The sequence below is a fragment of the Rhinoderma darwinii genome, chromosome 4 (genome assembly GCF_050947455.1).
Source record: "Rhinoderma darwinii isolate aRhiDar2 chromosome 4, aRhiDar2.hap1, whole genome shotgun sequence".
NCBI lineage: Eukaryota > Metazoa > Chordata > Amphibia > Anura > Rhinodermatidae > Rhinoderma > Rhinoderma darwinii.
The window spans coordinates 319,195,892-319,340,070 of NC_134690.1; the positions used below are offsets into that span (position 1 = coordinate 319,195,892).

At 43.4% G+C, this 144,179-nt stretch overlaps 1 protein-coding gene across 1 annotated transcript; it reads left to right on the plus strand.

Annotated features, from left to right (window-relative positions):
• Positions 1–20,532: 20,532 nt before the first annotated feature.
• On the plus strand, positions 20,533–91,830 carry FBXO30 (F-box protein 30). Its single transcript, XM_075862761.1, has 3 exons — positions 20,533–20,770; positions 79,942–81,925; positions 89,148–91,830. The coding sequence occupies exons 2-3, from the start codon at positions 79,955–79,957 to the stop codon at positions 89,349–89,351; spliced, it is 2,175 nt and encodes a 724-aa protein (XP_075718876.1). The 5' UTR covers positions 20,533–20,770; positions 79,942–79,954; the 3' UTR covers positions 89,352–91,830.
• The last annotated feature ends 52,349 nt before the right edge of the window (positions 91,831–144,179 follow it).

Here is a 144,179-nt window from a genome sequence, read left to right on the forward strand (position 1 = left end):
CACCTCGTGCACGCTCTTAAAGGGGCAGCGCGTGCACCGGACCTCATGGATGAACTTTGGCCCATGAGTACCCTGGACTATAAGAGGGGTCCAGCCCCCTAGTCCTGAGCGTTGTTGTGTTTTCCTTAGTCTGTCTATGCAAATGGTCCCCTAGTGTTTCCTGTTCCCAGTGTTTCCTGTTCCTGTACCTGTATTCCGATCTAGTGCCGTGCTTGCTATAGTCGTGCTGTGCTGGATACCATGCTTGTCTGCTTCCCCACGCCTGACGTCCACCTGCTGCCTAGTTCCTGCCAAGCTACTGTCCGTGCTGCCACAGGTACCCTATATCCTATAGACTCAGACCTGCGCCCTGTTGGCCAGCTGTCTTACCGCCAAGGCGGTACGGCCCAGTGGGTCCACAGATCCTTTGTGACAAATGGCCTTATCATGCATTTCCTCCAGGCGGGAGAGATGTATGTCCAGGTCAGACTTTGTAGACAGAGCCCGCACCATTTCCCATAGGTCTGTCAAGGTCCGTTTCATAGAGGGTGGAGGACCCGAAGAAAAGACCGACAGGCGGTCCCCCTCAACCGGAGAGGGGGTGGGTGGCCCCTTCAGAATGGCAGGCGTCCCCTGGCTAAGCTGCAACAAGTCCTCTTGGGGAGACAGCTGTGGAGGGGCAGGAGAAAATGGCGCCGCCTGTACCGCCCGACGTTGCAGAGCCATGCGGTCAGCATCCTGCCGGGTCTCACCTGGGACAGGAGAAGAGGATAATAAGACGATAGGGTCGGCGGAGCCATCCCAGGCACGGCATCAAGGCCCAGACATACCTCAGGTGTCGCCATGTCGGGAGCATGCACAGGGGAGCAGCTGCTGGTACTTACCGTCCGAGTGGAGCAGGGAGTCGGCAGGAGCCCACGTGCTGGCGGAGTCTGACTGTGGCCTAGAGAAGAAATGGAGGAGCGCCGCGGAGTTGCCCCGTCCTGTCGGGAACGAAGAAATCTGCCGATTGAAGAGGTGCAGGGAGTAGCCGAAAGATTCTTACGATTCCTCCCCTTCATCATAATTCCCAGAAGCCAGGTAAGTGAGCCCTGAGAGCAATTTTCTGTAAGCCGAGTCCAGAGCCTCAAGAAGATGCGTCCTCACACCGCCATGTCAAAGCCACGCCCCAGTTTTGTTTTTTTTAACCTTTTTTTCACTAATAAAACCTTATTTAACTTTTTTACACATTTTATTACTCCCCCTAGGGGACTTGAACCAGTGATCGTTAGATCGCTGGTACAATACACTGCAATACTAATCCAATACTTCTCTCCCTGAACCATGACGTGCCGATACGTCATGGTGTGTCAAGGGGTTAACCTGTTTGCGCTCCATGACGTACTATTCCGTCATAGTAACTACATCGTTCGTGCTCCATGACGGAATAGTACGTCACGGGAGGAACGGCCATTTCGGCCGTCCTCCCGACACATACAGGAGCTTTAACAGCTGCTGTCTCGTACAGAAGTTGCAGCAGCTCCTACGATCGCGGTGTCCCCGCTGATTAACCCCTTAGAAGCCACGTTCAATAGCGATTGCAGCTTCTTAGGGGTTAAACCACCGCTACATGATAGCGGCCGGCGATGGTTGCTATGGCAACCGGAGCCCTAATAATGGCATCCGGCTATGCCATCTACGGAAGCCTAGTGGGTCCTGACTATGCTTGCTGTCAGCGAGTAGCTGACAGCTCTAATACACTGCACTACGCATGTAGTGCAGTGTATTAGAATAGCGATCAGGGCCTCCTGCCTTCAAGTTCCCTAGTGGGACAAAGTAAAAAAGTGTAAAAAAGTTAAAAAAAGTTGTGTAAAAAAAACCAAACTTTTAAAAGTAATAAAAGTAAAAATCCCCCTTTTTCCCTTATCAGTCCTTTATTATTAATAAAAATAAATAAATAAACTATACATAATTGGTATTGCCGCGTCTTTAACGGCCTGAACTACAAAAGTATTTTTTTATCTATCCCGCGCAGTGAACGCCATAAAAGAAAATAATAATAAACCATACCAGAATCACAATTTTTTGGTCACTTCACCTCCCAAAAAATGGAATAAAAAGAGATCAACAAGTCCTAACACGGCTTTCTTGATGGAAAAATAAAAAAGTTATGGCTCCTAGAACACAAAAGCAACACAAAAAGTAAATTATTTTTTTATAAAAAGTATTTTATTGTGCAAACGCCATAAGACATAAAAAAAAACAATAAACATATGGTGTCGCTGTAATCATATCGTCCCGACAGAATAAAGTGAATATGTCATTTATAGCGCACGGTGAACGCTGTAAAAAAAATTTAATAAAAAACAATAGTAGAATTGCTGGTTTTTACTCACCACGCCTCTTAAAAATAGAATAAAAACTGATCAAAAAGTCGCATGCACCCCATGAAAACTACAATGAATTCCTCAAGGGCTCTAGTTTCCAAAATGGGTTAACTTTTAAGGGGTTTCCCATGTACTGGTACCTCCGAATCTCTGCAAATGCGACATGGCGGTCAGAAACCAATCCAGCAAAATCTACATGTCAAATAGCGCTTCTGCCTTCCTGAGCCCTGCCGTTTGTCCAACCAGCAGTTTATGACCACAAATGGGGTATTGCCGTAATCGGGAGAAATTGCTTTACAAATGTTGGGGTGTTTTTTCTCCTTTATTCCTTGTCAAAATTCGTACCTTTTATCGGAATAATTTGATTTTCAATTGCAAGCCTAATTCCACAAAATGCAGCAAAGAAATCAGTGGGTTCTAAATGCCCACTATACCCGATGATAAGTTCCTTGAGGGCTGTAGTTTGCCAAATAGGGTCACTTTTGGGGAGTTTCTACTGTTTTGGCACTACAAACCTCTTCAAACCGGACATCGTTCCTAATAAAAAAGGAGGCCTCAAAATCCACTAAATATTGAGTTGCGTTTCTCTGGTAAAACCTTCTGTTTTACAGAAAAAAATGGAATAAAAAGGATTTTCTGACAAAAAAAATTACTTTTGTAAATTTCACCTCTACTTTGCTTTAAATTCCTGTGAAACACCTAAGAGGTTAATAAACTTTCTAAATGCTGTTTTGAATAATTTGAGGGGTCTAGTTTCTAAAATGTGGTGTTTCTAATATATAGGCCCCTCAAAACCACTTCAGAACTGAACTGGTACCTAAAAAAAAGCAGCTTTTGAAATTTTATTCAAAATATGAGAAATTGCTGCTTATGCAGTGGCGTAACTACCACCGTAGCAGCCGTAGCATCTGCTACGGGGCCCGCAGCATGAGGGGGCCCGTGTCGCCCGCCGGCACGGGCCCCCACCATGGCCGCAGGCTCCGCTAGCAGCCGCTATTGCTGCTACAGCGCGACGCCACTGAACACTACGGCAGAGCAGGGAGGTATCTCCCCGCTCTGCCATTAAACAAAAGACATGTATCCCCTATCCACAGGACAGGGGATACATGTGTGATCGATGACAGCGATAAGGAGAACGGGGGACTGAAAGTCCCCTGAAGTTCTCCACCTCGGACTTCCGGGGTCTGTGTCGGCAGCTCCGTAGAAATGAATGGAGCGCCGGTCGCGCTTGTGTGCATGCGTGACCAGCGCTCCTTTCATTTTTATTGAGCTGCCGACACAGACGCCGGAGTCAGAGGTTAGTCATGGAGAACTTCAGGGGACTTTCAGTCCCCCGTTCTCCCTATCAATGCCAGCGATCACACATGTATCCCCTATCCTGTGGATAGTGGATGCATGTTATTTGTAGGACACCCTATAGGTCGCATTTTTTTTGGGGGGGGGGGCTGTATGGCGTTCCCTACAGGGGGGCGCTGTATGGCGTTCCCTGCAGGGGGGCGCTGTATGGCGTTCCCTGCAGGGGGGGGCCGTATGGCGTTCCCTGCAGGGGGGGCTGTATGGCGTTCCCTGCAGGGGGGCGCTGTATGGCATTCCCTGCAGGGGGGGGCGCTGTATGGCATTCCCTGCGGGGGGCGCTGTATGGCGTTCCCTGCGGGGGGGGGGCGCTGTATGGCGTTCCCTGCGGGGGGGGGCGCTGTATGGCGTTCCCTGCGGGGGGGGCGCTGTATGGCATTCCCTGCAGGGGGAGGCGCTGTATGGCGTTCCCTGCAGGGGGTGCGCTGTATGGCGTTCCCTGCAGGGGGGCGCTGTATGGCGTTCCCTGCAGGGGGGGCGCTGTATGGCGTTCCCTGCAGGGGGGGCGCTGTATGGCGTTCCCTACAGGGGGGCCCTGTATGGCATTCCCTACAGGGGGGCGCTGTATGGCGTTCCCTACAGGGGGGGGCTGTATGTCGTTCTCTACAGTGGGTGCTGTATGGCGTTAGCGCCATACAGCCCCCTCTGTAGATAACGCCACACAGTCCCCCTTGTAGATAACGCCACACAGTCCCCCTCTGTAGATAACGCCATACAGTCCCCCTCTGTAGATAACGCCATACAGTCCCCCTCTGTAGATAATGCCATACAGTCCCCCCTGTAGATAACGCCATACAGTCCCCCCTGTAGATAACGCCATACAGTCCCCCTCTGTAGATAACGCCATACAGTCCCCCTCTGTAGATAACGCCATACAGTCCCCCTCTGTAGATAACACCATACAGTCCCCCTCTGTAGATAACGGCATACAGTCCCCCCTGTAGATAACGCAATACAGCCCTCCCTGTAGATAACGCCATACAGTCTACATGGGGGGGCTGTATGGTGTTATCTATAGGGGGGGCTGTATGGCGTTATCTACAGGGGGGGCTGTAAAAAAGGCACTATCTACAAGGGGGGGGGGTTGTGTCACACCCAGGGGAGGGGGGGCCCCAGTCAAAAGTTTGCTATGGGGCCCAGTCTTTCCTAGTTACGCCCCTGTGCTTATGCACTAAGCCTTGTAACGTCCTAGAAAAAAAAAGAATGTTCAAAAAATGATGCCAACATAAAGAAGACATATGGGAAATTAGAACTAGTCACTATTTTGGGTGGTATAAACCCTCTGTGTTACAAGCAGATGCATTTAAATTCAGAAAAATTAATTTTTTTTTTAAATTTTCTCTGTATTTTGCTATTTTTCAAAAATAAACACTGAATACATCGACCAAATTTAACATAAAGCCCAATGTGTCACCAGAAAACAATCTCAGAATTTCTTGGATAGGTTCAAGCATTCCGAAGTTATTACCACATAAAGTGAAATATGTCATATTTGAAAAATGTGCTCTGAGCCTTAAGGCCCAAACTAGGCTGCGTCCTTAAAGGGTTAAAGGGATTGTACAGGATAAGAAAAAACCATAGCTACTTTATTTTAAAAACAGCACCACACCTGTCCTTGCTTCATGTGTTGAATTTTCACCATAAAACGTGAACTATCTTTCTGATTTCGCTACTTCCTCAAACATTCTAAAAATTGCGCAAACCTAAATCTTTGCCTAGTTTGAAAAAAATCTCTAGTCATGCCGCTGAGGTCACACATATGTCAGTGGAATACAGATAGAACATTCTGGTTCAAAACAATCAGAAGAATTTTATTTTAATAAAGTATAGAGAAAAAGGAACCAAAAAACTCAAAGCTGCCAAGTATTTACAAAGTTACTTAACTTTCTAAGATTTAAAGAGAACCTTTCACCTGCCCATACATGTGCAGCTGAGTGCAGCATGTAATGGGTAGGGCTGCACAATCCCTGGGGCACTTTACATTTTTCTCCTACCCTCCTGCGTTACTTAGATATCATTGCCGTTATATTTGGCGCCCAATATTTAAATAACCCCCTGAACAGTCAATGGGTTGTGTAATGGCAAGGGGGCGTGTAACATCGCTGTGACACAGTCCAATCAGCTACGGACAGTGCCACAGCAAGAGCTGGAAAGAGGAGAGCGTGTGCGTGCATACGCGCACACGCTCTTACTCACTCTTCAGCTCTCGGCAGACAAGGACAAGACTGTGTGATCTCTGGCGAGAGATCGCACAGTCTTGTCCTTGTCAGCCCAGAGCTGAAGAATGAGTGAGAGCGCATGCACGCACAGCTCTGAGATGCGCGCACACACTCTCCTCTCACCAGCTCTTGCTGTGGCACTGTCCCACATGTGGGATATTTCTAAAAACTGCAGAATCTGGGCAATAAATATTGAGTTGCATGTCTCTGGTAAACCCTTCTGTGTTACAGAAAAAAATGTATTACAAATATAGTCCAAAAAAATGACATTTGTAAATTTCACCTCTACTTTGCTTTAATTCCTGTGGAACGCCTATAGGGTTAATAAACTTTCTGAATGCTGTTTTGAATACTTTGAGGGGTGCAGTTTTTAAAATGGGGTGATTTATGGGATCTATCTAGTACATAAGGCCCTTAAATCCACTTCAGAACTGAACTGGTCCTTGACAAAATAACCTTTTGAAATTTTCTTGAAAATGTAAGAAATTGCTGCTAAAGTTCTAAGCCATGTAACATCCTAGAAAAATAAAATAATGTTCAAAAAACAATGCAAATATAAAGTAGACATATGGAGGATGTTAATTAGCAACAATTTTGGGTGGTATTACTATCTGTTTTACAATGTAGATTACATTTAAAATTAGAAAAATTATAATTTTTGCAAATTTTCTTTACATTTTGCCGTTTTTCACAAATAAGCTATGAGTTTATTGACCAAATTCTTCCACTAACATAAAGTACATGTCACGAGAAAACAATCTCTGAATCGCTTGAATAGGTAAAAGCATTCCAGAGTTATTACCACATAAAATGACACGTCAGATTTGAGAAAATGGGGCTGGTCATTGAGGACCCTTGGTCCTGAAAGGGTTAAAGGCTATGTACACCTTTGAGGGCATTTTTTTTTTTTTTAAATCAATAGATTTTTATTGACATTTTTTTACAACTTTTTCCAACAGTACAAAACTAAATCTCGGTCCTAGGAACACGGACCCATATGAGAAGCAGTAGACAAACGTGATAGCAACAGAAAATACACAAAAACCATACATAAACATAAAACCACATCTCTGTGCCATGTACATCAAAAAATTAAAATTACAATTACAAAGAAATTACAATGCCAAAGAAAGAAGCATTAGACATAATATTTTGATTTTACCCATAGCTCCCAAGAACATAGATTCCTTTTATGAACAGAGGGAGTTTGCAATAAAAGGGTTTCATGGTGACAGGTAACATTCACCCTACCTATCACTTCTGACAAGGAAGGAAAGATGGGAGACTTCCATGATTTGGCAATAGCCATTCTGGTGGCAATGACGATGTGCTGCACTAGGACTCGAAAGTTAGTAAGAACCTCATCCAGCCCAATATCAAGGACGGCCAACTCTGGGCTATACGGAAAGGATATACCTGTAAGGTCTAAGAGTAGGCGAAAAACCTCTTTCCACAAAACTCCAACCGTGGAACATGACCACCACATATGTAGAGTGGAGCCTAGAGAACCACAGTCCCGCCAGCAGCTATTAGAACTGCCAGTAAAAAAAACTTGCAAATCTGGACGGAGTCAGATACCATCTAAGGTGAATTTTACAGGTGTGTTTTATATGATTAACGCATTTAGAATGTCGAATAATCCAACTCGAGGCCTTCAACCATTGTTCAGTAGAAACTCCCAACTCTCGTTCCCATCTCAGCATATGAGCAGATTTTCCCAAGGTCTTCCTATTCAAGAGAAGATCATAACTACAGGAAAGACCCTTACTTTGTCCCTGCCATTTAAAGAAGAATTTATGAAAGGAGGAAAGATTAGTAGGTTTAACAGGGACAGATAACGATTGAAGCATATGTCGAATCTGGAGATACTGATAAAATATGCTACGAGACAAGCCATACTCCTGCACCAACTGCTCAAAAGACCGCATGTGCCCTCCTTCATACAGGTCAGAAAGGACTGTTATGCCCAAAGTCTCCCAGGTCAACAAGACTACATGTGGCACATAGGACTGAAAAGCCTGTAATGGTATGTGTTCATGTGCTAAGTGTACCCAACTATGTTCGCAGGCATAAAGCTTCCAACTCTTCAAAGAATCAGAAGTGGTTTTCAATGACACTGTAGGCAGCCCCGTCCCCACATAAGTCGCAGCCATCGGAATTTGTAAAGAAGAGCGAGGAAACATATCATTTTCTAACTGGGACCATAATGACGTAGAAGATGAGTTCCATAACGAACCCAGTTGATCCATGATGGCAGCTATGTTATAGGCAATCACATCTGGGACTCCCAAACCCCCCCTCCCTGACCTTGGGAAACAATACGTTTTTAGCTACTCTCGCACTTTTATTGTTCCAATTAAAATTGAAAATTATTTTTGAATTTGTGACGAAATAGAAGTAGGTATCAACAACGGAATAGTCCTGCAAAAGTAAAAGTATTTGGGAAGCAATAACATTTTAACTAGATTGATTCTAGCAATCCAGGACAAGTGAAAAGCATTCAATCTTTCGCATTCTGATCTCATATCCGCAAGAAGATCTGAGTAATTTTCCTGTAAAATGAGAGACATCGAAGAATACAGTTTTATCCCTAAGTACGCCAACCCTGACTCAGCCCAGGCCATATGAAATGTAAACAAAATGTGTTTCAGCTGAGGATCTAAATGCAGTGGTAACATCATGGATTTAGAAACATGTAACTTATAATAAGATACTTTCGAAAGCCTAGAAATTATACGAAGTAACTCTGTCAACGAAGAAAGGGGAGAAGTGCAGGTCAAAATATATTTTATGTTCTTTTCTACCTACCCGGATACCTGAAATGTTATCAGAACTACGGAAATGGTTCCATACACAAAGTAAATATTAATGGGGATAAAGGACAACCCTGTTGTAATGCCGGGGTAGGGAGACAGACAGGTGAGCCCTAATCTACCCGCCATTCAGTCCCTGCCTACTTGCAACGGCCCGTCCTAAGCGATGGCGTACAGCTGGGCGACGGTCCCTACGCTCACTATGTGCACGAAAGACAAACAGACAAGGGTACACAGAAGCTAGGGGAACGGGGCAGTTGCCCACGGCAATACCGTGATCAACAAGAGTAGTGAACGAGCCGAGTCAAACCAGGAGTGTACGAGGTACCAAACGCAGAGCAGGAGAGTAGTGAACGAGCCGAGTCAAACCAGGAGTGTACGAGGTACCAAACACAGAGCAGGAGAGTAATCAGTAAGCCAGGGTCTATATGGAGCAGAGGACAAAAGTACAAGCAGCAGCAGCAGAGCCAGGAAACAGACAAAATCACAGGCACTGGAGGAGCAGGAAGTGAAGGTATAAATAGACAGAGGGCGGGAGCTAGCTCCGTCTCGCCAGGCTGTGATAGGCTCTCCCACTCCTCAGCCTCCCAGCCTGATTGATAGAAGGAGGGGTCACTTGACCAGACTTAGGAGCAGGTGCAGACTGACTAACCAAGGGCGTCGACACAGAAGCTGTGTATGGCAGATCCTTTACACCTGTCTAGTCCCATTAGTAATTGTAATAGATCGAGATTGAAGTCCAGAAGAAAGAACCCTAGCCGACGGAGAGGAATACAGTGAGAGTATCTTTATAAAGGAATGGAAGACAAATTTATCCAAAGTACCCTCCAAATATTGCCAATTAACTCTGTCAAATGCCTTTTCGGCATCCAGGGAAATGAAAAGGGGGGCAGTCTTAGAATCTCCGGCTATCTGGATGAGATCTAAAATTCTGCGCGTACCGTCACTCGCTTGGCGCCCTTTAACGAACCCTACTTGGTCCAGCGCTATTAGGGAAGGCAAGCAGTCATTCAACCTATTCGCCAATAGTTTAGCATAAAATTTTATATCACAATTTAATAGGGATATCGTGCGAAAATTGGCTGGGGAATATGGGGTTTTACCCGGTTTAGGAAGCGTAACTATGGTGGCCTGTAACATTTCCGGAGGGGGGGGCAAGATTAGACTCAATACTCATAAATGTAGACTGCATATATGGAAACAGCAAGTCTGCGAAAGTTCTGTAATACTCATTCAGTAGACCATCCGGTCCAGGGGATTTATTTTGTTTAGATCTAAGAATTACCAATTTGATTTCCTCAACTTAAAAAGGGGCATTTAATTGACTAAGTTGTAAATCATATAAAACTGGAAGATGCATTTGCTCCAAAAAAGAATTTACCGTAGATTTAGACACTTCAGGAAGCTGTTTATCCTCTAAGATTATATAGGGAGCTATAATATGTTGCAAATATATCAGTGATCTCCTGAGGGTCATACACCCTTGCGCCCTCTGCAGGGCGCAACCAGGACATTTTAGACTTTGCCATATGTTGTTTTACTCTTTTCGCCAAGATTTTACTTGGTCTATCCCCTTGGACGTAAAAGTTCCATTTTAGTTTTTTCAAAGTCTTCTCATATAAGAAGAGCTGATGGTTACGCAATTTATCCCTAAAGTTCCGTAATTCTTTTCTCAGGGAAGATGAAGGATTAAGTTTTAATTGAGACTCCAAGGACTGAATATTACCAATAAGAAAATCAAACTCATTGTTTCTATCCCGTTTTGCTCTAGCAGCGGCTTGAATATACAAAACCTCTAACAAAAGCTTTGTGCGTACAGCAGAGGCGTTCAGGAGAAGAGGCCGTAGGACCATTAAGCTCAAAAAATTCCTTCAAAGCCTGTGCGATAGAGACTTGGAGTGCTGGGGAGTTTAAAAGGAAAGTATTCAATCTCCAAGAGGAATTACGAGGGGCAATGTATTAATCAGATAGCTTAAAGAGGCTCTGTCACCAGATTTTGCAACCCCTATCTGCTATTGCAGCAGATAGGCGCTGCAATGTAGATTACAGTAACGTTTTTATTTTTAAAAAACGAGCATTTTTGGCCAAGTTATAACCATTTTTGTATTTATGCAAATGAGGCTCGCAAAAGTCCAAGTGGGTGTGTTTAAAGTAAAAGTCCAACTGGGCGTGTATTATGTGCGTACATCGGGGCGTTTTTACTACTTTTACTAGCTGGGCGTTCTGACGAGAAGTATCATCCACTTCTCTTCAGAACGCCCAGCTTCTGGCAGTGCAGATCTGTGACGTCACTCACAGGTCCTGCATCGTGTCGGCCACATCGGCACCAGAGGCTACAGTTGATTCTGCAGCAGCATCAGTGTTTGCAAGGTAAGTAGCTACATCGACTTACCTGCAAACGCCGATGCTGCTGCAGAATGAACTGTAGCCTCTGGTGCCGATGTGGCCGACACAATGCAGGACCTGTGAGTCACGACACAGCGTGATCTCTCGAGAACATGGCTGTGTCTGCACTGCCAGAAGCTGGGCGTTCTGAAGAGAAGTGGATGATACTTCTCGTCAGAATGCCCAGCTAGTAAAAGTAGTAAAAACGCCCCGATGTACGCACATAATACACGCCCACTTGGACTTTTACTTTAAACACACCCACTTGGACTTTTGCAAGCCTCATTTGCATAAATACAAAAATGGTCATAACTTGGCCAAAAATGCTCGTTTTTAAAAATAAAAACGTTACTGTAATCTACATTGCAGCGCCGATCTGCTGCAATAGCAGATAGGGGTTGCAAAATCTGGTGACAGAGCCTCTTTAAAGAGGCTCTGTCACCAGATTCTCAAATCCCTATCTCCTATTGCATGTGATCGGCGCTGCAATGTAGATAACAGTAACGTTTTTTTTTGTTTTTTTTTAAACGTTCATTTTTGGCCAAGTTATGAGCTATTTTATATACATGCAAATGAGCTTTGAAATGGACAATTGGGCGTGTATTGTGATTGAGATTTCCAGCAAGGGAAACAAAATCTCGTTTACCTCCGTAATCTCGCGAGATAACGCGTGGCTTGCTGGAATCTAACAGAAAAGATTCAGAAGTGTCAGGATTCTGAATACACATGACGTCCAGGCTGGATGGTCATGTGTATTCATTATCAGGACACTTGATTAACGTTAATCTCTGTGTATGATAATCTCTGTGTATGTGTTAATCTCTGTGTAATCGCTGCAGATCGCTAATGTGTAAATGAATGTAGAGGAGTGTATGACGCTGACTGGTCACTGATTGGTCAGCGTCATACACGTAAACACGCCCAGTTAAAAACACTATACACGCCCAGTTGGACATAAAGAAAAAAAAACGCCCAATTGTCCATTTCAAAGCTCATTTGCATATATATAAAATAGCTCATAACTTGGCCAAAAATGAAAGTTTTTTTTAAAAAAAAACAACGTTACTGTTATCTACATTGCAGCGCCGATCACATGCAATAGGAGATAGGGATTTGAGAATCTGGTGACAGAGCCTCTTTAAGTGTAATTGGTGCATGATCTAACCAGGTTATCAAACCTATTGTAGAGGACACCGAATTTAATAACACCTCCCTATCCACCAAAAAGAAGTCAATCCTAGAATACATCTTATGCAGGGAAGAAAAAAAACCATGTAATCCTTTTCAGATGCATGTTGATATCGCCAAACGTCATGCAACTCTTCTTCCAATACCCAGGAAGTCAAGTCAGGAGACAATCTGTTACACCCGACAGAGCGGTCCATATCCTTATTCACCACTACATTAAAGTCTCCACACATTATTAAACCCCCTTTCTGAACAGATTTAGCTTTCGACAGAACTTTTTTATTGAAGGGAAATTGTCTAACACTAGGGGCATATAGAGAAACCAAAGTGTATGTGAGGTTATCAATTTAAAGAGGCTCTGTCACCAGATTTTCAAACCCCTATCGCCTATTGCAGCAGATCGGCGCTGCAATGTAGATTACAGTAAAGTTTTTTTTTTTTCAAAAACAAGCATTTTTGGCCAAGTTATGAGCATTTTTATATTTATGCAAATGAGCCTTTCTTAACAACTGGGCGTGTTTAAAGTTAAGTCCAAGTGGGCGTGTATTGTGTGTGTACATCTGGGTGTGTTTACTTGTTTTACTAGCTGGGCGTTGTGAATAGAAGTGTATGATGCTGACGAATCAGCATCATCCACTTCTCTTCGTTAACACCCAGCTTCTGGCAGTGCACAGACACACAGCGTGTTCTCGAGAGATCACGCTGTGACGTCACTTCCTGCCCCAGGTCCTGCATCGTGTCGGACGAGCGAGGACACATCGGCACCAGGCGACAGAGGCTACAGTTGATTCTGCAGCAGCATCTGCGTTTGCAGGTATGTCGATGTAGCCTCTGTCGCCTGGTGCCGATGTGTCCTCGCTCGTCCGACACGATGCAGGACCTGGGGCAGGAAGTGACGTCACAGCGTGATCTCTCGAGAACACGCGCCAGAAGCTGGGTGTTAACGAAGAGAAGTGGATGATGCTGATTCGTCAGCATCATACACTTCTATTCACAACGCCCAGCTAGTAAAACAAGTAAAAACGCCCAGATGTACACACACAATACACGCCCACTTGGACTTAACTTTAAACACGCCCAGTTGTACTTAAGAAAGGCTCATTTGCATAAATATAAAAATGGTCATAACTTGGCTAAAAATGCTCGTTTTTGAAAAAAAAAAACTTTACTGTAATCTACATTGCAGCGCCGATTTGCTGCAACACGAGATAGGGGTTTGAAAATCTGGTGACAGAGCCTCTGTAACAGACTAAAATTACATATCTTCCCTGTGGATCAGAAAAAAAGGAAATACATTTAAAAGCAATCGTCTCCTTCACAGCGATAATTACGCCCGCCTTTTTTTCATTTTTAGAGACACAGTAAACATGAGGAAACGTCTTATGTTTAAATAGATGACAATCTTTGGAAGATAAATGCGACTCCTGAACACATAATATATCACAATTAGATTTGAAAGCTTCTTTCCAAAGCAGAGATCTCTTGAAAGGAGAGATCAAGCCATGGGCATTGACAGAAAGTAGTTTGAGACCCATTATGTCATACGAAAAAAATAATTAGGATTGTGGCACAGCAAAATAGAACCAACACTATACAAGAACAACAGAAAAAAAAATCCAATATTGATATGCAATTCCGCATATTTACCAGTCAGGAACCTCCCTCTTTCAGGGAAAGGAATGTAGAGACAAAAGTTCAGCCAGTCAGATAGCTTAAAGCTATAGGAACTGAAGAAAGGAGGAGTAGCGTCCAGGTGAGAACTGAGAAAGCCTTGATGGACAATTCGTACAGCAGAAGCTCCAGCATTAGTCTCCCTTTGGGCCTACTCCTCGTGTCCGACCACAACGGCGAAAACCAACTCCGTCTGGTAGGATTGCTATGATGAGGACTCGGAGGAGGGGATGCTAGGAGACCCCAAGAGTGGAGAAGATCTTTTGCGGAGTCTGGCGAGAGGCAAACATGTTGACTGCCATTCTTTGTGATTATGAGCTTTACTGGAAAGCCCCACTTGTATAAAATGCCGTTATCCCGTAGAATTTTTGTCAGCACTGCAAATTCTTTACGTCTTAGCATGGTCGCCACAGACAGATCCGGATACAAAGCAATGTCCTTAAAGCGGTCTGTTAAAACGGGGGAAGCTTTCAATCCTCTGAGAAATTCATCCTTCACATGAACGAAATGGATGCGCGCAATCGTATTTCTAGGCAGATGTGCAGCAATGTGTTTCGGCTTAGGAATTCGGTGAATCCTATCAATGGTGAGGTCCAGAGCAGATTTTTGCGGCAGGACAATAGTCATCAGGTCCGTAAGATATTGAGATAAGAGATCTGGTGTGACCGACTCAGGTATACCTCTGATTCGGACATTATTTCGTCTGGATATATCTCGTTACCTCCTCCTCCAACATGGCATTCGCATCTATGAGCGAGTTGTGTGACTTTACGAATTCCTCCAACTTATGTTCCATGTGATCGGTCCTTGAGGCAATAGCTTGTATATCTAACCGTAAATGCCAGATGACTTGACGCATATCCGATTGAATCGAATCTCTCAACGAATTTAAAAGTCTCTTAATCATGATTTCAGAAACAGGTTGAGATTCCAGATCATCCTGCATGTCATTTTCCACATATGCAGCCCTAGAAGATGGAGAGGGCGAGGATGGAGGAAGGGAAATATGGCGGTTCACCACCGATTGCGGAGATGAAGCATTAGTAAAAAACTCAGTAAGCTTAGCCGGCTTGGACTTAGTATTTCTTTTAGATGTACCCCCCATTTTAGCAAGGGGGAATACACTGCTTGACTATATGGCAGAAAGTTAGTATGGTCTTCACCGAGAAAGACTAGGAAAATCCAAACACTGGTCAGACAGCTGCACCTTTCCACTCCCAGTGCCACTAGCGAGGATTAGTTCAGAAGCAGGGCCTGTAATGGTCTTTGCCTCTGATATGCTGCTCTATGAAACGCTGCACCACGCCGAGCAGAGAATCCAGATCTCAAGATGGCTGCCGGAGGAGGGAGAGCTGTAATGGCGCCAGAAGTCCTGAGTAGATTGCCTCACCTGGGGCACCGCACAAAAAGCTGCCGGCAGGCACCCACATAAGGCACCAGGATCGCACCTCACACTCCCGAGTCCAGGGAGCTGCGCCAGGCCGCTGCAGACTACCCAGATGAACAGAGAAGCCGGGAAGCAGGAAGATAGCCGGCACCAACGCCGTCCGCCACGAGGTAAGTGCTGCGCACCTCAAATGTCCTGGAGCAGGCACCAACCGGAGCTCAGAACACCTGGAGCAGTCAGGAGATCCGATCCACTATGCGACTTCCTCCTTGCACATCCAGGCCACGCCCCCCGGGCATTTTCTTTTTTAATAAATAGATGAGAGATTGAGATGAGATAACCTCAGACGCTCAACACGAGTGCATGGAACGGAGGAGATGATGCTCAATAGCAGGGGCGTAGCTAAAGGTTCATGGGCCCGGGTGCAAGAATTCAGCTTGGGCCCCCCCTACCCCTCCCCAACACCACCATCATCAGACCCCTGCGTGCGCCTATGCCCAGACGCCTTGCCCAACAGCCCCCATAGTATAATGCTCCCACACAGTATAATGCTACTATAGCTGCCCCCACACAGTATAATGCTCCCCCCATAGCTGCCCCCACACAGTATAATGCTCCCCCATAGCTGCCCCCACATGGTATAATGCTCCCCCATAGCTGCCCCCACACGGTATAATGCTATCCCATAGCTGCTCCCACACAGTATAATGCTCCCTCATAGCTGTCCCCACACAGAATAATGCTCCCCCATAGCTGCCTCCACACAGTATAATGCAGTATAGTGCTGTGAGTGACTCGGTGCAGCCAGGCATCGCTCACGGGCATAGCACAGTGAATTCTGGAGAAAGCTCCTTGCTCCAGCATTGAATTAAATTGGATCTGTGTCCTGACAACACAGATACAGTTGGAACAGGAACCTCGTTTAGTGGCTCGCGACCCTCCGAGGTCTTCACACGACGCCCCCAGGGAGTCGCGACCCACAGTTCGTAACATATTGTATTGTGCTGTGCTCTCTCCACCACAAACACAGAAAGCACGATACAATACATTCCATTACATACACTGCACACTACAGGCCCCTTCACCAGGTCTCGTTGTTTTCTGAGGAGTCGGATGATCGGCTCCAACTTTCAGTTCATCCAGGCTCTCTTCCTCCGTCCGCACCACGCTGCGTTCTCTTCCTGAATGCCTGGAACGCCCCTCACGTGATGTCGCATGGTACACTTGGGCCCTTCCTAGTGCCGGCGTCACCGCAAGTAAAAGTTAAATAAATCTGTTCTACAGTTAGCGCCGGTTGGCAACGGAGGCCCGTGGGCCCCAAGACTTAGGAGACCGGTCGCAAACTGCGACCGCTGCCACCCCTATAGCTACGCCAGTGCTGAATAGCTTCATTGCTCTGCCATGAACTTTTGCCACTGCAAGCACTCTCAAACTGGGAGCCACAACCAGTAATATGCCACACGCTTAAACAATATTTACAGGCTTAGTCTCCCCTGATGACTCTGTTGCCTGGAGGAAACACATCGGGAGAATCTTTCCAAACTTGAGGATGTGAACAGGATTCCATATTTATTTATCCAACTCGATTGAGAGAGACCACAACAGGAAAGGGTAGGGGGGTTTTATACAACAAACCCCATAGCTACTACAAGTCCTTTTTCATATGTGTGGGAAATATATTAGGATCGATACTTTGGAATACCAGCTTTCAAATCACGTTCCATCAATGTTTTATATATCTTGCATAATTTGTGGCTTTTTTCTTCATACATTATGAGGGTTACACTCAAACTATTTATGTTTATTCAACCCTTTTTTCAATATTGAGGATGTAATTATTATATGTCCCCTTTTTTTTTCATGCATGTAGTTATTTGTTATATCCATTTTATATTATACTTTAGTAAAAGTTATATTTTATTATAAACTCCAGTTCTTTTCCAGTGATTTTTTTCCTGACTTTCTGTGGAGCATATATTGCTATATATCAATCCCCACTGTGAGGGATCATTTTTTACACCTATTTCTTTAATAAATAGATTAGTCAGTGTGTTTAGTGTAACTTTATAAACAGTCTTTATTTAAAAAAATCGTTTTACTTTTGGAGTTACGGCTGTTCTGTATTCTCTATACAGGACAGCTGTATCGCTCGTTTTACACTGAATCCATCAGTCCTGCAGACCTGACAGGTTCAGTATCGGCGTGTCCTCCGTGTCTGTGACACGCAGGATCCACAACGATCACATCTAAGTTCTGAATAGATGAACACCTTTCAAAATTAGGTCAGTTGGAATCACTGAAATAGCATATTTGTGATTAAAAAGTGAATTTTTTATTTGACGCCATCATTTCTTATAAACGTAATATTCCTTCAATATATACAAATAAAATTATAACTTTGCTGAGTTTGCCTATTATTATAACTATGTCCTGCCATATAAAGCTGTTATATAAATTCTTCTAAACTGGTGACATGGGCAAAGTTCTTTATGTTTGGTGGTTACTCAATTTAGGAGCTGTTCCTTATCAATACAGTATGGGCTTTCTTTTTGTCTTGTTCAGGTTTTTGCACACCCTGTTAAACCCGAAAATACCTCTGGTAAAACTGACCATATCTTAGGGATTACTGATCCTTTACTGTCCATATAGATGGTGTTGAACACTGTCCTTTTATACACTACCGTTCAAAAGTTTAGGGTCACTTAGAAATTTCCTTATTTTTGAAAGAAAAGTATCGTTTTTTTCAATGAAGATAACAATAAATTAATCAGAAATACACTCTATACATTGTTAATGTGCTAAATGACTATTCTAGCTGCAAACGTCTGGTTTTTAATGCAATATCTACATAGGTGTATAGAGGCCCTTTTCCAGAAACCATCACTCCAGTGTTCTAATGGTACATTGTTTTTGCTAACTGTGTTAGAAGGCTAATGGATGATTAGAAAACACTTGAAAACTCTTGTGCAATTATGTTAGCACCGCTGTAAACAGTTTTGCTGTTTAGAGGAGCTATAAAACTGACCTTCCTTTGAGCTAGTTGAGAATCTGGAGCATTACATTTGTGGGTTCGATTAAACTCTCAAAATGGCTAGAAAAAGAGAGCTTTCATGTGAAACTCGACAGTCTATTCTTGTTCTTAGAAATGAAGGCTATTACATGCGAGAAATTGCCAAGAAACTGAAGATTTCCTACAACAGTGTGTACTACTCCCTTCAGAGGACAGCACACACAGGCTCTAACCAGAGTAGAAAGAGAAGTGGGAGGCCCCGCTGTACAACTGAGCAACAAGACAAGTACATTAGAGTCTCTAGTTTGAGAAATAGACACCTCACGGGTCCTCAACTGGCAGCTTCATTAAATAGTACCCGCAAAACGCCAGTGTCAATGTCTACAGTGAAGAGGCGACTCCGGGATGCTGGCCTTCAGGGCAGAGTGGCAAAGAAGAAGCCATATCTGAGACTGTCTAATAAAAGGAAAAGATTAATATGGGCAAAAGCACACAGACATTGGACAGAGGAAGATTGGAAAAAAGTGTTATGGACAGACGAATCTAAGTATGAGGTGTTTGGATCACACAGAACATTTGTGTGATGCAGAACAACTGAAAAGATGCTGGAAGAGTGCCTGACGCCCTCTGTCAAGCATGGTGGAGGTAATGTGATGGTCTGGGGTTGCTTTGGTGCTGGTAAAGTGGGAGATTTGTACAAGGTAAAAGGGATTTTGAATAAGGAAGGCTATCACTCCGTTTTGCAACGCCATGCCATACCCTGTGGACAGCGCTTGATTGGAGCCAATTTCATCCTACAACAGGACAATGACCCAAAGCACACCTCCAAATTATGCAAGAACTATTTAGGGAAGAAGCCGGCAGCTGGTATTCTATCTGTAATGGAGTGGCCAGAGCAGACACCAGATCTCAACCCCATAGAGCTGTTGTGGGAGCAGCTTGACCGTATGGTACGCAAGAAGTGCCCATCAAGCCAATCCAACTTGTGGGAGGGCCTTCTGGAAGCATGGGGTGAAATTTCTCCCGATTACCTCAGCAAATTAACAGCTAGAATGCCAAAGGTCTGCAATGCTGTAATTGCTGCAAATGGAGCATTCTTTGACGAAAGCAAAGTTTGAAGGAAAAAATTATTATTTCAAATAAAAATCATTATTTCTAACCTTGTCAATGTCTTGACTATATTTTCTAGTCATTTTGCAACTCATTTGATAAATATAAGTGTGAGTTTTCATGGAAAACACAAAATTGTCTGGGTGACCGCAAACTTTTGAACGGTAGTGTATATTCTGTAGGTGATTGGTTATTTTGCGGACATTACAATTCCTATCTGGCCGGGCAGGGACCTGTAATGGTGTGCCAACGTACTTGGCAAGTTCGTCTCTGATATAGAGATTGATGGGGCGAAATTTTGTATGACCAGTCCCTGTGAAAAAAGAAGTGACATTATAAAGCCCTGTGCTTTCATCCTGTGAACATGCTCAAGTTCTAAACTTGTATCTTCAGGTCTCATATATATTGCCCTGCAGTCCAATACAGTTTTCATTTTAATTCTTCCTGCTTTAAAGGGGCTTCCCCACAGGGGACGTTTATGACATATCCACAGGATATGTCATAAGTGTCAGATAGATGCGGGTCCTACCTCTAGTGAATAGCAGTTACAGAAGCAGCGTAGCATGCGAGCTACGCTGTTTCCGTAGCTACCATGCAGTTCTATGAGGCTTAAGAAAACAGCGTAGCTCAGGGAGTTACGGAAACAGCGTAGCTCAGGGAGTTACGGAAACAGCGTAGCTCAGGGAGTTACGCTGTTTCCATAATTCATGGTCAGAAATCACACGCTTCAGCCACACCACAGAGCAGTAGAATGGGTTTAAGGGGGCCCATTCTAGAGATAGGGTGTGGGTCCCAGCAGTGGGACCCGCATCTATCTGACATTTATGACATATCCTGTGGCTATGTCATAAATGTCTCTTATGGGAAAACCCATTTAAGTCTAAAACAGGCTCAGTCCATAAGAAGTTGTATAAAATATGGATGATGACGTTACATATTATTTCCTACCAACAAAATGGCTTCCAGTGCTTGTACAGCGACAGAAGTGTCAGGCTGGTGACGTCACCACCTTCTTCCTTGTTTTGGAACTACTGGGCGGGGAGTGGGAGGAGATTCGGTGACGCAGGTGATGACGAAATAGCGACGGGAAGGACGGCGGAGAAACAGAGCTGGGAGACAAGCGAGTGCCGGGGTTCAGCAGATGCGGCCGGGGAGCAGTGACCGGACAAGTCAGGTTTAAAAGGAAGTGGAGAGGCGGCGGCTTCTGGCACGGAGGAGGCCACGTCCAGATAAAGAGGAGGCCGCAGCGCTGTGCCCGGCTCTTGCATCCTGCACTCAGGCGGGACGAGGTGAGACCTCTAGGCCCCTTGTACTTCAGTATCCTGGCGTAGTGTTTTTACCACGGGGTACTGATTATTACGGGCTGTGTGTGTGTTATTATATAACCGAATGTGGTATAATGGGTCGTGAGTGACGTCATTGAAACAACTTATCTGAAGCGCAGTGACAAACTCTGTCCTCAGGTCTCCAGGTTACCCTGAAGTCCCCATTGCTTATTATTATTTACTGCTGACTAATGTATAATCCTGACCGTCACTTTTTAGGAATAAACAGTCTGGTTTATTATGAGTTAAGTTTTGTTCCTGGGCATACCCATTCCCATCACTTTTAATACTCCCCAATCCTGCATGTTCCAATATTGGAGTGGATGCCTTTAATTCACACACGTTTCTAGTCATATGAAACTGTCCAATTGTCGTTAAAAGTTTTCAGCTCTAAAGTGCAGCGTCACCCCCTGTTAACCTGTGCTTGTCCTGTGTAACCATTCCCTAATATACCCCCTGTTAACCTGTGCTTGTCCTGTGTAACCATTCCCTAATATACCCCCTGTTAACCTGTGCTTGTCCTGTGTAACCATTCCCTAATATACCCCCTGTTAACCTGTGCTTGTCCTGTGTAACCATTCCCTAATATACCCCCTGTTAACCTGTGCTTGTCCTGTGTAACCATTCCCTAATATACCCCCTGTTAACCTGTGCTTGTCCTGTGTAACCATTCCCTAATATACCCCCTGTTAACCTGTGCTTGTCCTGTGTAACCATTCCCTAATATACCCCCTGTTAACCTGTGCTTGTCCTGTGTAACCATTCCCTAATATACCCCCTGTTAACCTGTGCTTGTCCTGTGTAACCATTCCCTAATATACCCCCTGTTAACCTGTGCTTGTCCTGTGTAACCATTCCCTAATATACCCCCTGTTAACCTGTGCTTGTCCTGTGTAACCATTCCCTAATATACCCCCTGTTAACCTGTGCTTGTCCTTTGTAACCATTCCCTAATATACCACCGTTATCTAGATCACTTAAAGGAGGTGCAGCGTCGAGGAAGCCTAAAGTCTCCATATACGATAGCGAGCGCTTTATGTACCGTATATAAGTTGTAAGGATGATCAGACCACTCTTGACGTAATAGAAGTATATGAGGGAATCGCTATATGTGCTTGTCTATCACATAGAAGCTGTTCCAATTGTAAACCCTGATCCCTGCTGCACATGACAGGGGCCCAGAACAGATTCTGACGGCATTTGGGGTCCTGACCTGCATTTTTGCATTGTCACGCTGAGAGCACTTTACCTTAGTTTAGAATCCACTTGTATGGGGGTTTAGAAGTTGGAAATTCCCTTTGATCTGGGGTCTCTCTTATATGATTTGTGTAGCGTCTCAGTCCCTAGTCATGAGGTTTTTATGCAACTGTTCAGAGGAAAGCCATGGGGTAACAGAAGTTGCAGAACAGTTGTCATGTGACAAGTCTGTGTGTAGCCGGAGCCTAAAGCTGGCCGTACACATAACATAGCTATTTGCTGGACAGCTGTCTCCCCCATGATCATGGATTCTCACATCAGACGGGCTGGGGTGCGGGTGCGGGGACGGAGAAGTATCGGACATGTTGACATTCATGGCTTATCTTTACATTGGAGAATATTTCCGTAATACGGCACCCAACAGAGCATCATATGGTGGTATCCTTAAGGAATAAGCCTAATTCCGTGTTCCTCCGCATGCTGATCTAGACGTGACAAGTTCTGACATAACGTTTGGTAAAATTTGGTACGTTATGGATAGAAACATAATTTTAAGGCCTGATTTACACGAGCGTGTGCGTTTTGCACACGCAAAAAACACGGAGTTTTGCGTGCGCAAAAGGCACATAGCAGCTCCGTGTGTCATCAGTGTATGATGTGTGATTTTCGCGCAGCAGCCATCATTATGACACTCCATTTGGATGTTTGTAAACAGAAAAGCACGTGGTGCTTTTCTATTTACGTTCAGAGTTTGACAGCTGTTGCGCGAATCACGCAGTTCGCATGGAAGTGCTTCCGTGTGGCATGCGTGGTTTTCACGCACCCATTGACTTCAATAGGTGCTTGATGCGCGAACAGCGCACAAATATAGGACATGTCGTGAGTTGTTTTTTTTCAGTGGACTCACGCTGAGCAAAACTCACGTACTGTCTGCACTGCCCCATACACTAATATAGGTGTGTACGACACGCGTGAAAAGCACGCGCGTTGCACGCACGTATATCACGCTCGTGTAAACGAGGCCTTAGGATAACTAAACATTCAAAAAAAAAGTCTGACGTGTCATGGTGATATGTCAGAAGTTTTGATCACTGAATCGAAACTGCAGAAGTGCTCGTTTCTGATCGCCTTTTCTTGGAAAGCCAAGCAATTGATGTACGGGCTCAGAGACTTACTATATCAGTGCTTGGACTCCCACCAATCAAAACTTCTGACATGTCACTATCACATGTCAGAAGTTTTTTGACAGTTTAGTTACCCTTTAGCCCCTTAAGGACGCAGCCTAGTTTGGGCCTTAAAGGGAATGTGTTGCCAGAAAAACATGTTTTTTTTAAAAAAATTAAACATTTAGTGTGTGGGTGATTAAACATTGTTCAAATTTTTTTTTTTTTTTTTGCACGAGCCAGGAAATATTATAAATTATTTCTAATTTATAATACTACCCATTTTTGGTCACTAGATGGAGCTGTTCCCAAAATTGCAGCATTGCAACATTGGGTTAAAAGCCCTCGCTCTAGTGAGCTCTCGGCATCCCCCCCTCCTTTATCCTGGCTAGTGCCGGGATAAACGAGGGGTTTGAACCTCCTACACTGTGTCGCCATTTTTTTAGCTAACCCACAGTGTAGTAGGTTTACATACAGTAGTAAACACACAAAAACACGAACATACATTGAAATCGCTTACCTGCTCCTGCCGCCGCGGCTCCCTCCGGCCCGTCCGCTCCGTTTGCTGTCGCTGGTGCAAGTGCATAAATCCGGAAGCCGCGACCGGAAGTAGTAATATTACTGTCCGGCCGCGACTTCCGGTCCACAGGAAAATGGCGCCGGACGGCGCCAATTTCGAATTGGACTGTGTGGGAGCGGCGCATGCGCAGTTCCCACACAGACGCCGTACACTGCAGTCAATGGGACGGGAGCCGTTCGCAGTCCCTATGGGACTGTGGCTGCCGTATTCCATGTCTGTATGTGTCGTTAATCGACACACACAGAAATGGAACAAAAAATGGCAGCCCCCATAGGGAAGAAAAAGTGTAAAAATAAGAAAAAGTAAAACACAAACACACAAATGAATATAAACATTTTTAATAAAGCACTAACATCTTTAACATATAAAAAAATTATTTGTGATGACACTGTTCCTTTAAGGCTCAGAGGCCATTTTTCAAATCTGACATATTTCACTTTATGTGGTAATAACGTCGGAATGCTTAAACCTATCCAAGCGATTCCGAAATTGTTTTCTCGTGAGACATTGGGCTTTAGGTTAGTGGTAAAATTTGGTCGATATATTCAATGTTTATTTGTGAAAAATTGCAAAATTTAGAGAAAATTTTGAAAAAATAGCATTTTTCTGCATTTAAATGCATCTGCTTGTAAAACAGCTGCTTATACCACCAAAAATAGTTACTAGTTCACATTTCCCATATGTCTACTTTAGATTGGCATTGGATTTTGAATATTATTTTATTTTTCTTGGACGTTACAAGGCTTAGAACATGAACAGCAATTTCTCAAATTTAAGAGAATTTCAAAGTTTTTTTTTTAAGGTACCTGTTCAGTTCTGAAGTGGCTTTGAGGAGCCTATATATTATAAACACCCATAAACACCCCATTTTAAAAACTAGATCCCTCAAAGTATTCAAAACCACATTTAGAAAGTTGTTTAACCCTTTAGGCATTTCACAGGAATTAAAGGAAAATGGAGGTGAAATTTGCAAATTTCATTTTTCTTGCTGAATTTCAATTTTATTCTATTTTTTCCTGTAACACAGAAGGTTTTACCAGAGAAACTATACTAAATATGTATTGTCTAGATTCTGCAGTTTTTAGAAATCCCACATGTGTTTCTAGTGTGCTCATGCACTAAAACACAAGCCCCAGAAGCAAAGAAGCACCTAGTTCATTTTGAGGCCTCTTTTTTTTTTTTTTTTTTTTTTTTTTTTTATTAGAATATATTTTAGGCAGCTTGCCAGGTTTGAAGAGGTGTTGAGGTGCCAAAACAGTAGGAATCCCCCAATAGTGACCCCATTTTGGAAACTGCACCCCTCAAGGAATTTATTTATGGTTGTTACCATTTTGACCGCACAGTTTTTTCACAGAATTTATTTGAATTGGGCTGTGAATTAATTTTTTTTTTAAATTTTTTTCCAATAATATGTCGTTTTGGCTCAAAATTTCTTATTTTCACAAGGAATAAAACACTCCATTTTGCTGCCCAATTTGTCCTGAGTGCAGCAATACCCCATTTGTGGTGATAAACGGCCATTTGGGCCCATGGGAGGGCTCAGAAGGAAAGGAGCGCTATGTGTTCTTTGGAATCCAGATTTTGGTGGATTGGTTTTCGGGTGCAATGTTGCTTTTGTAGAGCCCCAGATGTATCAAAGCAATGGAAACCCACCAGAAGTGACCCCATTTTGGAAACTACACCACTTAAGGAATTAATTTATGGGTGCTGTGACCATTTAGACCTCAGTTTTTTCACAGTATTTATTTGAATTGGGCTGTCAATTAAAAAAAAATTCTTATTTTCACAAGGAATAAAACACCCCGTTTTGTTGCCCAACTTGTCCTGAGTTGGGCAATACCCCACTTGTGGTGATAAACTGCCGTTTAGGCCCATGGGAGGGCTCAGAAGGAAAGGAGCGCATCTAGAGGTGTAGTAAGCATTTAGATCCCACAGGTATTGTCTATAAGGTATTGCGCAGCAGATGGTGCAGCATGAGATTTGCAATTTTGTGTATATATATATATATATATATATATATATATATATATATATAGTGAAGGAAATAAGTATTTGATCCCTTGCTGATTTTGTAAGTTTGCCCACTGTCAAAGACATGAACAGTCTAGAATTTTTAGGCTAGGTTAATTTTACCAGTGAGAGATAGATTATATATAAAAAAAAAAAAAAGAAAATCACATTGTCAAAATTATATATATTTATTTGCATTGTGCACAGAGAAATAAGTATTTGATCCCTTTGGCAAACTAGACTTAATACTTGGTGGCAAAACCCTTGTTGGCAAGCACAGCAGTCAAACGTTTTTTGTAGTTGATGTTGAGGTTTGCACACGTTAGATGGAATTTTGGCCCACTCCTCTTTGCAGATCATCTGTAAATCATTAAGATTTCGAGGCTGTCGATTGGCAACTCGGATCTTCAGCTCCCTCCATAAGTTTTTGATGGGATTAAGGTCTGGACACTGGCTAGGCCACTCCATGACCTTAATGTGCTTCTTTTTGAGCCACTCCTTTGTTGCCTTGGCTGTATGTTTCGGGTCATTGTCGTGCTGGAAGACCCAGTCACGAGCCATTTTTAATGTCCTGGTGGAGGGAAGGAGGTTGTCACTCAGGATTTGACGGTACATGGCTCCATCCATTCTCCCATTGATGCGGTGAAGTAGTCCTGTGCCCTTAGCAGAGAAACACCGCCAAAACATAATGTTTCCACCTCCATGCTTGACAGTGTGGACGGTGTTCTTTGGGTCATAGGCAGCATTTCTCTTCCTCCAAACACGGCGAGTTGAGTTAATGCCAAAGAGCTCAATTTTAGTCTCATCTGACCACAGCACCTTCTCCCAATCACTCTCAGAATCATCCAGATGTTCATTTGCAAACTTCAGACGGGCCTGTACATGTGCCTTCTTGAGCAGGGGGACCTTGCGGGCACTGCAGGATTTTAATCCATTACGGCGTAATGTGTTACCAATGGTTTTCTTGGTGACTGTGGTCCCAGCTGCCTTGAGAACATTAACAAGTTCCCCCCGTGTAGTTTTCGGCTGAGCTCTCACCTTCCTCAGGATCAAGGATACCCCACGAGGTGAGATTTTGCATGGAGCCCCAGATCGATGTCGATTGTCAGTCATTTTGTATGTCTTCCATTTTCTTTCTATTGCAACAACAGTTGTCTCCTTCTCACCCAGCGTCTTACTTATGGTTTTGTAGCCCATTCCAGCCTTGTGCAGGTCTATGATCTTGTCCCTGACATCCTTAGAAAGCTCTTTGGTCTTGCCCATGTTGTAGAGGTTCGAGTCAGACTGATTAATTGAGTCTGTGGACAGGAGTCTTTTATACAGGTGACCATTTAAGACAGCTGTCTTTAATGCAGGCACCAAGTTGATTTGGAGCGTGTAACTGGTCTGGAGGAGGCTGAACTCTTAATGGTTGGTAGGGGATCAAATACTTATTTCTCTGTGCACAATGCAAATAAATATATATAATTTTGACTGTGATTTTCAGTTGTTTTTTTTTATATAATCTATCTCTCACTGGTAAAATTAACCTAGCCTAAAAATTCTAGACTGTTCAGGACTTTGACAGTGGGCAAACGTACAAAATCAGCAAGGGATCAAATACTTATTTCCTTCACTGTGTGTGTGTATGTATATATATATATATATATATATATATATATATATATATATATATACCATTTCAGTGTCCAGCATGCGCCACCGGAGATATACACCCCTTAAATTGTAATGTGGGTTCTCCTGGGTACGGCAATACCCTACATGTGGCTGTTATCTGCTGCCTGGGCACACGGCAGGGCTCAGAAGGGAAGGACCACCATTTGGCCTACTGGAGCTTTTCTGGTGCTGAGTCATGAATGCAGAAGCCCCTGAGGTACCAGTACAGTTGAAACCCCGAGAAGTGACCCCATTTTAAAAACTACACCCCTTAAGACATTCATCTAGAGGTGTAGTGAGCATTTTGACCCCACAGGTACTGTGTAAAAGATAATGCGCAGCAGATGGTGCAGCGTGAGATTTTCAATTTTATATATATATATATATATATATATATATACAATCCATTTCAGTGTCCAATATATTGTGCTCAGCATGTGCCACCGGATATATACACCCCTTAAATTGTAATATGGGTTCTCCTGGGTACGGCAATACCCTACATGTGGCTGTTATCTGCTGCCTTGGCACACGGCAGGGCTCAGAAGGGAAAGCTGACGGGGATAAGCTGTGCGGAGTGCGTAAGGGTAAATAAAAAATCAAGGGATGTATGATAAATTCTAAAGATCTAACTACGGTGACTGATTTCTGACGCTAAATTCCCTGACACTATACCTAACTACGCTTTTTGACGGTTCCTTGACACTAACTAACCCTAATACTAAACTAACCAGTTAAATTGTCTAAATGAACAGTTTTGTTTTTTTTTTTGTTTTTGTTTTATTTATTTTATAAGAAAAAAAATAATCCCCAGGGACCAAGAAAGTGGTCCTGAAGACTAAGAAGTGGTTAGTGATAGGAGACCAAAAATGTGGGGGGAACACAGAGGATGGGTACAGGAGTGGGTAGTGGATGGGAGAGGTGGGATACAGAAAAGTGTGTTTTTTGAGTCGTTGTGTTTTTTTTGTTTTTTTTTTACTTTTAACTTTTTGAAGGTGTTCTCTCTGTCTTCACACAACCGCTCTGAACGCTTCGCTATCTCCAACAGTCGTTCAGGGCGTATGCGGCAGGAAGTGAAGTCAGGGAGAGGAAGTTTATACATCGATCGCCGCTATTGGACAGTTACTCACTGACTGTCCAATAGCGGCGATCGTGGAGGCGGGACCATCGCTACAGGTCACAGCTCGTACACGCGCCGGGGGAAAATGGCGCTGCATTTTCCCTGTGACATATTCAGTCACTGAGCGCGAACGGGGCGGTCAGCATGACGGAATAGTACGTCACTGAGCGATAAGGGGTTAAGAAAAGGAGGTGGTCTGTGACTAAAGAGAAACCACAAGTAAAACAGTGTCCAGTCATCAAGACTAGTAAAGGGAAGATTCTACTTTAAAGAGGTTCTGTCACCACATTATAAGTGGCCTATATTGTACATGATGTGATCGGCGCTGTAATGTAGATTACAGCAGTGTTTTTTATTTAGAAAAACGATCATTTTTGACAGTTATGACCTATATTCGCTTTATGCTAATGAGTTTCTCAATAGACAACTGGGCGTGTTTTACTTTTTGGCCAAGTGGGCGTTGTGGAGAGAAGTGTATGACACTGACCAATCAGCGTCATAACTTCTCTCCATTCACTTCTCTCAAGTGCAGAGAAGTGGTCAGGATTCTGAATACACATGTCCTGGCAGGAGGTAATGTATATTCATTGTCAGGACACTGCAGTAACGTTAGTGTTTGTGGCTGCACATAGCGATATAGCTATATCGCTATCTGTAGTGTAAATGAATGGGGAGAAGTGTATGACGCTGATTGGTCAGCGTCATACACTTCTCTCCACAACGCCCACTTGGTCAAAAAGTAAAACGCGCCCAGTTGTCCATTGAGAAACTCATTAGCATAAAGCAAATATAGGTCATAAATTTGTCAAAAATGATTGTTTTTCGAAATAAAAAACACTGCTGTAATCTACATTACAGCGCCGATCACATCATGTACAAGATAGGTCACTTATAATGTGGTGACAGAGCCTCTTTAAACATGTCATTGAGAATCGATCTGTGCCCTCTTGTCCCGAACAATCTCTAGAATGGAGGCGCTGCAGCACTCCTCCGAACTTCCTGACCATTTCGTTTTCTGACACGTCTGTTATCTAAGACCACCCTTGTTACTTATAAGGCTATGTTCACACGGGGTATTTTGCCGAGTTTTTTGACGCAGGAACCGCGTCGCAAAACTCGGCAAAAACGGCCCGAGAACGCCTCCCATTGATTTCAATGGGAGGCGTCGGCGTCTTTTTCCCGCGAGCAGTAAAACTGCCTCGCGGGAAAAAGAAGCGACATGCCCTATCTTCGGGCGCTTCCGCCTCTGACCTCCCATTGACTTCAATGGGAGGCAGGAGAAAGCGTATTTCTCGCTGTTTTATGCCCGTGGCGCTCAATGGCCGCGGGCGAAAAACGGCGCCAAAATCGGCGTGCAGGGAGAGGAATATCTGCCTCCAAGTTCCAAATGGAATTTTGAGGCAGATATTCCTCCCCCAAAATACTCAGTGTGAACATAGCCTAAGGGTTCAGTGACACGCAGCAGTTTTCGTTCCTGAAGTGTTCTGCGGCTGACCCTTTCCAATCATCTGAATGGAACTTGCAAAAATCCATGCGCCTGCTGCAGAAACTACCACATTCAGATGAATGGAACTAATTTTTCAGTCGCAGAAAACTTCAGCAACAAAATCTGCCGTGTGTGACTGCACCCTAAGACCTCTATAGAGCACTTAAACCCCTTTTGGTATTTCTCAGGGATTTGTTACTGGAAATCTGACGTCGTTCTAGGTAAATGCACATTGATTTGTTTGGACTTTTTCTTAGAATCTTGTAAGAAAATTCAAGAGCTCAAATCTAACCAATGTCTTATATGGACCCATGAAGTGTCAGAAGATCATTTTGACTGAGTTTCTTTTTCAAAGGGGTTGTTGAGGGCTGTGCACGTTTAACTTTGTTTAGGAACCCGTAAAAAATGGACCAAAGTTTAACTTCATTATATTAAGTGGCACAATTTTTTATTTTTTTTGCCACTTGTATCTTTATCCACTATGCTTCTGTTACCGTGTCGTCCATCACTGTGGCCTATAGAGATTAGTGCACAATGATGTAATGTCCCATCCATAGAGAAACCTTGTGGCTGCAATGCAAGTACAACCGGCCCCATTACCAAAGCTTCCGTTTGTTCGATCAGCACTCCTTTACTGCAATATAATAGTTGTAGGATTATGGTAGCCCAGTGTTTATTTACTAGTGGAATTAGCTATGCACCGGATATCCACAGATCCTCCCCTCCTGTATGAATCATTAAAGGAACAATACACTTATCATTGTCTTTTATTTGCTCGGTTCTAACCTGTGAATGAGCACTACTGATCTAGATATACAAGACCAAATCCACCAATAACAAATACATGGTGACACCAGCATTCAGCGCCCTGCCCAGGGTAGATTAATTGGCTTTTCATCTGCTACTGTTTCACTTGCATTTCTTGAGACAGCACATAGGTTAGTGTATTCCCTAGATTTGCTATAGGGCATATGCTGAAAAAGATTTAATGGGAATGACTTTTCATATGAAAGACTTTACCTCTGTTGCATGTGAGGTTCACATCTCATGTTTTCTCCCGTCTGAAAACTTTGAACTAGGGTTGTCACAATACCAGAATTTGGACTTCAATACCGATATGTCGTGTAGTATTACGATTCTCGATACCAAAACAATACTTTGCCAACAATATTAAAAAAAACACGACAATAAAAAGTCCTTCCGTTTTCTGATGTGAGGCATGTGGTATTAACGATTTTGAACCTCCATGTGCCTCACATTAAGGCCCCGGTGGCATCAGGGAATTCTGAGCGAAAAACCGCACCAAATTGTAGTGCAGTTTTTTGCCGAAAGGCCCCGTCCCGTGGTGGAAAACTGCAGCATTAGCCAGCCTGCTAGCAGGATGTTTCATCCCTGGAGACCGCTACATCGTGTGATTGGTTGCAGCGGCGGTCACATGGGATGAAACGTCATCTCAGGAGGCTGGCCTACAGAACGTCAGAGGTAAGTATAAGGCGTTTTTTTCAATGGAATTGTACAGATTATGGGTCACATTTAAGGGGGAAAAAGTTCTGAAATGATTAATCTTGGACTGATTTTGTAACATTACAAAAACCTGGCATTTTAACAGGGGTGTGTAGACTTTTCATATCCACTGTATGGTATGTCCCTGAATCGCGTCACATGTACTCCCTGTGACGCAATCAAAAAGTGGTCCCCCCCTTTTAATTTTTCCCTTTTAATTGCTGTGTCCGCTAAGATAGCTGCATTCAAGGGGATATTGTTATCAGAGGTTTTTCTGTTCTCCACTGTTAGGGTAAGGCAGCATGGAGCGGCCCTGACAGGGTCGCAACGCGACTAACAACCGCGACGGCACCATGTTTTGTGCGGCTGTCAAATAGCCTGTTAGTGGCCGCACGTTAATGCGGGTAAACCGTCTCTTTATCTGTGAAATCGTGCGGCCATGAATTAATACACCCTTTATGGCCGCACAATTTTGCATGTTACCCCCTATTCATTCTCTATGGCAGCACGGGAAAAAGCTGAACACTGCACTCGGCTATCTCCAGCGCTCCCATAGAGAATGACTCGAGCGGCAGTGCGCATGAGCATGTGACCGGAATACCCTTTAACAAAGTTTCTGACAGCTGCGCCTACATAGTACCGGCACGGTTGTTGGCCACGTTGCGACAGTGTCAGGGCCGCTCAGTGTGGCCTTACTCTTAGAGAAGTGCTGCAGTTGTATATTACAGCCATTGCTTGTAATCCGTGTGTGTGTGTGTGTGTTAGTGACATAGGAGCCAAAATCCCATACTGATGGGTTTTATAAGGCATTAAATAACTGGCAAAGAGAATATTTCTCATAATAAAATTAAATATGGGCTTATTTTTTATATATTGGAGTTGTTGAGAGTGCACACTGGTTGGATTTTTCTTGTCTGATCGTTGGCCTGGAGATTAGCGGTGCCAGAGATTGTGGCCAGTCATGCTCCCCTACTTCTGTAGAATTTAGAGGGAACATGTACAGACTATATCAGACATGACAAACTCGGTAATATTTCAAACTGGAAATGGGGGGCCCTGCTCGCAAGAGCTTACAATCTATAAAGAAAAATGCGTGACATAAAATGTAAAAATTGCTTATTCAGTACAATGGTCAAGTCCTCTTTTATAAACCTAGGTTATTACACATAAAGCTGAATGCCAGTAACCAGCCAGTATGTCTCTGACAGACATGAAGTGCATTAGGGTGCAAGGAGTGTAGGGGATACTGCTGAATGAAAGGATCTAGTTCTGATGACAAATGTAATAGGGTGGATAAAGAAAAGAAGTCAGATTAGGGAATGTGATAGGTCTGTCTAAAAAGATCTGTTTTCACGGCACGCTTAGGCTTCGTTCACATCTGTGTCAGGGTGCCGTTCTGACGTTCCGTCACAGCTTCCCGTCAGGACGGGACCCGGACTGAAACAAACGGAAACCATAGGTTTCCGTTTGCATCACCATTGAATTCAATGGTGACGGATCCGGTGCCATTGGTTTTCGTTTCGTCTCGGTTGTGCGAGGGTTCCGTTGTTTTGACAAACGCCGAAACCCTTTCACAACTGAGACAAACGGAAACCATTGGCACCGGATCCGTCCTTATTGAAATCAATGGAGACGGAAACCTATTATTTCAGTCAGGGCTCCATTCCGACAGAAAGCTCAGATGGAACGTTAGAATAGAGCCCTGACTCATATGTGAACCAAGCCTTAAAACTGTAGATGTTGGGAGCGGGTTCAGATTATGGAGGATGTTAATCTAAGGTCATTGTCAGAATGTAGAGCACGGGTAGGGTGGTAGACAGATAAAATAAGAGATGGAAGAAGGTGCAGCACTGTGGAGTGTTGTGGGTGACGGTAAGTCTAACTTGTATTTTTATAGTAAATGGGCAACCCGTGCAGTGACTGGCACAGGGTAGCCGCATTGGTGTAGCAGTTGATCAGAAAGATGAGCCTCGCTGCTGTATTCAGAATATATTGGAGAGGAGAGTTTAGTGAGTGGAAGACGGATTAGTAATCCGTTACAGTAGTCAAGACAAGACTGAATCGGAGCGACAATGAGTTTTGTCTGTTTCCACAGTAAGGCCTCATGCGCGTGGCCGTGTCCGTAATCGTGTCCCGCAATTGCGGGGATGGCAGCAGCCTGCGTTTTCGGCCCGTGCTCCCTTACAAAGAATAGGCACGGCCCGTAAAACGCAAAAGATAGGACATGTTCTATCTTTTCCGGTACAGTTCTACGGTGCGGACTCCTATATGTAGCGAAACGGAAAGGCGTCCGCTGCCAATAGAACTGAATTTGTCTGTAATTACGGACCAAATTATGGTCCGCAATTACGGTGATTTGTTTACGGTCGTGTACATGGGGCCTTAGAATGGGTGGATTCTGGAGATTTTTTTTGGAGGTGAAAGTGACATGAGCGTGCAAGTGATTGGATATGAGGAGTAAAGGAAAGATCTGAGTCAAAAATAACCCCAAGACAGTGGGCGTGCTGCCTAGGAGTTATGATGGTGCCACACACTGAGATGTAGACGTCCGGTTTAGCTAGGTTTAATAGATGGTGGAAACACAAGGAGCTCCGTTTTAGAAAGCTTCAGATAGAGGACATGGTGTTCGAGACAGTGGACAGACAATCACTGGTGTATTGTATTCCAGCAGGAGTGATGTCATGGGAAGAGGTATGTAATTGGATGTGATTAGCGTAGAGATGGTACTGGAAGCCAAAACTTTTGATGGCTTGTCCTCTGTAGAGCGAAGAGGAGCGGACCTAGGACTGATCCCTGAGGAACCCCGATAACAAAGGGGAAGAGAAGTAGAACCAGCAAAAGATACATTGACCGAGCGGTCAGAGAGATAGTAAGAAACAAAGGGAGAGCAGTGTTCTTAAGGCCAATAGAGTGATACTTTAGACCACCAACTCCAACTCAACATGCTCCAAAGGCTGGAGAGAGATTCCGAAGAATCCGTAGAGCAGTTGCCGTTGGACTTAGCAGTCAGGAGGTCATTTGAGACTTTAGTAAGGGCAGATTCTCTAGAGTGTAGAATAGAAAGGTAGGAGAGGGAATAGCGCATTAGGCGAGAGTACACCAAGCATCCCAGTAGTTTGGAGATGAAGGGTAGATTAGAGGCGGGTCAGTAGTTAGCAACGCTGGATGGGTCAAGAGATGTTTTTTCCACTAATGGGGTTATAACGGCATGTTTAACCCCTTCCCGACATTTGACGTACATGTACGTCATGGAAAGCATTGACTTCCCGCAAAATGCCGTACATGTACGTCAAATGTTTGGCACCGGCTCAGAAACGGAGTCGGTGCCATCATCACCGGATCTCAGCTGTATCTTACAGCTGACATCCGACTGTAACGGCGGGGACCGAAATTAGCTTCGATCCCCGCCATTAACCCCTTAAGTGCAGCGCTCAAACGCGATCGCTGCACTTAAGGTGTTTGCAGCTCATCGGAGCCCCAGCAATGAAATTGCCGGGGTTCCGGTGGCTGCAATGGCAACCGGAGGCCTAATACTGGCCTCCCGGTCTGCCTAGCACCGAAGCCGGTCAAGATCCGCCCGGCGGCGGAGCCTGATCGGCTTCCGTAGCTGCCGGCAAGATGGCGCCGGGTCAGGAGCTGATCCGGCGTCATCAGCGGTGGATGTCAGCTGTACTGTACAGCTGACATCCACCTGTAACGGCAGGAACCGGAGCTAGCTCCGATCCCTGCCATTAACCCCTTCGATGCAGCAATCGAAAGCGATTGCTGCATCGTAGCGGTTACTAGCAGATCGCCAGCCCTGACAGGCAATCGGGACTGGCGACTGCTGTTATGGCAACAGGAGACACAATGGTCTCCTGCTCTGCCATTACGGAAGCCTATTAGGCCCTGCCGGGAGGCGAAGCCTAATCGGCTTGCTGTCAGTGAATGACTGACAGATCTAATACATTGCACTACATAGGTAGTGCAATGTATTAGAAAAAAAAAAAATCTGACCGTTGGACCTTCAAGTCCCCTAGTGGGACTTGAAGAAAAGTGTAAAAAAAGTATAAAAAAGTGCAAAAAATAAAAGTTTGAAAACAATAAAAGTTTCAAGTAATCAAATAAAACACAATCCCCCTTTTACTCTTATCAAGTCCTTTATTATTGAAAAATAATAATAAACCATATGTATTTGGTATCGCCACGACCGTAACGACCTGAGGTATCAAAATATTGTATTTATTGCACGCGGTGAACAGCGTAAAAAAAAAAACGGAAAAAATGTTACCAGAGTTTCTGTTTTTTAGTCACTTTGCCCTACAAATATTAGAATAAAAAGTGATCAAAAGGTCGCACGTATCCAAAAATGGTACCTATAAAAACTATAGCTCGTCCCGCAAAAAACAAGCCCTCATACACCTCCGTCGACAAAAAAATTAAAACGTTATGGTTCTCACAACTTTGCGACAGAAAAAAAATACATTCTTTTTACAAAAGTAATTTTATTGTGAAAAAGTTGTAAAACATAAAAAAATGCTATAAATTAGGTATCGCCAGAATCGTACTGACCCACAGAATAAAGTTAACATGTAGTTTATAACGCATGGTGAACGCTGTATAAAAAAACCCGAAAAAAGCTGTGCCAGAATTGCATTTTTTTGTTTACCTGGCATCCCAAAAAATAGGATAAAAGGTGATCAAAAAGTCACATGTACCCCAAAATTGTACCAATAATAACTACAGCTCATCCCGCAACAAACCAGCCCTCATACCGCTACGTCTATGAAAAATAAAATTAGTTATGGCTCCAATAAGTCAGGAAATAAAAAAATATGCAGTTGTGCCCGAGGGGAAAATTTCTTCTGTTTGAAGAGGCGATTTATCAAGGACCTAAAATTAGGGAACCAGGAAAGGGAGGGCCCAAACATATCCGCTGGAAGCGACGGTGCCCGTATTATACCAGGACAACACTTCCCAACAAAATTCCTCAAACTACAAAGGTGCAGAGTGTGGACCAAAAGGGGGATAAGAAATTACACCATTTATCAGTGCGACACTGGCCTGTGCGGAAAGGATTGCTTCACAGCGTAACACACATCTATGGATTATTAAAAAAAATTCATACCACCTGACTATGCCCCTTATATACTCCGCCCCGCTTACATGTACCCCCACATTATAAAACACCAGCAATACTCAAACAAATTTAGTACCAAGCAAAATCCGCTCTCCAAAAGCCAAATGGTGCTCCCTCGGCTCTGAACCCTACAGCGTGCCCAAACAGCAGTTTCCTTCAACATATATGGCATCGTCATACCCGGGAGAACCCTTTTAACAATTTTTGGGGTGTGTGTCTCCAGTGTCATAAGCTTGGCATGACATATTTGCCACTGAATGGCATATCTAGGGAAAAATATAAATTTTTAATTTGCACCATCCGCAGTGCATTCATTTATGGAAAAGACCTGTTGGGTGAAAATCCTCACTACACCTCTTAATAAATGCCTTGAGGGGTGCAGTTTCCATAATGGGGTCACTTCTCAGGGGTTTCTTTTTATTATTTCACATCTGAGCCTCTGCAGTTGTGAACCAATACTTTGTAAATCGCCAAATTAGGCCTCCACTCCGCATGGTACTCTTCACTCCTGAGCCCTGTCATATGTCCAGGCAAAAGATTAGGGCCACATGTAGGGTGTTTCTAAAACCGGGAAACACCGCATAATAATTAGAGAGCTGTCTTGTTATGGTGGCACAAGCCGGGCACCACATATTGGCATATCTATGGAAGAAAATCCCATTTTCACTCTGCAACATCGAGTGAACACTAATTTCTACAAAACACCTGCAGGGTTAAAATGCTTACTACACCCCTTGGTAAATGCATTGAGGGGTGTCGTTTCCAAAATGGGGTCACTTCTGGGGGGTTTCCACTGTTTTGGGCCCACAGGCGCCCAGAAACCAATCCAGCAACATCTGCACTCCAAATGGCGGTCCTTTCCTTCTGAGCCCTGCCGTTTGCCCAAACAGCAGTTTATGACCACATATGGGTTATTGCCGTACTCGGGAGAAATTGCTTTACAAATTTTGGGTTCTTTTTTTCCTTTATTTGTTGAGAAAATGAAAAAATTTGCGCTAAAGCTACGTCTTATTGAAGAAAAAGGACTGTTTTTATTTTCACTGCCTAATTCTAATAAATTCTATGAAACGTCTGTGGGGTCAAAATGCTTACTACACCCCTAGATGAATTCCTCAAGAGGTGTAGTTTCCTAAATGGAGTCCCTTTTTGGGCGTTTTCATTGTTTTGTCCCCTCAGGGGCTTTGCAAATGTGACATGGCCTCGGCAAACCATTCCTGCTAAATGTGATCTCAAAAAGCCAAATAGTGCTGTTTCCCTTCTAAGCCCTGCCGTGTGTCCAAACAGCCGTTTATTACCACATGTGGGGTATTGTTTTACTCGGGAGAAATTGCTTTACAAATTTTGTGGTGCTTTTTCTCCTTCAGTCCTTCTGGAAATGAGAAAAAATTAGCTAAACCTAGATTTTTTTTGAAAAAATGTAGATTATTATTTTCAGGGCCTACTTCCAATATTTTCTGCAAAAAAACTGTGGGGTCAAATCGCTCACTATACCCCTAGATAATTTCCTCAATGGGTGTAGTCTCCAAAATGGGGTCACTTGTGGGGGGTTTCCACTGTTTTGTCCCCTCAGGGGCTTCGTAAATGTGACATGGCCTCCGCAAACCATTCCTGCTAAATGTGGACTCCAAAAGCCAAATGGCGCTCTTTCCCTTCTAAGCCCTGCCGTGTGTCCAAACAACCGTTTATTACCACATGTGGGGTATTGTTTTACTCGGGAGAAATTGCTTTACAAATTTTACGGTGCTTTTTCTCCTTCAGTCCTTGTGGAAATGAGAATAAATTAGCTAAACCTACATTTTTTTTGAAGAAATGTTGATTTTAATTTTCACGGCCTACTTCCAATAATTTCTGTAAAAAACCTGTGCGGTCAAAATGCTCACTATACCCCTAGATAATTTCCTCAATGGGTGTAGTTTCCGAAATGGGGTCACTTGTGGGGGGTTTCCACTGTTTTGTCAGGGGCTTTGTAAATGTGACATCGCCTCCGCAAACCATTCCTGCTAAATGTGGACTCCAAAAGCCAAACGGCGCTCTTTCCCTTGTAAGCCCTGCCGTGTGTCCAAATATCCATTTATTACCACATGTGGGGTAGTGTTTTACTCGGGAGAAATTGCTTTACAAATTTTGCGATGCTTTTTCTCCTTTAGTCCTTGTGGAAATGAGAAAAAAAATCGCTAAACCTACATTTTCTTTGAAGAAATGTTGATTTTAATTTTCACGGCCTACTTCCAATAATTTCTGTAAAAAACCTGTGCGGTCAAAATGCTCACTACACCCCTAGATAATTTCCTTGAGGTGTCTAGTTTCCCAGATGGGGTCACTTTTGGGGGATTTTCACTGTTTTGGCACCGCAAGAGCCCTTCAAACCTGACATGGTGCCTAAAATATATTCTAACAAAAATAAGGCCCCAAAATCCACTAGGTGCTCCTTTGCTTCTGAGGCCGGTGCTTCAGTCCAGTAGCACGCTACGGCCACATGTGGGATATTTCCTAAAACTGCAGAAACTGGGCAACAAATATTGAGTTGCATTTCTCTGGTAAAACCTTCTGTGTTATAAAAAAAATTGTATTAAAAATTTATTTCTGCAAAAAAATATGAAATTTGTAAATTTCACCTCTACTTTGCTTTAATTCCTGTGAAATGTGTAAAGGGTTAAGACATTTTCTAAATGCTGTTTTGAATACTTTGAGGGGTGAAGTTTTTAAAATGGGGTGACTTTTTGGGGTTTTCTAATATATAAGGCCCTCAAAACCACTTCACATCTGAACTGGCCCCTGTAAAAATAGCCTTTTGAAATTTTCTTGAAAATGTGAGAAATTGCTGCTAAAGTTCTAAGCCTTGTGAGGTCATAGAAAAATAAAAGGATGTTCAAAAAACGATGCCAATCTAAAGTAGACATATGGGGGATGTTAATTAGCAACAATTTTGTGTGGTATTACTGCCTGTCTTACAAGCAGATACATTTAAATTGAGAAAAATGCTAATTTTTGCAATTTTTCACTATATTTTCGTGTTTTTCACAATTAAATACTGAATGTATCGACCAAATTTTACCACTATCTTAAAGTCCAATGTGTCACGAGAAAACAATCTCAGAATCGCCCGGATAGGTGAAAGCATTTCAACGTTATTATCAGATAAAGTGAAACATGTCAGATTTGAAAAATGAGGCTCTGTTAGGAAGGTCAAAAGTGGCTAAAGAGGGAAGGGGTTAAAAGAGGGAAACATTCCAGAAGAAAGAGAGGTTAAATATTTTAGTCTAGTGATCGCTAGGGAGACTGGATCAGGTGTGAGGAAATAGTATCACCAGGGCAGGTAGTAGGTCAAGAAGAAGAGTATCCTAGGGACGACTTCTTCTGTTGGGTCAAATGCTGAAAGTCAAGAGGTAGAGGATCAATGTTATTAAGGGACTGGGAGATAATATGCTGGTTATTGTCAATTTTAACTTTTAATCCCTTCCCACTGCATCCACTTTTGACCTTCCCGACAGCCTTATTTTTCAAATGTGACACGTTTCACTTTGTGGTAATAACTTTGGAATGCTTTTGCCTATCCAAGCGATTCTGAGATTATTTTCTCATGACATTGGACTTTAAAGTTAGTGGTAAAATGTAGTCGCTACATTCTGTATTTAATTGTGAAAAAAAACAAAACTTAACAAAAAATTGCAAAAATTTGCATTTTTCTAAGTTTAAATGTATGCTTGTAAGACTGTTATACCACACAAAATAGTTGCTAGTTCACATTTCCGATATGTCTACTTTAGATTGGCATTGTTTTTGTACATCCTTTGAATTTTTCTAAGACGTTACTAGGCTTAAAGGGAATGTGTTGCCAGCAAAACATGTTTTTGTTTTTTTTTTAATTAAACATTTAGTGTGTAGGTGATTAAACATTGTTCAAATTTTTTTTATTTTTTTCACGAGTCAGGAAATATTATAAATTAGATTCTAATTTATAATATTTCCCAGTGCTGGTCACTAGATGGAGCTATTCCCAAAATTGCAGCATTGCATGTGGTAAAGCAACCACATTGCTTTTTGCTGCAAAATTGGGAAAAAAGCACTCGCTCTAGTGAGCTCTGAGAATCCCCCCCTCCTTTATCCTGGCTAGTGCCGGGATAAACGAGGGGATTGAACGGTCTAACCTACTATACTGTGTGTCGCCTTTTTTTTGAGCTAACAGTGTAGAAGGTTTACATACAGTAGTAAACACACACAAACACGAACATACATAGAAATCACTTACCTGCTCCTGTCGCCGCCGCTCCCTCCGGTCCGTCCGCTCCGTCTGCTGCCGCTGGTCCAAGTGCACAAGTCCGGAAGCCGCGACCGGAAGTAGTAATCTTACTGTCCGGCCGCGAATTCCGGTCCACAGGAAAATGGCGCCGGACGGCGCGCATTTCAAATTGGACTGTGTGGGAGCGGCGCATGCGCAATTCCCACACAGACGGCGTACACAGAAGTGGATGGGACGGGCCCCGTTCGCAGTCCCTATGGGACTGTGGCTGCCGTATTCCATGTCTGTATGTGTCGTTAATCGACACATACAGAAATGGAAAAAAAAATGGCAGCCCCCATAGGGAAGAAAAAGTGAAAAAATAGAAAAAAGTAACACACAAACACACAAATAAATAAAAACATTTTTAATAAAACACTAACATTAAACTGACATGAAAATTTTTTTTGTGGTGACACTGTTCCTTTAAGCAAAAATTTCACGTTTTTAAGAAAATTTCACAAGGCTATTTTTACAGGGACCAGTTCAGTTGTGAAGTGACTTTGAGGGGCCTATGCAATACAAACCCCCATAGGTCACCCCATTTTAAATACTGCACCCCTCAAAGTATTCAAAACAGCATTTAGAAATTTTCTTAACCCTTTAGGCGTTAAAGCAAAGTGAAGCACAGGCATCAGAAGCAAAGGAGCACCTAGAGGATTTTGGGGCCTCCTTTTTTTTTTTTTTTTAGAATATATTTTAGGCCTCGTTTACACGAACGTATTATACGCGCGTGCGACGCGCGTGCTTTGCACGCATGTCGTACGCACCTATATTAGTCAATGGGGCAGTTTAGACGATGCGTGAATTGCGCTCAGCGCGTGTGCGTAGAAAAAAACTCACGACATGTTCTATAATCGTGCGTTTTTCGCGCACTCACGCACCCATTGAAGTCAATGGGTGCGTGAAAACCACGCATGCCGCACGGAAGCACTTCCGTGCGAACTGCGTGATTCGCGCAAGAGCTGTCAAACTCCTGAATGTAAACAGAAAAGCACCACGTGCTTTTCTGTTTACAAACATCCAAACGGAGTGTCAAATTCGAGATGAGCGCACCGAACTTCACCGGGTTCGGCCAAACTCGTTTTGACCGAAACCGGTAAAAAATGTTCGGGTACGCGACGTCAGGAGACAGTCACTGTCCACGGTGCTGAAAGCGTTAAACTGGTTCAGCACCATGGACAGTGACTTCCGCGCCGAAAATCCATGAACCTGTAAAAAAAAAAATACGTTCTGACTTACCGATAACTCCGGTCCGACCTCCCGGGATGACAGTTCAGTCAAAGTGACAGCTGCAGCCAATCACAGGCCAAGCACAGGCTGCAGCCAATCACAGGCTGCAGCGGTCTCATGGACTGCGGCGTCATCCTGGGAGGTGGGGCCGGATGACAAGAGAGGGACGCGTCACCAAGGCAACGGCCGGGAGCCCGGACTGGGGGAAGCAGGAAGTTCTTGGTAAGTATGAAAGTCTTTTTTTTATTCACAGGTTGGTGTATATTGTGTTCGGCATTCACTGTCGAGGGTGCTGAAAGAGTTACTGCCGATCAGTTAGCTCTTTCAGCACCTTGGACAGTGACGGGCGTCGACTAGCCTCATCTCTATGATGGCGGCTGCGCGAAAATCACGCAGCCGCGCATCATACACGGATGACACACGGAGCTGCCAAGTGCCTTTTGCGCGCGCAAGGAACCAAATGTGCCTGAGGCACACTGAAAATCGATTTCCCAACTGCTAATCAGTGTAATTAAAATATAACTTTTAATATTTTTGCCATTAAAGATGTCCAAGGGGACATAACATTCAGCACGAACAGTTAAAATTAGTAGCCAGTATTGCTGTAGCACACGCTTGTTTCCACTCGATCTGCATGTATTGCCAGACGGAGTGTAAGGTACTCAGGTACTCAGATTGCAGAGTATCAGGTCGGCAGCTGCAGACTGCCGAGCTTTAGTGGATAGAATATGGTATGGTATGCGTGCTTAGGATTACCAAGCAAGCTAGGCTCTTTAAAATTGTAAATTTAGCCCCCCCAAACGCAGCGTTTTTTGCGCGCGCAAAACGCACACGCTCGTGTAAATGAGGCCTTAGGCACCATGTCGGGCTTGAAGAGGTCTTGTGGTGCCAAAACAAAGGAAACACCCCAGAAATACTCCATTTTGGAAACTACACCCCACAAAGAATTAATCTAGGTGTGTAGTGAGCACTTTGACCCCACAGGTGTTTCATAGATTTTATTAGAATTTGAACGCGAAAATGAAAAATTTATTGTTTTTCCAATAAGATGTCGTTTTAGCTAAAAAAACAAAAAAAACAACAATGTCCACAAGGAATAAAAAACAAAGCAGCTGCTTTATAAACGTTAGGGGGCTTTTTTGAGTACGGAAATACCCCTTATGTGGGCATAAACTGCTGTTTGGGCACACGGCAGAGCTCAGAAGAGAAGGCGTGCCATTTGGCTTTTGGAGTACAGATTTTGGTGGATTGGTTTCTTGGCACCATGTCGCTTTTGCAAAGCCCCTAAGGTACCAGTACAGTGGAAGCTACCCAAAAGTGACTCCGTTTGGGAAACTATACTCCACAAGGAATTCATATAGGGGTGTAGTAAGCCTCTTGACCCCACAGAAGTTTAATAGATTTTATTAGAATTGGACAGTTATTGGGGAGAAAAAGCTTTTTTTTTTTTTTTTCAGTCATAGCTTTAGCTCAATTTTTCATTTTCTTAACAAATAAAGAAACCCCAACATTTGTAAAACAACTTCTCTGGAGTACGGAAATACCCCATATTTGGTCATAAACTGCAGTTTTGGAACATGGCATTGGCTTCTGGGCACTATGTGGCATTTGCAAAGCCCCTGTTGGACCAAAACAATGGAAACCCCCCACAAGTGACCATTTTGGAAACTACACCCCTCAAGGTATTCACCTAGGGGTGTAGTGAGCCTGTTAACCCCCGCAGGTGTTTTCTAGGAGTTACTGCGCACTCGATGTTGCAGAGTGAAAATGGGAATTTTTCCATAGATATGCCAATACGTGGTGCTCAGCTTGTGCCACCATAACAAGACAGCTCTCTAATTTTTATGCAGAGTTTCCCGGTTTTAGAAACACCCTACATGTGGCCCCAATCTCTTGCATGGATATTTGACCAGGCTCAAGAGTGAATGAGCACCATGCGAAATTGAGGCCTAATTTGGCGATTTACAAAGTATTTGTTCATTATTTCACATCAGATCCTCTGCAATTGTGAAGTAAACCCTTGAGAAGTGACCCCATTTTGGAAACTACACCCCTCAAGGCATTTATTAAGGGGTGTAGTGAACGTTTTCACCCCCACAGGTCTTTTCCATTAATGATTGCGCGGAGGATGGGGGAAGTAAAAAAAATTGTTATTTTTTTCCCCTAGTTATGCTATTTCTGTGGCAAATATGTTGTGCCAAGTTTGTGCCACTGGAGACACACACCCCAAAAATTGTTTTAAGGGTTCTCCTGGGTGTGGTGATGTCATATATGTGGAAGTAAAGCGCTGTTTGGGCTTGCTGTAGGGTTCAGAAGGGAGGGAGCGCCATTTGGCTTTCGGAGTGTGGATTTTGCTTGGTAGTAGTTTTGTTTGAGTATTGCTGGTGTTTTCATTTATAATGTGGGGGTATATGTAAGCTGTGCAGAGTACATCAGGGGCGTAGTCAGGTGGTATAATAATGGGGTAAACAGTAAAATAATCCATAGATGTGTTATGCTGTGAAGCAATCCTTTATGTACAGGCCAGTGTCTCACTGATAAATGGTGTAGTTTATTATCCCCCTTTTGGTCCACACTCCACACCTTTGCAGTGTGGGGAATTTTGCTGGGAAAGTAGTATCTTGGGTATAACACCCTCTCTTCCTGCAGATATGTTTTGGGCTCTCCCCTTCCTGGTTCCCTAATTTTAGGGCCTTGATAAATCGCCTCTTGAAACAGAAGAAATGTTCCCCTCGGTCCTGCACAACTGCATATTTTTTTTCTTTCCTGACTTATGGGAGCCATAACTAATTTTATTTTTTCATAAATGTAGAGGTATTAAGGCAGGTTTTTTGCGGGGCAAGCTGTAGTTTTTATTGGTACCATATAGGGGTATACGTGACTTTTTGATCACTTATCTTTTTTTGGAGGCAAGGTGACCAAAAAATAGCAATTCTGGCATAGTTTATTTTATTTATTTTTATATACAGCGTTCACCATGTGCTATAAAAGATCTGTTTAACTTTACTCTCCGGATCAGTACCGGCGATACCAAATTTATAGCACTTTTTTTATGTCTTACAACTCTCTGCACACTAAAAATTACATTTGTAAAAAGAATGTATTTTTTTCTGTCGCCATGTTGTGAGAACCATAACTTTTCAATTTTTTCGTCGACTGAGCTGTATTAAGGCTTGTTTATTGCGAGACGAGCTACAGTTTTTCTAGGTACCATTTTTTGATACATGCGACTTTTTGATCACTTTGTTCCAATTTTTGTAGGGCAAAGTGACAAAACAAATTCTGGCTTTGTTTTTCGCAGTTTTTTTTTTTTTTACGCCGTTCACCGCGTGGAATAAACAACATAATGTTTTTATAGTTAAGGTGTTAAGGCCGTTACGTTTGCGCCGATGCCAAATATGTATGATTTATTTCAAGAATAAAGGACTTGAGGGAAAAAGGGCAATTGTGTTTCATTTTATTACTTAAAACTTTTATTATGTCTTTCACTTTTTTTTTTTTCACTTTGTTTCACACTTTGTTTTAGTCCCACTAGGAGACTTGAAGGTCCGCAATGTATTCGATCTGTCAGTCGTTCACTGACAGCAAGCTGATTAGCCTTAGCCTCTGGGTGGGGCCCTATCGGCTTCCATAATGGCAGAGCAGGAGGCCATTGTTAGGCCTCCGGTTGCTATAGCAGCAGTCAGCAGCCTTGCGATCACATGCAGGGCTGCTGATCTGCTACCAACCTCCTAAGATGCAGCGATCGCTGCATATGAGGGGTTAATGGCAGGGACCAGCGCTAGCTCAGCTCCTGAGCCGGCGCCACCTTGCCGTCTGCTATGGAAGCGTTTTAGGCTCTGCCTCCAGGTTGGGCCTCGAGGCAGAGTGGGAGGCCAGTATTAGGCTTCCAGTTGCCATTGCAGCCACTGGCACCCCGGTAACTTCATTGCTGCGGTGCCAATGAGCTGCAAGCACCTTAGGCCGTATTCACACGCGTGTTGCGCATCAGCTTTTCACGTCCGAGGTGCATCCATGCACTGCACTGCGGGATGCGATATCACACATCCCCCGTAGACTCTAGTCTATGGTGTGAAGCGTGAAAAAATAGGACATGTCCTATTTTCTCACGTACCCTTCACACGGTCAGTTTAAGTGACGGCCATTGTTTCAACGGCCGTCACACGGACGTTTAACACGTTCATGTGAATAAGGCCTTAAATCCATCGATCACTTTTGACCACTGCATTTAAGGGGTTTTGGCGGAGATCGAATCCAACTTCGGTCCCCGCCATTACAGCAGTATCTCAGCTGTAACATACAGCTGACACCTGGGGATGATGGCACTGACTCCGCTTCTGAGCTGGTGCCATCCATTTGTCGTAAGTATACAACAAATTGCGGGAAGCATGGCTTTCCATGACGTATACTTACAACAAATTTCAGGATGGGGCTAAAGTAAGTGGCCAGGTTTTCAGCACTGAGCTCTGATCGGCAAGTGCGCTTTAGGACTAAGGACAAAGTGTCTTTTTGGATTGTTAGATCATGTGGAGATGAGAGGTGAAGTAGTCTTGTTTGGCATGGTCAGCGGCAAAGTTTGTAAGTTTTGAGCGTGAACTTGTATTGGAGGAAATCTGCTGACGTGCTATTTTCTCCAGACGTTCGGCGCATCTCGAGCAGCGCTTAAATCGTGTTGCCGTCTGTGTCAGAAGGTTCGCATTGTACGTTGTGCTGCTTCATTCAAGGCATTTTTGTAATGTTTTGCAGCAAGATTGACACAGGAGAGGGAAGAGACTTGTAGGACTGTAGACTGTTGCTGAGCGTAAATTGCATGTAGATTTCTGTATGTCTGATAGGGAGGTATGTCCTGAGGAGGCAGAGCATTTTTCATAGTAAAAAAACAGAAGGTTGTGGTCAAAGAGTGGGGGAGGAGCTTTAACCCTTTCAGGACCGAGCTCATTTTGGCCTTCAGGACCAACCCCATTTTTTTTCAAATTTGACGAGTCATTTTATGTGGTAATAACTCGAATGCTTTTGCCTATCCAAGCGATTCTGAGATTGTTTTCTCGTGACATATTGTACTTTATATTCGTGGAAAAATGTATCAATAAATTCATCGCTTATTTGTGAAAAACACAAATTGAAAGAAAATTTGGAAAAATTATAATTTTTCTCATTTTAAATGTATCTGATTGTAAAACTGATAGTAATGCCACACAAAATAGTCACCATTTCACATATTCTACTTTATATTTGCATCATTTTTTGAATGTTTTATTTTTCTAGGACCTTACAAGGCTTAGAACTTTAGCAGCAATTTCTCACATTTTCAAGAAAATTTCAAAAGGCTATTTTTCATGGGCCAGTTCAGTTCTGAAGTGGCTATGAGGGCCTTATGTACTAGATGGACCCCATAAATCACCCCATTTTAAAAACTTCACCCCTCAAAGTATTCAAAACACCATTCAGATAGTTTCTTGACCCTTTAGGCTTTTCGCAGGAATTAAAGCAAAGTAGAAGGGAAATTTACAAAAAAAAATGTTTGCCGAAATTTATTTGTATTACATTTTTTTTGTGTAACACAGAAGGTTTTACCAGAGAAATGCAACTCCATATTTATTGCCATGATTCTGCAGTTTTTAGAAATATCACACATGTGGCCCTAGTGTGGTAATTGACTGAAACACCGGCCTCAGAAGCAAAGGAGCACCTAGTGGATTTTGGGGCCTCCTTTGTTTAGAATATATTTTAGGCAACATCCATGTTTGAAGAGGTCTTGTGGTGCCAAAACAGTGGAAACCCCCCAAAAGTGACACGGTTTTAGAAACTACACACCTCAAGGAATTTATCTAGTGGTATAGTTAGCATCTTGACCCCACAGGTCTTTTGCTATATTTATTGGAGTTTGTCTGTGAAAATGAAAATCGACTTTTTCTGAAAATATATATATATATTTTTTTACAAGAATAAGGAATAAAAAGCACCCCAAAACATGTAAAGCTTTTTCTCCCAATTACGGCCCCATATGTGGTCATAAACTGCTGTTTGTACCCACGGCAGAGCTCAGAAGGGATGGAGTCCAGATTTTGCTGGATTGGTTTTCAGTGCCATGTCGCGTCAGCAACGCCCTGAAGGGACCAAAACCGTGGAAACCCCCAAAAGTGACCGCATTTTGGAAACTATAACCCTCAAGGAATTTTTCTAGGGATTATAGTTAGCATTTTGACCCCACAGTTTGTTTGTTTTTGCAGAATTTAGTGGAACTAGACTGTGAAAATGAAAATCTTTGTTTCTGAAAAAAACTAGAAATATTTAAGTTACAATGAATAAAGAAAATAATCCCAAAATTTGTAAAGCAACTTCTCTGGATTACCGCAATGTGCCATATGTGGTAATATACTGCTGTTTGGACCCACAACAGGACTTCGAAGGGAAGAAGTGCTGTTTGGCTTTTTGGAGCTCAAATTTTGCTGGAATAGTTTTTGGCGTCTTGTTGCATTTGCAAAGCCCCTGAGGCACCAAAATAGTGGAAACACCCCAAAACTGACACCATCTGGGGAACTACACCCCTTAAGGAATCTATCTAGGGGTATAGTAAGCATTTAGACCCCACAGGACTTTTGCTTTTTTTTTTTTAATTCGGCTGTGAAAATGAATTTCAACGTTTTTTTCCCCACAAAAATGTTGCATTTTTTTCATTTTTATAAAGGAGAAAAAGCACCCCAACATTTGTAAAGCAATTTCTCCCGAGTACGACTATACCCCACGTGGTCATAAATGGGTTTATTAGAAATAAACATTTTCAGGACTGATCCATTATTTGCTTTTTCATTTAAGTTTTTCCCTTACCGCATTCCAAGAGCCATAACTTTTTTTTTTTTTATCTTTCCGTCAGTAGTGTGTTGTGAGGGCTTATTTTTTTGCGGGAGGAGTTGTAGTTTCTAGTGACCTTTTTTAATTAGTTTAAAGAGGCTCTGTCACCAGATTTTGCAACCCCTATCTGCTATTGCAGCAGATAGGCGCTGCAATGTAGATTAAAGTAACGTTTTTATTTTTAAAAAACGAGCATTTTTGGCCAAGTTATGACCATTTTCGTATTTATGCAAATGAGGCTTGCAAAAGTACAACTGGGCGTGTTGAAAAGTAAAAGTACAACTGGGCGTGTATTATGTGTGTTACATCGGGGCGTGTTTACTACTTTTACTAGCTGGGCGTTGTGTATAGAAGTATCATCCACTTCTCTTCAGAACGCCCAGCTTCTGGCAGTGCAGACACAGCCGTGTTCTCAAGAGATCACGCTGTGTCGTCACTCACAGGTCCTGCATCGTGTCAGACGAGCGAGGACACATCGGCACCAGAGGCTACAGATGATTCTGCAGCAGCATCGGCGTTTGCAGGTAAGTCGATGTAGCTACTTACCTACAAATGCTGATGCTGCTGCAGAATCAACTGTAGCCTCTGGTGCCGACACGATGCAGGACCTGTGAGTGACGTCACAGATCTGCACTGCCAGAAGCTGGGCGTTCTGAAGACAAGTGGATGATACTTCTCATCAGAACGCCCAGCTGGTAAAAGAAGTAAACACGCCCAGATGTAACACACATAATACACGCCCAGTTGTACTTTTACTTTTCAACACGCCCAGTTGTACTTTTGCAAGCCTCATTTGTATAAATACGAAAATGGTCATAACTTGGCCAAAAATGCTCGTTTTTAAAAAATAAAAACGTTACTGTAATCTACATTGCAGCGCCTATCTGCTGCAATAGCAGATAGGGGTTGCAAAATCTGGTGACAGAGCCTCTTTAATGCTGGTTCCTAACATCCCAAAGAATATGTAGGATTAGTCCCAGTTCTGGGTGTATGCGCAGTGTAGGTACCCACCTCCTAGAGCACACCTTGTTGTGGCAGGTGGGCTCACGCGATTTGATGAAGATGTGCGCTAAGAACGTCCCTATTGTAAGTAGATTTAGTAGTAATGCATATTTTATTTATATTTAGTGGCTTAGGTGGCATTAGTGTTCGCAGCATGCTGTCGCCATTTTCTTGTGTGCTGTATAAATTTGCAGTCACAGGCGTTCTTGCACCTGTATACACGTTTTGTTGGAATGCGCTGTTCAAAGTTGTGTTTATATAAAATCATATATGTTTATATACTGTGTGTATGTGTGTATATACACGATCGTTCAAAAGTTTGGGGTCACCCAGACAATTTTGTGTTTTCCATGAAAACTCACTTATATTTATCAAATGAGTTGCAAAATAACTAGAAAATATAGTCAAGACATTGACAAGGTTTTTATTTGAAATAATAATTTTCTCCTTCAAACTTTGCTTTAGTCAAAGAATGCTCCATTTGCAGCAATTACTGCATTGCAGACCTTTGACATTCTAGCTGTTAATTTGCTGAGGTAATTGGGAGAAATTTCACCCCATGCTTCCAGAAGCCCCTCCCACAAGTTGGATTGGCTTGATGGGCACTTCTTGCGGACCATACGGTCAAGCTGCTCCCACAACAGCTCTATGGGGTTGAGATCTGGTGACTGCGCTGGCCACTCCATTACAGATAGAATACCAGCTGCCTGCTTCTTCCCTAAATAGTTCTTGCATAATTTGGAGGTGTGCTTTGGGTCATTGTCCTGTTGTAGGATGAAATTGGCTCCAATCAAGCTCTGTCCACAGGGTATGGCATGGCGTTGCAAAATGGAGTGATAGCCTTCCTTATTCAAAATCCCTTTTACCGTGTACAAATCTCCCACTTTACCAGCACCAAAGCAACCCCAGACCATCACATTACCTCCACCATGCTTGACAGATGGCGTTAGGCACTCTTCCAGCATCTTTTCAGTTGTTCTGCGTCTGACAAATGTTCTTCTGTGTGATCCAAACACCTCAAACTTCGATTCGTCTGTCCATAACACTTTTTTCCAATCTTCCTCTGTCCAATGTCTGTGTGCTTTTGCCCATATTAATATTTTCCTTTTATTAGCCAGTCTCAGATATGGCTTTTTCTTTGCCACTCTTCCCTGAAGGCCAGCATCCCGGAGTCGCCTCTTCACTGTAGACGTTGACACTGGCGTTTTGCGGGTACTATTTAATGAAGCTGCCAGTTGAGGACTTGTGAGGCATCTATTTCTCAAACTATAGACTCTAATGTACTTGTCTTGTTGCACAGTTGTGCAGCGGGTCCTCCCACTTCTCTTTCTACTCTAGTTAGAGCCTGTTTGTGCTGTCCTCTGAAGGGAGTAGTACACACCGTTGTAGGAAATCTTCAGTTTCTTGGCAATTTCTCGCATGGAGTAGCCTTCATTTCTAAGAACAAGTATAGACTGTCGCGTTTCACATGAAAGCGCTCTTTTTCTAGCCATTTTGAGAGTTTAATCGAACCCACAAATGTAATGCTCCAGATTCTCAACTAGCTCAAAGGATGGTCAGTTTTATAGCTCCTCTAAACAGCAAAACTGTTTACAGCGGTGCTAACATAATTGCACAAGAGTTTTCACGTGTTTTCTAATCATCCATTAGCCTTCTAACACAGTTAGCAAACACAATATATCATTAGAACACTGGAGTGATGGTTGCTGGAAATGGGCCTCTATACACCTATGTAGATATTGCATTAAAAACCAGACGTTTGCAGCTAGAATAGTCATTTAGCACATTAACAATGTATAGAGTGTATTTCTGATTTAATGTTATCTTCATTGAAAAAAAACTGCTTTTCTTGCAAAAATAAGGAAATTTCTAAGTGACCCTATACTTTTGAACGTGTGTGTATGTGTATGTGTGTGTATGTATGTATATATATATATATATTTCTTTTTTTATTTCTCTTAACCCCTTAATGACCGGGCATGTTTGTACCTTAATGACCAAGCCAGATTTGTCAAATCTGGTATGTCTGACTTTATCAGAGAATAACTCTGTGAAAGTTTTGAATATCCAAGTAATTCTGACATTGTTTTTTCGTCACATGTTGTACTTTATTTTAGTGGTAAAAGTAGACTGATACGATTTGCGGAAATTAATTAAAAAATTGAAGAAATTTTGTAAAAATTACCATTTTCCCCTATTTTTAACTGCAATATGTCACATATGTACACACATACTGTACAATTTTTTTAATTAAATATATATTTCTATCTCTTTACTCCATTTTGGCAGCACTTTTGAAAAAATAAAATAAATTTTCAGCAATTTAGAGGACTTACAAATTGAATAATAATTTTATAAATTTTGAAGTACATTTTGTTTTCCGGCACCAAGCCAGGTTTTCAGAGGCTCATAGGTCTCAGAGTGATGGAAACCCCCACAAATGACCCCATTTAGAAAACTAGACCCCTTAAGGTATTTACCTAAGGGTATAGTAAGTATTTTGACCCCACAGTTTTTTGCTAAATGTAATACATAGCAGGTGAAAAAAAAAATTTTTTCACTTTTTTCATAAAAGTATCCGTTTGAAGACCAATTTCTTTGTAAAGCGACCATGAGAATGAAGAAACACACCACAAAATCTATCACCCTGTTTCTCCTGTTTTCAAAAATACCAACATTGTGGCCCTAATGCGCTGCCTGGACACACGGCAGGACCCAAAATGAAGGGAGCACCCGGAGGCTTTCAGGACTCATATTTTGCTTGAAAATGTTTTAGGCCCCACTGTACATTTGGAGAGGCTTTGAGCTGCCAGAACTATAGAAACTCCCCATAAATGACCCCATTTAGAAAACTAGACCCCATAAGGTATTTATTTAGGGGTATAGTAATTATTTTGACCCCACAGTTCTTTGCTAAATTTAATGCATAGCAGGTGAAAAAAATAATTTCACTTTTTTCATAAAAGTATCAGTTTGAAGACTGATTTCTTTGTAAAGTGACCATGAAAATGAAGAAACACACCCCAAAATCTATCACCCTCTTTCTCCTGTTTTCAAAAATACCCACATTGTGGCCCTAATGCGTTGTTTGGACACACGGCAGGGCCCCAAAGGAAGGGAACACCCGGAGGCTTTCAGGACTCATATTTTGCTTGAAAATGTTTTAGGCCCCAATGTACATTTGGAGAAGCTTTGAGCTGCCAGAATGATAGAAACTCCCCATAAACGACCCCATTTCGAAAACTAGACCCCTTAAGGTATTTATCTAGGGGTATAGTTAGCATTTTGACCACACAGGTTTTTCGCTAAATATATTGAAATTAGTCTGTAAGAATTAAAATGTACTTTTTTTCTGAAACAACATAGAAATTTTTATTATTTACAAGGAATAACGAAGAAAATGCACCCCAACATTTGTAAAGCAATGTCTCCCGATTACGACAATACCCCATATGTGGTAATAAACTGCTGTTTGGACCCACAGCAGGGCTCAGAATGGAAGGAGCGCCATTTGGATTTATGATTTTGCTGGAATGGTTTTCGGTGCCATGTCGCATTTGCAATGCACTGGAGGGACCAAAACAGTGGAAACCCACCAAAAGTGACCCCATTTTGGAAAAACCTTCAAGGAATTTTTCTAGGGGTATAGTGAGCATTTAGACCCCACGGGTCTTTTGCAGAGTTTATTAGAATTGGGGCGCGAAAATTAATATCAAAATTTTTTCCACTAAAATGTTGCATTTTCTCATTTTCACAAGGGATAAAGGAGGAAAAAAACAACCATTTTTTATAAAGCAATTTCTCCCGAGTACGGAAATACCCCACATGTTGTCATACGTTTTTTCATTAGAAATGAATTAACCCTTTCAGGACTGATCCATTTTTTGCTTTCATATTTTAGATTTTCACTCCCCGCTTTCCAAGAGCCATAACTTTTTTATTTTTCCATCAATAGAGTGGTGTGAAGGCTTATTTGTTGCGGGACAATCTGTAGTTTTCATTGGTACCATTTTGGGGTACATGCGATTTTTTTTTGATCACTTTTTATTCAATTTTTTTGCAATCCTGAGCAAAAAACAGGAATTCTGACACCGTTTTTTTAGGGGTTTTTTTTGCGGCGCTCACCGTACGCAATAAATGACATTTTTAATTATTCTGCGGGTTGGTACGATTACGGCGATACCATATGTATATAGGTTTGGTCCTTTTTTTTAGCGTTTGCGCAATAAAATGACTTATTTATAAAAAAATAAATTTCTGTGTCCCCATATTCTGAGAGCCATAATTTTTTAATTTTTTAGTCAAAAAAGCTGTGTAAGGGCTTGTTTTTTGCGGGACGGATAGAAGTTTTTATTGGTACTATTTTCGGGTACATGCGACTTTTTGATCACTTTTTATTCTTTATTTAGGGAGCGGTGGTGACCCAAAAAATTGCGATTCTGTCGTAGTTTTTTATTGATTTTTTTTTGGGGTGTTCATCGTGCGGGAAAAATAACATTATAGTTTTATAGTTGGGTTCGTTACGAACGCGGTGATACCAGATATGTGTACTTTTTTAACGTGTTCATTTTTTTTCTATAATAAAAGTCTTATTATAGGAAAAAAAGCACAGAGTGACAGTTTGAAATGCGGACGAAAATGTACGTCATAGTGCGGGAACTAGCAGCCGACCATGACGTACATTTTCGTCCTTGGTCGTTAAGGGGTTAAAACAAAGTTGTATGTACGTACATGTAATATATGTATACACACATGCTTATAAGTTCTCTAAATCCATTGATTCATTGTTAGGCTGGATTCACACGAGCATATTACGCCCGTAATGGACGGAACGTATTTCGGCCGCAAGTGCCGGACCGAACACACTGCAGGGAGCCGGGCACCTAGCATCATAGTTGGGTACGATGCTAGGAGTCCCTCTACCTCTCCATGGAACTACTGTCCCGTACTGAAAACATGATTGCAGCGATGCGAATCAATTTAGAGAACTTATAAGCATGTGTGTATACATATATTACATGTATGTACATACAACTTTCTTTTAAGAGAAATAATTTTTTATACATACATACATACATACATACATACATACATACATACATATCAACACACACACCCGTGTGAATCCAGCCTTACGGTCGTTCATAAATGTATTACTTAGGGTTGTCATACTTTAGATGCGGTGATTTAATCAATTACATAGATATCTATAGCGTAAGTCTACATATCAAATAATTGTTAGGGTCGTTCATAAAGTTATTAACTACAGTCCAACAATTAGTTGTAAAGATTCAATTGATTATATATAGATAAATATATATATATATATATTTAGATAAAATTATTTCTTATGTTTTACACTTCTATTAATTCTAGATACTAATTGATAGTCGTTCATAAATTTATTGATCAATTGATTAGTGGACTTTTTCTTTGTTACTTTTATTAAAATTGTTATAAAAAAAAAAAAAAAAAAAATGGCATGCAAGTTATAGACTGCTGGAGAGGCATTTGCTCTCTTGTATTCTGACAGTGAAAGTTCTGTATCAGATGATAGTCCCTTCTAGGGTTTTGACGACCGTGACATAGACCGCACTGAAAGCGATGGGGAATCTGGTCCATCCATTAAACATCTGAGGTGCAGTGACCGTCCGCCACAAGGACCTAGTAGGCATGCACATCGGGAGATTGACATGTCTGACATGCCGAGTACAAGTGAGGTAGTGCAAGACGTTTCACAGGATCTGCTAGGCCAAATTATTATTCCCTCAGAAATCGCATCTCAGATGGGAGCCTCCAGATTCTGCCACCCCATTTGTGCCAGATTTTAATTCTGCCCTTGGAATTAATGTCAATGTGGAGGGTTTCGGCCCAATTTGAAAAACAATGTGCTCTAATAAATCATCGCTTATAAAAAGCTGAAAAAAAATCAGACAAACATTTATTCCAATCAGTATTTAGAAAGAAACCCTCAGTCATCTTATGCCAGACTAAATGTGTGGACCCCAACAAATATGAATGAAATAAAGACCTAAAAAGTTCTAACGATGTCAATGGGTCTGGTCAGAAAATCGACCATCAGATCATACTGGGCCTCATGCCCGGTGCACTGTACTCCCACCTTTTCCGCAGTGATGAGCAGAAATAGTTATGAAATCCTTTTTGAGATTTCTCAATTTTAATAATAATAGTAATTGCCCACAAAAGAATGCTGCAGACTTTGACCGGCTCTATAAAATCAGACCTCTTCTCAGCATGTTTTCAGATACATTTTTGACTCCATACCCCCACAAAAAACATCTCAATAGACGAATCCCTGGTAAAATTCAAAGAGAGGCTTCATTTCAAACAATTTCTCCCTGTAAAGATGGCTCGATCCAGAGTCCAGCTATATAAAATGTGTGAAAGCTCATCCGGCTATACACCTGCTTTCAGGATCTATTAGGGCAAGATCGAAAGCTAAGTCCACTGGGTTGCCCTTCATACATGGGGACGAACTGCAAAATTGTGTGGGAGCTAATCAGCCCTTTTCTGCAAAAGGGGTTTAAACTGTACACCGACAATATTAATACTAGTGTACCCTTTTTGAAAGTCCCAAAATACAGGGGGCTTGTGGGACCATTCGAAAGAAATAGTCTCGGGGTTCCCACAAACACTTGGCAGCCTTAAATTAAAAAAGGGGGAGTCAAGATGCCTCTGCATTGGTGAGCTTCTTGCAGTCAGGTACAAAAAGTATTTTGTTTTAAATACTTTACACTCAGATGCCAGCCTGGGAGTAACAAAGGGGATCCACCACTCAAAAGGAAAAACCTGCTTGTGTTTTAGAGTATAAAAAGTACATGGGTGGTGTGGATCTGGCCGACCAAGCTATCCAGCCGTACCTAGTAATGAGGAAGTCGTACGTTTGGTACAAAGAAATTGCCATCTACCTTTTTCAAGTAGCCACATACAATTCCTTTATGCTGTGCAAAATGTCTGGCACTACTGACACATTCCTCACTTACCAAGAGAGTGATTCAGGACCGCTTGTTTAAAAAAAATTCCCCCTCACATCCACTAGATTGTGAAGATGCTAAAACACTCGAGAGGCATTTTGTGTCCACTATTCCCTCAACGGAGAACGGACAATATCCCCAAAGAGCATGCCGTGTGTGTGCTCCAAGAGGGGCAAAAGAATTGACCCTCGCTAGTTTTGTCCAGACGGCCCTTCAAAGCCAGCCCTATATCTCTGAATGCTATAAAATGTACCACACACTGCATCATTTTTAATACCTTTTTCCTTTTGATCTGACAGTGATAATTTTGGTATGAATGATATTGTACATGTAGTCTTTAACCACTCCCATTTATCCACCCTTGTTACAGATTTCCAAATAGTTTCCGATTTAGTAATGTAGGCCTTCTCCATACTTCAAATTCATGGAAAGCTGGTTTCCTCATAAGGCTATGTTCAGTGTATTTTGGCGAATTTTTTTGTTGTGGAAACTGCCGCAAAACTCGTCAAAAACGGCCCTAAAATGCCTCCCATTGATTTCAATGGGAGGCGGGGGCGGTTTTCTCCCGCGAGCGGTAAAACTGCCTCGCGGGAGAAAGAATGGACATGCCCTATCTTCGGGCTTTTACGCCTCTGACCTCCCATTGACTTCAATGGGAGGCAGAGAAAGCGTATTTCGCGGCGTTTTATGCCTGCGGGGCTCAATGGCCGCAGGCGAAAAACGCAGCGAAAATCTGCATGCAGGGAGAGTAAAATCTGCCTCAAACTTCCAAACGGAATTTTGAGGCAGAAATTCCGCCTACAAAATACTGTGTGAACATAGCTTTAGCCTGTTTTTATATTCATAATAAAAAATATATATCTTCTACCCCTCATTGAAAAATGTTGGTAGTGTTTTTGGAGTGATCCAGAATAAATAGGCCCTTCCAATGAAAATTTTGCCGGTAGCACAAGCTGAGCACAAATTCAAATATTCACTCTGCACAATTAAGTGCACCCTTAACACATTAAAATGCTCACTACGCCCCTATATGAGTAACTTAAGGAGTGTAATTTCCAAAACTGGGTCACTTCTCAGTTTTTTTGTTTTTTGTTATTTCAATACCAGGTCTGTAATCCTGGCACAATACAGTAAATGTCACCAAAGTAGGCCTCAAATGTTGTACCGTTCTGTTAACCTTCTGAATCTTGCCGTTGTGCCCAGGCGACAGTTAAGGTCCACATGTGGGGTATTTTCATACCCGGGAGAAATTAGTTAATAAATTGTGTTGTGCCTTTTCTCTTTTGTTGCTTGTAAAAAGGAAAACAAATGTAGTTTAAAACGACATATTTTTAGAAAAAAAAAATGTGTACATTTTTTTTTGGCCCAACACTAATAATGTCTGTGAAACTGTAGTGTCCAAATGCTTGCTACACCCCTAGATTAGTTCTTTGAGGGGTGCAGTTTCCAAAATGGGCTCACTTCACAGGGGTCTCTACTATACTGGTACCTCAGAGGCTCATCAAACCTTACATGGCACATGAAAACCATTCCAGCAAAATCTTATCTGCGAAAGCTGAATGGCGGTCCTTTTCAGCCCTGCCATGTGCCGAAACAGCAGTTTATAACGACATACGGGGTATTGCCATACTCAGGAGAAATTGAATAACAAAATTAGCTTTTTTATTCTCTCTCCATTGTTCTGGTACCCCTGGGGCTCTGGAAATGCAACATGGCGCCAAGAATCCATTCCAGCAAAATCTGCGCTCCAAAATCCAAATGGTGCTCCTTCTCTTCTGAGCTCTTCTGTGGGTCCAAACAGTAGTTTATGGCAATACCCCATATGTGGTAATAAGATGGCCTTCATTAGGCTCCCAGGCAGCCATAGCAACCATCGACACCCCTCGATTGCATTGCGAGGGGGCGCGATGAGCTGTTAGAGGGGGACGCCTGCCTCTTTCTAACTATTTAAATGCAGCGATTACTATTGACCGTTACTCTTAAGTGTCCGCTGTAACATACAGCCGACACTCTCATCGTATGGAGCGGGTTCACTCCGTGAGCTCGTTCCATACTTCCCCCTACCTGACTGACGTATGGATACGTCAAATGTCGGGAAGGGGTTAATTGTTGCTAAAGTTCTAAGCTTTATAATGTCCTGGAAAAATAAAAGGACGTTCAAAAATATGATGCAAACGTAGAAATCTGGAATATGTGAAATCGTAACTATTGTGTGGTATTACTATCTATTTTACAAGCCGATACATTCAAATTTAGAAAACTGCTAATTTTTGCTAATTTCCTCAAAATTTTGGTGTTTTTCACAAATAAATACGGTCAGTGAAAAAATTTGGTCGATAAATTCAAAGTACAATATGTCACGAAGACAGTATCTGAATCGCTTGGATAGGTAAAAGCATTCCAAAGTTATTACCACATATAGTAACACTGATTTGAATAAATCTGCTGCGTCCACAAGGCCAAAACAGGCTGTGTCCTGAAAGGGTTAAACAAAAATGAAAGACCTAGTTTTCACTACAATGAATTCTAAGAATGGAGGAATTGTGGAAGTCCTAATAACAGATTATTGTTTATATAACATGCTCCGCAAATGCCATTGTAACTGCCTGGAAAATAAAATCACACAGGATTAGAAATAAGGTTAAGCTGCTCATTTCATGAACGGCCTCTAATTTACACGTCGAGCGGAGTTTATAGAAGATTAGGCAGTTTCCTTTTAGGGTGTATTTGAAATCTTGAGGGTTTTGTATCCGTACAATCGCCATGACTGTTATTCGTTTTGTTATCCAGTTAAATCCTAGTGCTGCCCCCCCCCCCTCTTTAGTTCTCATATGTTTTTATCATGTAACAATGTTTTCCTTAGTGATGTCCAAATTTCAATATTCTGATTAACCTGAATAGGGCCAAAATGTTCAGATTTCATACCCATGTAGCGGTCAGATTTCTGTTTCTGAAATGGAGCTCCAAATATGCTGCATTGGCCCCGGTTTTATGAAACCATTCTGGGTACCTGCGGCCACCACTAGAGGGAGCTTATTTATTTTATTATTGAATTCAATATACAAATCGCAGTGAGCTCCTAAGGCTATGTTGACACAGCAAATTTTTTACGTGGAAAGACCCGATGTGGAGTTCGCTAAGAATCGGAGGCAGAAATCCAAAGCTGACCCTTGGATTTCTGCCGTGCTTTTGCAGAAAAAAACTGCTGTTTCTGCATGCAGATTATCACCACTCAGTGGGGCTAATCTGCCTGTGGTTACCCAATGCAGTTTTCCCTTGTCACGAAGGGAATTGTTTCTACTTTTTTCAGCGAGGGAGTTTGCAAGTTCGCCTGCTGAAAATGTCGCCTTTTTCCATTGAAATCAGAAGCGTTTTTTTACGCTGGCACAGATACGGAATACGCATTGAAGTCTGCATGAAATTCTGCCATGTTAACAGGGCCTAAGTTACCCCTAGTGGTAGCTGCAGGCAGACATAAATGTTTGAAGGCCTGGTCTGTCTCATCAAGACCACCACTTTTTAAAGAGAAGCTGGCACGATGTAGGCTTATATGCCAGCCACTTAAAGAACGGCCCCCCATGTAATCCATATACTCATCAGTTCTGCCAGAGTGGAAGCTGCTCTTGTAGGGTGGCACTCTGTTCTGCCGGACCCCTCCTTGATGACCATATGCCCTTGTGGGACATTTGGACAGGGACTGTCTTGATGAGACTACCCTTTTAATGTAGGCATCTGATTTGGCACTACATAGATAATTGCATTTGCCTAATGTCTATTCTGTATTATTAGGACCTGCCAAACCGCCTGTTGGGTACGTATATGTCTGTTCTATTATGATTTTTTTCTTTTTTCCTTTTGTACTCTGTCATATTGGACGATTTTAGTAGTCCTGATGCGCTTTTTTTTTTTTTTTTTTTTAAAGTCTGGACCTAACTTTTACAAGCTAGACCTTTATCGCTGCCATTACATCTTCACTTGTTTGCATGTCATATTTGCAGCCTAAGTGAATGTGCCTGCATAAATGATTTTTCTGCGGAGAGCAGCATAAAGTAGAAAAAGAGAACCTGATTCCAGCGCTGGGTCACATACTTGGCAATAATCTGTAGTTTTTATAAAATCGCTATTTTTCTCCTGCAGCCCGTATTTATAAACTGTGGCTTCCCCACCCTCCCACTGCTGACTGACCACTTTCTTGCCATACTATGTGAAGGCAGAGGGCTGCCATTCAGCGGGAGGGCATGTCTAGCCGTATCTCATGAATATCGAGAATTACATAGCGTGCTCAGTAGACCTCAATATTTGTAAGCAATAACTAGCCCACCCGCCATTGATTGGCAGCTTACTGCTTATGCACAGTATGGGGGAAAAGAATTGTCAATCAGTGGCAGGAGGGCGAGGGGAGCCTCAGCTTACAAATACGCTCACCTTGCACTCCAGGAGATAAACTGGGATTTTATGAGACAGATTATTGCTAAGGCCTCATGCACACGAACATATTTTTTTCCTCCCGTAAATACTGGCGTTAATACGGGTCCATCGTCGCACGTATTCGACCCGTATTGCACCAGTATTTACGGGCACGTTTTCGCTGCAAAATTGCACTGCACTAATCGGCAGCCCCTTCTCTCTGTCAGTGCAGGATAAAGAGAAGGGGCAGCCCTTTCCGTAGTAAAAGTAAAAAAAAAATCATACTTACCCGGCCGTTGTCTTGGTGACGCATCTCTCTTTCGACATCCAGCCCGACCTCTGTGGATGACGCGGCAGTACATGTGACCGCTGCAGCATGTGATTGGCTGCAGTGGTCACATGGGCTGAAACATCATCTCGGGAGGCCGGACTGAAGGAAGAAGCAGGGAGTTCTGGGTAAGTGTGAACTTCTATTTTTTTTAATTTTTTATACGGTGATCTATATTGTGATCGGAAGTCACTGTCCAGGGCGCTGAAAGAGTTACTGCCGATCGTTTAACTCTTTCAGCACCCTGGACAGTGACTATCCACTGAAGTCGCCTAGCAAAGCTCCCGTAATTACGGGTGCACACACACGTAGTCACCCGTAATTTCGGGGGCCCCATAAACTTCTATGGGCCTGCCTGTGCCGTAATTGCAGCCTAAAATAGGACATTTTCTATATTTTTCAACGGCCCGGGCACCTTCCCGTAAGCATACGGGGAGGTAACCGTGGCCAATAAAAGTCTATGGGCCCGTGATTACGGGCGTTTTTACGTTCGTGTGCATGGGGCCTAAGTAAATGACCAAGCACTGGAATCCGGGTCTCTTAGAGAGGGCAGTATAAACCTGATGACGTACTCTCTTTAAAGGGAATGTCGCTAGAAATTTATTTTTATTTTTCAGTTAAACAATTTGTATTTAAGTGATTACACATTTGTTTTAATTTTTTCACAAATCTGGAAACATTATAAATTAGATTCTAATTTATAACATTTCCATGTGCTGGGCACTAGAGGGAGCAGTTCCCAAAATTGCAGCATGGTCACTGTGGCAAAGCAGCCTCATTGATTTATGCTGCAAATTTGGGATGGACACACACTCCTCTAGTGTCCTCACACAATCTCCCCTCCCTTCTTCTGGCTAGTGCCAGGAGAAGGAAGGGTTTGAATGTCTTCAAACCTCCTACACTGTATGCCGCCATTTTCTGAGCAACTGCACCGTGTAGGAGGATTAGATACAGGGCTCAGCAGACCGTATAACACGAACATAATACACACATCACATACACGAACATAAATTACCTGCTCCTGCCGCTGCTGCCTCCGCTGGTCTACGCTCCTTCCTTGCGCCTTGGCTTCATTGAACATGTGGCCGGAAGTCGTCATCTTACTGTCCAGCCGCGGCTTCCGGTCCACATGAAAATGGCGCCGGATTTCGCTCTAGGAATGAGCTTCGTTTCGGTCTGTGGGAGCGGCGCATGCGCCGTTCCCACACAGACGGCGTACGCTTCTGTGAATGGAACGGCTCCCGTTCGCATTCTTTATGGGGTTGTATGTGCCAATGTGTCAATCGACACATACAGAGATTGAAAAAAAATGGCAACCCCCATAGAGAAGTAAAAGTAAAAATGCATTAAAAAGTAAAAAATGAGAACACAATTAAATAAAATTTGTTAATATTATATTAAATGTAATAAAAAAAAAAAAACATGACACCTTCCCTTTAACCCCTTAACCCTTTCAAGACCGAGCTCATTTTGACCTTCATGACCAGCCCCATTTTCTCAAATCTGACATGTGTCAATTTATGTGTTAATAACTCTGGAATGCTTTTGCCTATCCAAGCGATTCTGAGATTTTCTCGTGACATATTGTACTTTATGTTAGTGGAAAAATTTGGTCAATAAATTCATTGCTTATTTGTGAAAAACACCAAAATTTTGAGAAAATTTGCAAAAATTATGATTTTTCGCATTTTAAATGTATCTGCTTGTAAAACAGATAGTAATACCACACAAAATAGTTACTATTTTATATATTCCATATGTCTACTTTATATTTGCATCGTTTTTTGAACATTATTTTATTTTTCTAGGACGTTACAACGTTTAGAACATTAGCAGCAATTTCTCACATTTTCAAGAAAATTTCAAAAGGCTATTTTTACAGGGGCCAGTTCAGTTCTGAAGTGGCTTTGAGGGCCTTATGTACTAGACAGACCCGATAAATCACCCCATATTAAAAACTGCACCCCTCAAAGTATTCAAAATAGCATTCAGAAAGTTTCTTAACCCTTTAGGCGCTTCACAGGAATTAAAGCAAAGTAGAGGTGAAATTTACAAATTTTATTTTTTTTGCTGAAATTCATTTGTAATACATTTTTTTCTGTAAAACAGAAGGTTTTACCCGAGAAATGCAACTCAATCTTTATTGCCCAGATTCTGCAGTTTTTAGAAATATCCCACATGTGGCCCTAGTGTGATAATGGACTGAAACACCGGCCTCAGAAGCAAAGTAGCACCTAGTGGATTTTGGGGCCTCCTTTTTTTAGAATATATTTTAGGCACCATGTCAGGTTTGAAGAGAGAGGTCTTGTGGTGCCAAAACAGTGGAAATCCCCCAAAAGTGAGACGGTTTTGGAAACTACACACCTCAAGGAATTTATCTAGGGGTACAGTTAGCATCTTGACCCCACAGGTATTTTGCTATATTTATTGGAGTTTGTCTGTGAAAGTGAATATCTATTTTTTTTCTGAAGAAATATTTTAAAAAAATAATATTTGCAAGGAATAAAGATTAAAAAGCACCCCAGAACTTGTAAAGCTACTTCTCCCGATTACGCCAATACCCCATATGTGGTACTAAACTGCTGTTTGGACCCACGGCAGAGCTCAGAAGGGAAGGAGCGCCATTTGGATTTTGAAGCGCAGATTTTGCTGGATTGGTTTTCAGTGCCATGTCGCGTTTGCAACGCCCTGGAGTAAGCAAAACAGTGGAATCCCCCCAAAACTGACCCCATTTTGAAGACTACACCCCTCAAGGAATTGTTCTAGGGTTATAGTTAGCATTTTGACCCCACAGTTTTTTTGCTGAATTTAGTGGAATTAGGCCGTGAAAATGAAAAAACATAGAAATGTTTAATTTTTACAATGAATAAAGGAGAAAAATTACCCCAAAATTTGTAAAGCAATTTGTCCTGATTACAGCAATACGCCATATGTGGTAATAAACTGCTGTTTGGACCCGCGGCAGGACTCAGGAGGGAAGGAACAATATTTGGCTTTTTTAGCTCAAATTTAGCTGGAATGGTTTTCGGGTGTCATGTCGCATATGCAAAGCCCCTGAGGTACCAAAACAGTGAAAACCTCCCAAAAGTCCCTTTAGGGGACTGGAACTAGCGATCATTAGGTCGCTGGTACAATACACTGCAATACTAATGTATTGCAGTATAATGTCATTTTACAGGCTCCTGTAACAGCGCGATCGCTGTTCCTGTCCGTTAGTCCCGGGTGTCAGCTGTAATACACAGCGGACACCTACAGAATATGGAGCGTGCGCAGCGCATGAGCCCACTCAATATATAACCCCTTGCACCACGACATGCTATTAAGTCGTGGTGCGTTAATGCGTAGCGGATGGTGCAAAGTGAAAATTAGAATTTTCCACTGATATGCCATTTTAATGCACAATATGTTGTGCCCAGTTTGTGCCACTGAAGACAAATACCTCATACAATGTTGAGCGGGTTCTCCCGAATATAAAATGTCATATATGTGGACGTAAGCTGGTGTTTGGGCACGCGGTGGGGCTCAGAAGGGAGGGAACACCATTTGGCTTTTGGAGCGCAGATTTTGCTTGGTAACTGTTCTGTTTGGGGTTTTGCTGGTATGTCAGTTTATGATGTGGGGGTATGTGTAAATTGGGCAGAGTACATCAGGGCATAATAAGAGGGTATAATAATGGGGTACATAAATAATAATTCGCAGATATGTGGCCGGTGTCGCACTGATAAATAGCGCCCGATCCTATCCGCTTTTGGAACACTCTGCACATTTTGCATCGCCGTATTCTGAGAGCCAGAACTTTTTTATTTTTTCTCCACCGGAGCTGTGTTAGGGCTTATTTGTTGCGGGACAATCTGTACTTTTCATTAGTACCATTTTAGGGTACATGTGATGATTTTTTTTTATCACTTTTTATTAGATTTTTTTGGAAGCAAAGTGACAAAGAAACATAAATTCTGACAAAGTTTTTTGTATTTTTTTTTTTTACAGTATTCACCGTGCGGTATAAATTACATTTTACTTTATTCTGCGGGTCGGTACGATTACGGCGATACCATATGTATATAAGTTTTTTATGTTTTGTGGCGATTGCGCAATAAAATCACTTTCATAAAAAATTTTGTGTCCCCATATTCTGAGAGCCATAATTTTATATTTTTCCGTCAAAAAAGCGGTGTAAGGGCTTTTTTTTTGCGGGACGGGTTGTAGTTTTTATTGGTACTATTTTGGGGTACATGCGACTTTTTGATCACTTTTTATTCTATATTTTGGGAGGGTTGATGACCAAAAAAAAGTGATTCTGACATTGTTTTTTAATTATTTTTTTTTGCGGTGTTCACCGTGCGGGAAAAATAATATTATAGTTCAAGTGAAGGCAGATGTCTTGGCCCAGTGTTTTCATTGACCAATGTAAATGGTTGTGTCCACCAGTAGCGATTTAAAGGGGGTTGTAAGGCTTCATGCCAAAATTGGTAAAATGCCATTTTAGAGTTACTAATTTTGTCTTTCCCTGGTAAGTAATAAACTTCAGAAAATGCTGTGGAAGTACCATGGATGAACTGCGGTTCTCTAGATTAGAAGTGTCATCCTTCTAACTCAGCATCTGGTGGCATCGAGCTTCTGCAATGTATCCTAGATTTACATGACCCTTGTCTACAGTCTCTGTTATGTTGAACATGTAGTTTTTATATGTAGTATAATCTTTGCCGTATTTATGTAGCTGTTTCTCCTTTACTTACCGGATTTGTCACATTTTGCAGAAAGTTGGATAAACGCACATTTAGACAGCTGCTTATAAAGAAAATTTACTAGAATTCCCTATCTATAATATCAGATGGATGCCACACTCACACATTAGATTTCATCATGAGCACATACAGCCGTAACATTTCTTTGCCGTCTTAAATAAAAGTCAAGTTTGAAATCTACTGCAGTGCTATATTATAATAGAATATGAAACTAAAGTGAAGAATCCTGTTTACTTCTTAGCTCCGCTTTGTGGGCATGCAAGGAGAGCCAGTGTGTGCCATTGAAGTCTTGAAAAAATTATTCTTTGAAATTATGAGCTGGTGACTATTCAGGCTGCATCCTGAGATGTGTAAAACTTCTGACTAGCACTTTAGCATCATATTCTTCTCTCCGCACCCTAGGTCAAGTGTGACCAGCAGCTGTCCTAGCCACAAATGGCAGTGAGGGCTGATAAATGGGAAAGAATGCTCAGATGTCAGTAAATCATGGCACATGCCGAGTTGTACATACCACTCCACCATGGCATATGCTGTACTGTACTAATCCTTACAGCAGACACTAACAGCATTGGCTTCTGTTACATAATTATCTTCTACATTTCACTTCTCTTTTAATAGCCTGGTGAACTTAAGGCGCATCTGTCACTGGTTTTTAACTTGGTCAATGTTCTATTACAATATATTTTTGTGGATAAAAATAAGACCTTTATCTGAATCTAAGGCCCTTTTCACATCACGTTTTGGCCTTCCATTTAACGTGAACGTTGGGAAAGAGCTTTTGTCTTTTTTGCCTCCGCCTGTCTGGTGCACGTCAGTATAGCGCAAAAAAAAAAAAAAGGGGTATGGAATAGTAAGCAGTACAACTCTGGAGAGTCCAGTAAAAAATAAAGTATATTTTAAGCGCCACATAGAATTCTACGGGTGACAGATGCCACAGAGCTTTTCAATAGCTTTTCATGATATAACCGTTAAACAGATGCCGAGCAGTGGCATTTGTTACACATAGGGAGTCTGTTATCCGATCTTAGCCTCCCGAACGTTTAACATTGCTAGTTAGCTATAAGTAGTAGAAATGAACCAATGTCTAATATCTCCGTCCTTGTATCAGGGTAAAAAAAAAAAATTCCGCCGTGCGCCATATGTAAATGAGCTATTCAGGGTCCGCTGAACCATGAAGTTTCCGGCATCCTAAGCTCCAACCCCTCCCCTTCCCTTTGTAGTTGATTGACGATGAAGACCAGCAGATCCGTAAATCAACTGCAAAGGGAAGAGGAGAGGTTGTAGCTTAGGATGCCGGACACATCATGATTCGGGGGACCCTGGAAAGCGACTTTGCATATGACACGTGGCATAATAGAACTTTTATTTACCTTAATGCAAGAACAAAGATATGTAATACTGGTATGTTTCTACTGCTTTACCCTAACTAGCAGGGTTAGCCGTTTCGGAGGCTAAAATATGATGACCGGCTCTGTTTAACGTATAAGTAATGAGTTGATACTGTAAATGTATACCATCATAATCCATGGGTGACAGATGCCACTGTCGTTTAAAGAAGAGCATGTCTTCTATGTAAGACTAGAAACTGACTAAGTTGAAGAAATGGCTGGGAAATAAAGGCACTGACTCTTAGGCCCCATTCGCACGGCCATATTTTCTTTTTTCTTACCGGTAGCATGTCCTTCTAAATGCTATATTGGTTCAGTTGGGGGGGGGGGGGGGGGGGTTGTTAGCCATGCTATGATTTTCAGCGTTTCTTTTTTTCGTGTGTGCAGGTTTATGCAATGCTGTATCTAGAGTCTCCACTTGCAGAACTACATGGTCCTAATCTGAGTTTGTCTTGTAAGATTTAATTTTACTCCTTGCTGGCCGTGTTTATCGTTGTTTGCAATGCAGCTGGTTCGCTGCCCAGAATTGAATGTGCAGGAAAACTTTTTGCTTTCCTTTTAAGGTCTGACAGAAGACAGAGGTGGTAATTTAGTATCTTTTGTTCATATAACGTGTACATGGACGTCTAGAGTATCTCCTATCTTATTTATGTGCTCGGATAATTGTTAAATCTATTTCCAACAGCCGAACGTATATAAATATCTTAGGCACAGACCAAACCGAATGTGGCTTGATTGACTAGCCAGTGAGGAAGAACAGGAATACTTACTATTATGACAGATTTTCATTGGAAACCATATATCAGCCCCCATATGTGTCAGTGCTATACGAATTGTTTTATATAAAGATTTAAAAGTTTGTATATAAAAAGCGGAGTTACTTCGTACGTATCTCTTTGCTTTATCTATCTTGATCTCATCAGAGGACATAATTACAATGACACCTTTTATATATTATAGAGCAGGAGTAAATGACCGCTCAGCTCCTCCCTCTCCCTGCACAGTGATCTCTTCTCACTCTCCCATAGAACTCAATATGTCATTTTTTATTATGTCTAGGTGCCTACTGTAAAGCAGTGGGGCAATGGTAAGCGAAGTTAACATCTCGGTTTTTTCTGTACATCTGACGTGCACGTTTTGACATAAAAAAGTGTGAAAACGTGTACCAGAGCATGTACATTGATTTCTATGGTCCGGACGGATTTCCTAATATTGTAGCTTGTTCATATGTTTTGTGTGCTTACGTTCTATCCTCTTTATTTCTTTCTTTCTTTTTTCCCATGTCCTGAAAAGCGTACTTTTCCAAAACGTATACCACACATATACGTTTTTATTTGTATTGAAGTTAATGGCGACGTATGGACATGTGCAATCGTAAACCCTACGTTTGCATACGTTTTCGGCACCATCGATGGGAAATTACTCAGATTGAGATCAAACAGATAAAACAGTGCCTCCCCCTGCCAAGCCCTTCAGACTGGTGCCAGAAAACGCTGCAGCCACCCCCTACTTCCTTTTATATTTCGACTTTACAATCCTTGACTTTATAAAATTTTATTTAGCTCAAGAACAAAAAAGTACATGTTTTTAGAAGGAAAAACTGACAAACATATAAAAAAAAACACCGTAAGGGTATGTTACAAATGCATACGTTTTTGAAGCTTTAAAAACGTATGCGTCATTGTATACCACAAACATGTGCACAAAACTAGATGTGAACTTGGCCTAACGGGCACATGCAAGATGGTGTAAATTTAGGACGCAAAAAAGTGTGGCGAAATTGCTGTTTTCTATTCCCCGCCCACAAAAAATATTAAGTTAATCAAATTATATGTACCACAAAATGGTGCTATTAAAAAAAAATACAGCTTGTCCTACAAAAAAAAACAAGACCTTATACAGCAATGTGGACGGAAAAATAAAAAAGTTATAGCTCTTTGAATGGGACGATGGAAAAACTGAAAAAATAGCGTTGTCATTTAAAGCCTAAAATAGGCTAGTCACTAAGGGGTTAAAGAAAAAAAAAATACACAATCCAAAAAGAAAAAAAAATATTAAAGCAAGTGTATGTTTCAGTTTATTTTAAGGTAGTAAAAAAAAAAAAAACCCTAAAAAATAAGGTGAATCCGTTCCCTTTAAGAGATGCCGGTTAAGCAGATGCCCTCATTCTCCTGATCTGAAAACAAAATCCATGAATTCTAACAAGTGGTTGCTTTGTGTTTTAGTCTTTTTTTGCTTTTTTCATTGTTGCTGTATGCTAGATCCATACAGAAATCTGATCTTGATGATCGTGTGTCCTTAAATACACTCTTGAGGTCTTGTCCTGACAACTCTCAAGAAGCAATACATGAAGCCAAGTGTTCTGGAGTAGAGCAGTCCTCGTCAGCTGTGGTGGGGGAATGTGGACTGGGTTATGGAGCTTATATATTCAGCTCATGTGCACACGCTGCAAAGAATTGAATAGCCTTTTTAATACACGAAGGCCTCATGCACACGACCGTAGTGTTTTTCTGGTCCGCAAATTCCAGGACCGTGTTCCGTGAAAAGTCCTCCGCAGTTCATCCGTATGTAATCCGCAGTTCATCCGTATGTAATCCGCAAAATGCGGATAAAAAAAAAAAAAGGTTACATTTAAACAGGTGTATCCGAAATTTCCACGGGCCCATTGACTTCTATTGGCATGTCCGCATCAAATTTGCGGGCCGTAATAAGATATGTCCTGAGATTCTGCGGCACGGATGTGCGGACATGCGGAGACCCGTGAAAACACAGATAGTGTGTATGGGCCCATAGAAATGAATGGGTCCGCAATTCTCCCGTGGATTTGCGGGGGAATTGCGGACGCAAAAACACGTTCGTGTGCATGGGGCCTAAGAGGCATAGGACTGGACAGTAGAGACCCCCATGCACCTCTATGCAGCCCTCTCACTTGGAGCCTTAATATAGGCAATTTTTTTTCTAAATATATGCTATAAATAATGGGTACAGTAACCACGCCACCCTGTGATTATGCTAGGACCGGATTTCATGGATGCTTGACTTCACTTTGGTAACTTGTATCTTAATAAGTGATAAATAATTTTAAACAAAATAAAACAAAGACAGGGAAATAAATGATAACTTTATTAGCCAGCTATCCCCCCCTCCCTTCCCCTTTTCCTCCGAGTATTCAGAGCCATGGGTCAGTCCATACATTCTATGGAAAGTGTTGTACATAGCATTCTGTACAACGGGCATATGACATGTGACCTCATCCCACAATAGATCTGACACTACAATTGCAACTATTAGTTACAGTGGTGACGTGACTTGGCCTCTACGGGCTGTCTGTTGATTGCAATGCTTACATTCAAATCCCAGGCATGGAGTTGCTAATGGCAAGAGTTTTTATTAAAGGGACACTGGCTAAAACGAAACTTTCCCATCTGTAACATTGATACTCCATGTGTGTCTCACCTGTTCTTTTTCTTACTGCTTGTATCTCTATACATCAGACTGGGATGGTTGCTTAGCAGCAGTGTGACCCTGGCTTGGTGACTCACTTTCTCTACTTGAGTCTATGGAGATCTATGTGTCACCCATCACAGGCTTCAGCAGTTCCTGTACCACACTAGTTTTGCACAGGGGGGGGATAGAAACTTCTGCCGTCAGCTACCACTAATACTTCTCATACCTGTGTGACAGGAACCTGTCTGAGAATATAGTGCAGCCTCCCTGGCTGTATACTTAAAGGGAATGTGTTGCCAGAAAAACATTTTTTTTTTTTTTTTTTAACTTTTTTAACATTTAGTGTGTGGGTGATTAAACATTGTTCAAATTTTTTTTATTTTTTTCACGAGTCAGGAAATATTATAAATTAATTCTAATTTATAATATTACCCATTTTTGGTCACTAGATGGAGCTATTCCCAAAATTGCAGCACTGCAAAATTGGGTAAAAAGCCCTCGCTCTAGTGAGCTCTCAGCATCCCCCCCTCCTTTATCCTGGCTAGTGCCGGGATAAACGAGGGGTTTGAACGGTGTAACCTCCTACACTGTGTGTCGCCATCTTTTGAGCTAACACTCAGTGTAGTAGGTTTACATACAGTAGTAAACACACACAAACACGAACATACATTGAAATCTCTTACCTGCTCCTGCCGCCGCGGCTCCCTCCGGCCCGTCCGCTCCGTCTGCTGCCGCTGTTCCAAGTGCACAAATCCGGAAGCCGCGACCGGAAGTAGTAATATTACTGTCCGGCCGCGACTTTCGGTCCACAGGAAAATGGCGCCGGACGGCGCCAATTTCGAATTGGACTGTGTGGGAGCGGCGCATGCGCAGTTCCCACACAGACGCCGTACACTGAAGTCAATGGGACGGGAGCCGTTCGCAGTCCCTATGGGACTGTGGCTGCCGTATTCCATGTCTGTATGTGTCGTTAATCGACACATACAGAAATGGAACAAAAAATGGCAGCCCCCATAGGGAAGAAAAAGTGTAAAAATAAGAAAAAGTAAAACACAAACACACAAATATAAACGTTTTTAATAAAGCACTAACATCTTTAACATATAAAAAAATAATTTGTGATGACACTGTTCCTTTAAGGTTTCTTAGCTTATTTAGAAGAACACAGAGATTTATATTGTCACCCAGCATGCACAAATGGTATTGTCTTTTGCTGGTCATGTGGTTCTGTGCTGAAGCATCATGGGATCGATCGCAAAGCATAGAGGGAGAGAGAGCTGGGGAATCTAAGAATCAAGATGGAGGCTTTTTTTTAAAGCACAGACCAGGCAGAAGTTCAGGAAGTCCAGTATACATAACGGAAGTGTAGTGTGGTATATATACAGTCAGGTGAGGAATGCAGACGTGGTTTCCACCGGAGTTCTTCCTTCACTCTATATTGCCAAATGACTTTATAAACGTTTCATGGACGACCACTAACTTTTTTTTTGGGCAGTTTAGTTTGGCATCGTTATAAAAGTGTTATGTTGTTCAGTAATAGAATAAAATCTGTTCTATACTCAAACTTTTTTTTTTTTTTCATATTTTCACGCCTCGTTTATTTCTTTCATCAGAGGTACATATTGCGAGTATTTCCCGACGTATTCCTCCAGTGGGAAAACTCGTAATCTACTGTACAGGCATACAGTGTTATACGTCACCATGAACGTATGGCATACGTTTTATTTAGTCTATCCCTCTGTATTGGAAAGAGCAGGAGACCGCGCTGTCCTATACAGTAGGGAGGGGGGGAGCTGACGCGTACAAGCCCGGAGTATGCACCCACACTTCTGGCATGGGGCCCTGTGGATACAATAGATGTATGCACCAGAAATAACAAGGTGTAAACAGAGTCTTGGGGTATGTTCACACGGCAACGTCAATTACGCCTGAAACTACGGAGCGGTTTTCGGGCGAAAACCGCTCCTAAATTTCAGACGTAATTGCTCGTACTCGTGTTTTTCGCGGCATCCATTAGGGACGTAATTGGAGCTGTTTTTCAATGGAGTAAATTAAAAACCGCTCCAATTACGTCCCAAGAAGTGACATGCACTTCTTTGTGGCGGGCGTCTGCACAGAACACCGTAAGCCCATTGAATTCAATGGGCAGATGTTTGGAGCCGTATTTTCGGGCGTAATTCGATGCGTAAAACGCCCGAATTAAGTACGTAAATAGGGTGTGTGAACATACCCTCACCCTGGATTATTGAATGTGCCTCTGGATGATTAGGTCCTACATTAACACATCGCAGCAATAGTGCAATATGAGGACATTTATAGGTCTATACGAATGACTGGACTACCTCGTGTGTGCGCAAATGGTTTCCCAAGCAGGAAAGTTGCATAATCCTGTTCTATACAGAAGGCACCAATTGTTTGTCATGCGGTGTTGTCGGGCAGCTGTCCTACAAGCTCTCTGAATTGCTCCGTCTAGGAAATGCCCTTTATAGCTGTCTGTTCAGCAAGCCGTTCATAAAAATCGTGGTTCTGTTCGTGGAAACCGTTTAGTGATCATGGGCAGTTCTGTGGAAATGTTGCTCGTTTCCTCTGCAACCAGGCTGTTCTTGTGGATCGTATTTCTTAGAAGTCTTCTTAGTTACAGAGGTCCATAATCTGTAACGTAAGAAGCAAACAAACAGTGCTGGTTAATAAGTATAATCTTTATATAGCGCCAACATATTCCGCAGCACTTTACAATTCAGAAGGAACATGTACAGACAATATCAGACATTAAATCCGACAAAACGAACCATTCAAACGAGGACCCTGTTCCCAAGAGCTAACAAATACTGCTCAATGAGGGGGTTAGGTTTTAATGATAAATGTAAAAGGGGGGCTAAGGAAGAGTCAGATTAGGGAATTTGATAGGCCTGTCTAAAAATGTGTTTTCAGGGTAATGTTTGGAGCGAATCTGATTGTTCGGGTAGCGCAATCCAGAGAACTGCTGCAGCACGAGAAAAATGTAGGAGACGGGAGTGAGAGGTTCGGATTATGGAGGATGTTAATCGAAGATCATTGGCAGAGTGTAGAGCAGGGGTAGGGTTGTATACAGAGATGAGGGAGGTGATGTAAGGAGGTGCAGCACTGTGGAGAGCTTTCTGGGTGAGAGTAATATGTTTAAATAGTGTTCTAAAGTGAATGGGTATCAAAAATGCAGTGACTGGCACAAGGTAGACGTATTGGTGTAGCGGTTGGTCAGAAAGATGAACCTGGCTGCTGCTTTCCGGATAGATTGAAGAGGGAAGAGCTCAGTGAGAGGGAAGGCCGATTTAGTAATGAGTTACAGTAGCATTATATATGCGATCAGCAGATAGCATAGTGAAGTCCCCTGGTGAGACTAAAAGAAAAAAAAAGTAAAACAGTTTGTGGAAACAAAGAAAATAAAAATTTGTCAAAATAAAATTTATTTTTTTTGCCCAAAAAGTGGTTTTATTTAGTAAATAGTGTCAAAACAAATAACACCTACACATAAATGTTATCTCCGCGATTGTAATGACTTGAACAATAAAATGAACACCTTAATTAAACTGCCGGATGAACGGCGTCCAAAAAACAACGGCAAAATTCTCTTTTCTCCCATTCCCCCCATAAAAAATAAAATAAAAGTTAATCTATAAGTCCTATGTACCCCAAAATAGTACTAATGAAAACTACACCTTGGCCTGCAAAAATCAAGCCCACATACGGCCACATCGACCGAAAAATAAAAAAGTTACGGCTCTTTGAATGCGACGATGCAAAAACAAGTAATTTGTTTTCTAAAAATGTTTTTATTGTGCAAATGTAGGAAAACATATAAAACCTTTACATATTTGGTATCCCCGTAATCGTGCCGACCCGTAGAATAAAGTTAACATGTTATTTACGCTGCATAGTAAACAGCGTAAATTTATAACGTGAAAATCAATGCTGGAATAGCTGCTTATTTTCAATTCTCTCCTAAAATAAAGTTAATAAAAGTTAATCGATGTATTATAAGCATCTAAAAATGGTGCAATTACAAAATACAACTCGTCCCTCAAAAAACAAGCCCTTATACGGCTATGTCGACGGAATTAAAAAAAAAGTTACGACTCTTGGAATTCGACCATGAAAAAACAAAATATAATCCTTGGTCATTAACGCGCAAAATGGCCTGGTCATTAAGGGGCTAAAAAAATTTTTACTAGTTCTTTTTTTTTTATGAATTAACAAAGTACAAAGTGAATGAACAGAAGAGAAATCTAAATCAAATCAATATTTGGTGTGACCACCCTTTTTCTTTTAAAATCGCATCAATTATTCTAGGTACACATTAGTATTGCAGTATACCGTGCAAGCGATCTAACGATCGCTGGTTGAAGTCCCCTAGGGGGACTAGTAAAAAAAAAAAAAATGAAAAGGAGTTCAATAAAGTTTTGGGAATTTTTTTGTGTAAAAAAAAAAGTTTCAAAAAACCCCTTTTTCCCATAGTAAAAAAAAAACAATTGGTATCGCCGCGTCCGTAAAAGTCTGAACTATTACAATATATTATTTAACCCGCACGGTGAACGCCGTAAAAAAAAAAAAATTGTAAACGCCAGAATGTCTGTTTTTGGTCACCTAATCTCCCACAAAAAAATTGTATTATTAAAGACTACAGCTTATCCCGCAAAAAATAAGCCCTCATACCACTTAATCGACGGAAAAATAAACTTATGGCTCTCGGAATTTGGTGACGCAAAATACATTTTTCTTTTTTACGCTTAGTTTTTTACATGTAAAAGTAGTAAAATATGGTATCGCCGTAATTGCATTGACTCACAGAATAAAGTTAACATATTTTATTCGCACAGTGAATTCCGTAAAAACGGCGCGCAAAAAACCATGGAGGAATTGCTTTTTTTTTTTTTTTCATTTTGTGCCCCACAAATATTTATTTTTTTTCCCCGTTTCCTAGTACATTATATGGCTAAATAAATGGTGCTACGATTAACTACAACTCGTCCCGCAAAAATCAAGCCCTCATAATACTAGATTGACGGAAAAATAAAGACGTTATGGCTTCTGGAATGTGGGGAGGAAAAAACTAAAATGATCTGAAAGTTGTTTACGACGGGAAGGGGTTAATGACTGGCTGTATGTTTGGGGTTGTTGTCCTGCTGCAGAATAAATTTTGAGCCAATCTGACACCTCCCTGATGTTGCCTGATGGATAAGTATCTGCCTGTATTTGTCAGCTTTGAGGACACCATTAATCCTGACCAGCTCCTCTACTCCATTTGCTGAAATGCAGCCCCAAACTTGCAAGGAACCTCCACCTTGCTTCAGTGTTGCCTCCAGACACTTGTCTGCTCTCCAACCTTTTGGCGAACAAAAGTATTGCAGTGTTCTATAAATGTATAAACGTGTTAATCGTCCGTGTGAAGGACGTTTTTTTTTTAATGGCCGTCACACGGCTGCATGTATTTCTATGGGGTTATTCACATGGTCGTTGCTTTCATGGACAGTGTGAAGTGCCTGTAAAAAAAAAAATAGGACATGTCAAGTCTATGAGGGATCTGTGAAAACAGGTCCCGCACAGGTGCAAATCGGCTGTGAAAAACATCAGTTCATCACGGCTGATTTTACACACGTTGGTCTGAATATTGCCTTATATTGTCATTTGTATTGAATTTTCAGTCCACAATCCGCACCAAAAATGGGAGACAAGTAAGTGGCCTTATTCAGACTTCCCTGTTCGGTCTGTGATATACAGACCATGTATCGGCCATATTTCCTGGACTGACCACAGTTCAGGGAGCCGGGTTTCTAGCAGAAGTTATCTATGATCCTAGGAGTCCCTCCCTTCCCTTGGGAATACTGTCCCGTACTGAAAGCATCATTACAGTATGGGACAATATTCCCACGGACAGGCAGAGACTCCTAGCAGCATTGATAACTATGATGCTAGGAGTCCGGCTCCATGAATTGTGGTCGGCCTGGGAAATACGGCCGATACACGCTCCGTATATCACGGACCAAACACGGCTGTCTGAATAAGGCCTTAGTCTAGTTACAGTGCGGTCAAATCCCACTTTTTTTTTTTTTTTGGCCACAATTCTAGTAAAATCGTGGCAAAAACGTGATTTGACCGCACTGTGAGAATATATCCTAACAGCACTATTTTTTTTGTATCTTTTTTTTCTTTTTTAATGCAATTTTCGTAATTACAGCACAAATCACACGGTTTTGCTGCGATTTTTATATAATCGCGGCCAAACTGCTCCGTATTTGCCGGGATTGCGAAAATCCCGGCAAAAAAAAAAGCTACGAGAACAAAAAAAAACATTTTAATGTACTTTATATATTGTACAAGTGGGGTCAGGAGGAATGGGAAGCAGGATGCAGAGGGGAGAAACACTCACCAGCCTGCAGGTCCTGTCGGCTGTGTAGAGGAGCTGGCTGGGGGGCGGGAACTCCACACGGTGCTTCTGCTTCTCATGCTGCATCTTCCCCGTCCAGTTCGTGAAGCATCAGGCATGCAGGGGGGCCGCGAGGGGAGGCAGACAGTCCGGGGGGGGGGGGGGGGGGTGACAGCCCGACGGGCCATTTTTCTTCAGTCATGTGGCCGGGCCACTGACTGGAGTACTACTAGTACTGCCCTGATGGCGGCCATGCGTGTCTGTGCCAAAAGAGGCATAAGAAGAGACACTACGTACCAGTGCAAAACCTGTCCCACCCTGGACTATGTATAAAGGAGTGCTTCCAGATATATAACACCTCTCTGGAGTTCTAAATTTAATTTGTATCTGCCTCTTTCAAGTATAATTTATCATCCGTTTCATTTACAATTGCAGTCCCTTTCATTTACCATAACCATTTCACCGCTTAAAACTTTAACACCCCCCCCCCCCCTTAACAAAACTATAAATTCTCATTATACCCCTAGATGAATACCTAGGAGTTGTAATATCGTGTGGTATCTGCACAATTTTTTAGGCCTATTCAAACATGACATGCGCCCAAAAATCATACAAGTAAAATAAGGCCTCAAAATCCTTGTGGTGTTCCAATACTTTTTAGCCCTGCCATATGTCCAGCAACAGCAGGTTAGGGACAATTTGGGGATATTCCTAAACTCAGAAGAAATAGCCTGATAAATGTTGAGGTGCTTTTCTTCACTTGCATGCCCTGAAAAACCTGTCCTATAAATGAAGCATTTGTGAAAAAATTAAACATTTTGTTTTCACACCAGATTTCCACAAGATTCTGCAAAAAAAATGGTGTTAAAAAAGGGATCACACCCTTAGAAAAATTCTTTGAGGGGCGTAGTTTCTAAAATGGGGGCACTTTTGGGGGGTTTCCACTGTTTTGGTCCCACCAGTGCATTGCAAACGCAACATGGCACTGAAAACTGTTCCAGCAAAATCCGCGCTCCAAAATCCAAATGACGCTCTTTCTCTTCTGTGCCCTCCTGTGGGTCCAAACAGCAGTTTATTACCACATATGGGGTATTGCCATAATCATGAGAAATTGCTTTACAAATGTTGGGGTGCATTTTTGCTTTATTTCTTGTAAAAATAAAAAAAAGTATATATGTATTTTTTTTTTTTCAGAAAAAAAGTAGATTTTCATCTTCACACACGAATTCAAATAAATTTAGCAAAACAACTGTGCGGTCAAAATGCTAACTATACTCCTAAAAAGATTCCTTGAGAGGGTACTTTCCAAAATGGGGTCACTTGGGGGGGGGGGGGCGGTTACGGTTTTGACACCACAGGAACTCTTCAAACCTGACATGGTGTCTAAGATATATATTCTAGAAAAAAAGGAGGCCCCAAAAGCCACTGGGTGCTCCTTTTGCTTCTGAGGCCTGTGTTTCAGTCCACTAGGGGCACATGTGGGATATTTCTGAACTGCAGAGTCTGGGCAATAAATATTGGGTTGCATTTCTCTGGTAAAACCTTCTGTGTTAGAGAAAAAATGTATTACATATGAATTTTGGCAAAGAATAAATGACATTTTGTAAATTTCACCTCTACTTTGCTTTAATTTCTGTGAAACGCCTAAAGGGTTAAAACACTCTCTGAATGCAGTTTTTAACACTGAGGGGTGCCGTTTTAAAAATGGGGTGATTTATGGTGACTTTCTAATATGTATAAGACCCTCAAAGCCACGTCAGAACTGAACTGGTCCCTGAAAAAATAGCATCTTGAAATTTTATCAAATTTTATCAAATTTGAGAAATTGCTGCTAAAGTTCTAAGCCTTGTAACAGCGTTGAAAAATAAAATAAAAAAAACGATGTAAACATAGTAGACCTATTGGATATGTGAAATAGTAACTTTTTTTGTGTGGTATTATAGGTCTTCCAAACAGATACACTGAAATTTTTGAAATCTGATGTTTTTTCACATTGAATTTATCAACCAAATTTTTTCACTAACAAAGTACAATATGTCACGAGAAAAAATCAGCCACATCTTCAAGGCCAAAACCGGCTCAGTCCTGAAGGGGTTAAAAGTAATGTTTTGTCATACTCTTATGGGATACCTCTATCTATCGATCTCTGTCTCTGGAAATAAGTCTGTTTAATTAAAGTAATTTAATCGGTTCAATAATTTATTTATTTTTTCTTTTATTTGTAGACCTGGCCTCATCATGGATGAAGAACATCAACATTCACATTGTGCTTGTTGTGTCAGCCGACGTTGCATGATAAGACCAGAGACTGGAATTTCCTGTGATCTAATTGGCTGTCCACATGTTTGCGGTGCAGTCTTTCATTCATGCAAAGCTGATGAACATCGTATGTTGTGTCCGCTAGAAAGAGTACCTTGCTTGAACACCGGTTTTGGATGTCCTTTTGTCATGACTCGTAATAAACTAGCTGAACATTTGCAGATCTGCCCTGCAAGTGTAGTTTGCTGCACTATGGAATGGAATAGGTGGCCAGTGAGTTACGCGGATAGAAAATCTTATGAAAATTTGAGCAGAGACGTTGATGAAGTAGAACAACTAGATATGGCTCTAGCATTGCAAGATCAAAGAATGCTCTTGGAGTCTCTTAAAGTGGCAACAACGATATCCAAAACAACTGAAAAACTTGCCTCTTCAGAACAAATATCTGTTAAAACAGAAGATGTGGACAAAGTTATTACAAATGGTGTATCCGGTGACGAAGATTCCTATAGTGCACTTTATCAAGCAACGGTTGAGACCACTAAAAGCTTAGCTGCTGCTCTCGATATCTTAAATAATGCCACAAGAGACATTGCAATGCTTAATGGAAGACTACGAGATGCAAGCTGTGAGATGAACAAAAACTTCCAGCTCTCTGAGCACAATAATAAACGCGATACCCTTAAGGATCAGGAATTTGATGATGAGGAAAGTATTGAGGCTTCTAATGGAATGGCTTGCAGTTCCTTGAATCAAACGTATCAAAATGGCTCAAGTGATTTCTATCCAGGAACAAATGGTAGTTATATGGTGCAAAGTGACATGAGCCAGGTATCTGTATTGTGCAATGGTTTCCATGATGAAGGCACACTTGCTCCTCAGGGAAAGGAAAATTTGTTCACTGTGGGACCTAATGAAAATGGTGCTGTTATCACCTTAGAAGGTGTCGAAAAACTTGCCGATCATTGTATTTCCATGCCTGGTGCTGAATCCATTTCATCTCCACGTGTTAATGGTTCTGATGAACAAATATTGGGTAAAAAAGATGAACAAGGATTGCGAAATGTTGCCATCTTTGGAAGACGTCCTTTCTTGGTTGATACCTATTGGTTCAAAGCTAGAACAGAGAATAAAGCAGTGGACACTTCTGACCTGGAAGTCCAAGACGATCCAATGGGGCTTAATGGCATTGACTTAATTACGGCTGCTTTACTATTTTGTTTAGGGGATTCACCTGGCGGTAGAGGGATTTCAGACAGTCGAAATGTAGATGGTTATCATGTTGACTTTGGAACACAAACATTTTCATTTCCTTCTGCAATTTTGGCAACAAATACCATGGTCGGGGATATTGCCTCCGCTTCTGCTTGTGATCATGCTAATCCCCAACTATCCAATCCTAGTCCTTTTCAGACGCTTGGTCTGGACTTGGTTCTTGAATGTGTTGCAAGATACCAAACTAAACAGAGGTCTATGTTTACATTTGTATGTGGACAATTGTTTAGAAGAGATGAGTTTTCTTCTCACTTTAAGAATGTTCATGGTGATATTCATGCAGGCCTAAATGGCTGGATGGAACAAAGATGCCCATTAGCATATTATGGATGTACTTACTCCCAACGTAGGTTTTGTCCTTCAACACAAGGAGCAAAAATTATCCATGATAGACACTTGAAATCATTTGGGGTTCAACCACATTTATCCAGTGACCTTGAGTCTACGAAGAGTTGTTCATTAGGACCACATGTTGATCATTTTAGTAGTTTGCCTTATGAGGTTCAGCAGCACATTGCAGGGTTTCTAGACGGTTATTCCTTGTGCCAACTTTCAAGAGTGTCTAGACTTATGAGGGATGTATGTGCCAGTTTACTACAGGCCCGTGGAATGGTGGTCCTGCTGTGGGAAAAGAGACAGTATCCACATGGAAGTTCCTGGCAAATCAAAGAAAAGGTTAGTATTTCTTCCAAAATAATATCCCAACTACCTTTTGAATAAGTGCAGCAGTAACAATGACAGTGCATACCTGGGAGACAAGAGTGGAAATTAATGAAAAATAAAGTAATGTTAAATAAGATATACACACCTTTTTACAATAAACAAACAAACATATTAAAATCTTAATACATAAAATAATATTCACACTTCTGGTATTGTCGCGATCATAACCCGCACAATAAATTTATATTGTCATTTATGATGTGAATGCTGAAAAAAAACAACTTTTCTTTCACTAATTAATGTGAGGCACGAGGTATTATGAATTTTGATCCTCCATGTGCCTCACATTAACCCCTTCCCGACATCCGCCGTATATATACGGCGCTGTCGGGAGGTGCTTCCCGCAAAGCGCCGTATATATACGGCGCAGTGATGGTGCGGGCTCAGGAGCAGAGCCGGCACCATCACCGCGGGGTGACAGCTGTATTATACAGCTGGCACCCTCCTGTAACTGCCAGGACTGGAGCTATTCTCCGATCCGGCAGATTAACCCCTCAGATGCTGCGCTCAATAGATCAATAGGTTTTCACCCGATCGGCAACCCAGTGATGCAATCGCTGGGTTGCTGTGGCAATTGGACGCCAGAAAATGGCGTCCGAGTCTGCCTTGTACGGGAGCCAATGAGGACCCGCCTGCGGCGAGTCCTCATAGGCTTGCTGTCAGTGAATAACTGACAGCGCTAATACACTGCACTACATATGTAGTGCAGTGTATTAGAGTAGCGATCGGGGCATCAGGCCCTCATGTCCCCTAGTGGGACGAGTAAAAAAAGTAAAAAAAAGTTAATAAAAATGTGGTAAAACAATAAAAACACACACATTTCAAATAAAAATAAAGCTAAACTGACTTTTTTCCCATAGTAAGTCTTTTATTATGGGAAAAACCGTAAAAATCAAAAAAACTATACATAATTGGTATCGTCGCGTCCGTAACGACCCAAACTACAAAACTATTATGTAATTTATCCCGCATGGTGAACGCCGTAAAAAAAAACCATGAAAAACAGCGCCAGAATCTTTGTTTTTAGGTCACGTCTCCTTCCAAAAAATGCTATAAAAAGTGATCAAAAAGTCACATTTACTCCAAAATAGTACTAATAAAAAATGACAATCCGTCCCGCAAAAAATAATCCCTGACACCGTTTCGTGCACGCAAAAATAAAAATGTTCTGGGTCTTAGAATATGGCGACACAGAAAACAAATGATTTTATAAAAAAAGTGATTTTATTGTGCAAAAGCTGCAATACATAAAAAAAACTATATCAATTTGGTATCGCCGTAATCGTATCGACCCGCAGATTAAAGCTAACATGTAATTTAGGGCACACTGTGGATGCCGATAAAAAAAAATAAAAAACTATTCCAGAATTGCTTGTTTTTGGTAATTTCCTTTACCAAAAAATGAAATAAAAAGTGATCAAAAAGTCGTATGTGTTCTAAAATGGTACCAATAAAATCTACAGCCCGTCTCGCAAAAAACAAGCCCGCACACCACTCAATCAACTGAAAAACAAAAAAGTTATGACACTAGCAATGCGGTGATGAAAAACATCTCAATGCGCAGGCCGGAGGGGAACATTCCTTCAGTTTCAGGGCCCCAGGATTTAGGAACTAGGAAAGGGAATGGTCACAGCACATCCGCTGGAAGCGAGGGTGCCCGTATTATACCAGTGAAAAACTTTCCCAGCGATATTTCCCAAACTACGAAGGAGAAAAAGTCCCCAAAAGGTGCAGAGCGTTACAAAAGGGGGATAAGAAAGAAAACCGTTTATCAGTGTGACACCGGTCTGTGCATAACGGATCGCTTCACAGCGTAACACACATCTATGGATAATTGTATTATTTACCCCATTATTATACCCTCTTATTATGCCCTGATGTACTCCGCACAGATTACATATACCCCTGATATACTCCGCACAGATTACATATGCCACCACATTATAAACGGAAATACCAGCAAAACCCCAAACAGAACTATTACCAAGCAAAATCCATGCTCAAAATGGCGGTCTTTCCCTTCTTAGCCCTACAGTGTGCCCAAACAGCAATTTATGGCCACAAGTAAGGCATTACCATACCCGGGAGAACCCGCTTAACAATTTATGGGGTAAGATTCTCTAGGGGCACAACATCTTGTGCGGTGAATGGGCAGATCAGTGGAGAAATTGCAATTTTCACTTTGCACAATCCACTGCGTATTCATTTCTGAAAAACACCTGTGGAGTCTAAATTCTCACTACATCCCTTGATAAATGCCTTTAGGGGTGTAGTTTCTAAAACGGGGTCACTTTTGTTTGGTACATCAGTGGTTTTGCAAATGCAACATGGCGTCCGCAAACCATTCCAGCAAAATCTACGCTCCAAAAGATAAATACCGCTCCTTTTCTTCTGAATGCTCCCATATACGTAAACAGCCGATTATAACCACATATGGGGCGTTACTGTACTCGGGAGAAATTACTTTACAAATGTTGGGGTGCTTTTTCTTCTCTATTCCTTGCAAAAATGAAAAATGTGTATCTAAAACTACATCTTGTTGAAAAAAAAAATTATTTTTCATTTTCATGGCTTAATTCTAATTAATTCAGCAAAAAACGTTTGGAATCAAAATTTTCACTATACCCCTAGATGATTCCTCAGGGGGTGCAGTTTCCCAAATGGAGTCACTTTTGGGGTGTTTCCACTGTACTAGTACTACAGGGGCTCAGCAAATATGACATGACACCCAGAAACCATTCCAAAATCCAAATGGTGCTCCTTCCATTCTGAGCCCTACCGTGTGTCCAAACAGATGTTTGTGACCACATGTGGGGTATTGTTTTACTCGGGAGAAGTTGCTTTACAAATGTTGCGGTGCTTTTTCTCCTTCAGTCCTTGTGGAAATGAATAAAAAATACCTAAACCTACATTTTCTTTGAAAAAATGTAGATTTTCATTTTTACGGCCTACTTACAATAAGTTCTGTAAAAAAACTGGCTGGTCAAAATGCTTGCTACACCCCTAGATAATTTCCTCATGGGGTGTAGTTTCCAAAATGGGGTCACTTGTTGGGGGTTTCCACTGTTTTGTCCCCTCAGGAGCTTTGCAAATGCGACATGGCCTCCGCAAACCATTCCTGCTAAATTTGAGTTCCAAAAGCCAAATGGCGCTCTTTCCCTTCTTAGCCTCGCTGTGTGTCCAAACAGCCGTTTATTACCACATGTGGGGTATTGTTTTACTCGGGAGAAATTTCTTTACAAATTTTATGGTGCTTTTTCTCCTTTAGTCCTTGTGGAAATGAAAAAAAATTAGCTAAACCTACATTTTATTTGAAAAAATGTAGATTTTCATTTTCATGACCTAGTTCCAAAAATGTTTGCAAAAAAACTGGCCGGTCAAAATGCTTGCTACACCCCTACATAAATTCCTCGAGGGGTATAGTTTCCAAAATGGGGTCACTTGTTAGGGGTTTCCACTGTTTTGTCACCTCAGGGGCTTTGCAAATGCGACATGGCCTCCGCAAACCATTCCTGCTAAATTTGAGCTCCAAGAGCCAAATGGGAAAAACTTTCCATTCTAAGCCCTGCCGTGTGTCCAAACAATCGTTTATTACCACATGTGGGGTACTGTTTTACTCGGGAGAAATTGCTCTACAAATGTTGTGGTGCTTTTTCTACTTTAGTTCTTTTGGAAATGAAAAAAAATTAGCTAAACCTACATTTTATTTGAAAAAATGTAGATTTTCATTTTCATGGCCTAGTTCCAAAAATTTTTGCAAAAAAACTGGCCAGTTAAAATGCTTGCTACACCCCTAGATAAATTCCTCGAGGGGTGTAGTTTCCAAAATGGAGTCACTTTTGGGGGGTTTCCACTGTTTTAGTTCCACTAGACCTGTTCAAAGCAGATATGGTGCCTAAAATATATTCTAATAAAAAGGAGGCCCAAAATCCACTAGGTGTTCCTTTGCTTCGGAGGCCGGTGCTTCAGTCCATTAGCGCACTAGGGCCATATGTGGGATATTTCCTAAAACTGCAGAACCTGGGCAATAAATATTGAGTTGCATTTCTTGGGTAAAACATTCCGTGGTACAAAAAAAATGGATTCAAAATGAATTTCTGGAAAAAAATAATGAACTTTGTAAATTTCACCTCTACTTTGCCTTAATTCCTGCGCAACTTCTAAAGGGTTAAGAAACTTTCTAAATGCTGTTTTGAATACTTTGATGGGTGCAGTTTTTAAAATGGGGTGACTTATTGGGGGTTTCTAATATCTAAGGACCTTAAAGCCACTTCACAACTAAACTGGCCCCTGTAAAAATAGCATTTTGAAATTTTCTTGAAAATGTGAGAAATTGCTGCTAAAGTTCTAAGCCTTGTAACGTCCTAGAAAAATAAAATGATGATCAAAATACGATGCCAATATAAAGTAGACATATGGGGGATGTTAGTTAGCAACATTTTTGTGTGGTATAACTGCCTGTCTTACAAGCAGATACATTTAAATTGAGAAAAATGCTAATTTTTGCAATTTTTCGCTAAATTTTGGTGTTTTTCACAATTAAATACTGAATGTATCGGGCAAATTTTGCCAGTAACATAAAGTCCAATGTGTCACGAGAAAACAATCTCAGAATCGCTTGGATAGGTAAAAGCATTCCGGAGTTATTACCACATAAAGTGAAACATGTCAGATTTGAAAAATGAGGCTCTGTCAGGAAGGTCAAAAGTGGCCAAAGAGGGAAGGGGTTAATAGGAATTAGCCCCATCATGTACCGAACACCCAATTTTGCCCATTAGGACTGAGAGGTACATGATGGGGTTAATTACTATTCATGTGCGGCACATGGAAGCTTAAAATGACCCCACGTGCTTCACATCAGAAAATGGAAGGACTTTATTTATTTTTTATGCGTTGATGTTTATATATGTAGTTGATCATTGCTGGATGGGCGATTACCAATATATAGAGTATTTTATATAGATGACCGCAGTCTTCAGCGATCACTAGCTGTTTGAGACCTGTTTTTGTTTTTTCCCTGCTGATACTTGACACGTGCATTGAATCTTGTGATGGCATGATGAGGCACATTTCATTATAATCCTATTTGGTTGATATGAAAGCTCAGACAGGGAAGGCTTAGCTGAAAAGCTGCAGTTTTTTTTAATCAGATCTGTCTTCTGCCCACAACCTCTTCATGACTTGCCCTGTTACTGCTTTTTCTGTCAACCAGTGCTGTCCTATTTTACTGTTAATATTTTTTCTCTCTGTCTTTCCCCATCTGTTCTGTGCTGGACTTTGCCTGCTGTTCTCCACATGGTTCTGTGTATATTATCTTTTGGCTAGCAAAATTGGAATGATGGTCTTTGCCAATCAGCATGTCATACCACCAAACCAAAATTAGCAGTAAAAGCAGTGGTTACCCTGGAGTCCTGGTGTGAAAGACATAGGAGCCTGTCGTCTACAGACTTTCATGTGTACATATTGGGTGCTGCTTTGACACTTCTCAGGATAACAGATTGGTGATGATGAACACTGGTCTCTATAGTCAATCTACGATGGACTATGGAGGAAGGAACAGAAATAAGTGTAGCCATTGTTGGCATGAGTGGTGACTATAAAGTTCTGATTATGGTTTAGTAACCCTTCATCTGTGCTGACTTTGTCTCGTGACATAGAAAACACTGGGTGAGATGTAAGAAGGGTAACATAGGGTAAGGGAAATTGCAATGTGTCATCAGCCCAGGCTACCCTATGTAAGGGCTGCATAGTATGGGGACAGGACCGCTCTGTTAGACCGAACAGTGCAACAGAAAAAATATGGTGCCGTTTGGCTAATAAAGGCTAATAAAGATTACATTGGACTCCTAGTTTCCACCGCCCCTCCCTCTGGTGTTTGGTGGCTACCACGTTTACATGCTGAGACACAGCGTCGGGCCTTATGTAGGGTGGCCTAGTATGATGACAGATCTGTTTTAACCTTCTAAGGACACAGTAATTCTTTTTTCATCGTTGCATTCCGTGAGCTATAAATCTTTTTTAATTTTTACGTCAACAATCCACTATTTCTGAACATTTTATTTCAGCTGGGCCTTACAGACATAGGTACGTGACAGACCTAGGGCCATTCTTTAGACCCCCGGCTGCCATGGCAACCCATCGGCACCCTGTATTTGTGTCGTGAGTCCACTGATGGGTGACAAAGGAGCCCCCTACCTCTGTTTAACCACTTACATCCCTCGGTGGCTATTGAAGGGGGCATCAGACGGGTCAAGTGTCCGGGATTGGAGTCTTCTTCGATTCCGGCGATTGCAGCAGTGTGTCCACTGTAATATACAACTGATAACCGCTATAGATAGTGCAGGTGCAGCTCCTGTGTACGCGCAAACCCGATATGTATGCGACTTGGCCTTAGCTACATAGTGCCAGCGTCCTACATGTGCTGCGTTTTGCGCCAAGGGGTTTAAGGATTTTTAAACTGCTTTAATTGCTACCTACAGCGCATGTAAAATTGACTTCATTTTGCACAAAATTCGGCAGCCTTTAGGAGTTTATCACAGGAGCCAAATTCCCACTTTTAAAAGCCCTGCCAATTTAGAATAAAAACAACTCCCAAAAAGTTGAGGGCCAGTAAAAAAAAAAATGAGGTGCGATGACTCTGGATTCTGGGATTTGTCTAGCCCTGATGCGCTTTATCTTTGAAGGCACGACAGCAGGAGCAATAAACATTGAGGCCTGGCCTATAAATCTCCAAATTTCACCAGGAAAAAATTTCAAAATATACATCCATAAGGAATATACTCAATGAAAAAACTTTATGCTAAGATTCATCCACTATAAATTCCAAGATTGTGGGGATGTCTTACGACAGCAACCTCTGTACATAATTGTAGAGGGGGGTGATCAGGACCACCTCTTAGGGTTTGAAAAGCAGCACTCACCGCTCTGCAGGATAAAAAAAATAAATCATTAGATTGTTTGGGTTAACCCTAAAACCCACACACAAACTTGATGGACCCAGTGGTGTAGCTAGCAGGGCATGATGTACCCAGGGTGCTGGGTGTCAGGGATGCTTCAACAATCCACTCTGCCTTGGCTAGGGTATTTGGATGTAGGGTTAGCCTAGATGTGACAGCCTAGATGTGCCTCTGATCGGTTTTATTCTGAACTCTAATGCTGCTCTTTTACTTTTCAGGTATGGCGGTTCAGCACTGCGTTCTGCACCGTGAAGGAGTGGAAGTTTGCTGATATTGTGAGCATGGCCGACCATTTGAAGAAATGCAGCTACAATACTGTGGAGAAGAGAGAGGAGGCTGTCCCTCTGCCTTGCATGTGTGTGACCCGGGAACTGACAAAAGATGGCCGCTCACTCCGCTCAGTCTTGAAACCTGTCCTTTAATAGCGGCCACTGTATAAGTACAAACACTCAAGCACCAATTTTAAACGCTATATGATATCATTTGACACTTTAATATTAAACTAAGAAGCCACTCTATCACTGTATATAACTGGTTTTGGAAGTGATGTTTATTTTTTTATAAATCTATTAAAGAGAAATAGTTTAGATGGAAGTGGTAAGAAATGCCTTAAAGTTTGTGGGACTTTGGACTTTTCCAGATGTGTAAATGGCAAGAACTTCTTTGTGGATCTCCTTCGTGGTATCCTGATTCACAAGTGCCATTACCAAGCACTTATCAATACTAACATGTTCCTTCATCCTGGACAAAAACAGAATGTACATGTAGTTTCACGTCCGCAAGGGTTGGTCAGCCTGCAGTTACAGGGCAGAACTGTAAAGCTCCGAGCGTTTCTATTAAACGCCCCACCCCAACACCAGTATTGTACAAGGGATCCCTTCCTGGTAGTGTTCTCAGCCGACATCGGATAGTGCCATTAACCCGTAGTTTCCTTCATACAACAGACTATGCACTTGTATCTGTGTTCGTTCGCACTTTATCTTAAGGTTCTGGAAGTTTGCAGACTGCTCTAGGGATCCAGTACCACCCTCTAGGGATCCAGTACCACCTCTTGTCGTGCAGCATATTGGAGTAGAGGACTTTGATCTGGTCTGTTTCCTTGGGGAATGTTTCTCTGCGTGTTTTGGTCTTCTCAGTTTCACTCACTACCTTATTTATCTACTGTGGAGTCCACTAAAGACTTGGGTTGTACAGTTTAGAGCACACGAGCACACCTACTATTTTAACTTACAGCTTCTTTTACATTTTTTAACGTGTTTCTGTTTTACTGAATGACATTTAAGACGAAGAATATATGAGATGGACTTTTAAGACATTGTTTTTTTTTCTTCTGGTTTGGTTTTACTTAATCATCTTTGTGAGATGAGACAAATCTGTTTAGAATTTTGCATTTGGGATAGATCTTTATTTCTAAGCAAGTCTTCCATAACGGAGCTCAACTACAGTGCCTTGCAGGCAAATAGTGCTGTTTTTTTGGGGTTTTGTTAACCTGATTGGTTGTGGCATAATATATGTAAAAGACTTCTCCAAATAGGCTGCGGGTGCAGGGAATGTCTATGGAGTGTAGATAGTGAAGTTGTCCTAGTTCGCAGTATTGGCCAAAGGACCAGATGATTGTGTTATGTTTGAAAACAGTGGATTCTGCAAAATTGTGATATTTCTCATTCTTCCAGTTACTCTACTTTCAGAAGAGCTTTTTCATTAAACTAACTTGTGTATAATACAGATGCCTTACGAGTTATAGATTTGTATGAGTCGGTAATTCAGTGAATGTCCACCCTTGAACACAGTGGGTGTTTTTGTTTTTTAAATCTAAATATGTTCAACATTCTGTGCGGATTCATTTCTTAAAATATATTTATAGAAATCAGAGCTTCTTTTCTATGGTACAGAACTACAGATCCCCTTGAACATTACATTTATATAATTTTGGTTGCCTGCTGCCACCACTAGGAGGAACTCAAGTGTTTACTGCATACTGTTTATATATTGAACTTAATTGTGTGCAATAAATGCCTAGTCTGCCCCTAGTGGTGGTTGCAGACTGGCAGAATTTCACCATGTCTAGGCCGAGGATTTTATCTCTAGATCTGAAAAACTTTCGAGATATATTGAGCAATTAATCCGCACAGAATTCTGGACGTAACTGTGGGCATTTACTTTGAGGTTTTCACTGTGACATGAGCACACTGTATACTATCTCTACCTAGTAGTGCTTCACAAAATATCCTCATTCATCTCTTTACAGCAAGGCACTTTGCAATTGTAGTACTTAAAGGTGACTATACGTTCTCAGCAAAGGGTGAGTATTCACTTTGCCACCTGTTTTCTTATACAAAACACCTATGGGTATAAAAATGCATTCATACATTGACATATGCACAATATAAAGAACTGCGTAGTTTTGTTTATTTTTCAGAAGTAGGAAGCCAAGTAGAAAGTTTCCAGATCAATATTTGAATTAATTTCATCCATAAACCTTGCAGTGTTATAGCAGAAAATGAATCGGTTCTAGTTTGTGGCCGATCTCATTGTACACGTTCTGCTTGTTTGATTTGATGCGCATTAACAATTGAGGTAAACAATCTCACTGTTACACGACTGAAAACCTCATGATTGTCACTTCTTGGGACTACAACTCTGAGTATTGAAGCCTCGCTAATACCTCGTGATCAACCTTCCTGTTAACTGATTATCATTAATTTACAGTATCCAGATCTGCCTAATACATATTCCTTGGCCTGCATGGTGCCTCCATTATTACCAATCACATAATGACACCTTTTTGTCCCCCTCTCAGTTTGATCAGTAAAATTTGATTCCCCTACTTATCATTGTGTTCAAAATGCTTTATTTTCCGTTATGAAATATTTTGGTGTATAATAAAAGCTAATAAAACTGTTTCGCTGTTGTGTTCACATTTTTCTTTTTTTTTTTTTCTTTTTATATATTTGATTAGTTTTAAATTAGTGTTTTGTTTTTTTTGTGGGGTGTTATTTCAGTGATTACTGACATTGGCGATAGCTGTACAAAGTCTATCGTGGTACAGGTTGTTCGAGACTACACTAAATGGTATGCTATAAACAATGGGTGTGAATTGTGCAGTGTTAATGCTACATGATTATTTAACTTTTTCTTGCTCCTCCCCTCCAATGTATGTCACCAGGCTCAAGCAGAAGACCTTCAAAGACTATCTGATGAGGCAGGGGTGCTGGAAATAAATCATTAGCACTTTGGGCCCCTAATTTCATATTTGTACATGGATGCTTAACCCGTTAGTGACCGGCCCATAGTCTTTTTACGTTGGTCACTAACGGGCCTTATTCCGATGCCATAGACTTAATACGTTGCGGCATCGGAATAAGTAAACAGAGCAGGGTGCTGTCAAATCTCCCTGCTCTCCGCTGCCAGAGGTAGCTGAGGGCTGGGGGCGTCCCTGCTCTGCCGGGTGAGATCGAGCACTGCATCTGAGTGGTTTTGGAGAGAGGGAGCTCCCTCTCTCCCCCACCGACACCCGGCGATAAGATCGCCGAGTGTCTGTGATGGCAGCCGGGGGCCTAATAAAGGCCCCCAGGTCTGCCTGTGGTGAATGCCTGCTAGGTCATGAGTAACAGGAGTATTGCAGTGTATTATAATAGCGATCGCAGAATCAAGTCCCCTAGTGGGACTAGTAAAAAAGTTTAAAAAAAAGTTTAATAAAGTTAATTAAAGAAAAATGAAAAACCCACTTTTTCCCCTTACAAACTGCTTTAGTATTAAAAAAACAAAATAAAGTAAAGTTACACATATTTGGTATCGCCGCGTCCGTAACGACCCGACTATAAATCTATAACATTATTTAACCCGCATGGTGAACGCCGTAAAAAGTTAAATAAAAAAAGATGGAAAAATTGCTGTTTTCTGTGAATCCTGACTTTAAAAAAATGTGATTAAAAAGTGATAAAGTCGCATCTACTCCAAAATGGTACCAATAAAAACTACAAGTCGTCCCGCAAAAAAAACGCCCTCGTACAACTGCATCGGCGAAAAAATAAAAACGTTACAGCTCTTCAAATATGGAGACACAAAAGAAATTTTCCAAAAAAAGTGTTTTTACTGTGTAAAAGTTAAGTTAATGAATAAATAATATGTACCTCAAAATGGTGCTATTAAAAAAATACAACTTGTCCCGCAAAAAAATAAGAATGCGACGATGGAAAAAACTTAAAAAATAGCTTGGTCATTAACGTCTAAAATAGGCTGGTCATTAAGGGGTTAAAGAATGTCAGGTCTCTTATTATTCTAGGAGACTTTCAAATCGGCGCTCTGAGTCCAATGGAGCACGTGTACCCACTCTGCACAGGGCACTGCCATGTGCTTGAGCCCTAAATATCTGAGTGCGCATGGTTTTGTTTTTTTCTTAATGGTGATTGTCAAGCATAAACAGCGATTGCACTACTGAGAGTGGATGTATAATTTAATGAAATCTCTAAATGAATCCTATTGGAAGTCTAGTTGTACTTCTAATACATGGCTCTATCTTGCTTTGCTTCATTTGATAATATACCCAGAAATATTGTAATCCATCTTTTCCTACTCCTTTTTTTTTTTTTAATGACCGATACGCACTGTCCAGCGGAGCCTGTGTGCTGCTCTGCCCCAAGATGTATACATGGTGTCAGAGGCGTAGCTAGGTTCTCCAGCACCCGGGGCAAAGATTCAGTTTGGCGCCCCCCCCCCCCCAACCTCTTTCCCGACATCTCCTTCCCCCTTGCCGTGTTTGTTTCCTCTACCAATCGACGTGTCATTTATTTTTATGTAACTCGAGCACAAAAACATTTGTACATTTTACAAGCAATATGGTTCTATACACAACACCAGAACCAAGCTCAGTACATATATATACAGCCCCAGAAGCAAGCTCACTACATATATACAACACCAGCACAAATACAGCTCAATTTAGTGCAACCCCTGCCGTATAGGTGTGTACGGCGTAAAACTACAGCTCCCAGCATGGCCCAAACAATGATAAGGATATGCTGGGAGATGCCGTTTCACAAAAAATAAATCCTATCCTAATCACAACACCCATCATCTCGCTGCAGATCATACAGTGACTACAGTGCTGATTAGAGGCAGAATAAACATTTACATTAAGTGACTCACCGGTGACGTCTCAGATTCTAGTTCTTTTTCTCCATCCGGTCCAGACCTCTATGGTGGCTTCTCCCGGTCACAGACCATTTCTGCAGTTTGCTGCCCAGATGTCTTCAGCTTCTCACTTTTCCAACATCTCTGCACCTACAAATAAATATAAAGTTATCATTATACCACACACTACGCCCCTAAATATAATGGCGCCATACAATGCACCTCTAATTATAATAGCACCATACACCGTGACACACACACACACACACACACACACACACACACACACACACACACACACACACACACACACACACACACACACACACACACACACACACACACACACACACACACACACACACACACCCCCCCCCACTATAGATATAGCCCACCCCTGTATATGGTACTCTACAGATAGCCCAACCATGTATGTAGCCCCCCCCTGTAGATATAGCCCACCCCTGTATATAGTGTTTCACAGATAGCCCACCCCTGTATATAGCCCCCCTTGTACATATAGTCCACCCCTGTATATTGTGCTCCACTAGATAGTCCACCCCTGTATAGTGCTCCACAGATAGCCCATGCCTGTATAGACTATATACAAGGGTGGGCTATCTGTGGAGCACTATATACAGGGGTGGACTATATGTACAAGGGGGCTATATACAGGGGTGGGCTTTCTGTGGAGCACTATAGGGGGAGCTATTTGTGGGATACTATATACAGGGATGGGCTATATCTACAGGAGGACCATATCTACAGGGGTGGGCTATATCTTATATAGCCCCCCACCCTGTAGCTATAGCTCACCCCTGTATATGGTGCTCCATAGATCGCCCCCCTGTAGATATAGTCCACCTGTATATAGCCCACCCCCTGTAGATATGGTCCCCCTGTAGATAGCCCACCCCAGTATATAGCCCCCTGTAGATATAGTCCACCTGTATATAGCCCAGCCCTGTAGGTATGGTCCCCCTGTATATAGCCCAGCCCTGTAGGTATGGTCCCCCTGTATATAGCCCAGCCCTGTAGGTATGGTCCGCCTGTATATAGCCCACCCCCTGTAGATATGGTCCCCCTGTATATAGCCCACCCCCTGTAGATAGTCCACCTGTATATAGCCCACCCCCTGTAGATATAGTCCCCCTGTACATAGCCCACCCCCTGTAGATATAGTTCCCCCCCTCCCCCGCAGATACAGCCACACACTTCTATTACAATTAAAAAAAATAAAATAAAATTCAAACTCTCCTTGTTCCCGCTCCCACGCCGTTTGGCAGCTATGGAGACCTGCTCTCTTCTGCGCAGGTCTCCAGGGGGTTGAACACAGCGTCTATGAAAGGCGCTGATTGGCTGGGCAGGAACGTGCCCGGTCATTCATTGCTTCTAATTGTACCTGTGTCCTTGCGACACAGGTACAATTGTAGTGAAGGAGGTGGTGCATGGTGTTTAATGGTGATGGTCAAACGTAAACAGTCGGGGTGGGGCTTAGCCATGGCAGAGTGAACACGCGTTTCGGGGGAGCTCCGTGCCGCAGAACACGGCCTGAGTCCGTCCTGACTACCGGGAGATGCTCGGAAAGCGTAGGGGACAAAGCGCTACACCCTCCCGCTCCTTACCTCGCTCGCAGACACGAAGTGTCAGCATGGACTGCTTCCTCTCAGCGCCGCAAGCCGCTCCCGGGGTCCTGGGTGTCATGGCGGCCGCTGCTCAGCGGCCACGTGGAGTGCAGAGGATCGCCTGAACGCGCCAACGACACCTAGCGTGCAGGGGCAGCTGGACGTCCCACCGATGTCTGCTTCACATCCAGGGACCAGCAGTAATGAGGTACTGCCAGTATCCCCTGCCATCCCCCTGTCTGCCCTGCCGTCAGTCACAGTCCCCCTGCCTGGAAGCTCTGATGGCATCCCCCTGCAGCCTGCCCTGCATGCAGACTTAGGCTGGGTTCACACTACCTATTTTCAGACGTAAACGAGGCGTATTGTGCCTCGTTTTACGTCTGAAAATAAGGCTACAATACGTCGGCAAACATCTGCCCATTCATTTGAATGGGTTTGCCGACGTACTGTGCAGACAACCTGTCATTTACGCGTCGTCGTTTGACAGCTGTCAAACGACGACGCGTAAAAATACAGCCTCGTCAAAAGAAGTGCAGGACACTTCTTTCAGACGTAATTTGAGCCGTTCTTCATTGAACTCAATGAAGCACAGCTCAAAATTTACGGCTGTCAGAGAAGCCTCGAGCATTTACGTCTGAAACGAGGCAGCTGTTTTCTCCTGAAAACAGTCTGTCTTTTCTGACGTAAAAGCCTGCTACCGTGTGCACATACCCTTACAGTTACTCAGGGAACTAATACAAGCTCTCCCTACGAGACAGGACTTAGATTCCCTGGTGACCAGGATTGAACAATCCCACCAACAAGATATCGCGGACCTAAGACACAAAGTAGACAGGGTGGACACCAGGATTACTTCCACGGACTGCGCGGTTTCCGCTATTGACAGCCGAGTGCTTGTACTGGAGCAGGCAGCCATTGCTAATAGAACACATATGCAATCCCTTGCACTCCAACTGGATGATCAAGAAAACAGAGGCCGCAGAAATAATATTCGACTGAAGGGCCTCCCGGATTTAGGTCCCAGATACGACCTCCCTAATAGAATCACCGCCATCTTTAATAAAGTCACCAATAGACCCCTGGAAGCTACATTCTTACTGGACCGTGTGCACAGAGTCTCTAGGCCCGGTCCGAATGACCCTTCAAACCCGCGGGATGTCCTGTGTCGTTTGCACTACTACTCGGACAAGGATTTGATTGTCAGAGGAGCTTGGTCGCATGGTCCGATTTCGGTTGATGGAGGCAGGCTCGCGGTCTATCCGGATGTCTCTCCGCGGACGCTTTACATGAGACGTCTACTGCATCCGCTGCTAGAAAAGATCAAAGCGGCTGGAGCCACTTATAGATGGGGGCATCCATTCCACGTGGTCGTCAGAAGAGACGCAACCTCCTTTCTCCTGCGCCATTCCTCGGATTTGGAGGCCTTAGTTCGTTTCTTGCAGATTGATCCGGTTCCGGACTGGCTGGCACTGGATCGGTCTGAACCGCCTCAACGCCGGCGCAATCGGCACCCGAGCCAGCCTTTCAACAGGCCCTCGCTACAAGACTCAATAGGACCTTTCGCTTTGACTGCCTCCTGAGGCCTGAGCCGGACTCCGGATCTACAATTTGTCATCACGATACTATATCGATGGCTTCTACTGTCTCTGGGCTTCCTAAAGTGCCTAGTGGTTGTCTCTTTTTTTTTGTTTTTTTTTGTTTACAGGTCCTTTTTACGCCCTCCTGAAGAGTGTCCTCACACGCGGGCCCTGCTGAGCATCCCCGCTACGTTTTTCTTTTCCCCTGATCGATGGGACTTTCCTGGACGCGGGTTGATACGTCTGATCTTACGCTACCTGCAGAACAGTAGATCTACCCGGTCCTTTATATTGCTCACATCCTTCGCTCCCAGCTCCCCCCCCCTTCCTACACCCCCAACATGTTGGTATTCCGGAATATGTATGCCCCCCCCCCTCCCACCTCCTCTTTTAGAGCTCTTTACCTGTCATGCTCATACAGGCGATCGGCCGGGGGGGTCGTGTGCTTATTATTATGTCAATGCGTCAGTATTTCTGCCTAGGGTCCTATTATATTATATGTTATATGAGCAGTGTACCATTCGTTAATGGGCTACTCCCATTTATTGTAGTGTTCTTATGTGGGCTATTGTTTCGCATATACATTAATGGGTAGTTTATCTGTACGGGCTGATACCATCTGTCTTAGCCTTCCCTACACACTCCATATTCATATTTCAATGTCCTCAAGGCGGGGGCTTCTAGTGATTGTAATATTATGTTCGCAGTGACCGATTATATGTACCAGTGTGGTATCCCTTACTCATCTTTTGGTGGGTATCGGATATTTCTGTCTGCCTTCCCCTTTTACCTGCCTCTCACACTCCTCTTCCTCCCTTCCATCCCTTTTCTTTCCCCTCCCCTCCTTTTATTTATCACAGGTGTCTCGTCGGGTAGTTGCACATTGTAGAGTGCCCGGGCAGGGTTATTGTACCGGGCGGCAGGAGGTACTGACAGGTCATTGTAATGCCAGTCAGAGGTCTGCTGGTTTGCTGGCCTTCTAAAAGTGGTTTGATAATGACCTGAGCTCGTACTCTTCCAATAACCTTGCCCTGGTGTCTCTCCGTGTTCCGCTCTTAAAGCTCTCAGGAAAAGGGATAGTATTGTTTGATGGGCCTTGACTGTTGGACCTGGTTATATAAAGTGTTCTGGCCTCCCTTGCTCACCTCCTGGTGGGCACTGGACGAAATTTATATTTTTCATTTGATATGCTGCTCACTGCATGGGGCTCCCCCCCACTTCTCTTTGGTTTTCCTTGTTCCTGTTTTGTCGCTAACTTTTTCTCCACAGGTTCTTGCCACGTAGGAGTTGGCCTCTGGGCCACTTTTTCTGTCTATTTTCTTTTTCTTCTACCCGATCTTCCACTTCTCCCTTTCTCGTCCTCCCTTCCTTACCTTCTACCCCTTCCCGCCGGGAACATGGCCCGTCACTCCCAGACAGACCTACGGATAGGCTCATTGAATGTCAAGGGCTTACATAGTCCTGGGAAGCGATCCATTCTGCTTAACATGTTGAAAGGCAGACAATTACACGTAGCTTTCCTGCAGGAAACGCACTTGAGTGAACAGAAACCCTTTAAGTTATCTAACTTATGGTTTCCACACGCTTATCATAGTTTTTCTCCCGACCCGAAATCCAGAGGGACAAGTATCCTTCTTTCCCGCTCTATTCCATGGGAATTTCTGGACTCTCGCAGTGATGGGATGGGGCGAATGCTTTTGGTCAAGGGTAGCATAGACTCACAGATCCATACCTTCGCTTCCTTCTATTTGCCTAATGTGGGTCAGGGTTCAGCATTGATTGTTTTTTTAGATACACTGGAGGAGTTTGGAGAGGGTACCATTGTTCTAGGCGGTGACTTCAATGTGGCATTGGAACCGACCATGGATGTTTCATCGGGTTCATCGTCAATCCCACACTCCCAACTACGTCGCATTAAACGAGCCCTCCACGACCATAACTTTGTAGATACGTGGCGTCTTTTACATCCAGCAGACAGGGACTTTTCCTTTTACTCCTCCGTGCACGACATTTACTCCAGACTCAATCTGTTATTTATCAAGCATCGCGCTCTTCCAACGTTGCAGGCGGCCGACATTGATTCCATCTCTTTCTCAGACCATGCCCTTGTCACGGTGTCCATGTCATTGCAAACTCCGATAATGTTCCAATCCCAATGGAAACTTAATCCCTCGCTTCTCAATGACTCCCTCGTCTCATCGGATGTACAACATACGCTGGATGACTATTTCTTCACAAACACATCCGCTGACACGAACCCAAGGGTGCTATGGGGGGCACATAAATGTGTCGTTCGCGGCATTCTTATCAAACACGGAGCCCGATTGAAAAAAGAGCGCGCCGTGACTATTGTTCGGCTTCTGTCGGAGATCAAGGCCTTAGAGACCACGCACAAACGTTCCCATGAAGTAGAATGTCGAAATGCGTTAATTCAGAAACGGGACGAATTACGTACCACATTATTAACCAAAGCTAAGGCCACCCTCTCTAAATGCAAGCGCCATTTCTAAGAGTATGGTAACAAATGCAGCAGATCGCTTGCTAGAGCTCTGCAAATCCAGCAAGCGCGCACTTATGTTTCATTTATTGCATCCTCCCCCAGCACACGAGCCAACCTGCCTCTGGACATAGCTGCACAGTTCCGCGATTTCTACTCTTCCCTTTACAACGCCGACTCCACCAATCCGGCCACGCTGTCAAGCGAATTCCGTGCACATATCCAATCCTATATTGCGGACTCAGGATTGCCGCCCTTGGCAGAGGATTACTCACTGCCTTGGAAGAACCGATTACTACAACCGAACTAACTGATGCGCTCAAAAACTCCGCCTCTGGTAAGGCCCCGGAGCCTGACGGTTTCACGCTACCCTACTATAAAAAATGTATCTCCCGCCTTGGTCCGCATCTTCTGTTGTCCTTGAATTCTCTCTCCTCCTCTGTACGCGTTCCACCAGACGCGCTCAGGGCCCATATAGAGGTGATTCCCAAACCGGGGAAAGACCCCTCCCAGTGCGCCAGCTACAGGCCAATTTCACTGCTTAACGCAGACATTAAACTCTTCGCTAAGATTTTGGCAATGCGTTTGGCCCCCTTGCTCAGTGGGGTAATTCATCTTGATCAGGCGGGGCCTGAGACAACACTACGAAGGCGATAAATCTCATTCACAAGTCCAAATTGTCCCGCGTACCACTTATGCTTCTGTCCACTGATGCTGAAAAAGCATTTGACAGAGTCAATTGGACGTACATGGAGGAAACACTTATCCGACTCGGACTGGGTCCTCAAATGATGGGTTGGATAATGTCATTGTACTCCTGCCCATCTGCCAGGGTTCGTGTGAATGGCATCCTTTCGGAAGATTTTACAATCCATAATGGGACCTGCCAGGGCTGCCCCTTGTCCCCTTTGATCTTTATCCTTACTCTGGAACCATTCTTAAGACATGTTCGTGCCAATCAGGACATTAAGGGACTAGGAGAGGGATCCCGAGTCGCTAAAGTGGCAGCGTACGCAGACGACCTGTTATTCTTTCTGACTAACCCTTCCGTCTCCTTCCCGAATCTGATGCAGGAGTTTAGTCGCTTTTCCAGCCTCTCTAATTTTAAAATACATTTTTCCAAATCCGAGGCCATGAATCTCTCCCTTCCCCCTGCCCTGCTGTCTACACTAGAGCAATCCTTTAGTTTCAAATGGAACCCGGTGGCCCTTAAGTACCTGGGCGTGCACATCCCGGCAGACCTGAAGGAGCTCTATAACTTAAACTTCCCAGGGTTTCTCGCTGAAGTGAAAGCAGATTGTGCCAGATGGTCGTGGGGCACATTTACGTGGATGGGGCGCTGCACGATTTTTAAGATGAATATTCTACCCCGTCTACTATACCTCTTCCAAGCCCTTCCTATAGCAGTTCCCCCTTCGTTTTTCAAAGCGATTAACACCATTCAAATGTCCTTTGTGTGGAATGGCAAACACCCACGTCTCAGTCGTGCGCTACTGTGTCGCTCCCGGGGGACTGGCACTTCCTGACATTCGCTCGTACTATATTGCAGCCCATCTGTTGCGCGTAGTGGATTGGTGCAGGCATGCCCCCTTTAAGGCCTGGGTAGGCCTTGAGCAAGGCTTTTCGGAGATCCCTTTAGAGACGATTCCGTGGTTGAAACGGGGACTTCTCACATCCCTTCACCACCATCCCACGATTGGCCCCACGCTTCGTTGTTGTGCTCTTCTTATGGTCCGATCAAGTCTCCTTCCTCTTTGCTCTCCCATGACTCCGATCCTGGGGAACCCCTCCTTTCCCTCTGGGTTGACTGATCCGGTGTTCAAGTCCTGGTCATTGGCAGGTGTATTTAGGGCAGAACACTTCCTGAAGAATTCAGAGTGGCTCTCTCTCGCGGAGTTGACACAGATGCCTGACCTCCCTCCCTTGGGTTACTGGCGTATATTTCAACTCCGCCACTTCTACTCCTCGTTGCCTTCTCCGGCCCTTTTCCATACTCCTAGATCTCAGTTGGAAGCGGTATGTGTCGGCGATGGACCGATTCGCCATACTCTGTCCACGATTTACCGGCTCCTGCTGAACCCGCCGGACTTACCAACGCCTGGATACATTTCTGAATGGGAGGTGGAACTGGGAATTACATTTACCACAAGTCAATGGTCCCGAATTCTCACCCTAGCTCATAAAACCTCAATTAGCTCACGATATCAGGAAGCTAGCTTCAAACTGTTTTCACGATGGTATAGGACCCCGGTCCGTCTCCATCTAAGCTTCCCGACCATCTCACCTCTTTGTTGGAGATGCGGTATGGATAATGGTACCCTTCTCCACACTTTCTGGTCTTGCCCGCTACTAGCAGAGTTTTGGGACGGGGTCAAGAAGGTGGTCCTCGAAGTAACTGACACCACCTGTTGCATGGATGCGGCCTTCTTTCTCCTCCATCACAGTGACATTCGAACTAACACCTACAAACGCTCTCTGCTTCACTTTTTAGTGATGGCTGCACGACACTGTATTCCCTTGCGCTGGAAGAAATCCTCTCCTCCGACATTGTCCCTCTGGGTTTCGAAGGTCAATGACCTTATGCATATGGAGGACCTGACTTCCTCCATTCACGATACTCACGCTAGGTTCTGCCGCACGTGGGCTCCTTGGATCGTGTTTCAGGACACTGACTCCTACACAGACATTCTTGGAAGTGTGGACACTGATGGCTTGCTCGTGGGATCCTGGTCGGGAGTGGCGGGGGTCTCCTCGGCGGGAGTTGCTATTCCTCCCTCCCCTTCTTGCCCTTCTATACCCTTCCTTTACTTCTGTTTAGGTCTGTTTCTCTTATGCATAGTGGGGAGTTTTCATGAGTATATTCTAGAGATGACATATAATGCTACCTCGTGGAAGGTTTACAGTGTGTGGTTCATATTCATACATCTTTATTTCTATAAGTTGTTATATCTTCCCATAGGTACTTGATGTATCTTGTATTCTGTAAACATGTGGCTGTCGGACACGAAAATAAAGAATTAAAAAAAAAATAAAATATGTAAACAGTCATTGCACTATGGAGTTTGTATAAAAGCAGGGCTGTGTCTGGGTGGAAGCAGGAATTGCAGGTTTTTTTTTCTATGAGTCCCGGCCGCATTGAAACGTTTTTTTTTGTATGTATATATATATCACTTAAATGTTACACCTACAGGATCAGGGGTTTCCCCTCTATTATACGATGCTGTCACTTAGGGTAGCACAGAGACCTGAGATGCAGCAATTTATTTATTTTTTGGGGAAAAAGGATACTATGACGTTTCTTATCTCTACTGATGATATTAATCAGTGAACATCAGTTTGCCTATCCTTTGTAAGCAGATTTATTTATTTTATTGCTAATTGGTTTAACTGTAAAAAAAATAGGGCCACTCTTTTCCATGGGCTGTGCCATTTGAATGAGATTGAGCTGCGATACCAGGCACAGCCTGTGGACAAGAGTGGTGCTGTTTCTGTGGGGAAAAAAAAACTTTCTAATTTCCAACAACGGGGTTTTGTTTTTTTACATAACATTAACTTAGTTTCCACGGTTTATGCCACATACCTATTCTATATTTCATCTTTATCTGTGGTGTTTATATAAATTCAGGAAATAACCTTTTTAGTACAACAGATGCGGAGTCTGATGTCACCGCAGAACAGAGATCTAATTTGTGTGCCGTATTCCTCATTTGGCTGGAGAGGTCTTTTAGATTTATTACACTTGTGAAGGTTGTGACCTTCAATGAATTGTGTTACAAAGCTGACAAGTTGATTCACAGCGACATTTCTCAATTTAAAAATTAGATTAAGTTTCCTGAGCAGCATTTAAATGTGAACATTTTTCTGATTGAGAAAACGAAAATGTGAAGCAAACGATGTAACCGCTCATAAACCTGTACACTGAGGAGCAGAACTGCTCTTTTTATACAGTAGGGATTGCTCTGAGATACAAGAGTTTTTCAGTGTATTGGAATTGAACCTATTGCTCCCACTTCACATGTTAACTGGGATCCTTCCTATTCCCGGGGCAGGAATCTCCCATCTTCTCCACTGCCCTTTCCCAGTGGGGGTTTCCTGCTGCGTGGATTGATGTATCTGAAGATAAGAAATATCTTGGGACCGTTTCACGCTTGTGTATTTTGCATTAGTGTTCGTAAGTCAAAACCAGGAGTGGGTCCATATAAAGTAGTGAAAGTCTTCCCTTTCTAGTTTCCCCCTTCTTTATTTGGCTTACAAATACTGATGCAAAACATGCAAGTTTGAATGAGGCCTTAAAGGGTTGTCAAGAATTATAAAAATATGCTTTGTTCCAAAAACACCCCACATCCCTGCACCGATCAGCCATTGTGGCTGCCTCCGGGCGCTGGATGCAGACGACTCCGACAGCTGTATAGCTGCCATGCTGGGTTACTGCAGCTCTGCTCCATAGGTGCTCCATAGAGTGGTCGGAGACATTGATTCCGTCACCCAGAGGCAACCGGAATGGCTGATCGGGGCATTTTGGCAGAAGATGGTGCTGTGAAGTACTTGTTATGTCAGGACATACTCTGAGGGACCAAGAGGAAAATTACTGGGCAGCAGGGCTGCCTTTAAAAAAAAAATAATAATTCTGTGTCACATAGGGGCAAATGGTCAGGGTCACTGAACTACATGTGTCTGTCAACCTTCATCTTATACCCTATTGTATGGAATTAATGTGGTGCGAGCAATTGTGAATTATTATAGAGCAGCAGTTAAAGTTTTTAAAGGATGGAGTATAAGACATACTGGGACTGGCCGGCCATGCACATAAAGTAGCTCATAAACCAGATCTTCATGTGGAATTACAAGGCACTCCATCTAATAAATATATAACCATGTAATAGATGATCGCACCGAGTACTCCAGAGCAGGAACCCCTCTTTGCAGTTATAGAGGGGGTGCTCCTTATAGGGAATATGTAAAGGAGAGAACAGATCTCTTTAATGTGTAAAGTGGATTGTCATCTTACTTTGCTGCCGTGTTTAAGTGCAGCATAGTGTCGGGTCAGACCCTTCCCCTATTAACTCAAACGGCACAAAAACATAGTGTGCTGTATGGCTATTAAAAGCTATCAAAGAATACAGTGGACTGATAGTCATGGTCTTTTGGAGGTGTTTCATGATGCCCCCGGCTTTCCATATAATGCATGGACGTGTCGGGTTTGCCAGACTCTCTTAAAGAGCAACTCTCTATTATGGCACATAAAGGGGTGTCCCAAGTGGGAAACACTCTTGTATGACAACCATATGCCCTAATAGGGCATGTTCATCGTAATGAGACAACCCCTTTAGGCCCTGTTCACACTGAGTATTTTAGCGATTTTTTAGGCGCTGAAACCGCTCCGCAAAACTCGTCAAAAACGTCCGAAAATGCCTCCCATTGATTTCAATGGGAGGCGGAGGTGGGTTTTTCCGCGCCTCGCGGTAAAAAGAAGCGACATGACCTATCTTGAGGCGGTTTCCGGTACCCCATTTCAATCAGTGGGAGACGGGAAAAAAACGCCTCGACGTGTGTTTTGACACGTTTTTGTCGAACCACTGTAAAAAACGCCTGGGGCAGATTTTGCAGGAGGAATTTTCCTCCTGCAAAAAACTATGTGAACACGGCCTTAGGCTCCATGCACACGATTATAGATTTAATCCGTAACTACGGACCCATTCATTTACATGGCCGACGGGCACCATCCTGTATATATACCGGAAGGTGTCTGTGCCATAGAAAGGCTCCGCAAAAGATAGGACATGTCCGATTTTTTGCTTTTTATGGACCCGTGCTCCCATTCTTTAAATGGGAGCAAAGCACGCAAATGCAGGTTGGTTTACGCTGCCGTCAGCGGCCGTCCGCGCCTGTAATCACGGATCGTGATTATGGGCACAGTCATGTGTATGGGGCCTTAATCTTGGCTGCGTGAACTCCGTCTCGGCCTACAGTGCTGCTCTAATATGTTTCTTCTTGCCGGGTGAATCATTAAGGAATTAATGATCTCCTAACCTAGTGTGTTTAGTACACTGGGAGTTTCAGCTGACACTGACCACAAGTTCGATACAAAAAATAAGTTTGCCATCTTTGGCAGACTCAGATCTAATGGTGGTTAGGCATTGTAGGAACTCTCATAAAATATATTGCCATGCCTTTATAGTGAATGACATCATAATGGACGGTCCCATATCATGCTGGATTCTTAACACTGACCGCTGGAACACATTTAAAGCAGCTGAGAGCCAACGTATAATTTACTAGGTTGCCCACCACGAAACTAGATCCTTATTAAATTCAGTTGCACCATAGACTACAGCTCGCTCATATTACTAGTTTGAATTCTTTAAGTTTAACATTTTCTTTACAGACCAATTTTCTGTATAAGTATATTTATTATTTTAAATAAGTTGTGAAAAGAAATTCAGATATAAAGCTATTTGTTTTTTTTTTTACACAAAAGTAACAATTTACTCAGCAAAAGTTGTAACTGCGTAACAACATCAAGCAATGAGACCGATACACCATCTGCTGGTCATACTGGATATTGCAATTGTGATATTGATGCCGACTGTCTAGCAAGTGCATGTATGTCCATGTGCATCTGTTTGCATTGCATGCACATATCCATGCCCGTGAACAACTCCTTTGACAAAATCTCGTGTACCCCCCTACTTTGGCAACACTTTCTTACATACACCGATGGATGTCTAGAAACAGTTTATATACAGTCAAGGATTTCTTAATGGGGGGGGGGGGGCATTTCGGTGCACCTAGTGGTAATTGCAAAATACCCCTCCTGCATTATACTGAATGTCCGTAAGTTTACAGTTACAGACAATTTGTAATCTTGGTGGTTTGGTTTGTGGGGGGTTAGTAGAGGTGGTTTATTGGTTTATGGCAGAAAAATGTACCATTTATTTAAGTATCTTTAATTTTAATAGGTCCAGAATTCTTTATAGGTGTCAGAGCTCTGTTTTTCTGATACAATTCTCCAAATTCCCTGCTTCCCATCAAATAGCCTTAGACATTACTCCTAACTTTCAAGTATTGCCAAGAGTGACAACTGATGCAGCACATGTAGTGTTAAGCCAGACCTCTAACCCCACCCATACAGCCCCAGTTCAGCCCACACAATATAATGCCCTCATAGAACCCCCCACACAGAATAATGCCAAATAGCTACCCCCACAGAGTATAATGCCCCCATACAGTATAATGCCCCACAGATGCCCCCATACAGCATAATGTGCCCCTTAGCAGGTGCCCCATACAATGTAATGCCCACTTAGCAGATGCCCCCATACAGTATAATGCCCTCTTAGCAGGTGCCACCATACAGTATAACGCCCCATAGTGCCTAAAAAAATAAATACTTACCTAGCCCCGTTCCCATGAGAAGTGGAGGAGATCCCTCTGTGATATGAGTGGCTCGATGCAGACAGGCGCGATGATGTCACTGCATCGCTCCTGACTGTGCCATGCCTCTCATGGCTCACTGCCGTTTCACAGAGTGGATGCTGAAGCAGGGAACTGACGGTTCTGTGCTTCAACATTGGATCCACCTGTATCTGCGTCCTGAGGACGCAGCTACAATTGAATCCGGAACATGCCACCGGCCGCCTGGGGCATCCAGGATTATCCGTCTGAATCCGGGACGGTTGGGAGGTATGGTCTTAGGCCATGTTCGGACATGGAGGATTTGTTGTCGATTTCTAGGCTTAACCTTCCACATCTGATATCAGCTATAAAGTTACATGATAAAATTATATTTGCCTGTAGCTATGGAGCTCACTGCATAAAGTTTTATTCAGCTCCAATTCAACTTTATAATAAATCAATATGCAGTGAGATCCCCTTGTGGCAGAAATAATTTATTCATTTAAAATCAGGTACTAGGAAACCCCCTCTGATTGTGCCCCTGACAGTTTATATAATTGCTATAGGACATTTATTCTTCTTTGCCATATAATTAATAGATGTCTCAGCACCTGGAATTTTTTTTTTTAAAGTACAGATCCCTCTGATGATTGTGTTAGATTCTGGGCCCATCAGAGTTCCCTCTGCTACTCTGATGGTACAGTTCGACCCCTTACCCAGGGGTTATAAGCACTATGGACTGTATGTGTATATATGTGTGTGTATAGCGTATGTATATGTAAGGGATCATTAGCCTGTATATTGCTTGCAAAAACATTACTTTACATAAACTAAATATCAGTATATTTCACAAAGAACTTGAATGTATGCAACAAGATGGAGCCTGCATAAGGAACATGCCTATGGAAGACACCGCCCCTGGAATGCAAGAGGAGTGTACAGATGAACTCACAACTGAATAGAGCCAATGGGGCTTAAGCACGTCATACATCGCTAGGGAGGAAACTAATTCTTTGTTTAATAAAGTTCAGTTGTACTTCCTACTTCACTGAGGGAGGATCTTTACCAACAACTCTCTGTCTGGTGCATTTCTTCCATGCATGCCCTCAGTTTCCAATTTACAAAGGTGGTTATTCAGTGTGAAATAACAGGGTAAGGAACCCTATCATATATATATATATATATATATATATATATATATATATATATATATATATATATATACAGTGAAGGAAATAAGTATTTGATCCCTTGCTGATTTTGTAAGTTTGCCCACTGTCAAAGACATGAACAGTCTAGAATTTTTAGGCTAGGTTCATTTTACCAGTGAGAGATACTTTATGTTTAAAAAAAAACAGAAAATCACATTGTCAAAATTATATATATTTATTTGCATTGTGCACAGAGAAATAAGTATTTGATCCCTTTGGCAAACCAGACTTAATACTTGGTGGCAAAACCCTTGTTGGCAAGCACAGCAGTCAGACGTTTTTTGTAGTTGATGATGAGGTTTGCACACATGTTAAATGGAATTTTGGCCCACTCCTCTTTGCAGATCATCTGTAAATCATTAAGATTTCGAGGCTGTTGCTTGGCAACTCGGATCTTCAGCTCCCTCCATAAGTTTTCGATGGGATTAAGGTCTGGAGACTGGCTAGGCCACTCCATGACCTTAATGTGCTTCTTTTTGAGCCACTCCTTTGTTGCCTTGGCTGTATATTTCGGGTCATTGTCGTGCTGGAAGACCCAGTCACGAGCCATTTTTAATGTCCTGGTGGAGGGAAGGAGGTTGTCACTCAGGATTTGACGGTACATGGCTCCATCCATTCTCCCATTGATGCGGTGAAGTAGTCCTGTGCCCTTAGCAGAGAAACACCCCCAAAACATAATGTTTCCACCTCCATGCTTGACAGTGGGGACGGTGTTCTTTGGGTCATAGGCAGCATTTCTCTTCCTCCAAACACGGCGAGTTGAGTTAATGCCAAAGAGCTCAATTTTAGTCTCATCTGACCACAGCACCTTCTCCCAATCACTCTCAGAATCATCCAGATGTTCATTTGCAAACTTCAGACGGGCCTGTCCATGTGCCTTCTTGAGCAGGGGGACCTTGCGGGCACTGCAGTATTTTAATCCATTACGGCGTAATGTGTTACCAATGGTTTTCTTGGTGACTGTGGTCCCAGCTGCCTTGAGATCATTAACAAGTTCCCCCCGTGTTGTTTTCGGCTGAGCTCTCACCTTCCTCAGGGTCAAGGATACCCCACGAGGTGAGATTTTGCATGGAGCCCCAGATCGATGTCGATTGACAGTCATTTTGTATGTCTTCCATTTTCTTACTATTGAACCAACAGTTGTCTCCTTCTCACCCAGCGTCTTACTTATGGTTTTGTAGCCCATTCCAGCCTTGTGCAGGTCTATGATCTTGTCCCTGACATCCTTAGAAAGCTCTTTGGTCTTGCCCATGTTGTAGAGGTTAGAGTCAGACTGATTAATTGAGTCTGTGGACAGGAGTCTTTTATACAGGTGACCATTTAAGACAGCTGTCTTTAATGCAGGCACCAAGTTGATTTGGAGCGTGTAACTGGTCTTGAGGAGGCTGAACTCTTAATGGTTGGTAGGGGATCAAATACTTATTTCTCTGTGCACAATGCAAACAAATATATATAATTTTGACAATGTGATTTTCTGTTTTTTGTTTTTTTTTAAAATAATCTATCTCTCACTGGTAAAATTAACCTAGCCTAAAAATTCTAGACTGTTCATGTCTTTGACAGTGGGCAAACTTACAAAATCAGCAAGGGATCAAATACTTATTTCCTTCACTGTATATATATATATATATATATATATATATATATATATATATATATATATATATATATATATATATATATAATGTGAGGGTTTAGCATCAGGAGAGGTTGGTACAGCGGTTTCTTTGTAGCCAGAGACAGGGACACCATGCATTAAAGTTCATAACAGGGCTTTGCCTGTGTTTTATTCTTGTCAAAGAAACAGCCTCTTGTACAACAAGGCAAAATACAAAATAAATCCTGCTCGTCTGAGCACTAACTAAACAAGATATTATCTAACTATACCAAGTGCCTTCCTACCAGGCACTGGACACAAAGTAACACAGGTCTTTACTCACATAGAATACAGACTACTCCAGACTTAGTAGTCTCCGGTCTGAGTCAGGGGTGAGACTCACACACTGTGTCTGCACCTTTTTATACAAAGGCTGCAGGTGCAGCTAATTGAGCAGCAGCCTTGTCCTACAAGCAGAGATGGACTAGGGATTGGGGAACCCGCCCTGCTCTTCCCCAATCCAACTCCAGGCCCTTTTTCCGGCTTTTCCTTAAGCCGAGATTGGAAAGCTAGAGCTTTCTATTGCAAAAACTACTCATTCCCTGGAGCCTAGGATACATATGACAGGATTCTAGGGGAAATGTACCTTCCCTCAATGACTTTACCTGTCACTGTCTCACATACCCTCTTCCTCTGTTCGAGCCCGTGGGATCGGACACATTTAGCTACAAGGCAGTGTGTCCTAGACAAAGCGTCAGCATTGCCCTGCAGTTTTCCTGCTCTGTGTTCCACAGTATATTTGAAGTTCTGCAAAGTAAGAAACCACAGTGTAACTCTTGCATTTCTCTCTTTAGCTTGACACATCCACGTAAGAGGAGAGTGGTCTGTAACCAACCTAAACCGACGACCCAATAAATAATATCTCAGGGACTCAAGTGCCCACTTAATTGCCAAGCACTCCTGTTCAACTATGCTATAGTTTTTCTCAGCCGGGGTAAGCTTTCTGCTCAAATAGGTCACAGGATGTTCCTCACCACCCACCTCTTATGACAGAACTGCTCCGAGCCCCACATCAGAAGCATCAGTTTGGACAACAAACTCCTTTTTGAAGTCAGGAGTGACTAAGACTGGTTGGTTACACAGGGCCAGTTTCAACTCTTGAAAGGCGCTTTCAGCCTTCGTGTCCCACTTGACCATGACAGACTTACTTCCCTTGGTAAGATCTGTCAGGGGTGCTGCTGTGCTGGCAAAGTTTGGAATGAACCTGCGGTAATAACCTACAATTCCTAGAAAAGCTCTGACCTGCTTTTTGGTTGAGGGCTGGGGCCAGTTTTGGATAGCCCCAACTTTGTTGACCTGTGGCTTTATCACCCCTCTCCCAATTATGTACCCCAGATACCGTGCTTCCTCCAAGCCTAAGGAACATTTCTTTGGGTTTGCTGTTAACCCCGCGGCTCTGAGGGAGTTTAGTACTGCTTGTACTTTTGGTAAGTGGCTTTCCCAGTCATCACTAAAGATTATAATGTCGTCCAGATATGCCGAAGCATATCGACGATGGGGTTTGAGTACTATGTCCATTAACCTTTGAAAGGTCGCTGGAGCCCCATGTAGCCCAAAGGGTAAACGAATATATTGAAACAGACCATCCGGGGTGATGAATGCAGTTTTCTCTTTGGCGCCCTCTGTGAGGGGTACTTGCCAATAGCCTTTGGTTAAATCAAGTGTTGAAAAATACCTTGAATGGTCCAGTCTCTCTATTAACTCGTCAACTCTTGGCATTGGGTATGCGTCAAACTTTGACATCTCATTTAACTTGCGGAAGTCGTTACAGAAACGTAATGACCCATCTGGTTTCGGAATCAATACAATGGGACTTGACCACTCACTTTTTGACTCTTCAATAACCCCAAGGTCTAGCATTTTCTTGACCTCCTCAGATATGGCTTGTCTACGAGCTTCAGGGACTCTGTAGGGTTTCAAGTGGACCCGAACCTGAGGCTCGGTCACAATGTCATGTTTTATTATACTAGTCTGTCCTGGCAGTTCTGAAAACACGTCTGTGTTTCTCTGCACAAACTCTTTTGTCTCCTGTTTCTGTGGCTTTGCGAGGGATTCTGACACATACACATCTGGGTTAAGACTATAGGGGGTAGAAAATAGTAAAGGGAGGAAACCTCCAGCTCACCAGTTTGTTGCGTCTCTTGACTCCTCACTCGGATCTCCGCTACGGCTGGCGGTATATACAATGGAGAAAAAGTGGAATGATCCAGCGCTGAGTCCAGTCAAAGTTTAAAAAGGAATCGATGTTCCCATCTTTATTGGGGTGAATGAATAAAATAGTGTAGAGACGCAATCCCAGAGGAAAGTGAGTAGGCAGTAGTGCCCTGGCCTACGCGTTTCGAGCAGCTCCTGTGCTCTTAATCATGGCAAAGAAATGTGAGGACCTTGGCCGTCCTGTCTGCTTAATAAGCGTAACTAATGAGTACGCAAAAAGACAGGTGAGAAGTTAAAGGGAATGTGTTGCCAGAAAAACATGTTTTTTTTTTAAAAATTAAACATTTAGTGTGTGGGTGATTAAACATTGTTCCAATTTTTTTTTTTTTTTTGCACGAGTCCAGGAAATATTACAAATTATTTCTAATTTATAATACTACCCATTTTTGGTCACTAGATGGAGCTGTTCCCAATGTTGCAGCATTGCAACATTGGGTTAAAAGCCCTCGCTCTAGTGAGCTCTCAGCATCCCCCCCTCCTTTATCCTGGCTAGTGCCGGGATAAACGAGGGGTTTGAACGGTGTAACCTCCTACACTGTGTGTCGCCATTTTTTGAGCTAACCCACAGTGTAGTAGGTTTACATACAGTAGTAAACACACACAAACACGAACATACATTGAAATCTCTTACCTGCTCCTGCCGCCGCGGCTCCCTCCGGCCCGTCCGCTCCGTTTGCTGCCGCTGGTGCAAGTGCACAAATCCGGAAGCCGCGACCGGAAGTAGTAATATTACTGTCCGGCCGCGACTTCCGGTCCACAGGAAAATGGCGCCGGACGGCGCCAATTTCGAATAGGACTGTGTGGGAGCGGCGCATGCGCAGTTCCCACACAGACGCCGTACACTGCAGTCAATGGGACGGGAGCCGTTCGCAGTCCCTATGGGACTGTGGCTGCCGTATTCCATGTCTGTATGTGTCGTTAATCGACACACACAGAAATGGAACAAAAAATGGCAGCCCCCATAGGGAAGAAAAAGTGTAAAAATAAGAACACAAACACACAAATGAATATAAACGTTTATAAACGTTTTTAATAAAGCACTAACATCTTTAACATATAAAAAAATAATTTGTGATGACACTGTTCCTTTAACCCTAGTCTGTAATTACCACCTCAGGTGTGATACACCATGTATAGAGACTGCGTGTATAAGTATAATTCAAGAGGTGTATGTCATATAAAGACTTAGTTCATATATGTGAAAATCAATTCATATTTTTAATATATCGGGAATTACATTCCCGTCCATGTTTTAAACTATGTTTTCGATTCATCCCGTTATTCACACTGTGCATATGTTGAAAGCTTGCACAATTGTTTGGAGATGTAATACCCAATGTTCAATCAAATTGTCAATTTGTGCTAGTTTTTCTGTATACCGAATCTATAACAACTGTGATATACTTTGTGGAAATTGTGAGGACCCAACTGTCTTGCCTGCGGCTTGGATTATTAAAAACCTATGATACTGTACATTCAAGTACAGTTCGATTAGACTGCCCAGATATAGTCGCTACTCTGTCTTTATATGACATACACCTCTTGAATTATACTTATACACGCAGTCTCTATACATGGTGTATCACACCTGAGGTGGTAATTACAGACTAGGGTTAACTTCTCACCTGTCTTTTTGCGTACTCATTAGTTACGCTTATTAAGCAGACAGGACGGCCAAGGTCCTCACATTTCTTTGCCATGATTAAGAGCACAGGAGCTGCTCGAAACGCGTAGGCCAGGGCACTACTGCCTACTCACTTTCCTCTGGGATTGCGTCTCTACACTATTTTATTCATTCACCCCAATAAAGATGGGAACATCGATTCCTTTTTAAACTTTGACTGGACTCAGCGCTGGATCATTCCACTTTTTCTCCACTATAGGGGGTACTTACTGCCACGAGGGTCTCTCTTTCTTTCCATGGCTTAATTAAGTTTACATGGTATAACTGCACTGTCTTCCTTTTACCTGGTTGGTAAACTTTATAATTTACATCCCCCACCTTTTCAATTATCTCATACGGCCCTTGCCATCTAGCAAGAAATTTGCTTTCTACGGTTGGCACTAAGACCAACACTCGATCACCAGAGTTAAAATTTCTAACTTTAGCAGTTCGGTTATAAACCCTGCTCTGAGCATCCTGAGCTTGCTCCAAGTGTTCCTTAACTATCGGCATGACCGCAGCGATTCGGTCTTGCATCAACGTGACATGCTCAATTACACTCCTATAAGGTGTGGACTCTTGCTCCCAGGTTTCCTTAGCTATGTCCAGGAGACCACGGGGTTGTCTGCCGTATACAAGTTCAAAAGGAGAAAACCCTGTGGATGATTGAGGAACTTCACGTACAGCGAACATCAAATAGGGCAGAAGACAGTCCCAATCCTTCCCATCCTTACTAACCACCCTCCTCAACATGCCTTTTAATGTCTTATTGAATATTTCGACAAGACCATCAGTTTGAGGGTGATATATAGAGGTACGCAGGTGTTTAATTTTCAGCAGTTTACATAATTCCTTGGTGATTTTGGACATAAAGGGAGTTCCCTGATCGGTAAGGATTTCCTTAGGTAAACCAGTACGGGAAAACATGTAAAACAACTCTCTTGCAATGGCTTTTGAAGAGGAATTTCGCAAAGGGACTGCCTCAGGGTAGCGTGTGGCATAGTCCAACACCACTAGGATATATTGATGTCCTCTAGAGGATTTGACTAAAGGGCCGACCAGATCCATGGCAATTCTTTCAAAAGGGATCCCAATGATAGGCAAAGGCACCAGCAGACTCCTAAAATGTGGCATAGGAGCCTTTATCTGACACTCCGGGCAGGACTCGCAATACCTCTGAACTTCCGTATATACCCCCGGCCAGAAGAATCGTTGTAAGATACGCTCTCTGGTCTTTTCGCAACCTAGATGTCCACCCAGCACGTGTTTATGAGCCAGGTCCAACACCGTTCTACGATACGGTTGGGGTATCACCAGCTGTTCAACAACCTCCCCACGTACGTTATCTATCCGATACAGCAAATCCTGGTTAACCGCCATGTGTGGAAACATCTTATCAGCCCCTGGATGTTGAGGCACTCCATTTAATACCTTAGTATTTTCCCTGGCTTTTACCAATGTGGGATCGCTAAGTTGAGCAGTCCCAAAATTGTTACGTGATACATTTAACTCTGGTATATCAGAAATTTCCTCCTGCTCATCTGTTTCACCAGCAAAAACAGCCAGAGGAAATGTATCAGGCTCAGTGGTCACCCCTACTGCTGGCACCTCAGCATCCTCGTTAAAGGGTTCTGGGCTAATCACAGCGCACACATTAATACCATCATTAACATTTACAGTGGAGGTTACATCTTTCTTCCTCCACAAGTCCCAGAACACTGGGAAGTCTCTCCCCAGGATCACACTGTGCATCAGAGACTTGACCACACCCACTTCATGGCAAGCGGTTCCACAGGAAGTCTCTAGAGTGACCAAAGCGGTGGGGTATTCTTTAGTGTCCCCATGAATGCACAGGACCCCTATACTATGTCCTCTGAATGTTCCAGGGTCTATCAGGCTGGCATGCACCAGGGTAACCAGACTCCCAGAATCCAGCAAGGCACTCACAGTACACCCTTCCACTTTTACGACACACATTTGTTGTTCAGTCTCGTAAACCATCTCAGCAGAACAAACAGGATGTGCAAACAAGGATATTTGCCTTGCTGCATCACACTCCATTGGCTCAGTAGTCAGGGGACAATTGGCAGCAATATGCCCAGGTCCATAACACCGCCAGCACTGTATGCGGCCCCGGTCCCCAACTTGAGACCCTGGTCTGGCCTTCAGTGTCTCTCTGGGATTTCTTCCCTCCGTCTGCTCCCCTTCTGAGCCACCTCCCTTAAAGACATTTCTCACCCCTCTAGTAAATGGAACAGTCTTACCGGGTGCTCCGCACGATTTGCTGTTCCTGGGGTTAGAACATCCAGGCGGTACTTCTTGGAGTAGATCCTGAGTAGCTCTGTACCTTTCAATCAGGTTTACCAGCTGTTCCGCATCTGTAGGATCTCCTTGACCGACCCAACGCTCAACCTTCGGTGGTAAGGAGCGGATGTATTTGTCAAGCACCACTCTCTCCACGATCTGCGCAGGGGTTGATTCCTCTGGCTGTAGCCATTTCCTTGCAAGATGGACAAGATCATACATTTGTGATCGCGCAGGTAGGTGTTCCACGAAAGTCCAGTTGTGCACCCGTCGAGCACGCACATTCATATTAACACCCAGACGGGCAAGGATCTCACCCTTCAGCTTGGAGTAATCCTTGGCATCCTGCTCATTGAGATCAAAGTACGCCTTTTGCGGCTCTCCTGTTAGGAAAGGTGCCACCACTGCTGCCCACTGATCTGAAGATAACTTCTCTCGTTCTGCCACTCGCTCAAACACCATGAGATAGGCCTCAACGTCGTCGGTGGGTGTCATCTTCTGCAGAGATGTCTGTACCGCTGCACGAGTGGTTTGGCGCAAACCATGAGGCCCCGCTGACCTCTTCACTGAGGCCTGAATTTGGTCTTGCAAATGGCGATTAATTTGCTGCTGTTCTTTTAAGGCCAGTCTGTGGGCTTCACCCAGCAGAATATTGGTTTCAGCCTGTGCACGCATGGCTTCCTCATGCACCATTCGCTGAGTCGCGCTGGCTTCTTGCAAAGCTGTGCTTATCTTCCCCTGGTTGATATTAGCCAGAATCAGCTGTTTAAGTATTTCATCCATTTTAACAGTCTCTTTTTCTAGCCCTTTTGCCGCCTTCACCCAAGACATACACTTCCAAGCACTCTCTTGTGTTGTTGCCCCTAGCAACGATTTTCCACTTGGAGCAGCAAAAGTCCTTTTAAATAGGTGTATGTCTCTTTAAGACCGTGCCCGCATTGGCCACGATATGTGAGGGTTTAGCATCAGGAGAGGTTGGTACAGCGGTTTCTTTGTAGCCAGAGACAGGGACACCATGCATTAAAGTTCATAACAGGGCTTTGCCTGTGTTTTATTCTTGTCAAAGAAACAGCCTCTTGTACAACAAGGCAAAATACAAAATAAATCCTGCTCGTCTGAGCACTAACTAAACAAGATATTATCTAACTATACCAAGTGCCTTCCTACCAGGCACTGGACACAAAGTAACACAGGTCTTTACTCACATAGAATACAGACTACTCCAGACTTAGTAGTCTCCGGTCTGAGTCAGGGGTGAGACTCACACACTGTGTCTGCACCTTTTTATACAAAGGCTGCAGGTGCAGCTAATTGAGCAGCAGCCTTGTCCTACAAGCAGAGATGGACTAGGGATTGGGGAACCCGCCCTGCTCTTCCCCAATCCAACTCCAGGCCCTTTTTCCGGCTTTTCCTTAAGCCGAGATTGGAAAGCTAGAGCTTTCTATTGCAAAAACTACTCATTCCCTGGAGCCTAGGATACATATGACAGGATTCTAGGGGAAATGTACCTTCCCTCAATGACTTTACCTGTCACTGTCTCACAATATATATATATATATATATATATATATATATATATATATATATGTGTGTGTGTGTAGTGTATGTGTGGTGTCTGTGTATATATGTGTGGTGGCACCGCATGTCTGTGTTCTCTTTTGAGTAGGGAACCAGTTGTTAAAAATGTGAATTCCACCCCTGCATGGCACTCACATTGATTTGGGGAATATGCAGATAGTTTGACTGACAGCTATTTTATGTTTATTGCCACCTTCACAAACCGCTGAATCAGAAATTGGATGACTGGCAGAGGTTCAGCAGATGAGACTTTGGGTATGTTCACACGGCCTATTTTCGGGCCATAAATGGCCGAAAAATCGGAAGCAGAACGCCTCCAAACATCTGCCCATGGATTTCAATGGGAAAACGGCGTTCTGTTCCGACAGAGCGTTTTTCACAGCGTTTTTTTACGTGTAAAAAAAACGGCCACAAAAAAGAAGTGCAGGACACTTCTTGGGACGTTTTTGGAACCGTTTTCCATAGACTCTATTGAATAAAGCTACAAAAATTGTTGTAAAAAACGCCACGAAAAACGCCGCAAAAATCGCGAGTGGCACAAAAAACATCTGAAAATCAGGAGCTGTTTTCTCTTGAAAACAGCTCCGTATTTTGAGACGTTATCGACTCTGCGTGTGAACATACCCTTACACTCATGATGCTTGGTGAAGAATTGGCCACTGTCCCTCTTCATCCAAATTTCTGTAAATTACAGAAACCTAATAAGATGTCATCAGCATCTTGAGTTTTTTCAAGATTTTATGAGCCAACATATCATAATATGTGAATTAAAATGCTGCACTGGATTGAGTGCTGACGCCTCCTGACTGCTGGGTGTAAATAATGTCCATGTGTCAATCAGACAGCATTTATAAGCCTCCAGGTGACATTTATTCTATTAATATGGTGTCTATTTATGTCAGTTTATCTCTCATTGCAGTCTTTACCTGTAAAACTTGATAGAAGAGGACGAGTGAAGAACTTATTATCTACCATCAAAGCATGACAACTGTAAAAATAAACCTGCAGCTGGTAGCACTGGGCCAGCATTTCCTAGCAATGCCAGATGGAGGAACGAGTGAAGCGATAATACAGGACAAACAGGTTCTTCAAAAGGTTAGAGCACATCTAGTGAACAGTTATTTATCTGCTATATAAATGTCACAAACATATTCCCAGAGGTTTCCTAGAAAGCCGACCAATTAAACTGGAGTTCTCCTGTTCTACAAGCGCAGTGTTATTGTTGCCGTAAAAAACCCTGAAACTCTACAGAACAGAAACAAATGGAAACCAACTGCAATGGAAGCACAGAAGCTATAGTTTCCATTCGGCTTTCCGTTAATATGTTCCTCTGACGAAATGGATGAACGGAAACCCCAAACGGAACCCGATGGTGATGTGGACAGGCCCTTACTTATACAGACATTACACACACAGATAAAAAGATGACATCTGCAAATATTACTTACATAACTATATATTTCATATGTGAACATTAGATAAATGTGCAGACAATACATATAATATACTACATAAACAGACATTATATATCTTTTTAAATATATATGCTGATGATAAATATATTACATACACAGACATTACATACATTTTTGACAATACATGCATAAAAATATATAACATTATTAAATATTGGGAGCATACATACATACATACATCTTAAATATGTGAACACTGCTATATTAATAATGTATACACAGACACTAACATTATATAGAAACATATTATATACACATCTATATGACATTATACCTACACAGAGGTATATGCATATATTGCTATGCATACTCAAACTTTCCTGGTACTCCATTGATCACTAGTGTGAAGGGTCTATCAGTTCTTCATCCCCTTTGGCTTCTGCCGGCCTCTCTTGGCTTCATGGGAGAGATCCTTTTAAGTATAAGCAGAGATCATATAAACCAGGGGTCTCAAACTCGGCAGGGTAAGTGGGCCGCATATAGAAAAAATGGGAAATTAACGGGCCGCATTACTTTCAAATTTGATACAATACAAAATTATTGTTAATAAATTACTTATTTGAACTACTATAACACTATATTACTATAATAATAATAATACTACATTACTATAAAATTAATACTACATTACTATAATAATACCGCTAGTTTTAAAATTTGAGATATTTCTCCACGTGCTTATTTCAACAATCCAGTTTTCCAGTTTAAGTGTCGCTAAATGCAGTCCGGCGGCTCAGTTGGCAGCATTTGGCAGACACACGTCAAGATTGGGCAGCCCCTTTTTAGATAGTGCCACAGTGCCCTCTGTAGATGCTGCCGCATTGCCCTCTGTGGATGCTGCCGCTGTGCCCTCTGTGGATGCTGCCGCAGTGCCCTCTGTGGATGCTGCCGCAGTGCCCTCTGTGGATGCTGCCGCAGTGCCCTCTGTGGATACTGCCGCAGTGCCCTCTGTCGATAATGCAACACACCCCTAGATATTGCCACAGTGTCCTCTGTACATACTGCCACAGTGCCCTCTGTAGATGCTGCCACAGTGCCCTCTGTAGATGCTGCCACAGTGCCCTCTTTAGATGCTGCCACAGTGCCCTCCGCAGATGCTGCCACAGTGCCCTCCGCAGATGCTGCCACAGTGCCCTCCGCAGATGCTGCCACAGTGCCCTTTGCATATGCTGACACAGTGATGTCAAGGGCTTGCCCAGAGCTGGAGTCCCGGAGCAGAGCCGCTTCTATCACTCTTACTGGGATTCCAGCTCTGCTCCTGACATCATCGTCCATATATGGACAGTGTGTCAGGGTCTTCCCCAGAGCTGGAGTCCCGGGCAGAGCGCTAGTAGGCTCTTCCTGGGACTCCAGCTGTGGTCCTGACATGACTGGGACTCCTGCTCTGGGGAAGCCCCTGACATCATTGCCGATGTATGGACAGTGATGTCAGGGAATTCCACAGAGTCCCGGAGTAGAGCCTATACTAGCGCTCTACCCGGGACTCCGCTCTGGGGAAGACCCTGCACACTGTCCATATATGGACAGCGATGTCAGGGATTTTCACAGAGTCCCGGAGCAGAGCCTGTACTACAGCTCTGCGCTGGACTCCGGCTCTGAGGAAGCACCAGACATCGCGTGTCCAAACATGGACACCGATGTCAGGGAATTCGACAGAGTCCCGGAGCAGAGCCGATACTAGCACTCTGCCCGGGTCTCCGCTCTGGGGAAGACCCTTACACACTGTCCATATATGGACAGCGAAGTCAGGGAATTCCACAGAGTCCCGGAGCAGAGCCGATACTGGCACTCTGCTCGGGACTCCGGTCTGGGGAAGACCCTTAAACACTGTCCATATTTGGACAGCGATGTCAGGGAATTCCAGAGTCCCGGAGCAGAGCCTGTACTTGCGCTCTGCTCGGGACTCCGCTCTGGGGAAGACCCTGACACACTATCCATATATGGACAGCGGTGTCAGGGAATTCTACAGAGTCCCGGAGCAGAGCTGATACTAGTGCTCTGCATGGGACTCCGGCTCAGGGGAAGCCCCAGACATCGCTGTTCATATGTGGACAGCGATGTCAGGGAATTCTAGGGCCGCGTGCTTGAAACCCCTGATATAGACAGTATATGCATATGTATATACTATATGTTCAGAAATTACATAAATGTGAATGTAATTATACTATATGCTGATATAAAGACATTGCTATACTAATAATGTATACACAGACAATACAAAATCTATACAAAAATATATTAAATACTTATCTATATTACAAATTTACATTACATGCCTACACAGATGAATATGCAGATATAACTATATATACCTATACATAAATATATAATTATACATATGCACAGTTGCCTGGCTCCCTGGTCATCACTAGTGTGAGGGGGCTCAAGTTCTTCATCCTCTTTGGCCTCTCTTGGTTTCATGGGAGAGATGCTTTTGATATGACTATATATTATATAAATGGACAGTTTACAGTTTATCTATACTATTTTTTCAGATGTTACATAGATATGCATACAGCATTTAAGAATTGGAATTTACACACACACATATATATATATATAAATATATACAAACCGTATCTACACATGTTACTTATACAGACATCACGCATGCAGATAAAATTAGATTACATGTGCAAATAATGCATACATTACAATATTACATATGTGGAATAATAGAAATTGTATAGATAAGTGGACCGTACGTATAAATATATTAGACATTACACACACCTATTTGTCCTATACAGATATTAAACACAAAAAAAATTACCTATGTATAGAAACAATACATATAAATAAATAAATATATAAAATCAATGAGCATTACATACATACATACATACATACATACATATATACCGTATTTTTCAGACTATAAGACGCAGTTTTTAGCAACAATAAATCTTGCTAAAAAGTCCCTGCGTCTAATAGTCAGCAGTGCTGGGCCCCCTGACCGCTCCTTACTTAACCCCTTCCCGACCAGTGATGTGCTGGCACATCATGGAGCGGGGAGGGGATGATGTATGGAACGGGTTCACGCGCTGAGCCCGCTCCATACATTGCAGGTGTCAGTTTCTGACACTCTGCTCTAACGGCCAGGAACAGCGATGGCGCTGTTCCTGGCCGTTTAACTAGATAAATGCCGCGGTCAACAGCGACCACAGCATTTATAGTGGTTTTCCCATGAAGGACATTTATGACATATCCACAGGATATGTCATAAATGTCATATAGATGCGGGTCCCACCTCTGGGACCCGCATCTATCTCTAGAATGAGGGCTCCCTAAACTCGATTCTATCTTACCCGACTCCGCTGTCTTCGGCCACTTCCTGGTTACATGGTCGAGTTACGGAAACAGCGTAACTCGCTGAGCTACGCAGTTTCCGTAACTCCCATAGAACTGAATAGTTGTTACGGAAACAGCGTAGCATGCTACGCTGCTTCTGTAACTGCCATTCACTACTATGGGAGTTACGAAAACAGCGTAGCTCAGCAAGTTACACAGTTTCCGTAACTCATCCATGTATTGCAGTGTATTGTACCAGAGATCTGGATCAGGAGTGTAAACTATTTTTAAAAGTTACAAAAAAAACCTGTTTCCATTTTTCTCCAAGCACAATGTAAAAATAAAAAATTGGTATCGTTGCGTCCGTAAAAGTCTGAAACTATTGGGGTATGTGCACACGGCAACGCCAAATACATCTGAAATTACGGAGCTGTTTTCAGGAGAAAACAGCTCCAGAAATTCAGACGTTTTTACAAGTGCACGCGTTTTTCGCGGCGTCTTTTACGGACGTAATTGGAGCTGGTTTTCATTGAAGTGAATGAAAAACGGCTCCAATTACGTCCCAAGAAGTGTCCTGACGCGGCCGTAATTTTACGCACCGTCTTTTGACAGCGACGCATAAAATGACAGGTTGTTTGCACATAACATCCTAGGACCCATTGCAAGCAATGGGCAGATGTTTGCCGACTTATTGGAGCAGTCTTTTCAGGCATAATTAGAGGCGTAAAACGCCTCCATTACGTCTGAAAAGAGGTCGTGTGCACATACCCTAATATAGCATTATTTGACTCACACAGTGAACGGCGTAACAAAAAAAAAATTTGAAAACCCCAGAATCGTTGTCTTTTGGTCACCTTAGCGCTAAAAAGAATGAAATAAAAAGTGATAAAAACATTGTGTGTACCAAAAAAATGGTGCTATTAAAAACTACAGCTCGTCTCGCAAAAACTAAGCCTTCACACCGCTCAAACGATGGAAAAATAAAAGTAACGGCTCTCAGAATGTGGTGAAACTGAACTAATAAATTTTTTTAACCAATAGTTTTTTCTTTGTAAAAGTAAAATATAAAATTTTTCCTATTTTCTGTTGTCTAAAACCTGGGTGCGTCTTATAGTCCTAAAAATACGGTACACATAGAACATACACACATATATAAATATGTGTGTGTATATATATATATATATATATATATATGCACACACACACACACACACACACACACACACTAATCCTACTCAATGAATTAGAATATCATCAAAAAGTTAATTTATTTCAGTAATTCAATTCAAAAAGTGAAACTCATGTTATATAGGTTCATTACACACAGAGTGATCTATTTCCAGCAGTTTTTTTCTTTTCATGTTGATGATTATGGCTAACCGTTGATGAAAACCCAAAATTTAGTGTCTCAGAAAATTAGAATATTATATAAGCCCAATTTCAAAAATGATTTTCAATACCGAAATGTTGGCCTACTGAAAAGTATGTACAGTATATGCACGCAATACTTGGTTGGGGCTCCTTTTGCATGAATTACTGCATCAATGCGGCATGACATGGAGGCGATCAACCTGTGGCACTGCTTAGGTGTTATGGAAGCCCAGGTTGCTTTGATAGCGGCCTTAAGCTTGTCTGCTTTGTTGGGTCTGGTGTCTCATCTTCCTCTTGACAATACCCCTCAGATTCTTTATGGGGTTTAGGTAGGGTGAGTTTGCTTGCCAATCAAGCACAGTGATACCGTGGTTATTAAACCAGGTATTGGTACTTTTGGCAGTGTGGGCAGGTGCCAAGTCCTGCTGGAAAATGAAATTAACATCTACATAAAGCTTGTCAGCAGAGGGAAGCATGAAGTTGTAGACGGCTGCATTGACTCTGGACTTGATGGTTGCGTTGACTCGACTGCGTTATTGGTTCTGTCAAGAACAACGGAACCCTGCCACAACGATGACAGACAGGAACCATTAGCTAGGTTTCCGTCACCATTGATAACAATGGTGAGAGAAACGGAAGTTTAGGTTTCCGTTTGCCTTTCCGTTGAGGGGTTAACACGATGGAAACCTCAGACGGAACCCCTCAACGGAGGGGCAACGGTGATGTGAACATGCCCTTAACGCCAAAACAGTATACATTACTGTTGATGGCTTGCAGACAGTATTTCTGGACTGCGGTACCAGAATTGATAAACAGAAGTTTGGTCTTACAAATCTGAGGTCAGGACTGGCAGAATTTATGTAATACAATAAGACAGACACAGGTCAGGGCAGGCAGCGATCCCAAGGCAGAGTCGGGAAAAAGTCCAGGTCACAAATGGGCTGGATACTGTCACGGACACTGGGTTTGTGGACCCACTAGGCCGCTCCGCCGTAGCGGGGAGGCAGCTGACCAGGTCACAGTCTATGTGAAAGCAAGATAGCAGACAGTAATGCTTAGGTACCTGAAATAGTCCGGACGGTGACTGTGGCTTCAGCACGGATGGAGGCAGGTGCGGAAAGTGGCGCCAGACGTGGCGGGCAGTATCCGATGAGCAGATGGCACTTGACGTGGCAGATGGCACTTGACGTGGCAGATGACACTTGACGTGGCAGATGACACTTGACGTGGCAGATGGCACTTGACGTGGCAGATGACACTTGAACACGGGTAGGCACAGGAACAATGCGGAATACAGGCACGGTAACAGGGCACGGGTAACAGCTGGAACGGGAGACACTAAGGGACCATTTGCGAGACAGTCAGGGAAAGACTAACAACGCTCTGGCAAGGATCAGAAGGGCTGGGGCATTCTTATAGGGCAGGAAATCATGTGGGTTAATGAACATTGTTTTCATGTGCGCGTGCTGGCTCTATAAGAACGGGCGCGAGCGTGCGCGCGCACCCTACGGGACCCGGCCGGACGGAGCGGAAGTGAGCGCTGGCAACTCCTAGGAGGGAGACGGAGACCAGCGCTCACAGATCCATGGCTGCGGGCGTCGGGAGGTGAGTGAACCCGATGTCCCGCGGCCATGGGCGCTACAGTATCCCCCCTCTTACGCCCCCTCTTCTTTGGACCAGAGTGAGAGAGGAACTTTTTAATAAGAGTAGGGGCGCTGAGGTTCTCCTCTGGCTCCCAGGACCTCTCCTCAGGACCAAACCCTCTCCAGTCCACCAGATAGAAAGTCCTTCCTCCAACCCTCTTGCGGTCCAGGATCTCCTTTACCTCGAATACATCAGAAGGACCGCTGGAAGCAACTGTGGAACTAGAGGTCTTGCTGTAGCGGTTCAGGACCACTGGTTTCAGGAGGGACACATGGAAGGAGTTAGGAATTCTGAGGGTAGGGGGCAGCCGCAGCTTATAGGAAACAGGGTTAATTTGTTGCAGGATCTCGAAGGGACCAAGGAACCTGGGAGCGAACTTGTATGAAGGCACCCTCTAGCGAATGTTCCGAGAGGACAGCCAGACTTTAGTCCCAGGAAGATACTGAGGCGGCTCTCTTCTTTTGGTATATGCCTTACGCTTCATGCGATCTACCGCCTGTAAAATAGAGGACCGGGTCTGTTGCCAGATTTTCAGGAAGTCCCCATATGCAGAGTCAGCAGCGGGTACCTGAGATGAAGTCGACACAGGAAGAGGGACTCTGGGATGTTGACTGTACACGATGTGAAACGGAGTGGAGGTGGTGGACTCACTTGTGTGGTTATTATAAGAAAACTCCGCCCATGGTAGAAGCTGTACCCAGTTATCGTGCTGTGAAGAGATGAAGTGGCGGAGATAATTTTCCATGATCTGGTTGATCCTCTAGACTTGCCCATTGGACTGGGGGTGATAGGCAGAGGAAAAGTCCAAACTCACATCCAGGAGTTTACAGAGGGCTCTCCAGAACTTGGAGGTAAACTGAACCCCCCGGTCGGACACAATGTGAAGAGGCAAGCCATGCAAGCGGAAGATGTGCTGAATGAAGAAGCTTGCCAGTCGAGGAGCAGAGGGTAGGCCGGTCAGCGGGATAAAATGTGCCATCTTAGAGAACCGGTCCACCACCACCCAGATGGTGTTGCATCCTGCTCAGAGAGGAAGGTCCGTGACGAAGTCCATAGCGATGTGCTGCCAGGGGGCACTGGGTACAGGCAGGGGTTGAAGCAGGCCGGCAGGCTTGCTGTGAGCCACCTTGTTAGAGGCACACACCGTGCAAGCAGAGACAAAGTCCAGAACATCCTTAGGTAGCGTGGGCCACCAGAAGTGACGAGCGATCAGGTCTTGGGTCTTACGAACACCGGCGTGCCCAGCTAGTTTAGAACTGTGTCCCCAGCGGAGAATTATTTTTCTGTCTGCCAACCGAACAACAGTTCTCCCTGGAGGGATATTTCTAAGCTGCAGAGGATTGGCGGTGACAACGCAGGATGGGTCTATGATTGTCTGAAGGGACTCCACCGTGTCTTCCGTTTCGAATGATCTGGACAGGGCATCGGCCCTCACGTTCTTGTCAGCGGGACGGTAGTGGAGCAGAAATTGGAAACGGGTGAAGAATAGTGACCACCTGGCTTGACGAGGATTCAGTCTTTGAGCGGACTGAAGGTATGTGAGATTCTTGTGGTCGGTGAAGATCAGAATGGGGTGAGCAGCGCCCTCCAGAAGATGTCTCCACTCCTCCAAGGCCAATTTGATAGCCAGTAGCTCCCGATCTCCAATGGAATAATTGCGCTCAGCAGAGGAAAACAGTCTTGAGTAGTAGCCACACACTACTGCCTTTCCTTTGGAGCTCCTCTGGAACAGAAGTGCGCCTGCACCAACAGAGGAAGCGTCCACTTCCAGAGAGAACTGCCGAGATATGTAAGGGTGATGGAGGATCGAAGCTGAAGTGAAGGCTTTCTTGAGGCTAATGAATTCGGACTCTGCCTCCGGAGTCCACACCTTGGCGTTCACACCCTTCTTGGTAAGGGTAGAGATGGGGGCCGTCAGAGAAGAAAAGTTCGGAATAAACTGCCGGTAGAAATTGGCGAAACCAAGGAACCGCTGTATGGCCCTTAGGCCTTGAGGACGTGGCAATTCCAGGACAGACTTTAACTTCTCAGGGTCCATCTTAAGGCCTTGATCCGAGAGGACATAGCCCAGGAAGGGCAGAGACCTCTTTTCAAAGGTGCATTTCTCTAACTTGGCATACAAGCGATTCTCTCTTAGTCGCAGAAGAACTTGACGAACGTGCCTCAGATGGGTCATCAGATCTTGGGAGAAGATTAGAATATCATCGAGATAAACTACAACACACGTATAGAGGAGATCTCGGAAGATGTCATTAACGAACTCCTGAAATACTGCGGGAGCGTTACACAGTCCGAAGGGCATCACTCGGTATTCGTAGTGCTCATCGCGGGTGTTAAATGCCGTCTTCCATTCGTCACCCCGGCGAATCCGGATTAGATTATAGGCCCCTCGCAGATCTAGCTTGGAAAAATGTTTGGCTCCTCGTATGCGATCAAACAGCTCGGAAATGAGTGGCAACGGGTACTTGTTCTTGACCGTGATCTGATTGAGACCACGATAATCAATGCAGGGTCGGAGAGATCCATCTTTCTTTTTAACGAAGAAGAATCCTGCCCCGGCCGGGGAGGAAGATTTTCGAATAAAACCCCTCTCCAAGTTCTCCTTGATATAGGCTGACATCGATAAAGTCTCTGGCAAGGAGAGAGGATATACTCGTCCATGGGGAAGAGAAGCATTGGGAACCAGTTCAATGGGACAGTCATAATTCCGATGTGGAGGCAACGTCTCAGCCTCTCGTTTGCAGAAGACATCCGCAAAACTGGCATACTGAGACGGTAGATTGGAGAGTGACTGCGGCAGAGGGGGCACAACAGAACGGACTTGTGACAGGCAATAGCTATGACATCTGGAACCCCATTGAAGAACTTCTCCAGAATTCCAGTCGAGTGTCGGGGCGTGTAGACGGAGCCATGGCAGACCCAGCAGGATAGGATTGATAACCTTGGGTAGTACCAGGAAGGAGATCTGTTCTGAGTGAAGAGCTCCGACCCGTAATGTCACCGGCTCAGTGATGAGCATGATTGGATCAGGCAGCGGTAGACCATTCACAGAGGCAACAGCCAGGGGTCTCTCCAGACGGACTGTGGGTAGTTGAAACCGATCCACTAGATCTTGGTGGATAAAATTAGCAGCCGCTCCAGAGTCAAGATAGTCGGAGGAAGGATGTGATGCCTGTCCAGTGACGATGGCCACAGGTATCGATAATTTGGAAGAGGTTTTAACGTTTGGAGACGTTCCACCTAGAGTTGCCTCTCCAACCAACCCTAGGTACTGGAGTTTCCCGGTTTCTGTGGGCATTGACGCACAAAATGACCCTTGAGGCCGCAATACATGCAAAGTCCAGAGGAGCGTCTGCGCTGCTTCTCCTGTTCAGATAACCGGACTCTGTCTACCTGCATGGGTTCCTCAGGTAGCGCACTAGGGGTGGACAATTGTGGTCTCTGGGCAGGGGGTGCTGGTCTGTGGGCCCGGCTCTCCTGACGAACCTCTTGAGAGTGCTCCCGGATTCTCATATCAACCCGGGTGGCTAACAGGATGAGGGCATCCAAGGTAGAAGGAAGGTCGCGGGCTGCCAGTTCGTCCTTGATGTGAGAGGACAGTCCCTGCCAGAAGGTCGCCACCAGTGCTTCATTGTTCCATGCCAGCTCGGCTGCTAGGGTACGGAAGGAGATCAAATACTCCCCTACTGTGGAGCCTTCTTGCTTGAGGGTCAACAGAGTTGCTGCGGCAGAGGATGTTCGACCCGGCTCCTCGAACACGGCACGAAAGGACTGCAGGAACAAGGCTAGGTCCGCGGATACAGGTCCTTGTTGCTCCAAGATTGGGTTTGCCCATGCGAGGGCCTTGCCAGCGAGGAGGGAGATAATGAACGCTACTTTAGCCTCCTCGGAGGGGAAGAGATGAGGCCGTAGCCTAAAATGCACCGTGCATTGATTGAGAAATCCTCTGCATGCTCTGGGGTCACCGTCATAGCGAGGAGGAAGAGGCAGAGGAACTGAGGATCCGGAACAAACAGGGAGAGCAACAGGCAGTGGCACGGCAACAGCTTCTGGAGGAAGAACCGGGCGTGGAACAGCGAGTAGATCCAGGCGGACCAGAATAGAATTCACCGCCTCAAGGAGTTGATCCTGACGAGTGCGTAGGTCATGCATCTCTGTCTGAATCTTCTGTACTGGGGTCTTGGGCTGGCCAGCGGGTTCCATGGCCTGAGCGTACTGTCACGGACACTGGGTTTGTGGACCCACTAGGCCGCTCCGCCGTAGCGGGGAGGCAGCTGACCAGGTCACAGTCTATGTGAAAGCAAGATAGCAGACAGTAATGCTTAGGTACCTGAAATAGTCCGGACGGTGACTGTGCCTTCAGCACGGATGGAGGCAGGTGCGGAAAGTGGCGCCAGACGTGGCGGGCAGTATCCAATGAGCAGATGGCACTTGACGTGGCAGATGGCACTTGACGTGGCAGATGACACTTGACGTGGCAGATTTCACTTGACGTGGCAGATGGCACTTGACGTGGCAGATGGCACTTGACGTGGCAGATGACACTTGAACACGGGTAGGTACAGGAACAATGCGGAATACAGGAACGGTAACAGGGCATGGGTAACAGCTGGAACGGGAGACACTAAGGGACCATTTGCGAGACAGACAGGGAAAGACTAACAACGCTCAGGCAAGGATCAGAAGGGCTGGGGCATTCTTATAGGGCAGGAAATCATGTGTGTTAATGAACATTGTTTTCATGTGTGCGCGCTGGCCCTATAAGAGCGGGCAAAAGCGTGCGCGCGCACCCTACGGGACCCGGCCGGACGGAGCGGAAGTGAGCGCTGGCATCTCCTAGGAGGGCGACGGAGGCCAGCGCTCACAGATCCATGGCTGCGGGCGTCGGGAGGTGAGTGAACCTGACGTCCCGCGGCCATGGGCGCTACAGATACAAAGAACCTGCCAAAGTGTGGCAGTTCTGAGCACTGGCCAGCTGACATAGGCCTCTCCCTTTAACGTGTAGCAGAGCTTGCACACAGCTATAGAGAGTCCGATGGTAGTTAGCCAAGGAAAGAGGAGTAGGCCGCACAGGTCCTGTTATAGTTACCAAAGCACCAGCCACGGTGCCCTCATAACATTGCCAGTCACAGTACAACATAGAGAAAATATTAAGGCTGATGCACTGTCGCGTAGCTTCATGGCCAGCCCTCCTTCGGAGGAAGATCCTGCTTGTATTTTGCCTCCAGGTATAATAATTTCCTCTATTGATTCTGATTTAGTCTCCGAAATTGCGGCTGATCAAGGTTCAGCCCCCGGGAACCGTCCTGAGAACAAGCTGTTTGTTCCCCTGCAATTCCGGCTAAGGGTACTAAGGGAAAATCATGACTCCGCACTATCTGGTCATCAAGGCATCCTGGGTACCAAGCACCTCGTTGCCAGAAACTATTGGTGGCCTGGGTTGCCTAAAGACGTTAAGGCTTACGTCGCCGCTTGTGAGGTTTGTGCTAGGTCCAAGACTCCCAGGTCCCGACCAGCGGGCTTACTACGTTCTTTGCCCATTCCCCAGAGACCTTGGACCCATATATCCATGGATTTTATCACCGATTTGCCTCCATCTCAAGGCAAGTCGGTGGTGTGGGTTGTAGTAGACCGCTTCAGTAAGATGTGCCACTTTGTGCCCCTCAAAAAACTACCCAATGCCAAGACGTTAGCTACCTTGTTTGTCAAACACATCCTGCGTCTCCATGGGGTCCCTGTCAATATTGTTTCTGACAGAGGGGTACAATTTGTTTCTTTGTTTTGGAGAGCCTTCTGTAAAAAGTTGGAGATTGATGTTGTAATGACGGGGGTGGGGAGACAGACAAGTGAGCCCTAATCTACCCGCAACTCAGTCCCTGCCTACTTGCAACGACCCGCCCTAGGCGACGGGGTACAACTGGGCGACGGTCCCTACGCTCAATAAGTGCACGACAGACAAACAGACAAGGGTACACAGAGCTAGGGGGAGAAAGGGGCAGTTGCCCACGGCAACACCGTGAGCAACAAGAGAAGTAAACAAGCCGAGTCAAACCAGGAGAGTACGAGGTGCCAAACGCAGAGCAGGAGAGTAGTGAACAAGCCGAGTCAAACCAGGAGTGTACGAGGTACCAAACGCAGAGCAGGAGAGTAGTCAGCAAGCCGGGGTCAATATGAAGCAAGGACAATAGTACAAGAAGCTGCAGCTGGGCCAGGAAACCAAACGAGAAGAAATCACAAGCAAGGAGGAACAGGAAAGGCAGGTATAAATAGACAGAGGGCGGGAGCTAGCTCCGTCTGGCCAGGCTGTGATAGGTTCTCCCACTCCTAAGCCTGCCACCCTGAGTGGTGGAAGATGGAGTCAGTCTCACAGACATAGAAGCAGGTGCAGACTGATTATCTATGGGCGCTAACCCCGAAGCTGTGCCTTTACAGATCTGTCCTTCTCCTCTGCCTTCCATCCTGAAACTAATGGCCAAACTGAGAGGACTAATCAGTCTCTAGAACAATATTTAAGGTGTTTTATCTCTGACTGTCAATATGATTGGGTCTCATTCATTCCCCTCGCCGAATTTTCCCTTAATAACCGGGTCAGTAACTCGTCAGGGGTCTCCCCGTTTTTCTGTAATTTTGGGTTTAATCCACGGTTCTCCTCCGTTTCACCTGGTAGTTCCAACAATCCCGAGGTAGAGGTCGTTCATCGGGAACTGTGCACAGTTTGGGCCAAGGTTCAGAAGAACCTAGAGGCGTCCCAGAGCATACAAAAAACTCAGGCAGATAGAAGACGTTCTGCTAACCCCTTGTTTATGGTCGGGGATCTGGTGTGGCTATCGTCAAAGAACTTGCACCTTAAAGTCCCGTCCAAGAAGTTTGCTCCCCGGTTTATAGGGCCGTACAAGGTCATTGAAGTCCTCAATCCTGTCTCCTTCCGACTGGAGTTGCCCCCATCTTTTAGAGTACACGACGTGTTTCATGCCTCCCTCCTTAAACGCTGCTCCCCGTCCTTGGCTCCCTCGAGGAAACCTCCTGTCCCCGTTCTCACCCCTGAGGGGGTAGAATTCGAGGTGGCTAAGATTGTGGACAGCAAGATGGTCCAAGTCTCCCTCCAGTACCTGGTCCATTGGAGAGGATACGGGCCTGAGGAGAGGACTTGGGTACCCGCCCGGGATGTTCACGCTGGGGTATTGGTCAGGAGGTTCCACCTTCGTTTCCCCAATAAACCAGGTCCATCTAGAAAGGGTCCGGTGGCCCCTAATAAAAGGGGGGGTACTGTTAAGGATCTGCCAGGCACAGCTTCTGTATCCACGCCCATAGGTAATCAGTCTGCACCTGCTTCTATGTCTGTGAGACTGACTCCATCTTCCACCACTCAGGATGGCAGGCTGAGGAGTGGGAGAGCCTATCACAGCCTGGCCAGACGGAGCTAGCTCCCGCCCTCTGTCTATTTATACCTGCCTTTCCTGTTCCTCCTTGCTTGTGATTCTTCTCGTTTGGTTTCCTGGCCCTGCTGCAGCTTCTGAACTATTTGACCCTGCTTCATACTGACCCTGGCTTGTTGACTACTCTCCTGCTCTGCGTTTGGTACCTCGTACACTCCTGGTTTGACTCGGCTTGTTCACTACTCTCCTGCTCTGCGTTTGGTACCTCGTACACTCCTGGTTTAACTCGGCTCGTTCACCTCTCTTGTTGCTCACGGTGTTGCCGTGGGCAACTGCCCCCGTTCCCTTGCTTCTGTGTACCTTTGTCTGTTGTGCACTTATTGAGCGTAGGGACCGTCGCCCAGTTGTACCCCGTCGCCTAGGGCGGGTTGTTGCAAGTAGGCAAGTAAAGGGTAGATTAGGGCTCACTTGTCTGTTTCCTTACCCCCATCATTACAGGTATGCTGAATTATCACCACTAGTAACTCTAAATCCGTGTGTGTTGCCAATTGTACTGTTATCCTTTTTTTCTTACACCATTTTGAAATAGGATCACTAGCATGGTCACGCTATTTTTATAGATCTAATATTCCATTTGTTCTAATAGATCGTGTTTGATACTCTCTGTATACAGCAACACACATGGTATCTAGTTCGATTTTCACCTGAGGGGTATATATATTTTGTGAGGAGTTATTACTACTCATGACTCATGTTATCTTATTGGGAGTCACCTGGCTTTCTTTTAATTTTTTTTTAAATGTCTATAGTATATACTTGGGAGGGGGGTTATTTTTGTGTTCTTGTACTGATGTGTAATAAATTGTAAATTTATCTAATAAAATTGTATTTTGACGAATATAATTGCATGATATCAAGATCTCCTTTTTTGGTTTAATAAATGTGAATATTGTGGTATCTTGATTATAATGAACTAGCAAGAAATATATTTATATAAGTTATAGAACAGATCCCATAGCTGGCACATCTAATATATATTTTTGAAAATTTGTTTAACCCCTTCCCTCTTTAGCCATTTTTGACCTTTCTGACAGAGCCTCATTTTTCAAATCTGACATGTGTCACTTTATGTGGTAATAACTCCGGAATGCTTTCACCTATCCAAGCGATTCTGAGATTGTTTTCTCGTGACACATTGCACTTTAAGTTACTAGCAAAATTTGCTCGATATGTTCAGTATTTAATTGTGAAAAACACCAAAAATTAGCGAAAAATTGCAAAAATTAGCATTTTTCTCAATTTAAATGTATCTGCTTGTAAGACAGGCAGTTATACCACACAAAATTGTTGCTAATTAACATCACCCATATGTCTACTTTAGATTGGCATCGTTTTTTGAACATCCTTTTATTTTTCTATGACCTCACAAGGCTTAGAACTTTAGCAGCAATTTCTCACATTTTCAAGAAAAAGGCTATTTTTACAGGGGCCAGTTCAGTTGTGAAGTGGTTTTGAGGGCCTTATATATTATAAACCCCCAAAAAGTCACCCCATTTTAAAACCTTCACCCCTCAAAGTATTCAAAACAGCATTTAGAAAATGTCTTAACCCTTTATACATTTCACAGGAATTAAAGCAATGTAGAGGTGAAATTGACAAATTTCATATTTTTTTGCAGAAATAAATTTTGAATACAATTTTTTTTATAACACAGAAGGTTTTACCAGAGAAATGCAATTCAATATTTGTTGCCCAGTTTCTGCAGTTTTAGGAAATATCCCACATGTGGCCGTAGCGTGCTACTGGAATGAAGCACCGGCCTCAGAAGCAAAGGAACACCTAGGGGATTTTGGGGCCTTATTTTTGTTAGAATATATTTTAGGCACCATGTCAGGTTTGAAGGGCTCTTGCAGTGACAAAACAGTAAAAATCCCCCAAAAGTGACCCCATCTGGGAAACTAGACACCTCAAGGAAATTATTTAGGGGTGTAGTGAGCATTTTGACCGCACAGGTTTTTTACAAAAATTATTGGAAGTAGGCCGTGAAAATTAAAATCAACATTTCTTCAAAGAAAATGTAGGTTTAGCGATTTTTTTTCTCATTTCCGCAAGGACTAAAGGAGAAAAAGCACCGCAAAATTTGTGAAGCAATTTCTCCCGAGTAAAACAATACACAACATGTGGTAATAAATGGATATTTGGACACATGGCAGGGCTTAGAAGGGATGGAGTGCCATTTGGCTTTTGGAGTCCACATTTAGCAGGAATGGTTTGCGGAGGCCATGTCACATTTACGAAGCCCTTGAGGGGACAAAACAGTAGAAACCCCCCACAAGTGACCCCATTTTGGAGACTACACCCATTGAGGAAATTATCTAGGGGTATAGTGAGCGATTTGACCCCACAGTTTTTTTGCAGAAATTATTGGAAGTAGGCCCTGAAAATAATAATCTACATTTTTTTCATAAAAAATCTAGGTTTAGCTAATTCTTTCTCATTTCCAGAAGGACTGAAGGAGAAAAAGCACCACAAAATTTGTAAAGCAATTTCTCCCGAGTAAAAAAATACCCCACATGTGGTAATAAACGGCTGTTTGGACACACGGCAGGGCTTAGAAGGGAAAGAGCACTATTTGGATTTTTGAGATCACATTTAGCAGCAATGGTTTGCGGAGGCCAGGTCACATTTGCAAAGCCCCTGAGGGGACAAAACAATGAAAACGCCCAAAAAGGGACTCCATTTAGGAAACTACACCTCTTGAGGAATTCATCTAGGGGTGTAGTGAGCATTTTGACCCCACAGATGTTTCATAGAATTTATTAGAATTAGGCAGTGAAAATAAAAACAGTCCTTTTTCTTCAATAAGACGTAGCTTTAGCGCAAATTTTTTCATTTTCTGAACAAATAAAGGAAAAAAAGAACCCAACATTTGTAAAGCAATTTCTCCCGAAAACGGCAATACCCCATATGTGGTCATAAACTGCTGTTTGGGCAAACGGCAGGGCTCAGAAGGGAATGACCGCCATTTGGAGTGCAGATGTTGCTGGATTGGTTTCTGGGCGCCTGTGGGCCCAAAACAGTGGAAACCCCCCAGAAGTGACCCCATTTTGGAAACTACACCCCTCAATGCATTTACCAAGGGGTGTAGTAAGCATTTTAACCCTGCAGGTGTTTTGTAGAAATTAGTGTTCACTCGATGTTGCAGAGTGAAAATGGGATTTTTTTCCATAGATATGCCAATATGTGGTGCCCGGCTTGTGCCACCATAACAAGACAGCTCTCTAATTATTATGCAGTGTTTCCCGGTTTTAGAAACACCCTACATGTGGCCCTAATCTTTTGCCTGGACATATGACAGGGCTCAGGAGTGAAGAGTACCATGCGGAGTGCAGGCCTAATTTGGCGATTTACAAAGTATTGGTTCACAACTGCAGAGGCTCAGATGTGAAATAATAAAAAGAAACCCCTGAGAAGTGACCCCCATTATGGAAACTGCACCCCTCAAGGCATTTATTAAGGGGTGTAGTGAGCATTTTCACCCCACAGGTCTTTTCCATAAATGAATGCGCTGCGGATGGTGCAAATTAAAAATTTATATTTTTCCCTAGATATGCCATTCAGTGGCAAATATGTCATGCCAAGCTTATGACGCTGGAGACACACACCCCAAAAATTGTTAAAAGGGTTCTCCCGGGTATGACGATGCCATATATGTTGAAGGAAACTGCTGTTTGGGCACGCTGTAGGGTTCAGAGCCGAGGGAGGACCATTTGGCTTTTGGAGAGCAGATTTTGCTTGGTACTATATTTGTTTGAGTATTGCTGGTGTTTCCATTTATAATGTGGGGGTACATGAAAGCGGGGCGGAGTATATAAGGGGCATAGTCAGGTGGTATAAAAAAATAATAATAATCCATAGATGTGTGTTACGCTGTGAAACAATCCTTTCCGCACAGGCCAGTGTCGCACTGATAAATGGTGTCATTTCTTATCCCCCTTTTGGTCCACACTCCGCACCTTTTGTAGTTTGGGGAATTTTGCTGGGAAAGTGTTGTCCTGGTATAATACGGGCACCGTCGCTTCCAGCGGATATGTTTGGGCTCTCCCCTTCCTGGTTCCCTAATTTTAGGTCCTTGATAAATCGCCTCTTGAAACAGAAGAAATGTTCCCCTCGGGCACAACTGCATATTTTTTTATTTCCTGACTTATTGGAGCCATAACTAATTTTTATTTTTCATAGACGTAGCGGTATGAGGGCTGGTTTGTTGCGGGACGAGCTGTAGTTATTATTGGTACAATTTTGGGGTACATGTGACTTTTTGATCACCTTTTATCCTATTTTTTGGGATGCCAGGTAAACAAAAAAACGCAATTCTGGCACAGCTTTTTTAGTTTTTTTTTATGCAGCGTTCACCATGCGTTATAAACTACATGTTAACTTTATTCTGCGGGTCAGTACGATTCCGGCGATACCTAATTTATAGCACTTTTTTTATGTTTTACAACTTTTTGCACAATAAAATTACTTTTGTAAAAAGAATGTATTTTTTCTGTCGCCAAGTTCTGAGAACCATAACTTTTTAATTTTTTTGTCTACGGAGGTGTATGAGGGCTTGTTTTTTGCGGGACGAGCTATAGTTTTTATAGGTACCATTTTTGGATACGTGCGACTTTTTGATCACTTTTTATTCTAGTATTTGTAGGGCAAAGTGACCAAAAAACAAACTCTGGTAAAGTTTTTTACGTTTTTTTTTACGCTGTTCACCGCGTGCAATAAATAATATAATATTTTTTATACCTCAGGTCGTTACGGTCTTGGCGATACCAAATACATATGGTTTATTATTATTTTTCAATAATAAAGGACTTGATAAGAGTAAAAGGGGGATTGTGTTTTATTTGATTACTTGAAACTTTTATTGTTTTCAAACTTTTATTTTTTGCACTTTTTTTTACACTTTTTGATACTTTTTTTTACACTTTTCTTCAAGTCCCACTAGGGGACTTGAAGGTCCAACGGTCAGATTTATTTTTTTCTAATACATTGCACTACCTATGTAGTGCAATGTATTAGATCTGTCAGTCATTCACTGACAGCAAGCTGATTAGGCTTCGCCTCCCGGCGGGGCCTAATCGGCTTCCGTAATGGCAGAGCAGGAGACCATTGTGTCTCCTGTTGCCATAACAGCAGTCGCCAGTCCCGATTGCCTGTCAGGGCTGGCGATCTGCTAGTAACCGCTACAATGCAGCAATCGCTTTCGATTGCTGCATCGAAGGGGTTAATGGCAGGGATCGGAGCTAGCTCCGGTTCCTGCCGTTACAGGTGGATGTCAGCTGTAACATACAGCTGACTTCTACCGCTGATGACGCCGGATCAGCTCCTGACCCGGCGCCATCTTGCCGGCAGCTACGGAAGCCGATCAGGCTCCGCCGCCGGGCGGATCTTGACCGGCTTCGGTGCTAGGCAGACCGGGAGGCCAGTATTAGGCCTCCGGTTGCCATTGCAGCCACCGGAACCCCGGCAATTTCATTGCTGGGGCTCCGATGAGCTGCAAACACCTTAAGTGCAGCGATCGCGTTTGAGCGCTGCACTTAAGGGTTTAATGGCGGGGATCGAAGCTAATTTCGGTCCCCGTCGTTACAGTCGGATGTCAGCTGTAAGATACAGCTGAGATCCGACGATGATGGCACAGACTCAGCTTCTGAGCCGGTGCCAAACATTTGCCATAAATGTACGGCATTTTGCGGGAAGTCAATGCTTTCCATGACGTACATTTACGGCAAATGTCGGGAAGGGGTTAAAGCTCGATTGTTCATTGGTTTAAAAGCAGTCCATGTGACCTCTGCAGCCTGTGATTGGCTGCAGCAGTCACATGGGATGCAACATCATCCCGGGAGGCCGGACTGGAGGAAGAAGCAGGAGTTCTGGGTAAGTTAACTTGTAATACTTTTAACTCCAGCGGTAGTCACTGTCCCGGGTGCTGAAAGAATTACTGCCCATACTCTTTCAGCACCCTGGACAGTGACTATCCCCTGACGTCGCCTAGCAATGCTCCCGTAATTACGGGTGCACACACGTAGCCACCCGTAGTTACGGGAGCCCCATAGACTTTAGGCCTCATACACACTTCCATCACCGTTTTCACGGCGTTTTTAAATGGGTCCGTGATTCGAACCGTGTGTACTCCGTGTACACTTCCGTGTTTCAGTTTCCGAGAGGAAACTGAAACCTGTACACACTATGTACACGATATTGTTAGCGCCGCACATGCTATTCCCTGTCCAGTGGTACTCACTGTCCAGGGTGCTGAAAGAGTTAGTGCCGATCAGTGCAGCCCCTTAACTCTTTCAGCACCCTGGACAGAGACTACCGCTGGACAGGGAATACCATGTGCGCCGCTCACAATATAGATTAATGGTTCATTAAAAAAAACCTGCAACAAAAAAAAAAAAGTTACTACTTTACCCAGAACTCCCTGCTTGCCTGCTTCTTCCTCAAGTCCGGCCTTCTGAGATGACGTTTCAGACCATGTGACCGCCAATCACAGGCTGCAGCGGTAAATGGACTGCCGCGTGATCCAGGGAGGTCGGACTGGATGTCAGAGGAGGGACGCGTCTCCAAGACAACGGCCGGGGTACGTATGAACTTATTTTTCTTAATATCGCTGCGTTCCAGCACTGATCAGCAGCCTCTTTGTCTATTAGTGCTGACAGAGAGAAGGAGCTGCCGATTAGTGCTGTGCAGTATCTGTCTGTATGTGTACCTCTGCCCGCCCGCCCGGCTGTTGCTAGGTAACGGCTACATCACAATCGGAAGGCACACGAATGCCTTCGGTGTGCCTTCAGTTTTTTTGACGGCCCCATTGACTTGCATGGGCCTCATGGTCACGGAATCTCGGACCAAAGTAGGACATGCTCTACTTTTGTCGGAACGGAGCAATGGGACCGTCAAAAAAACTGAAGTGTGCATGGCCCCATTGAAATGAATGGGTGAGGATGCTAGCCGTCTGAAAAACGGCTAGCACCCTGAAGAAAAAGACTGAAGTGGGCATGAAGCCTTATATTGACCTGCCCGTGCCATAATTATGGCCTGAAATAGGACATGTTCTATATTTTTCAACGGCCTGGGCACCTTCCCGTAAGTAAACGGGAAGATACCCGTGGCCGATAGAAGTCTATGGGCTCGTAATTACAGGCCGTAATTACGGCCCGTGATTACGGGCGCTTTTACGTTCGTGTGCATGAGGCCTGTAATGAATATATTGCTTAATTTAATTTCTTTTATGCTTCCAATAACATTATTTACACTCTCTAGCATATCGAGAGGTAGCAATTAAATTCATACTGAGAGGTATTTAAATAGTGAGATTTTACTCTATCCATACCGTAAGTCAACCTCCCGAGCAACGCCGGGTATAAAAGCTAGTGGGATATAAGTTGTGGCGCAGTACGGCGCCGGACCTGTGCAAGAGCAGGATCCATAAACATTACCTGCAGTTTTTGTGACCGGCTCCCTGGGAGGTCTGGCGCTGTATCCTATCTTAATGTACTGTTCGGCAGATGAACGCCTGGTACTGTCGCATCTACCTTTCTGAAGCACCCGGCATGGGAATCCTCGACCATAGAATTGCCGACGCTCTGGCCAGGGATTCCACTCCCGGAGGAGCCCTTGACGTCACTGTCCAAATGTGGATAGGGACATCAGGGGCTCTGGCATCAGCATTGCTCTGGCTGGGGATTCCGCTCCTATAGGGAGCCCCTGACATCTCAGTCCATATATGGTGTGGGGGGGGGGGGCATTGGTGGAACTATCTACAGGGGGCTGTGTGTTACTATCTACAGGGGGCTGTGTGTTACTATCTACAGGGGGTCTGTGGCGCTATCTACAGGGGGATGTGTGGCACTATCTGCTGGGGTTGTGTGGCACTAGGTGCAGGGGTGTGTGGCACTATCTACAGGGTGTGTCTGGCGCTACCTACAAGGTGCTGTGTAGCACTATCTACAGGATCCCATATCCGTTTATTTTAACATGGGAGCCTATATGTGACAGATATATGTTAAATCTATACGTCAGGGAGCTTCCACAATGCTGGAGTCCCCGAGAAGAACATCAGGTAGCACTTGACCCCAGGATTCCGACCCTGGGGAAGCTCCTAACATTACTGTCTATATATGGACAGTGACGTCAAGAGTTTCCCCAGGACCGGAGTGCCCTTCCAGAGTGCTTTTGACGCTCAGGTCGAGGACACCAGCATTGTAAGGGGCAGTTCACATGGAGTATTTTGGCGCAGTTTGCGACGTGGAAAAACGCCGTTATGGCTGCTACAGCGGTAGCGCCGCCACTATGGGGCCCGCTCCGCTGAGCCTCCAACAAGTATGGGCCGGGCAACACAGGCCCTCTCATGCCTGTAGGCGTTGCTAGCACCGGAGGCGGCCCTGGTGCTAGCGACAGCCAAATACATGCACTAGCGCTCAATGGCCGGGCATGTTCCGACCATTCAGCGCCTTACAATGACGCTGATTGGCTAGCGGCGCGATGACGTAATCGCGCCGCTTCCATGCTTGAAAGGCCCTGATTGACGGGGCAAGTCATTCTGCCCCGCCAATCAGCGTCATTGTACGACGCTCGTTCAACTCCTGCAGACCCGCTCAGAAGAGAGCAGATCTGCATCGCCAGCGAACAGGAACGGGATCATGTGAGTATGTAAAGTTTTTTTCTTTCTCATAAAACTGTGAGTGGCATTATCTATAGCGGGGGCTCTATATACAGGGGGGTCGTCTATATCTGGGCCACTATATACAGGGGGGGGTCTATATGTGGGGAATTAGCTACAGGGGCTGTCTGTATGTGGGGCACAATCTACAGGGGAGTCTGTATGTGGAGATGTGGGCTACTATATACAGGGGCTCTATATGTGGGCCACTATCTACAGGGGGTGGGTCTATATGTGGGGCACTATCTACAGGGGGTCTATATGTGGGGCACTATATATAGGGGGAGCTATATGTGAGACTATACAGGGTGGGCTATATGTAGAGCACTATCTACAGGGGAGCTATTTTTTTTAGGGTACTTTCTATAGGGGTGGGCTATATGTGGGACACTATATACAGGGGTGGGTTACCTGTGGGACACTAGCAACAGGGTGGCTATATGTAGTGCACAGTCTACAGGGGTGGGCTATATGTGGGACACTATATACAGGGGGAGCTATATGTGAGACACTATCTACCGAGGTGGGCTATACGTGGAGCACTATCTATAGGGGAAGCTATATGTAGGGCAGCACAGTGGCTCCGTTTTTAGCACTATTGCCTTGCAGCTCTGGAGTCCATATGTGGGCACTATCTACAGGGGCTTCTATATAGGACACTATCTACAGGGACTTCTACGTAGGTCACTATATACAGAGGCTCTATGGAGGTCACTATCTACAGGGGGCTATGGGGGCACTATCTACAGGGGGCACGGTGTGTGTGTGTGTGTGTGTGACAGTGTATGGTACTATTATAATCAGGGACACAGTGTATGGCGCTATTATAGTTAGAGTTGCAGTGTATGGCGCTTTATTATATTTAGAGGTGTTGAGAATTTTAACTTTGTTTATAGGTGCAGAAATGTTTTAAAATTGAGAAGCTGAAGACATCTGAGCGGAAAACTGCAGAAATGGGTCATGGCCGGTAGAAATCCATCATAGTTGTCTGGACCGGAGGGAGAAGAAAAGAACTAAAATCTGAGACGTCACCGGTGAGTCACTTAATGTAAATGTTTATTCTGCCTCTAATCAGTATTGTAGTCACTGTATGATCTGCAGCGAGATGATGTGTGGTATGATTTTTTTTTGTGAAACAGCATCTCCCAGCATATCCTTACCATGGTTCGTGCCATGCTGGGAGCTGTAGTTTTACGCCGTACAAACCTATACGACAGGGGTTGCACTAAATTGAGATGTATTTGTTCTGGTGTTGTATATATGTACTGATCTTGGTTCTGATGCTGTATGTAAGTACTGAGCTTGGTTCTGGTGCTGTATATACGTATGAGATTGGTTTTGGTGCTGTATATATGTACTTAGCTTGGATCTGGGGAAGTATTTATGTACTGAGCTTGGTTGTAGTGCTGTATTTATGTACTGAAGTTGGTTCTGGATTTATGTACTGAGGTTGGTTCTGGTACCGTATTTATGTACTGAGGTTGGTTCTGGTGCTGTATATATGTATGGGCTTGGTTCTAGTGCTGTATTTACTTACTGAGCTTGGTTGTGGTACTGTATATATGTCAGAGCTTGTTTCTGGAGCTGTAATTATATAGGATATATTTATAATAACAAAATTGCAGGGCAGATGGAATTGTTCTCCATTCATTGTATATTTCATGGGAACCTGTCTGGTAGTTTTAACCCCTTGAACCGCCACCATGCGGTAATACATGACTGGACAATATTTCCAAACATTCCCTTGTGTGTTTTTTTCAGATGCAGCAATACACAAAGGGGGGGGGGGGGGCTGTGTGGCATTATACACAAAGGGGGGCTGTGTGGCACTGTACACAAAGGGGAGCTGTGTGGCACTATACACAAGGGGCAGCTGTGTGGCACTATACACAAGGGGGGGGGGGCTGTGTGGCACTATACACAAGGGGGGGGCTGTGTGGCATTATACACAAAGGGGGGCTTTGTGGCACTATGCACAAAGGGGAGCTGTGTGGCACTATACACAAAGGGGAGCTGTGTGGCACTATACACATGGGGGAACTGTATGGCACTATTTACAAGGGGGAGGGCTGTGGCTCTATCTACAGGGGTCTGTGGGTGGCACTTTCTACTAATGGGGGGGCTGTGCAGCACTTTCCACTAAGGGGGGGCTGTATGGCACTGTATACAAGGGAGGGGGCTGTGTGGCACTATATACAGTAGGAGCTGTATAGTGCTATATACAGTGGGGGCTTTATGGCGATATCTACAGGGGGGCTGTATGCCACTATCTACAAAGGGAGGTGGGGGCGCTATCTACAAATGGGGTGTGACGTTTCGGTGGGGCTATATAGCACTGTCTACTGGGGGGCTGTATGGCACATTCTACAGAGGGCACTATTTATAAGGGGGGCTGCTTGTGGCACCCAGGGGGGGGGGGGGGCAGTCAAGAGTTTGCTATGGGGCTCAGTCTTTCCGAGTTAGGGTATGTTCACACGGCCTATTTACGGACGTAAATCGGGCGTTTTTGTCCCGAATTACGCCCGA

Excerpts from the sequence above, each read along its gene's own strand:
- FBXO30 (XM_075862761.1), top strand. The coding sequence starts at position 79,955 with ATGGATGAAGAACATCAACATTCACATTGTGCTTGTTGTGTCAGCCGA. Across the intron at positions 81,926-89,147 it reads CCTGGCAAATCAAAGAAAAG|GTATGGCGGTTCAGCACTGC; the intron begins GTTAGTATTTCT and ends TTTACTTTTCAG.